The 124,441-nt window shown below is 40.6% G+C and overlaps 2 protein-coding genes across 8 annotated transcripts; both read right to left on the bottom strand.

Annotated features, from left to right (window-relative positions):
* Positions 1-22,858: 22,858 nt before the first annotated feature.
* LEPROT (leptin receptor overlapping transcript) lies at positions 22,859-36,112 on the bottom strand. Its single transcript, XM_063137745.1, has 4 exons — positions 36,010-36,112; positions 34,433-34,508; positions 33,462-33,648; positions 22,859-25,071 (listed from the first exon to the last, which is right to left on the bottom strand). The coding sequence occupies exons 1-4, from the start codon at positions 36,023-36,025 to the stop codon at positions 24,955-24,957; spliced, it is 396 nt and encodes a 131-aa protein (XP_062993815.1). The 5' UTR covers positions 36,026-36,112; the 3' UTR covers positions 22,859-24,954.
* Positions 36,113-39,976: 3,864 nt separating this feature from the next.
* DNAJC6 (DnaJ heat shock protein family (Hsp40) member C6) lies at positions 39,977-116,321 on the bottom strand. Of its 7 annotated transcripts, none has more exons than XM_063137785.1 (19): positions 116,118-116,321; positions 74,042-74,192; positions 70,789-70,838; positions 70,518-70,666; positions 66,001-66,135; positions 63,650-63,783; positions 61,967-62,161; positions 61,025-61,142; positions 59,394-59,473; positions 57,826-58,019; positions 57,635-57,715; positions 56,705-57,151; positions 55,192-55,344; positions 53,774-53,845; positions 51,982-52,116; positions 46,481-46,747; positions 45,812-45,957; positions 42,094-42,270; positions 39,977-40,728 (listed from the first exon to the last, which is right to left on the bottom strand). In XM_063137785.1, the coding sequence occupies exons 1-19, from the start codon at positions 116,230-116,232 to the stop codon at positions 40,627-40,629; spliced, it is 2,901 nt and encodes a 966-aa protein (XP_062993855.1). In that variant the 5' UTR covers positions 116,233-116,321; the 3' UTR covers positions 39,977-40,626. The 7 variants fall into 7 exon arrangements, with proteins under 7 accessions (XP_062993855.1, XP_062993838.1, XP_062993829.1 ...); XM_063137768.1 differs by lacking the exon at positions 116,118-116,321 and adding an exon at positions 90,370-90,683 and having other exon boundaries at positions 66,013-66,135; XM_063137759.1 differs by lacking the exon at positions 116,118-116,321 and adding an exon at positions 90,370-90,683.
* Positions 116,322-124,441: the final 8,120 nt, after the last annotated feature.

The raw sequence follows: 124,441 nt of genomic DNA on the forward strand, positions 1-124,441 counted from the left end.
CATTCATTGTGAAGGTGCACTTTTGCAGAGTTTGGGTTGAATCATGCTCTGAATGTACCTATTGAAATCCATGGTACTTATGTTAATCATGACTAACTCGTCCCATGGATTTCAGAGCACCTACTAAAAGCACGACTATATCTGGATCCAATTTACTGTTGATTATTTCCAAGAAACTATTGCTAGGATCATAGGAAGCTGCCCTATTATACAGATTTGGAGCACTGGTCCATCTAACCTAGTAGTGTCAGTACTGACTGGCAGCAGCTGTCCAAGGTTTCAGGCAGGATTCTTTCCTAATCTGCATGCAAAGCAGCCTTTCCCCAATGTTGTAGACATTTTGTATATATCACTGTGGTTAGCTACCTGGCGCAAGCTATCTTTCAGGCTCCTACTCTACAGATCTTTTAAGAACAAATTGGATTTGACATAACTGATGGAAAGACAAAACAAAGCCCAGAGACGATCTATAAATAAGCAAACCTATGATAGGATTTTTATTTATTCATTGACTGATTCTGAAAAATATTAATTTGTTTTCTGAAAAGACTGACTCTTCAGCTAACAAATATAATACAGATCTCATGTTTAACTATCCTTGAACCATGCAATTAAGACAGCCAATTGTCTTAATTGCATGGTTCACAGCAACTAAGACAGCCAACTTGTAACTAATTTCATTGTAAGAACCAAACTCATTGACCTGGGCAGGATCTACACTACTGCTTTAAAGTGCTTTATAACAGTTTTGACAACTGTTGGGGCCCAGGACACACTCCATATACTGTTTTCAAAACTGTTATAAAGCACTTTAAAGCAGTAGTGTAGATCCGGCCCTGGTTTACACTAAGTCACAGTGGGTTGTCACCATGGGTGGTTACAGGGTGACTTAGTGTGAATTTCCCCATGGGGCTTCTTGCTGCCATTTGAGCCACAGCAGGGACATGTCATAGCCTGTTGTGATGTGCAAACCCAGTGGGTTGTTTTAGTGTTTTAGGTGACTTCTTAACCACACCAACAACCTACTCTAGCCAGGTTCACAAGTAATGACAAGTTATGGTATGTCCCTGCCACAGCTCAAATATTCAAAATAGCACCTGCTGGTGCAATGAGAAACCCTGTGGGAAAATACACTCATGGTGGCTTCTTGTTACATGTGAACCTGGAGATTGCCTTTATGGTGCTGAGTTGGATCGCTCCACTGCCAAACCCCGGACTATCACTGCTGCAGGGTGGAGGCAAGCAATCTTGACAGAGGGAGGCAGTGCAGGCTTTCCGGCAGCCTAACAGAGAGTTGCTGGGCCTACCTCCTCGCCCAGCTTCCAGCAACCGATCCAAGGTCACTTTCTGCCCAGGAATACCCCCCAGAGCAGTGCCGGAGTGAGGGCAGACAGTGGAAGAGCCGTGTTGCCCTTGCTCTTGCTGGAAAAGTCAGGGTAAGTCACCGACTTTTGTCCTGGACATCTTCTCCTCTTTGTCCCATGGTGACAACATTAATTCAGAGCTACTGTGGGGGAAAGATGACATTTAGACAGCCCCCAGGTCAGTGTGTGTTATCACTGGGCAACTGTTAGGTTGCCAAGGACTTTAACAAAATAACAGTAATAATGGCTGGAAAACTCTCTCCCCTGCCTTTGGAAGGTGACATGCTTTAATCAGGCAGAGAAAGGCCCTGTTCAGAAGACACCTTAAACCATGGCTTTAACCATGGTGGTTAAGCCAGAAAGCCGAGCTGTGTTCAGAAGACACCTTAAACCACAGCTTTAACCATGGTCAATAAAGCAAAAGGCCTTATTCACCATAGTTAAAGCCATGGTTTAAAGTGTCTTCTTAACAGGCCCGAACAGTTTTATTGCAATTTGAATTTGGACAAAGTCAGAAGATGCTTAAAGTTGAGAGGGCTTTTCTTTTTAAACTGGAATAGTTTAACTTCACTGGAAGCACCTTGGGAGCCAGAACGGACGAGGCTATTACGTTGAGAATCTGATTGAGGATCAGAGATTTTGCTGCCTGATGGGAAAGAGTATTTGCTTTTATGTTCTCCTCAAATATTTATAAATGAAGTTATCACAAGTAACGTAAGCCTTCAGTGCTCTATCGCTCTCATTGGAAGGAAATTATACCTTGTAGCACTGTTCCTGGACTTCTCACCATTAGAAGAAGTGGGGGATTCTCTGCATAGCTTCTTTGGGACATGTAGCTTCAAATAAATTCAATAAACAAAAAACCTACTGTTTACAAAACAACATTAAAGGCTCTATAGTTTTCAACCAAACTCCAAAAAGCAGGGAAATTGGGAGTTAAGGCTCACAGGCCTATAATGCCACATCTTCCCTAAGGAGGCAGAAAGTGCCAGTGAAATTCTCATTCTCCCAAAGCAGATATAAACCATGAGGACAGGATGGAGAATAGGATATGCAGAGGTGACTGTGGGGTTGTGGAAAACTGATGACAACTTAGGGCCACCTACTTCTCTTTTTTTGTTTATTTATTTATTTATTACATTTCTATACCGCCCAATAGCTGGAGCTCTCTGGGCGGTTTAGAGCAGCCCTTCCCCAACCTGGTGCCCTCCAAAGGAGTTGGACTACAACTCCCATCATTGCAAGTCAGTATGTCACATGGTCAGGAAAGCTGGGACAGCAGGATAGGGAATGCTGTTCTATATCCTTACCAAATACAGGGGCTGCACAATACTTTTTTTCTCACACACATCTCGTATAGAGCAGCACGATTGATAACAGAAGGGGCACTATTTGTTGGAGATGTAGAACCAGAGAAAGGGCTGGCACTTTCAGCTTTTGGTAAATACCCTGCCCTTCAAAGAACCAATGTTTTTTCTTAAAATGTGTTCATACAAAATATACTGTTCACTCCCCACAATCCCTCCATAATACATCATCTCATCAGAGTGACAGAGGAACAGAAAAGGATTAGTTTGGGTGTCTTGAACTCCTTTCAGATGAGATTAGTTTGCAATCCTATACCACTTGGGGGAAAGCCCTAGTAAACTCAGTGGCACTGGCTTCTGAGAAGACATGTATAGGATCCAAATATAAACCATCCTTCTCCAGCCTAGTACTCTCCAGATGTGCTGCGCTGCAACTCCCATGTTATGGTGAGGACAAAAATCATTTTCATCAATAGTTTTTAAAATAACCTTTCCTTACACATGAACCTGTTAGGTGGTAGCTCTGCCTTTGATCTCACACTGCTGAACACGTAAGAAAAATCCTCTGTGGTCACAGCATTCTTGATCACTGTCCATGCTGACAGAGACTTTTATGAGTTGAATGCCAAAACATTTAGAGAGCTGCATTTTGCCTGCCCTTGCTCTAGAACAACATTCCCCGATCAGTTTTCCAGAACCCCACAGTCACCTCTCCACATGTTTGAGAGTACAAGTTGCAGCATTCCTGACCATGGGACATACTGACTTGCAATGATAGGAGTTGTAGTCCAACACCTTTGGAGGGCACCAGGTTGGGGAAGGGCTGCTCTAAACCGCCCAGAGAGCTCCAGCTATTGGGCGGTATAGAAATGTAATAAATAAATAAATAAACAAAAAAAGAGAAGTAGGTGGCCCTAAGTTGTTCGTCATCAGTTTTCCACAACCCCACAGTCACCTCTGCATATCCTATTCTCCATCCTGTCCTCATGGTTTATATCTGCTTTGGGAGAATGAGAATTTCACTGGCACTTTCTGCCTCCTTAGGGAGGATGTGGGGTTATAGGCCTGTGAGCCTTAACTCCCAATTTCCCTGCTTTTTGGAGTTTGGTTGAAAACTATAGAGCCTTTAACGTTGTTTTGTAAACCGTAGGGTTTTTGTTTATTGAATTTCATGGCTTTGTGTAATGGATGACCACACAGGAAAGAAGCCATATAAATGTATGGGATGTGGGGAAAGCTTTAGCTGTAGTGGGACCTTGAGTAGACATCAAAGAACCCACACAGGGGAGAAAAAAATGTTTTTTAAATAATTTCCCAATTTACACTATTTAAAAAAATAAAATTATGACACTATAGTGTAATTATTTAAAAAAATACACTAAAACTTATAATTTTTACTATATTGACATTAAAGAATCCACTTAAACCAAGGATCAGAGTATCTAGCATTTTTCATATAACTGCTTGATAACTCACATATCACATAACTTCCAGATGAAAGGCATCACCAAATGTTGCTTCCTTGCTCGTATTTTCTTGCTATGTCAATAACTGGAGATTATTGTTAACAACACATTTAGGTATTTATTGCAGAGCTTTGGCTTTGGGGCAGTATATCAATTTAATAAATAAATACACCCAGGCTATGGGGCAGTATATAAATGTAATTCCTTATGCCCCCCCTTCTCGGCTTTCCCTCAGCCTACACTACCTCACAGGGTCGTTGAGAGGATAAAATGAAGAGGAAGAGGAAGAGGACTACATGCCCTGGACTACTGCAACTACTGAGGGGCATTGAATTCTATGATTCTGTGAATCAAAGTCTACAGCAACTGGAGGGTGCCAGGCTGTAGCAAAAACTAGGTCCCTTAACCATTTCTCTGGTGTGAAGTAATGTTTTGGGTATAAGATTCAGGGATGTACATTTTAGAAAATGTTTTCCTTTCATACAAACATAAAGTAGCAGATTTAGCTTATAAGAAGCAGGTACACAGAGAAAGGAAATATTTTCTTCCTTCACACCAGAGATTTTTTTAAAGAGACCTATATCTGTGTTCAAATTCAAAACACATACACACAAATCTATAAAAGAAAGCTTAAAATGTAGTTCAGCATCTTTTAAAGAAACAAACACTACCTGAAGAAGTTTAAACTCATGGCAGATAGGCCAGGGTTAGCCTCCTCTCATTCCTAGTTTCAAAATATTTCTTTCCATAAAGTTTAAACTTTAAGAGGCTTGGGTGAGGAACTGCCACCCCAAAGGAAAGTTTGCCATATATTCTTTACTTTGAATTAAGAAGGATGCACCAGCACTTCACACACACACACACACCTCCCTCTTCACAATCACAGATACACAACAAAGCCAATCAAACCCCTACCTGAGCCAGCCAGGTTTTCTTTTTCCTTGGAGGCCAGGGAAGGGTCTCCCTCCAAGCAAGGCAGATAGTTTCTTTCTCCCTCTCTGGCCTCCACAGCACTGTGGGGAAGGAGAGGGCCAAGTCAGGGCCTTGGCTTATCTGCAGAAGGAAATGGCTCCTAAATGAGCCCGGCGGCCATCTTATTTCAGCCAGGCAGCCATCTTATTTCCAACCTTCCAATCTATTGGAGACAGGAGGGAGGGGTGAGAGCGATGCTACTGAGCATGCTCCATTTAGGAGTTATGAGTCTGTACTCACTTTACTGGGGCAAAGAAATGTTCATTAAAAAACAATGGAAGCGAATTTTGAAAAAAGAAAAGCCATTCCACCAACTAGAAGGACAGGGGGACAAGATCCCACTTCTGGTTTGAAGGGTAAGGGTCCCAATTCGGAGCTTTTAGTGAGCAAAAAAATCATCGCCACCCAGAAATAGAAAGCCATTTTGAGCCAGAGAGGTTTTCCCCATTTTCGTACTTTGAACTGCCATCCTGCCCTCAATATTTCACAAATCTTCTTGAAACGCACAGGGTATGTAAAACCAGCATTTCTTTCTGGCAGGTCTCCGTTTCAGAAAGATTGGTGAAACATTTTCCATTTTATGAACGTCAGAATGACCCACCCCCAATTTTGGCCTTAACATGGTGGAATGCTCTTTTCACTGATCGCCTATAACACAGGGAAACACTCTGTATGGTATTATACTGAGTATAATACCATACTCAGTAATAATTCAAATCGTGTGTGTGGGGAGAGGAGGTTCTTTGGCAGGCCAGAAAAGAACTGAGTGTTGGGCAGGAGGTTAATATCCCATATCCCCAATTCGTCTCAGTGCCCTTTCTTCCCCAAAGGCATTCACATTCTGTTATTACCCAAAGCTGCAAAAACAAGCATTGCCTTAACTGAGTATTATAACCAGGCTCAAAACATCAAGATGGAATGCTACCAAGATCTTAATTTGTGTCTACAGATGTCAGTGAAACTGCCCTTAAACAAAGAGCGCTTGAAAGGAGTTTTGCAACCGACTGCATATTTAAAAACATCCATTTCATAGTACAATGGAGTTTTGACCACACATTCAGTTTGCTTTGCAGGTTGTGTAAAATAAATATTCAGAGAAGCCAAGAAACTAAATTATCTAGAGAGCAATAATTGAATTTTCTTTTCTTTCATCCAAGATCCAACCTTTTGTACAACCGAGGCAGGTGTAGAGAACCATCTTTTCTGAGATACCACAGGCAATTTTTTCCCATATGGCAAAGTTGGAGCCTTACCCTAACTTTTTTCTCTATGGTTCATCTGGCATCTATCCTCGCTTTGGAGGCATGGCCTGGTGGCTGGCGACCCCTGATTGGTCACCATCCACCTGGGCAGAGGGCAGGCCCAGCCAATAGAAACTCCACAATTTCAATGCGACATCAGGATCAGCTGCCGCCTCCCCAAAGCAGCAAAAGCACAGGGTTTTACTTATCACAGTGGCAACCTGCTGCTGTATAGGCAGCGCCCTGGAAATAAGTCCCATTACTTCTGAGTAGATGTGCACGGGCGTGGACTGCAAGAAAAATTGCCGCATTATTTATAAATTCACTTTTTAAATCCATCATTGGTAGATCTGCCACAGATGTTGTCTATCTAATATGTCTTCCCCAATACAAGTAACTGGTACAGGGTATAAAATAGGGAGCAGTTTGCTACTCCTTGTGCATGTCACTTTGTCCTCCAAAGGAAGATGATCACTGTCAGCCTAACCTTCTAAACGGAAACATTTTTATCAAAATCCAATAGGTTTCCTGCTCTTTAGATCAGAGATCGGAGCCCTCTGCCCATTCAGAGGCCTGCAGGGAGGGCAGGTAGAATCACAGAAGTCTCCTATTCCAACTTTTAAAATATGGGCCTCTTGGACCATCTAGCTTGTTTACCTTGATCTGGGTATGGACAGGCAATGGAGAGGCTTGTGCACCCAGCAGATCCAGGTCTCTCTTCTCCCCTTCCACCAACTTTTCTCCCTCTCCAACCCTCTTCAATAGTGAGCCCAGAAGAGAGTAACACCCCAGAGCTTTCCACGCTGGTAGGGAGTCAGAAGGGGTGGGAATCCATACTCAGATGCTCCCCACAAGTTATAGGGGCTAGAATCTGCACCATGCTATGGTCCCTGGGACACCCTCCCAGGGACCACATGATTGCTCTGATAATCTTAGGAATAATGTTGCAGAAACAAAAATATGATAAATGACACCACCTGCTTTCTGGGATGAAGAAGACAGTAAATAACTTTTGTTTTATCCAGAGTTCTTCCATTTAGGCAATGTGATTGATATCTAGAATTTGCCCATTTTTATTAATAAACCTGTCTTGTGAATGCCTGTGTAAAATATGTCATATTATTTACATTATCTTCAATTGACACAGAACTGCAACCACATATTCTATCCTTCTTAGGAATCCCCTTTTGCCAACCCACCCAATCTGTCAATGGGAGAACATTTAATCTTGCCTGAGTGAAGGCTACCCTCATTTTAATATTTGGTAAGTCTACCACATATTTTGGGAAAAGATAAATTCAAAGGAATAAAGGAGGCATAGAAGTTATCAGATTGGCAAGTCTTGATCTCAGCCTACTGAGACTGCATCTCAGTATCCTTGAGTCTTTGGAGCAGCAATACTTCAGCACTATCATAGCCTTGAGTTAAAAGAAAAGAGATGGAGAATCCCAAATTCATGGCAACCAACTGCATTTTATGCTTTCATGAGTTTGGGCCCATCTCTTCCAAAACCATCATACCTGATACCTACTTAAAAACAATTTTTAACCAGAAAAGCAGGGCTAATCTAAGAGCTTCAGCTTTGATTGTCATTACAGCCAGTTCTGCATGGACCAATTCTAATTTTGTAGAAATAGGAACTGTCTATGCAAAAAAAAAAAAAAAAAAATGAACTCTTTCTAATGGACCTAAGTTGGTCATAGCCCACAGTTGTGCTCAATATAACAATTTTGGCAAAACCCTGGTCTTGTACAATTCTAGGGTAGGCTGAACCGGATTGATCCTTTTTTACAATAGAACCATAATAGTCCATTTAAAGTTATATCAGTTAACAAGGTGCTTGATTGAACCTGTGAAGACCATGTACCTGTCCACTGAAAAACCACACCAAGTTACTTAAAAGAAAATACTTGCTCCAATTTATTCCCATCAAGTGACCAATTATGGATTTTGTTCGAATGTTCTATTCGTAATAATCTTAGAACCAAATATATCCATCCGCTGTTTAAGATCGTTGAAGGGAAGGCCACCCCTTACTAAAGCTTGTTTCCTATTGTCTGATGCTGGGAACTATGTATCTTTTAGAACATCTAAATTTCTTGTCAATGTTCTACAAATACATGCCATAAAGTTTAAAGGCTGTATGGGAAATTATTCAACTCTTAATGCTCTGCTAATAGAGTTCTAAATTGTATTGGGGGGGTTCCCCCCCCCTTTGTTGTAATGGCAATTTGCTAAGACACAGTAAACTATGATTGATTATCTTTTAGGTAAGGATTCATTATCCCTGCTAATCCATGCAATAACATCCACAGGGTTATTATGGGTATGGGAAGTAGAGAACCAAATGTGCTACCCTGAACACTTTGGACAAAAGGCAGAATATAAATGAACTAAATAAGTAAACTTTCCTCCTAGCCAGATTGGCTGGTTGTGCTAGGATTTTGTTTTCCTCCAATTTGTTCTTTTACTGTGCACAACAGCTCTTTTGAGAGAGGTTTAAATGTGTTGAACTAAACATTTTCTTTCCTCTCCAAGGATGTCTTAGGGCCTTCCTTCAGCTTGAATTTTCATGCTATTATTTATGGCTGTAAATTAGTTCTGGCTGTTATGTATGCAGATGGCTGCCTCAGTCCTGAGGTTGAAGAGGTGAGGGTCCATTCATCCCTAAAATTCTATTTTAATTTTCAGTATATGTGGATAACTATAAAATGCCTAGCACAAAATTGCGCAACCTGTAAACCACCAAACCAAATGCAGACGATGAGCCACTTATTATGCCACGGCTAGAATCTGCAAAAACAGGCCAATTGTCAAGCACCTAGCAACAGGTCATAACATGTGCAGATCACAAGTTATACAGGCCCCAACCTTGCTGGCTTTACAAAATATGGAAAATGATGGGCATACTAGTAGCTAAAAGCAAGAAACCATACTCTTGTTGACAAGAAACAAGGTATCTAAAAGCTTGAAGGGGGTTATATTGCTTTTAAACATACTTTCTCTGTATAGCTTCTGCTTTGAATTCTTAATCAGGTCCTCTTTGTTTCTCTGGAACCAGGATAGGAACATAGGAACCAGGATAGGAACATAGGACGTAAGAACATACACCAGTGGTCTTTCTTGCCCATTAACGCCAACAGTGACTAGCAGTGGTTCCCCAGGATTTCAGACAGGAGTTTCTCCAGTCCTACCGGAAAATGCCAGAGATTTAACTCAGGATACAAAGCATGTATTCTACCACTAAACTTCAACACTTACATACCCTTTGGTGCCACCATAGCTTGAATTATTCAATATTGGATATGACCACTAGCACAGCAAGAAGTAGAGTCTCAATAGATGTGTCTAGCAATGTGTTAATAAACACTGGATGGAAAACAACAAGGAAAATATAACTTCTGGCAGAGGAGATAAGAAATATCCCCAGGACACTGATGAGACGTGAGGACACCGAAGAGCTTAAAGTTTACTGAACAGGACTGTGTGTAACACTGTCCTCGGGATATGAAAGTTGCCAAAAATAGGCCAAATGCAAGCTGCAGTTGCTAAACAATTTGAACATGCTGTAAAAATATGTTTAAATGATTTCATTCACTGATGCAAAATCCTTCTGGAATTATCACAGCTTGCAGAATTAGACAATTGTCTGTATCTCAAATACAAATGATGTTGAATCATAAACTGCAGTATTTCCCCAGGTTTGCATCATGCTTTCTGCATAAATTAGTTATAGATATAAGCAGTCTGCACTGATCTCATGTTGCATGTTTATTTTAGCAAACAAACAAGCTTATTTGCAAGTCTGTACGCAAAGCAGATAGGAAATGTTTCACAGGCTTCCCATTGTATATAGAGGGAATATTGTGAAAGTATCCCCATTTCAAGTATAGGTGGCAATTGACCTATTAGCATTAATATATCACATCAAACATTTCATATAGCAACCCTTGCCCAAAGGAGCTTGGAGCAGGAAATCTGTTGTTCTAGTCCTTTCCTTTGAACTTTCCTGCTTATCATCAGGTGGAGAAACTTCTGTTTCTTGGAGTTTGACCTAGTTCGCTGCAGGTTGAATAGCAATAGTATCGTAAGTCCATATAAAAAGATAAAATGGATAAAGCAAAAGGAATTGACAACCATGATTGAGCATAACTTGTTTTTGGCCATTGGTGTGAATTTCTGTATAAATAACCAGAATGCAGAGATGGAAGCTCCTTGCCAGCCAGATACCGTAGAGAGGAACAGAGGGAGCTGCCATTGGTCCATCTGGTTCAATACTGTTTACATTGACTGAGTGGCAGCAGCTATAGAGTTTCTCAGCAGGGTCTTTCTCAGCCTGCTCTACCTGGAGATGCAACATGGGACCTTTTGGTTTTGCTGAGCAGAATTTCAAATTGAACATCATAGGCAGAGGTCAAGGGAACATCAGGAAGCACTTTTGGAACACAAGTTCCAAATACACTTTTGGAACACAAAGTTCAACATTCTCCATTGCTCTAAGTTCTCTCCAAGCAGAAATTTGAAATCATTCTCAGTAGTGTAGCGATACATTTTGAAGGGCAGGTGCTCATCATGACAGTCCTCATAGCCACACCCCGAAGGAGAGTCCCCAAATGCAGGCACCTGTGTGGGTCCATATTAACAAACCAGTTCTAGCAGTTTTCATCTCCACCAGGAGAGGTCTTTTGTATATCTAATGGTTCTTCATTGCCTATGCAAGACCAAGCCACCCCGACATACTTTGCATTACAACAGGAAGCAATATATTGTTGCTGAGAAAATTGATTCCCCTCGCCACAGGTACTGCGAAGAGTGCAGCTAAGCTTGGAGGAAACAGGGAATTCTGTAAAAAGAAAAACTAAACTCAAAAGGTAAAGAAGTGTTTTTCTAACAATCCAGCCATTGAGGAGACTACCTAGGGAACCATTTCTAGAAGACAATACCCTTTCCTTCCTATTTCTGCAAACTGCCAAAAATATGATCATAAATAAATTTTACTCCGTTCACACATGAATAACATCTTTAATAATAGGTACACAGCACATCTGTAATAACAAACTCTAATCTAGGCCATTCCCCCGCCCTCACTTTCCTTTTTGAAGTATTTTGCCTGGTTAATTGCAATATAAAATGGACAACGAAGAAAAATAATAGACATCAGGTCCCTAATGCAAAGATGGCATGCATATTACACAGAAAAGTATTACGCAGAAAAGTATAAGGCATAAAGCTAACATAAACATAAAACAGGCTTGTTTACTGACTATTAAATAAAAACTAGTTTCTATAGTAACATTTGCATCACAGGTTGTACTTATCCTGCCAATGATACCGAATGACAATCTGACATGTGAACCTTTGTATTTCTTCAATACTATAAAGGCAAAAAATGAAATCAGATTTCCAATGAATAGAAATTTTCCCCTTGAGGTTTATACCTTTAAAATACTCAGTTAATTATATTTTATCTATTTTTTTAAAACAAATTATTGTGAAGGGTAGGAAACAGGCAAATCTGATCTCCAATTAAAGAGACAATAGTAGATGTTAGAATAGCAGTATCATGAAAACTTTAGAATACTGGTGATTAATACCAGGGCTGACACCAGACTCCAGTGCGCCCTCAGCATGTTACTGCTGAGCCCTCCAAACCCCCCACCAAACCAGGCTTTGATAGATGTCCTGACTGTGCTGCTGTCAACACTGCCATGTCACATTGTCTACATTCACTCATCTCCTCAACCCTGCCCATAGACAGACAGGATGTGATTTCTGGGTGCCAAACTGTGATAGCCACCTGGCATATTAACTTACCCAGCATGCAAGTACCCAACATGATGTTGTCATTGAGATAGTCACTGGATTTCAGGTAATCAACATAGTGGTTGGGCAGCATGGAGGGCTGGCTTGGCCTGGTTCACATTCAGGAGTGCACTATTGGCTATTGGGTGGGATAGAAATGTAGTAAATAGATGCAGTGAGTAGTGGCTGTGACAAGTGGCAGCAACAAGCTGCAGCAACTGCAATGGTGCTGTAGCCTCAATGGTGAAGAGGACAGCAAGTTCAGGGAATGGCCTTCCTGAAGGTTACCTGAAAGATCGCCTTCTCCCATATGTACCTGCCTGGACCCTAAGATCATCTTCCAGGGTCCTTCTCTGTGAGCCCCTGCCAAAGGAAGTGAGGCAGGTGGCTAACAAAAAGAGGGCCTTTTCAGGTGTGGGACCATGGCTGTGGAATGAGCTCCATAGAAAGTTTTACCTGGATGTATGTTGTACTCCCATAGGCGTCAGGTGAAGGCCTTTTCATTTCCCCAGTATTTTAGCATACTGGACTTTTAGCTTTGCTGTTTTAAATCTGTACTTTAAATCTCTGCATTGCTGGTAGGTTTTAATCTGGATATAACCAAAGCCTATGTGGCTAAATCCACCCTTTTCAGAAAAGGCCACAGTTGACACAATAGCTTGAACTAGGGCTGTGCATGGACCCCCCGATTCGCTTTAGATCCCAATTCAGCCCTTTTGAATTGGGCCCAATTAGTTTTGGAGTGATTTGGACCTCTCCTGATTCCCTTCGGATCTGTTTTAGGGAGGTCCAAATCACCCTGATTCGATTCGGATTTGGGATTCATTCCAAAATCAACACACAGCCCTAGCTCGAACTAGGCAAAAAGCACTCCTGGTTTCCACCATCATCTGAGCGTTTAGCATTGGAACTAGTAGTGCTCCCAAGCTGCAAATGTGGGGCAGTATCCTACTTAACACGAGCACTGACATAAATTAAATTGCACTAGCGGTAAGCAACCTCCAGTGCAGTGTCGATAGCATTTGCTGCCACAAAGGGTTTCCCTGGACAGTTTGTTGCACTAGCAAACACTATTGGCATTGCACAAGAGGTTGCTTATGCGAGCACAACATATTTTACATTAGCACTAGGGTTGAACTGGATACACTTCCTTTTAATTCCGGAAGGGTAGCTCCATCCAAGACAAACTCATCACAGGGGCATATATTGCTTCTTCCTAACCTCCTGTCTTGCATCCTGTTCATTTCTCTAACCCAAGGAGCTTTAAAGCCTCTAGGATCCCCCGCTATGCAGTGTAAAGCCAGGGGGCAGGGAGAGAATGGCAGGACAAATGAGAAAGCAGATAGGAGGGGGGAAAGGAGAATGTGAAATAGGAGACCCAGACAGGAGAGAAGAAGAAGGATCATCTGAGGGGGAAGATAAGCAAGAGACATAGAAATGTGGAGTTGTGGTGGGCAATAAACTCCTTAATTTATCCACACAACATTTTGTTGTGGGCCCCACTTGTCTGACATTACAAGCTTCATCCCACATACCTGCTTCCCTCGGATTATCCCTGTAGCACTAAGCTTTCACGGTTGTTGTTGTTTTTGCTACTAGGCGACAGCGATCCTTTGCATACCAGGAAGTGAGTTTACCAGGAAGTGAGTTTAAGGGGGGAAATGTAAAAAATCATAAAAAATCAACGGATGACCCAATTCAATTCAAATTGGTATGCTTAAAGCTTTCCTTAATATCTATTACTGTGCCAATTTTGGTGTCTTTATCTTTAAAGCTTACGCAGATGTAAGCATTTCTTTAAAATCCTGCTCCTGCGCCCCAGCGGCGGCTCGGAAGATATGCTCAAAATATAGGGGCTAAATACAGCAAATCTTTTTTTGCTTTATTGCACAATTAAGGCAGGATGCATGGGAGGACTTCACAATCAAAGCAGATTATAAGGTGGAACACTTCTGAGTCCTTTGCATGCAATTTGCAGTGATTACACAGTATAACGCTGGTGTGATAAAGCTCATTAAGCCTTAAGAGGTTGTGATAATAAGATTATTTATGATGTTCATGCCACAATGCTATCAGGAGGGCTATGAGTATAGGAGAGTAAGTTCTTGTTTATTTAGGACAACCATATGAAAAGGACAGGGCTCCTGTAACTTTAACAGTTGTATTAAAAAGGGAATTTCAGCAGGTCATTTGTATATATGGAGAACCTGGTGAAATTCCCTCTTCATCACAACAGGTAAAGGTGCAGGAGCTATACTAGAGTGACCAGATTTAAAAGAGGGCAGGGCACCTGCAGCTTTAACTGTTGTGATGAAGGGGAGATTTCACCAGGTTCTCCATATATATGAATGACACCTGCTGAAATTCCCTTTTCAATACAACTGTTAAAGTTACAGGAGCCCTGTCCTCCTTTCCATATGGTCATCCTATGACCTCAGCAGGTTCCTCCATTGACTCAGGCCCCTGTTGCAGTGTGGGCCCTGCCAGGAACTGGACATCATCCTCTGCTGGGACCTCTAAGCTTCATCCAACAAGCGTTTTAATGCACGCTCATTATTGGGCACTCACGAAATACTTACATGATGTCGTCCGCCTCTTGTGTGTCTTGCGCTCCTTCTGGCGGAAGATGATGCAAAAAGAACGAGTAAAAGTCCCATTGGAGCTCTCCCCTACCTGACTATATGGTGCTAATTACTTCCTGTTTTCAGGAAGCGATGTTGCAACGTGACAGAAGAAATGACGGGAGCCGCTCGTTGATGCTTGTTGGGTGAAGCTCTAACTCTTCCTTCTCAAAGGAGGAGTCCAATGAAGGCATGATAAGGAGAGGGAGCAGGAGCCTTGAAGTTGCCCATTAGCAATTAGCACCCAGACAGCAGACCGAGCAGATGAGACTGTATTTCTATTTAAATTGTAGTAATTACTTTGCATTTGCATATATATATATATATATATATATATATATATATATATATATATACATACACACACACACACACACACACACACATAAATTTTATGCAAAGCTAGCTTCTCTTATTTGATGATGCATTGCATCCTTTCTGGTGATTTGAAAGGGGCCACCTTATTTTGAAGGCCTAGCATCACCTATATGTATGTGTGTTAGAGGAGGGGAATTATACATACCTTCCCACCTGAACACCACTACACAATTCACCCTGTTCATACGGTGACAGCCCTTCAAATATTGCTACAGCGGTGTGGAATGAGGCCATAGAAAAGTAGCTGCTATGGTGCTGTAGTAACCTAAGAAAGAACCTTAATGTTCATTCTTAATGTGGAATGACCCCTTTATTAACACATATTCTGAGCAAAGTATTGTTTTAGTTTCCTATCAAAGCTTCTGTGTAATTATGGGCCATATTCCACTTGATATAAATGTTCATGCTACTGTGATTCAAAAAGCCAATTCAAGATATCCATGCTGTACACAAACTGTGCTTGATGCTTAATAGGCTGTACGTGCTGAATAGAAAAATGTCTGGACATGGAAGGGGACTATGGAACAAATAAGCATGTCCTTTTTCATATATAAAATGAAAAAGTACTCATGTCTTAGCTTTGCCAATAAAAAAAAAAAAGTTTCTAGAACCTGACATGAATTAGTTGCTGGACCAGTTAACAGAGTACAGAACATAGCTCAATTAAAGCAAATGAATTGCTTTAGAAACTCCAGACAAAGCTCGAGAACTCTCTGATGGACTATTTTGCATTTTCCTGGTTCAGTCTGTACAGAAGATGTAAACAGACCTAGCAATGGCACAGAAAGTACGTCACTGGACAAAAAGAGGAGACATTGTCAAATATGAGAAGTCAACACAAAACTTTACTCAGTGGCTGCACTGCAAAATATTATCTGTAAGGGGGGATTTGTGGTACTCCATAGTAAGCAAAGCAGATGGATGGAGGAGACTTTCATCTTTTCTTTTGTCTTGACCTTCCACCCATCCCACAGGTTTTTTGGGGGGACCATTGTCCACATACTTGTGGGGTGGGAGGTGAAGGCAAAAGGAGAAATGGAGCACACGCTTACATATGTGCATATTCATTAATTCCAAATCTCAAAATACAAATGATTGATGGATGGTTGGATGGATGGACAGTCACACACATCATCTCACATACATTCAGGCACTCACAGGAACATAGGAAGCTGCCTTATATTGAGTAAGACCATTGCACCACCAGCAACAACCTTCCAGGTTTCTATCCTATCTAATGATACCAAACCCAATCGGAGATGCCAAGGATTGAGCCTGGGACCTTTTATGTGCAAAGTCCATGCTCTACCACTGAGCTATAGCCCCTTCCCAATTACAATAACATACACACACACACACACACACACACACACACACACACACAATGCCAACTTTGAGGGCCCTTTGGGCAAGCTGCCCTTTGGGGCCCTCTCAAACACCACCATAATGTTCCCCTTCCTTAGGGGAATGGAAACAGTGCTGGTGGCTGCACCCACTTGACTTGTCACTTCTTTCCTTAGCACCTTGTTGAGGGCCACTGTGCATGCCCACCACTGCCTGTTACCTGCACTCCCTGTAAGCTTACAAGGCCAGGTGGCTTGCCGGGGGCAGCAGGGCTCAACAAAACAGAGATGTGCTGAGCAAACTGTGTTTGGGCCCAGAGGTAATAAAGATGGCATCAGGTGAAAAAACATATATATATATATATATATTTACAGGATGACAGCATCAGCCCCAGTGGCCCAGCATTTACCCCAACATACACAGTGCTGACTTCAGATCTGGCTTCCACCTATATCCCCCCACCCCATTATATGTCAAGCTTCTAAGCCCACTCTCTCTTTCATCCCAGATGGTACTTACCACACTTTTTGTTGCATGAGAACAGAAAAAGTCCAGACCCACACATCCACATGTCTTAAAGGTATGAGTGATTAATATTTATAGCCTTCACAACTGACATCATTTTTATTTGGGTATCCATATGAAACAGCAAGGCATAAGAAGTTGTATATAAGTTCTACACCTTGTCGCAAATATCATACTACCATTTAATGCTGTCATTGAGGTTGCCTACTAAGAAACTTGGTTTTCTCTTATATTGATCAGGTGTTTTTTTACCAAAAGATCTTGCCATGAAACTTACGAAGCCTAAGTCTGATTTGGCTATTTAGACAGACAGCACTTCCCCCCACAAAGGTAATATTATTTAACCTATTTTTCTAAACTGCATTTTTCTACAGATTAAAAGGTTGGGGCTTCTTTTGATTATATATCACCCAATTAAGCAAATATGACACGTAGAGTGTGTGTGTATTTAATGGTTCATCAATGAAGATCAATAGAAAAAACAGCTTTAAAATTACTACTAGCAACAGGCGCACACCAAGTTTGAGACAGCCCTGGATAGGCTGTCCTCTGCTCCCTGCAGCACCACCCTTCAGGGACATGAAATTGCTACAGCCAATCTGCACAACACGTCCTTGCTGTGCCCTGGGTTGAGCATCACAGCCTATTGCCTTCCCCACCCACCCCCAGCTGTCCCCATAAGCTCATCAGGACAGGTAGTGGGAGGTACAGTGTATAAAGTGTCTGTAATTGAGAAGCTAAGGGGAAAAGGAATTATTATGACTTTAAAGAGTGGCGGCAGCTAAATGATCCCATCTTTCCTTCGTAAAGGTCACATTTAACATGTTATTCCAAACTGCATTTCGCCACAAATTAAAACGTTCGGGGTTCTTTTGATTATATATCACCTAATGAAGCAAATATGACACGTAGAGTGTTTTTGTGTTTATTTAATGGTTTAGCAATGAAGATCAATAAAAACCAGCTTTAAAAATGCTACTAGTAACAGGGGTGGCACCAGGTTTGAGACAGTCCTGGAGAGGCTGCCCTCTGCTCTCTGCAGTGCCACCCTCCAGGGACATGAAATTTGCTACAGCCAATCTGCACAACACGTCCTTGCTGTGCCCTGGGTTGAGCAACACAGCCCATTGCCTCTCCCACCCACCCACCCCCAGCTGTCTCAATAAGCTCATCAGGACAAGTAGTGGGAGGTACAGTGTATAAAGTTTCTGTAATCGAGAAGCATCGTGGAAAAGAAATTATTATGAAACATCTATCACAAGATTGTTGTAAAAAAAATGAGCGTATAATACTTTGCACACTAAATAATACAAAACCGTGTCTGCTGAAAATGGACATCAGACAATTCTGTGTGGGAATCAATGTTCATCTAATGTACTAATGAATATATCCTAACATATTCCCTCAATTACTACTCTAGGCTGCAATACACACTTATTTGGAAGCAAGCCCCATTGAACACTAGACTTACTTCTGAGTAAACATGCAGAGGATTGTGTTGTAAGTTTTTGAAGAAGGCAGTATGAATGATCTTTTGCTTTAAACCTCAAAGTTTGCAGAAAGCGGAGGAAAACGCTACAGAGTTAATGAAATTACGAAAAGTGCTACAGGGAAACACATATTGACTGCTCCTAATAATGAGTTTAACTAGAAGACTTCCTCATTATCTACACATTACAAAAGAGATTTAGTGTAGGGAATAACATTAGTTTCAGCAAGTTATAATATCTTACCTTACCTTAATGGAGACATGTATAACAAAATGTCCATTTCGCTATCAGAAGGACAACAACACCAACAAAAAGCATGATGATAGAGGTTTGCCCTTTGATTTACTTACATTTGTACAAAGAATAAGCAAGTTCACAACTTCCTTTGGGAGAAATGATTTTCAAAACAATGTTTTGTTCTCTCTCTACATTATCCAAATTGCATTAACCAAACCAATATGTAGCAATAGTATTCATGTATTATAGGAACAAGGCGTAGAAAGCCCTGTTCATAGAGCTCCATGTACATTTTTTAGATAAGCAAATATGAGATAACATTGGCCACATTCAGATGTCACGATAGCCCATGTTGGGTTAATAAGCTATGCACAGTAGCTTATTTTTTTTAAATAGCTCATGATCCCCCACCACATAAACAGGCTAATAAGCTACTGTTAGCAGCTACTGTGTGTGTAATTTGACTCTCACACCCACCAACCTGATGTTCTACTGCCAGTGGCACTGTTTCATCTCTAAAGCACTGGACTTTTGCAGTCGAGAGGCACCTGATCCAACAACATCCTGCACAATTACCCCAGAGGAGTGAAAATCCTGAGTGCACCAAAAAGTGGGGGAGGTGGCTATAAAACCTGGGGGTTTTATAGAATCGGGACAACACTTCACATACAGCCTGTTCTAATCAGGACACACCTAATCCAACAACAAAACCCTGCACAATTACACCTGGAAGACAGAAATTCCTGAGTGTACCAAATACGAGGTGGCACAAATAAACCTGTTGTGGGAAACAAAGCAAAAATAAAGCAAACAGCTAAAAAAGTGCATTTCCTTCCATAGCCTAAAGTGAATAATTGTGCAGGTACAAATTCACACAGATGTGCATTTATGTGAATTCCAACCTGTGCAATCGTGCACTTTAGTGTATGGAGGGAAATGCACAGTTGGCCATTTTCTTTATTTTGCTTTATTTTCCAAAGGTTTATTTGTGCCATGCCCTATTTGGGACACCTGGGATTTCCCCACCCCTGGATGAAATTGTGCATAATTATGAAAGTAGATCAGGTGCCTCCTGACTAGGGGAGGCTGCCTATTAAGTGTGGTCTCAATCCTACAATCCTTCAAGGGTTTAAAGAGTGGTGGCAGCTATACGATCCTGTCTTGCTGCATGGCTCTATAGGCGAGCAAATTAACCCATGGTGCCCAACAAATGACACAATAATCCACAGTGAGTTAAATAACCTCTACTGCAGACTATTGGTTATCAGAGAGGGTTATTTGGGGCAAATAATTCAGCATGGGTTTTAAAAAAACAACCCAGTAATTATATGTAGGACATATCTGATCCCCTATGAAATATTATGTTAGGGCTACAAAAGAAAAGCAGAAGATGAAAATAGTCATATAAAATCCATACTGGTGCCAGAATCATCATTTATTGAAGGGCTTTTCTAAACTTTTTTAAAAACAGTTTAGCAACTTTTTGAAGTTTAAGCTGGTGTAGGACTAAATGCAGTTGAGAAGGCTTGAATAAGGTAACAAGGGTGAACGCCTACACTGAACCTTTCATTACAGTATAATTCAGTATCATTGCTTTTATTGTTTTGAGCATTGCTTCGTTCTGTTTTGCAGTTTAAAGTTAACTCTAAAAGGCAGATTATAAACCTTTTGGTAGTGGAGTGGTATATCCACAGTTCAGAAACTACATCACCAGTTAGTGATGAACTAACAAGGGTTAAGGACCAGAAGTGCACAAAACCTACATACATAGTGCAAACATTTCCCAGAAACACTCCATTTGGAAAGTGATAGGAAACATAATATACATTGATCAAAATGCATATATCAAATAATGAGTATAACATGTGGTATTCCAGTAAATGAATTCTGCTTGAAAACATAAACTGCTATTGGATTACTTTCCCAAATACAATGAGGCATTCATTTCAAAGAGTCTTGAAAACCTTAATCCAAAACCTAGCCAACCACATCTCTCTTGTTTGCAGATGACTGATCTGACCCAATCTGTGTCTACCAGGTAAACACACACACACACACCAACCTCAATAAGGCACTGCACTATTAACTAAAACTGTTAATCCAGATTATAATTATCATAACAAGGTATTGTTTCATTTGTCAGATCAATCAAAATCTATTCTAAAAATCCATTTGAGATTATTTTTTATCTGCTATAGCTTTAATTAATCTTATTTTAGGGATCATTAGTTCAGGATTCATCTCTCCTTTCTGAATGATCAATAACGCAATACAAGGCACATACATTTTGACAACTACCCACAACTGCATGTTCTAGACTGGCAACATCTCTTTCTCTCTCTCTCTAGCTGATATACCTGGTGTTGCTCAGGCCCCCTAAAATATAGGTCTGCAAAGTAATCATCTTAAAGTAGTAGGCCAGTGCTAGGCCTGTGAGTTAACTTTTAAACATTTTTTTTTTTTAAAAAAAATCCTCTTTCACCCTCATGACAACCCTGTAAGGTAGGCTGGTGCTAGGCCTGTGAGGTAACTTTAATGAATTAAATACTTCTCTCTCCCCCCACACTCCGATGCAGGCCAGGGCAGCCTTAAAGCCACAGCTCCACATGACCAGCTTCAACCCGGCCACCCTCAGAGGCTTCCCAGCACCTTCCCAGAGGTGCTGGAAAGCCTCCAAGAGCAGCCGAGTTGAAGCCCTGTGTCTGCCTCAGCCTGCACTTCTTGCCCACCAAGTGCTCCAGCAGGAGGCTGTACTTTCTGGTACATTGTACAACCAGACCTATCAGCAATGCCAAATTTCAAGTTTCTAACTCATCTGGAAGTGCGTAAACAATTACGGACGTACATCACACACACATACTTTCCACTTTATAGGTTGAGATTGTCTTTCAGATATTTTAAAGCTTTGTAATGTCTTAAAATAAGCAAGTGAATGATAATGACATATCATGGTAAGATTGGCAATATCAGTGTCTAGAAAACAAATCTTGGGATTCAACAGCTTGCAGAAGACAGCGTAAGAAAATAGAATATTCAGGTAAATCCATATGAAAGAAAGTCAAAGTGTTGGATCAAACAATCCTATGAATAGAGTTCCACTCTTGGAAAAGATGCTCCCAGTACCCACTAATGGATAGGGAAGCCATTTTTGCCAATTCCTCTGCCACTTCCCCACCCTGTAACCCTCTGCAAATCTGCTGCAAAGTGTCCTCCAATACAAAGGGAACCTCCAATACTGTATGGGAAGTGGCACCAGGGGAGGAAGAATCAGCAAAAACTACTGTACTCCCTTCCATTAATGGGGCCTCCACTGAATCAAAGGCTCTTTGTGTTCACCAGAGCCCTTCTTTGAATGAAAGACACAACTAGATCCAACCTAAACAGGCTACACATCTAAGCAAATCAATGGCACAGAAAACATTTTGAATTGCTATCATTTGGAAATCCTAAATGCAACAAATGATTCAGTAAATCAAAGTTCTTCCCCACAACTGTATTAACTGGAAATGGGAAATATGAATATTTTTTAAAGGTAGCACCTACTTGGTAAATTTGTACTTTACCTGGTGAAAGTGAAGGAAATCTTCACTTGACCTTAGGACAAAAATCTGCCATCTCGCCAAAACAATACACAAATTGAATGGTGTTAAACTTAAGTACAAATGAATAGTTCCTCTCTGGGTTTCTCTTACCAGTTCTGCTTGCTGCCAACCATTATATAAGGGAAATATAAGTACTTTAAACTGAGCTTGGAATGTTTAGGCAACAAGTGCTGTCTACATCTGTACAGCAACATGGTTTTTGAACTTTTCTTCTACTGTGCTTTGAAGGAATTGTTTACTGGTCGTTATATTGCCTTATAGAGGGTCAGTACAATTCTTAGCTTCTTTTCATTTGTAAAGCAACAAAATAATTCAGGATACACAACAGGACCTTTATAGTATAATTTTATTAGAACTTGAAAAAAACATGTTTTCATTCACAAATATTTTGCGATACTGCATGATTTCAGTGCTTCATATAACTTACAAAAGTTACAAAGTTTCATATGTATTTTATGAGACATAGGAAAAGCTAGTGAACCGAAAATACAAAGCAACTTTTTTTAAAAAAATCCGATTGCATAAAATACATGTAGCATTGTTTTTATGTAGATGCCTTCACTAGACCACAGCAATCTTGGGGCAAAGGCACTCTGAAGTAAATTTACTACCATATAATGAAAATCACTGAAATGGCAGCTGTTCAGTATCAAGTTTTGGGAAATCTTTATAACCCTGGTAGCAAGCCTATTTCATACAACCTGCAAATAGGCAAGCAACAGTAATTCAAAACTGAAAAACTTTACATTGTCATTTGCATTCCCATTTTTAAGAGAAAAACTAGAGGCTTGTTATTTGCCAGAAAGTTAACATGAGTTACATTATTGTGAATCCAGTATCATATATCAGTTTCAAAGGCCCCAACAATGTATTATTTGGAGGGGGGTTGGAGGAAAACATAGGTTTTCACCACAATAGACATCAAAACTATGTTTCTACTCTTCTCTTGTCAGTGCAATAGTATTTACAAGGCAACTTTAGAATATAAGTTTACTTAGAAATAAGTTCTACAGTTTTCAATGGAGTTTACCCCGAGTTAAGTGTGCATAGGACTGCAGCTTTATTATTTTTTCTATCTATACTTTTATCCTAACTAGAACCATTTTAAGGATTAAAAAAGAATTCTCAAAGTAAAACAGAATGAAATGATTGATGGGATTGATCCAGCTTCTTTTTTGCTTGTGGAAGCATTCCATTCTGTGAAGTTATGCTCAAAATTCTCCCTCGGGTGGAAAATTTGGGGGAAGGCACTTCGCCGATTCCCCCTTCCCTTTGTAGCCCCCAAGTGCTACCTCCCCCCACTGTTCTGGAGTAGTCTCCAAACCTCTGGAACGCACTTCCTAGGGCATAGGGCACTGCAGGGAAAGGGGAGAAATCAACAAAGACTGTTATTTTCTCCTTTCCACAAGTGAGATTCCTCTGCTGGTTCAGCAGTCTCCTGTGGATAGAAAGAGCCCTTCTGCCTCTAGGAGGCAGACTCTTGATTCAACCCATTGTATGAAAGGCATTTGCAGGATTATGTCCCGCTTTCTCACTCATGTTCAAGAATAACAACTAGAGGATTCCTCCATCCCTAAATCTAGGCATGCCACCACTAACCCTTTTTGTATTTTGAACCAATAGAAACCCTGAGTGATTTATGATTCTAACATTCTGAATAGTCTACAAACAAGATCTTTAAAATGGTTTCATGCTATTCCCATGAAGGGAAGCTTTCTACAGAACAGTTACATCAGTACTTTGGCAAAATTAAACTTGGTATGTCTTTAAGGGCACATGTAGATAGCTAGCAGCCTCCAAAACCGGAGGCTATCCACACTCCATCCACCTTGCTTTTCTTCTAGACATGCGATTTCACCCTTCTAGCAGCAGCACCTCAGAGGGGGAGGGAAGGATGCTGGTGGGACCATAGGAAATAGCATACCACAGCTGTCCTGTTCTCCTCCCCTCCCCTCCCCCCCAGGAACACCCTGTTTTCCCCATCTCCACTTCTAACCACAGAGAGGTAGCTGGCATGGTTCTCTCCATGCAGGTTATGAGGGGCAAGGACGGGGATCGGGAGCGTGGTTTCTTGGTTCTCAGGTCAGAGCTGTTTCTGACCTCAGAGCCAGGAAAACGGACAATCCTATGGACCATCAGACACTATCTAGGGGCCACCGGATTGCTCTCTAAATAACTTTTTTGCATTTCATATCTCCTCAATACATTTTGCTTTACAGCAGTAGAAAAAGATAGCAAATTTTACAAATTCAAATGCTGGAAAGAAACACCACATTACTAAAATTCTGCCCCAGCTTGCAAAATAGTCCTACCTTGCAAAATTTAGGCTGATGTTCAAAGACCATCACATGCTGCAGCCGGTAGATTTGCCCCATTAAATAGATGTATTAGTATGTAATAAATTTTCCATGTTAGGCTGACACTGACTCAAGTATAAAAACTACACTAGTATCCAATAATGTAAGGCTATATATGATGCACTTAATATAGGTCAACATATGCACATATATACATAGTATATACACAAGAACAATGCATTCCAAGATCCAGATCATAGCAAAGGTCCATGTCAGTTATGTAGTGCAGATCCACATCATAGTGAAGTCTACCACTGTTCCCAGGTAAAATCATCTCCTCTGCCAAATAGAACAAAAAAGCCTAATATAGTAAGAAAAATTACTGCATTGCCAGCCAGCACAAGGGCACAAGCTCCCCACTTGATCTGAAATACAGAATAAATAAAAATTACTCTCTATTCATTGACAGAAAACACACACTATTTTTAGTGTTAGAGAGGCACAAAGAAATACAACATCAGCACGCTAAAAGCGCTTACGATCAAACAGTAAATTTTGAGTTCCAGGTGATACAGTAATTCATAGTCATTACAGAACTAGTAGTCATTATGGAATTCATTAAATATTTTGCTAAAATGCACTAACATACAAAATAATTACTCATCCTTGGTAATGTAATAACATTGGTTAAGAGGACAATTAATGAAAAATTTACAGGACGTTCTGAGCTTTTTTTCAGGCTCATCCACAAGACTCGGGAATAGTCATGAAGAATAATTCGTAGGCAGTCAGCCAGCTACTTTCCCACCCCATTCCCACTACCAAAGTATAATTTCCCTCCCCCACCCCAATACGGACTAAAATTTGGAGAAAATTGGAAAGAAAAAGAAGCCTAATATGCAAAAAAACATTTTTAAAATGAGTGAAATACTTTTTAAAACAGTGGGCCTGTTTAGACAACACACTAAGCCATATTTAGGCCACTAAACCTTTTGCAACAAATGGTTAGTAAGCATGTTTAAACCATGGTTATGTAGCCACCATGGTTAGGAATGGTTCACACCACACACTTGGGCATGGTTCACATGACACACTAAGCCATAACATTTAGCTCAAAATGTTTAACCACTTAATGTGTTGTCCAAACAGAGTCACTGTGTTTAAAACAACATTATTACACAAAATTCATACTGCTAAATAGTAACAACAACAACAACAACATATTTATTTCTTACCCACCTCTCCCTCCAGATCGAGGTGGGGTACAACACAGAATACAAAGCACCATAAAATACATATAACTGATTAAAAACATATAAAACTAATACATTATTAAAAGGCATCTTAAAATTCAACTTGGAAGGCCTGCTGGAAGAGAACAGTCTTAAATTCTGGAAGACTGTTAAGTTGATGAATCTCTCCTGGCAGGCCATTTCACAGTCTGAGAGTAGCAGAAGAGGTCCTCTGGGTAATGGTTGTTAGCCTAGTTTTTGCTGACTGTACAGGAGAAGGCGATCCCGCAGGTAACTTGGACCCAATCAGTGAAGTGATTTTAAAGCTGGTGTAATATGGTCACTCCTAGGTGTACTGGTGACCAACCTTGCTGCCATATTTTGAACTAGTTGAAGTTTCCGGACTAGGCACAAAAGTAGCCCTATGAACAGCGCACTGCAGAAGTTGAGCCTCGAAGTTACCAGCGCCTGCACTACCATCTTTAGGTCTTCCAACTCTAGGAAGGGGCCAAGATTATACCACTCCTGTGGTTGACTGGATTAGTAACAGTGTGATCCAATGCATATGCATGGGACTTATTCCCAGGTAAGTGGACCCAGGATCACAGCTGCAACAAACAACACTCTTAGGACCTGGTGTTGGAAAATTACTTTCAGATTTTGCAGAATACTAAAATATTGTTGGCCAATGTAATAACATACTGCTCCTGCAACATAAGCCACTGTGCAACACTGTCTCTAATTTCTCTTGCTTCTCAACTGCCTCAGAGTCCTCATATGAGGGTAAACTGAATTTTATGTTTGCTTATGTTTTGTAATGTTTATATTCTGTGAATAACATTTAAGTGAGGTTATAATGTAACCATATAGGCCAGAAGTCTGGTTTTGCTACAGTATCATAAGAGAGATGAGGCTGTCATAGTTACGGTTGCTATGAGAGGTTTAAAGCAGACAGGTTCAAACTGATTAGAAGAACAAACTGCCTTTGTTTATATATGTTTATGTACAAGGCAGATAGTACAATACAACTGGGATTGATGGGTCAACACACTTGATTGGAGATTAGAAAATTCATGAAGAAACCACTAATTGTTCACTAAAAGACAACCAGTAGGTGAGGGCCCTGACAGGGAGTAAGCACATAATTGGTCAAGATTTATTTATTTTAAGTCAGTTGCTGACAGCTGGAAGACAATCTGAAGACCAAAGAGTTTCAAGCAGGTCCTTGAAACATCCTAGAAGCCAGAATCAGCATGAAGAAAAGATTTGACCCCAGTAATGAATGACTGGCTGGGATGAAGGATAGGGAAATCTGTTCTAAGAGAAAAGCTATTGCTTATTTAGCTCGGAAAGACTACAGTATATATTTAAGCAATCATGGCCTACTATTTGAAAAGCAACAGTTAATGCCTTCATGGAAATAATTTCCTGAATAAAAAACTTAATTTTGTTCATCTTAAAAAATGGTCCCCATGATGGTATCTATCCCATGTCTATGTCATAAGAACCAAGCTACCAAGTTTCTATAAGGTACAGAGGGTTTATTTTGGTGGCAGCTGTTAAAAAGTTTTTTTTCTAGTTAATGTAAAATACCTTCACCCTGAAGGCTACCTGAGAACTTTAATAAACACTTTTAAAAAAGCTTGGTTCCATAGACCCAAGCTTCAAAAAAATGGAAAGGGAACATAAATTGAATAGCCACATTCTTCTGTCACACCTCATCTTGCACATCAAGTGAAATCACTTTTCAATCTTTAAAAAATACGCACAGTATTAAGGAAAAAGCACACCGAAAAGTTAGGAAGCACATTTCAATTCATAAAAGCCCTCCACCTCGTGAAGTCCTTGATGCTCCAAGTGAAAATTCAGAATCAGAAGCCTTCAGATACCGGTTGTGACTAGAGAAATAAACTTGGATTATGCTATTATTGTCAAGGATACATGGACTGGGTTCACATGATGTCAGCAACAGACCAAGGTCTGTTGTAGGGTTATTTGTTGGTTGAATAATTGTCAAACAACCCCTGCCCCCCCGGGTTCAGTTGACACTACAAAACATGACAATCCCCCCATCGGGGGTGGGGGCTGCAGTGATCATGTAAATCAGCCCAGTGGCTTGGTCCAGACACCATTATCTGAGTCCAAATGAAGTTTGTCAGACCAGGAACAAGCTTTGTACACATGCTTCCTCCTTCCTGTCTGTCGTCTGTTCCCTTTCACACTTTAATCCAATACGTCCAGTATTTGTTAAACCACACTTTCCCAGTTCATTTATCATGGAAAATGGGAGCTTCAAAAAACAACAACCCAGACTTAAGGTGCAGGAGAAAAAGGGAGGGGAGAACACTCACACGTTATGTCTGTCTGAACCGAGAGCAAGGGAGACAGGAGCAGGCAGAGGAAACATCAGGGCCTGCTTCAGTTGGACTCCCCGTCCTTCGGGAGCAGGACAATCCCAGCAGTCCTGTTGCCGGCGTACTTAATTTCTCTCTCTAGCTCTGTTTTTTCCTGTTCCCTCTCTAACTCCTTTTCTTTGTGTGTCATGTCTTTTTTAGACTGTAAGCCTGACTGTCTTCTTTGCTAACTTGATTGTAAGAGGCTCTGGGAGCCTTTTTTGGCTGAGGAGTGGGGTAAAAATACAATAGATAGATAGATAAGACAATTTCCTTAGATGGAACAGAATATAAGTAACATAAATATGAGTTCAGGATAGCTAGTCCTGTTTAGAGTTGCTATGACACATTCAGTCTGATCCTCTGCATATTTCTTCCAGAAGCAAATCTCACATAGTTCAACAAAACTTACTCACAATATGCTGCCTTATCATGGATTATGATGAGGAGTTAAATGTTACTACAAAGTCTGATTGAATACTCAGATTTATTGCTGCTACTTAATAACGTTATAGGGATGGTACTACTCCTACTATTTTTTTGTATAAGTTATAAAAATATTAAGCTAGGTGCTGTACAATACTGTGTTAAAAAACACACACACCTACCAACAGACTTACAATCTTTTCCAAAAAATCTTAAACCCTGATAATAAAACTTACCTCCTGCTTACTACAATGTTTCCACTTTCACTACTTTGCTTCCATTTCTATTTTATTACTATATTACTAGCAAATATTACTAGAATATTACTATATTACTAGCAAAAACTAAGATATACTTAGCTTGAAACTCCAACTCAAATTATTGTTTGAATATCAACTGAAGCTGCATACCTATGCAGATCTTTTTGGGAATGAAGCTGAAATCTTAACAAACTTACTAGGGAGCAGGTAAGTGGGGCTTACATCACAGCAAACATGCTTAGGATTGCCCTGCGTGTCCCACTGAAATCAATGGGACAAATCCAAGTAAATGTGGTTAATATCAAGCTGCATCTCCAGCAAAGGAGATCGTTACCTTGTCGTGGTGCTGGAACTTGAGCACCTCAAGGATGCCATGAGCAAAACCATGAAGGGACACCCAAGACGGGAAGGTCATGGCAGAGAGGTCAGACTAAATACAATCCCTGGGGAAGGTAACGGCAACCCACCCCAGTATTCTTGCCGTGAAAACTAAATGGATCAGTACAACCAGAGATATGTCGGTAAACCATCGGAAGATGGGACTCCAAGGTCGGAAGATGGTCAAAATGCTACTGGGGAAGAACAGAAGATAAGTTCTTCTGGGAATTTCAAGAAAATGAGATGCCTTTGATTCAAACTGTGCTGATCTTTGCCCACAAGAGACTGCAGATCGAAGCAATTCAGATGTGATGATGTAGCTAGCTCAAAGTCGAAAGGACGGCTAGTGGCCAACAGTGCTGGTGGCGAACGACGAATCCAATGTTCTGAAGATCAGCACACCATAGGAACCTGGAATGTAAGATCTATGAGCCAGGGCAAATTGGATGTGGTTACTGGTGAGATGTCAAGATTAAATATAGATATTTTGGGTGTCAGTGAACTGAAATGGACTGGAATGGACTGGAACTTCACATCAGATCACCACCAGCTCTACTACTGTGGACAAGAGGATCACAGAAGAAATGGAGTAGCCTTCATAATTAATAATAAAGTGGCTAAAGCAGTGCTTGGATACAATCCAAAAAACGATAGAATGATCTCAATTCGAATTCAGGGTAAGCCATTTAACATCACAGTGATCCAAATATATGCCCCAGCCACAGATGCTGAAGAAGTAGAAGTAGATCAGTTCTATGAAGATCTGTAGCACCTACTGGATAATACACCAAAAAGAGATGTTATTTTCGTTATAGGAGACTGGAACGCTAAGGTGGGTAGTCAAATGACATCTGGAATTACAGGTAAGCATGGTCTAGGAGAACAAAATGAAGTGGGACATAGGCTGATAGAATTTTGCCAGGACGACTCACTGTGCATAACAAACACTCTCTTCCAACAACCTAAAAGACGGCTTTATACATGGACTTCACCAGATGGTCGACACCGAAATCAGATTGACTACATCCTTCGCAGCCAAAGGTGGCGGACATCTATACAGATGGTAAAAACAAGACCTGGAGCTGACTGTAGTTCAGATCACGAACTTCTTATTGCACAATTTAGAATCAAACTAAAGCGAATAGGGAAGACCCACAGATCAGTTAGATATGAGCTCACTAATATTCCTAATGAATATGCAGTGGAGGTGAAGAATAGATTTAAGGGACTAGAATTAGTAGATTGGGTCCAGGAAGAACTATGAACAGAAGTTTGCAACATTGTCCAAGAGGCAGCAACAAAAAACGTCCCAAAGAAAAAGAAAACCAAGAAGGCAAGATGGCTGTCTGCTGAGACACTGGAAGTAGCCCAAGAAAGAAGGAAAGCAAAAGGCAACAGTGATAGGGGAGATATGCCCAATTAAATGCAAAATTCCAGAGGTTAGCCAGAAGAGATAAGGAATTATTTTTAAACAAGCAATGCGCGGAAGTGGAAGAAGACAATAGAATAGGAAGGACAAGAGACCTCTTCCAGAAAATTAGAAACATTGGAGGTAAATTCCAGGCAAAAATGGGTATGATCAAAAACAAAGATGGCAAGGACCTAACAGAAACAGAAGAGATCAAGAAAGGTGGCAAGAATATACGGAAGATGTGTATAGGAAGGATAATAATATTGGGGATAGGTCAGATGGTGTGGTCAGTGAGTTAGAGCCAGACATCCTGAAGAGTGAGGTTGAATGGGCCTTAAGAAGCATTGCTAATAACAAGGCAGCAGGAGACGACGGTATCCCAGCTGAACTGTTTAAAATCTTGCAAGATGATGCTGTCAAGGTGATGCATGCCATATGCCAGCAAATTTGGAAAACACAAGAATGGCCATCAGACTGGAAATAATCAACTTATATCCCCATATCAAAAAAGGGAAACACTAAAGAATGTTCAAACTATCGGACAGTGGCACTTATTTCACATGCCAGTAAGGTAATGCTCAAGATCCTGCAAGGTAGACTCCAGCAATTCATGGAACAAGAACTGCCAGATGTACAAGCTGGGTTTAGAAAAGGCAGAGGAACTAGAGACCAAATTGCCAATATCCGCTGGATAATAGAGAAAGCCAGGGAGTTCCAGAAAAACATCTATTTCTGTTTTATTGACTATTCTAAAGCCTTTGACTGTGTGGATCATAACAAACTGTGGCAAGTTCTTGGTGGTATGGGGATACCAAGTCATCTTGTCTGCCTCCTGAGAAATCTGTATAACGACCAAGTAGCAACGGTAAGAACAGACCACGGAACAACGGACTGGTTTAAGATTGGGAAAGGAGTACTGCAGGGTTGTATACTCTCACCTTACCTATTCAACTTGTACGCAGAATACATCATGCGACGTGCTGGGCTTGACGAATCCAAGGCTGGAGTTAAAATTGCAGGAAGAAACATTAACAATCTCAGATATGCAGATGATACCACTTTGATGGCTGAAAGCGAGAAGGAGCTGAGGAGCCTTATGACAAAGGTGAAAGAAGAAAGTGCAAAAGCTGGGTTGCCGTTAAACCTCAAAAAAACCAAGATTATGGCAACCAGCTTGATTGATAACTGGCAAATAGAGGGAGAAAATGTGGAGGCAGTGACAGACTTTGTATTTCTGGGTGCAAAGATTACTGCAGATGCTGACTGCAGCCAGGAAATCAGAAGACGTTTACTTCTTGGGAGGAGAGCAATGACAAATCTTGATAAAATAGTTAAGAGCAGAGACAACACACTGACAACAAAGGTCTGCATAGTTAAAGCAATGGTATTCCCCATAGTAACCTATGGCTGCGAGAGCTGGACCATAAGGAAGGCTGAGCAAAGGAAGATAGATGCTTTTGAACTGTGGTGTTGGAGGAAAATTCTGAGAGTGCCGTGGACTGCAAGAAGATCAAACCAGTCCATACACCAGGAAATAAAGCCAGACTGCTCACTTGAGGGAATGATACTAAAGGCAAAACTGAAGTACTTTGGCCACATAATGAGAAGACAGGACACCCTGGAGAAGATGCTGATGCTAGGGAAAAAAGAAGGCAAAAGGAAGAGGGGCTGACCAAGGGCAAGATGGATGGATGATATTCTGGAGGTGACAGACTTGACCTTGGGGAAGCTAGGGGTGGTGACAGCCGACAAAAAGCTCTGGCGTGGGCTGGTCCATGAAGTCACGGGAAGCGACTGAACGAATAAACAACAAAATCAAGCTGCATGGCATTATTAATTTCATGTTATTACAATTTAAAAAATTAAGTTTAATAACTATTATAGATTTTATTTCTCTCCCCAAAAATATAAATGAAAGTTATGTTTTTTTCTACAATATGAACTTTTCCTGATCTTTAGCATTTAGCAAAACACATTTTCACAAGAAAAGGAAGGAATTAGAGCTCTCTCTAGTGGTATGACTGAGGTAGGGAGATTGTACAATAAAAGCCTTTTCTGGAAATACCGATTAAAGTAGGTAAGAATACTGTCTCTCAAGAATAAGACGAAAAGAAGATAATTAAGCATCTCTCTCTGCTCCACCACATGCCCTGCAGTGAATTTTAAAAACTTGCACAGCAGATAATGAAAAATAGTACATGCTACATAAATGCAAGCACATATGTGCACATAAAGGAGTTCTTTTCATCAAAGCCAAATAATGCAATCCTTAGCATGTGTATTACACTTAAACCCCATTAAATTCAAACTCCACATTTAAATTCCTCTGGATTGTGGTTAGAAAAAGATAGTGTAGAGATTTCAGTTTTAAAGTCTCCAAATAGCAGGCATGAAAATGCTGTAAAGTAAGCGGTTACTAAGACTGTCCAGTAAGTAATCATTCTCATATACACCAAATATATTTTAAAATGTGAAAATCCATAGTTCATTCTCTATGTGGATCCCTATACTATATGCAATAAGTGCTTGTCTGAAGGATCTATTTCCTATAGCATGCATCATGATACTACCACACCACCAAGAAACTGGCACACAGCTGCTTTTCAGTGACATGGTTATTGGTGTACAAGCTGTACCATAAACCAGAAAAACAAGAACTCTGGAGTGTAAAAGTAAACATTAATTAGTGTTCATTATCTTACTATGAGATCTTACCACTTCAACTCGTGCAAGAATGATCGGAAATCCAAAGGCAGAAACCACAACTCCAGTTGTGAAGAAATATGCCAGTTCCATGCAGGCACTACTTGCAGCATCTGTATCATCACTTACTCTTTTTGCAATGAAGTGAGGAATAGGACTTATGCAGTAAAAAATCAAGACAAATAAGGGCCAATAGACACTGCAGAATGACAAAGAATACAGGAAGTTAAAGCATTTTAAAATGAACTTTTATGCACAACTAATTTTCTTCCTATGGAAACATACAGAAACACACACTCACAAACTATATACATGGGAGTAATATATTGAAACATGAATACAATAAGGCCATATGCCTTTGTCCTTCTACCCCCACCCCTTCCAAGATATCCAGTTCTCCACACCTTAATTTTTCTTCATTTTCTGCCATTACACTGCCCTGCTTCCTCTCTAAATTCCTCAATACCTACTTCTTATTCATTTAGGTTTAAAGAATGGAAGCCCCGTTTTATACAAAGATGAAAGAAAGTATGGTCTGCAAAAGCGTGATCTAGGGTTTAAGGGCGGGGGAGTTAAGGAAACTAAGTGACTTAAGTAAGTTAATGATGAACAATATCAAATCCAGGTGGGAGTTTGTATACAAATCAAATGTATATGTATGATGCAATACTTGACTTATGTAACCAGGACTAAAGAAAAATAAACAATTAAAATTAAAAAAGAAAAGAAAAAGATACTTGTTATGCCAAATCATAGCTTCCCTTTCCTCCTCCATAGTAGCACTGCTCTTCCATACGCTAACCCCATGACTGTCTCTGATCCTACGTTACCCACTCATATCAGTCATCAAATGTAGACTCAGTTTAAACTAAAAAAGCATTCAAATTGTATTGTATGTAAAAAAGCATTCAAATTGTCCAAATAAGTGTGCTTAAAATAAAATAGATAGCACTGACATATATCTCAAAATAATATATTCTTACCCATAATGTTCTAGGGCACACCCCAACATAAGAAACGTCAGACCAATAACGCCAGTGAATGATAAGCCAACCAAGGCTGCACAAGCAGAAATAAAAGAAATTAAATCACTAAACTGTTTAACTTTTAATAACCCAAGTTCAATTAGAAAATCACTATCCAGTTACTGACATGACATAAATTATCTGGTATTAAATTCAAAAGTGACAATACAAAGTGATCCATTATTTCAATTAAATGTGCAGCCTCCTAATGCAGTAAATGTTCTAATGGGACAAACATCTACGTAACTTCCAACATTCATACTTCCAAGTCAGGAGCTTCTGTTATAATTTTAATAATTTTTAAAATTATTTTGCTTGATCCCCTTAATTATACTTCGGCTGAATCCTATACACACACTTACCTGGGAGAAAGACTCACTGAACACAGATGACACGCTAAGCCACAGTGGTTACACATTTGGAGCTAAACATTATGGCTTAACGTGTCATGTGACCCATGACTTAGTGTGTGGTGTGAACCATTCCTAATCAATGTGGCTACATAACCACGATTTAAACATGCTCATTAATCATTTACTGCAAAAGGGTTAGCTGCCTAATGTGTTGTCTGAATAGGCTCAGTGGGACTTCCAAGTAAATACGCATAGGATTGTGCTGTATTGTTTAGAAAGGTATTTTAGGATGCAATCCTATGCATGTTTATACAGAAAAAAGTTCTACAACGCCCATGCTGGCTGGGGAATTCTGAGAGTTGTAAGACTTTTTTCTGTCTAGACAGGCACAGAATTGTTCCTAAAGGACACCACACTCTGCACATATCAGTGGCTACAAGAAACATACTTACATATCAAAAGGTTTATGAAAACTATGGAGTAAAAGCAAGCTGTGGAATTAGGCTGACCAGATCCAAAGTATGTCAGAGCGTCTGAATTTTTAGTAGGTTTCTAGAAGGGGGAATTTCATTGTCCTGCCCTCCTGTTTTCCCCGCCCATTATGACTTCCTGCACCTACCAGAACTCCCGGTTCTACACAATTAAACAAAGAAATTGGCCCTGCCCTGTTTGGCGTCTGGATTCCCTGTGTGTGATTTAGGTTGCCACCAGAGTTTCAAAGCAACACCCAGGAAAAGCATAATACGACAAAGCGAAACTAGCAACAAAACAAACAAAGAAAAAAATACAGTGCAGAAGTTTGCTCCGCTTGCCAACAGGAAGCCACACTGCATACAAGACACAATCCTTTGCATGTTCTGACAGAAAAAAGTCCTACAACTACCAGCATTCCCCATCCAACATGGCTGGCTAGGGAATGTTGGGAGTTGTAGGACTTTTTTTCTGTCTAACAATGCATAGATTTGCGCCCTATGGGGCATCTTAGAAGAGACCAAGATGAGGAGCAAAAGGAAGAACTGGGCGCTGAATCTTCGGGCGGCAGGGAAGGGCTTTTTTTCGGGGTGGGGTGGGGAGAATATGCGGGAGCCATAGAGAAGGACGGGGATAGGAAGAGAGGAAATATCTGAAAGACCTCGCGGGGGAGGGGGCGTCTGTCGGAGAGCGGAAAGCCCGGGCCATTACCTTTAATCCCTGCCATGTCCCCTTCTTTTAAGGGGGGACCTTCGCTTCTTGGGACGCTTTCCGGACTCTGAATCAGAGGAGGCGGAGAGCAGGTTAGCTTCTTCCGCCTTCTGTCCACGTGGTGCTGTCCTAACCCTTCCCCTTCCCCTAGGAAAAAGAGCTGCTTTGTAGCAATAGGAAAATAGGGTTTTTAATATCTGTGATCTGCCTTCCCGAGCATAAGGACGGTGCCAACGTATGCCTGGCCGCCACTCGCTAATGCTTCAGTGACCCATTCTAGCGGGTGGGGAGTCAATTGGCTGCTTTCTTCAGAGAAATCATCTTCAGAACAGGTTGCATCTGACGAAATAATCCAGTGTTAGTCTAACTTCAGTCGCATTCATTTCAGTGGGTCTACTCTAAATAAGGCTAAGATTGAATACTACCGGCAGTGACCACGAAAGCTTATGCCAGAATAAACGTGTTCGTCTTTAAGGTGCGACAAGATTCTGTTTGTTTTTCTTTAAAAAAAAAATGTTTATCGTTGTGCTGCTTTCAGCTATTCGATTAATTCTCTCCCCGCTCTCCCTTCCACCACACATATATGTAGATAATTAGAAGTTATTCTCCACCATTAGAATCTAGTTGTACAACTGCAGATCATATGTAATGCTGCGTGTACTGAAACCAGGTATAATACAAGTAGAAGCCTCGTCTGAATACTGCATTTTCTTTTGTAAAGTAAACATGAGCAATTTAAATACTTGTGCACCTTGTAATTTCTATTTTTCCTTATCCCGTTCCGCATGTTATACAAACGAAGAAGCACCATGCGTAGAAACACACAGCTCTGCCTACCCAGCACACATTAACATGGATGATCCTCTAGGTCTAAACTGGAAGGCTTTTCTGTCTCATGCATCCATGCTAATCACATGGGGGTGGAAGAAGATATGCATGGGATGCTGCCTCTTTTTACACACATTGCTTCTTCACAGATGTAATAATGGGTCAAGGGTTATTGTTTTCAAAAGTTATAGTTTTTCCACAGTAAAAATTGTGTATTTACTATTTCACCATACTGTACAGGGGGGAAGGATGTATTCTACAAGAACAACAAAACAAAACAGGGACCATGTTTGCATTCAGTGTAACTTCATCTTTGTAATGTTCCGAGACTTAAGCTCTTCTAGAGAAAGAAAAGCAATAGTAAGTTTATATATGAACTAGCTGATATACCCAGAGTTGCTCGTGTTCCCTAAGATATATGTCCTGTGAGGTAATCATCTTAAAGTAGGAGGCCGGTACTAGGCCTTTGAGTTAAGTTTTAAAAGAATAAAATTTGTATCTTTTTTTTTTAACCTCTCTCACCTTCACAACAGCCCAGCAAGGTAGTCCTGTGCTAGTCCTGTGAGATAAATTTATTTATTTCTCTCTCTCTCTCTCCTCACCCCTGCCCCATGATTATCCTTGTTCTGACTTGCCCAATGGGAGTCCTGCCACTGAAGCTCATGGGAAGTGAAGTCTGGCTAAGCCACTCCACACTGCACTGTGCAATCGGTACCCATAGGTAGGCCATGAAGGAGCCAGCCAGCTGACTGACAAGTTGGTCGTTGCCATTGGCGACAGCCACAGAGCTGCACCCTCCTTCCCTCCCACTGCCTAGCGACTGAGGCAGCCTGCCCCAGGCATTCTCCCTTTCGGCCCTGGATGGCCAGCCACTTCCAGATGATGACTTCCAAAACCCAATAAGTCTTCCCTCCTGCCCAAGGCATGCTGGGAGTTGTAGGTGTAAGCCTAGTTTTTTTTATTAATTTTTTTTTAAATGCTTAAAACCCCAAATTTCATGTTTTTAGATTTTTCTGGTACATTGTACAGGCATACCTATCAGCGTGCCCAATTTCAAGTTTTTAACTCATCTGAAAGTGGGTAAACATTTCCAGACATACATCCCACACACATACTTTCAGCTTTATAGGTAGAGATGAAGCCTATTGCTCTTCTAAACATATAAAAGGAACTTAAAGCAACACACACAAATAGAAATCTGCAGGAAAAGATGTAATTAGTCTCAGTTCAGTGAGTTCATTCCCTTGTAAGTGAATTTAGGATTACTGCCTCAGTTTCCTCAGTCCGCTGTATGATTGTCCCAAATGGTGGCTATATTTTACAACTCGAGACTTTCCATCTCTACAATGGATAAAATACAAATAAAGTGGGATGTGTTATTTGAGCTTTTTTTTAATATATACAAATATTTTAGACCAGTTACAGTTCATTGAGTATATTTGTATATTTACAACAAAAAAGTACAATAGGGTTTTTATTCAAACAGTAATCCTGAACATTGACAAGCTCTGTATTACTAAAGGAAAAATGGGGGGAAGCCTGTTTGAATTCAGTAATTTTGACACCTATTGGTCTCACTTTCATGCACCATAAAAACACTGCAGTTAGAGGAGCTGTTTCAGTTGGGTAAATTTTTCTTTTTACTGTAATTGATGTAGTTTAATGATATCTTGTATGTTGTGAAAAAATTAGTTATCTTGGCCTTAAAAAAACAGGTCTAATTTACAAAGCCAATGTCATTTAGTAACTTCAGAAATGTATGCTATATTAATTAAATACATTTATATATTGTAAGCATAGTTCACACAATATCTACAGATGTGAATGAAAGAGTAAAACAAGTCACAAGAACATGATTCACATTCCAAAATGTTTTTAATAGACAAGCACATACTTGATCAAAACATTTCATAATATGTTAATAAATAACATCCAGTTTGTTATAGGTGTTCAAACATCTTAATGTTTTGTACATATAAAAAGGAGAACTTGGTGGTTTTGTTTCACATTGGCAGTAAATGGCAATAAATAAAGGATTAGTACAACAAAAAGATGGCATTTAACATAAAAAAAATGTAGGCTGGTTGACATGCTGTTGTATCAGCAGAAAAAGGTTTCCCACTAGAAAATCAGAACAGAAAAACAGATTGTCTTAAACACTAATTTGACAAAGTTTTTCACATCATCTAGAGATTTCCCCTTTTAAGAATGCATATGGAAACCTTTCTGCCCATCCACTAGCTGCCTAGCAAAAATACAGATGACCAGGGGTTTCCCCCATCCCCCATGCACTGACTTTTGTACCTACCAGCAAACAGCTCCATGAGGAAATGAGCTGTATAATAGGATCCAAGGTGTTATGAGATTCCAGTGCCATGGTTTGCCTTCAAGAAATTGTAAGTATCTTGTTTTCAAGAGGAATCTCACCTCAGAATCTATAAACATGATGGACCTCTTCAAACAACCCAGTTCTACATTGCTCTTGCTGCAGTTGGACTTAATGTCAACTGCTTGAATGGGAAAAAGAGCACATAACTTTAATCCACCTCATGCTTGAGACTGGATTTAATTCGGAAAACATCAGGAAAAAAAACTGCCATTATAAGTTTCTCTGCAAAAGGAGAAACATTTCAAAGTGCAATGTAAAATTAGTTTTGTAAGAAGATGATAGAACACACTTTTGTTATACCTTCATAGATACTGCCATGTGAATATATGAACATTATTGCTTACTGGGCCAACATATCTTTTGTAGGTAAATTGATTTGTTTTTTTCTTCTGTTTTTTCTTTCTTCCTTTTTGATTATCTCAGATCTGACAAAGCTATATGAACTGTGATAAATTACCTAGAAAAGTTTAGAAGGTGAGGCTATGTCATATCTTCAGTTAGTGTTCACAAATGATCTGGGACACAATGGATATTGACTGAATTTAAATTAATAATGTGAATGAATTAAGAAGAACAGAACTACACAATGTCAATTGAGAAGAAATGATTCACCTTTGCTTTAAATGCAGTTTTTAAAGATGTTACTTTAACTGGGAATTTTTAAAAAGCCTTTGCAAGATATTAGCTCATACTCTCACTTTCTATTAATGCACAGCAGTCAAGTCAGTGCTCTGTTGATTTGGACTTCTGCCCAAATAATAATTTAAAGACATCTCCCAAATTGTATGTTGTATGGTGGTGCGGAATATCTAATTATTTGCTTGTCTGAAACATGAAATACAGTACTATGCTTAAGGCAGCAGTAAGTTGCCAGAGACATATCCAGTTGTCTAGCCATCATATTCAAAAACATACTACAAGAAATAATTGAAGGAGCAAATTATTCTGAGAGATACCGTAGATGCAAATGACTACATATGAATGTATATCCTTAAGTTTTGAGAAAGTTTGTCCTGGACACAAGTTTTTAAGATTAAATCACATTCCTAAAGTACAGGGTCCATTTGGACAATGGTGGAAGAAACCATCCATTTCATCTTACTTGTTCCAAGACAAACAATCCCAGTTTGCTAGAATGCCTCCTTACCTACCCTGTTTAAACCTGAAAGAACACTATATGATTAACCCCTTGAACTCCTCTCTTTGCATCTGTATTTCATGGCATATGCAAGCAGCAGCTTCCATATTTTTTCCCTCTCCATGAGAAAAGATTTTGATATTGGGGCAGATTTTATTATTTTCTAATTTCCAGCCAGATATCAGTTCAGCCATGAAAAATCTTGTGGCAAGGAATTATATGAGCACTAGCACAGGTCTACAGCGATGTCTGAGGAAGTATGCTAATACAAGGGCTTTTGGCCTTGGTTTTCAAATTCTGACCAGGCATCGTTGAGCTCCATAAAAATCATCTTTGCATATTGTTCGTATGGCTGCCCTGTAGCCTAGGGGGGAAATCAAACAAAAGGCATATCATAAACAAATTAAAAGCAGTTTAAAGATAATATTGTTTGCACAGAAAGTGACCAACAAGAGTTTGGGTTTACATTAAGTTTATCATACTAGAGAGCAGATTGTAGGGCTAGTGCAAGCTTTTGGAGCAAATCCATAAGAGTCACTATTCCACACACAAAAACTTTGCTAGCATGTATCCCCACATCTACCGGTTAGCCATTCGTGAGCTAAAAAAAACCTAGAGCAATTTTGTTATAAGGCTTGGTTGCCTAGAGGCTTTTCTTAGTCATCAAACTGCCCAGAGAGCCTAGGCTGTTGGGCAGTATAAACATGAAATAAATAAATAATCAAAAGCCATAAAGCAAGTGGCCATAAACTTGATCTGTGTACACATTTAACCCTGGGTAGTTGGATACATTTTTATGGTACAATAGAAATGGTTGCTCTTGGTACATATTCATTTTTACCTACTGTGAATTACCTACATTGTAATCTACAGTGTAGGCTTGCAGCTGCCAAGAGATCAACACAGTAGTTACCTATTGATATACCTCTTGTGAACTATAAAAACATGTTGCTCATCATAACCTCAAACCTTGTCCATAACCTTGTCAACATGTTAACTATGTTTGCTACATCAGGCATTTATTCCTCAAATATCAGTTTTATGATTCACAGTCTACACCGCCCCGACAGTAGCAGAATGGACTATTAGCACAATAGGCACTAGTGGCTCCTGAAACAACCAGAAATGTGCAGCAATGCTCATTTCCAGAATGTGGCAGGTCACCAGAGCTCATTTCTGCTCATTTCCAGGGTTATTTGAGGAACTACTAGTTCCTGTTGCATTAGTGTCATAGAACTAGCAGAGGCACTGTAGCAGTTTAGAATATGGTCAATTGTTTTTAAAAGTATTTTTGCTGTGAACACCTCTTAGATTTACAATTACAGGATCAGAAACATACAAGCGAACAAATAGGAAAAGTATCATCTGTTCATTCACTTGACTGAACAACACTGGAATTTTCAGACTGTTTATGATAATGAAGAGTCCTAATAATACAGTTACACAGCTCTGACTTCTGTAGTTACTATCAGCCTATCTCCTATACACACACATGCAAAACATTCTTTCCACCCAACCAATCTTAACCCATTCTCACATCTTCTGATGACTTATGTTCTGTCTTATCACGAGTGAGGAACAGTCAAGATAAACTTTCCCCCAGCAAATCACATCACTGGTAATAAATACTATGTCAAATGCCTCCTGTGTAATATAGTTAGTGACTAATATCATTTTAAACTAACACATTAATTAGGCAAGAGATGAATCTAAAAGTATTATTACTTACTTTATCAGGATGAACAACAAGCACTGCTCTCCGGTAAACCTTCTTCACTTGCTCTGGAGTTACAAGATCTGCCATGCCAATTGGTTTCCATTTTGTTTCTCCTTCCCATAGCACCGTATGCATTGTGGATAACAATGCTCTAATGTTTCTTTCCTTCCCTTCAATCCATTCAAGGATCTGTGTAGAAACATATTAAGTTCTTAACCAAACTGTAATTCAACATCCATGCCACCTGGAATATACAAGCGCTCACAGTTGAATGGAATGGCTAATAGTTTGTTTCAGATTTCGGGGGGGAGATAATGAAAGATCAAACTACTACCTATAAAGTTGCTTCTGGAAGCATGATTTCTGTTAGTATCTATCTCTAGCTTTTCAAGGGCTGGGGAAAAAAGATTATGAAAAGATAACATATGTAGTATAGCATGTGATGTGAGTGTGGCAATCAGTGGAGGCCAGACAAACAGGCCCAAAGAGACGTAGAGGATAAGGTCAGGAAAATAGATATTGGGGAAGTGTATGTGCACACACTCACAAAGACAGTGAGAGTGAGTGTGTGTCTTGTATTTGAAAGTCACATTTCATTATGTAGTTCCACTGAAAAATTGTATTTTCAAGTTAAAGGGCTTTACAGTTATTGGGATAGACCCCCACATGACTGATTTGTTTCAATATACAATAAGGCTAATTGTTTATGATGTAATTATCACAAAAAGTATTTGTGATTGCAGGTCTTAAGAACTTTTATTTCTATGTAACCCATAACGTAATTTCTGAGACCTCATCCCTTTTAAATACACCAGCATATAAATAGAGAACAAGCAAGCCTATAGAGAACAAGCAAGCCTAGCAAGAGAACCAAGCAAGCCTAGCAAGATTCACTTCCTATATACCCATAAACCACCCAGGGAGCTTCAGCTATTGGGTGGTATAAAAATGCAATAAATAAATAAATGCAATTAAGATAAATTATGTTTTCAATCTGAAATCAGTTCAACTTCTTATATCCACAGTCCAATGCAATTCTAAGAGTTGCTGCTCCTGCAAAAACAATCTTGTTTAAGATACATACAAAATTCCAGAAGCAGAATAATCTTACAAGTTACAGAATCCCCCCAAAATCTACATTAAGTATATAGCACCAAATATGATGATGCGAAAGCACATACACTAACCAGATTATTATGACATGAGTTTTCCTAGGTATTTGCCTACTTTATCAGCTTCGTGAAGTAGCTGAAAAAGTACTAGGAAAATGTACACACACAGAAGTTGCTGTTGTTGTTGTTGTTGTTGTTGTTGTTGAGGTGAGACCTAGAAACAGAATTTGAAAACCATGGAGGAAAGAAATGAAGTAGGAGCAATACAGGGCCGGTGCCAGACTATTTTGCGCCCTAGGCAAGGTGAGCTACCTTCACACACACACACACACACACCAAGAAAAATTTCCAATTTTGATTTTTAAGAACAGATGTTTGGTAGAAAAAATAAGAAGCACAAAACTTGAAACTGCTAAATTTATTTTAAAGTGCAAGAATAAGTAATAATCCCATCTCCTCTGCCTTCATTAGCCTAAACTGGCAAAGTAAGAGGGGGACCAATGGCTACTACTCCCCAGAGCAAAGCTAATGGTTGGTGATGAAGAAACCAAGAAAATCGATTACGTTACGCTTCTTCACCCGACGAGCGACAACGGTGCCTGCTTGACCTGACGATGGAAAAGCTCGGCCACTTGCCTGCTTCTGTCCAGCAGCGCGAGCGTCACTTTAAGTCACCCTCGGATTGGCTGAAGACCAGCGGCTGCACATGCGTAGCTGGGTTCCTTTTCTGCTACCTTTCCCTCGCCTCGCGTGACATACCTGAAGTGCAACACAAGGCGACGGGCAGGGCTGGAGGCTGGCTGCCTCAATCCCTGCCTGTCGCCTCATGTTGCTCTGAGGCTAGAGCGGCTCTGGGAGGGCGGCTTCTGGGCGCGTTCTGGAAGTCCAAACGTGTGAACTGAGTGGAGCCGCCCCACCCCCACCCCAGCGTCCCTGGCTTCGCTTCAGCTGGGCAGGTGCGGGGTGCCATCTCACCCACCCAGTTGTGTCACTCTAGACCGGCTAGAGCGGCTCTGGGAGGGCAGCTTCTGGGCGCATTCCAGAAGTCCGAATGTGGAGCTGCCGCCCCACCCCAGCGTCCCTGGCTTCGCTTCAGCTGGGCGGGCAAGTTGCGAAGCCAGGAACGCTGGGGTGGGGTGGGGGTGGCTCCACGTTCGGACTTCCAGAACGCACCCGGAAGCCGCCCTCCCAGAACCACTCTAGAGCAGCTAAAGCGGCTCTGGGAGGGTGGCTTCCAGGTGCGTTCCGGACGTCCAAACGTAGAGCCGCCGCCCCACCCCAGCATCCCTGGCTTCTGTTCGGCTGGGCGGGTGCAGGGCACCATCTCGCCCACCCAGGCCGAGCTGAATCCTCGGGCCAGCTCACAGCCAACCCGTGTGAGTGCTGCGCTGCACCCGGCACCCCTCTTAGCTTGGCGCTCTAGGCGGCCGCCTTAGTAGCCTCAATGGTAGTGCCGGCCCTGGGAGCAAAAGGAGTTCTTTGGCATGGCTTTCCTCAGTTGCCTTAGCAGGCTTAACTTCCTTTGTCCCTGAAAGAGTGGAGCAAATTGGGTACAGAGCCATTGCTGGCAGAAGTAGAGTTAAGTGGACTAAGAGCCTTCTCTCCAATTGTTTCATGAAAAGTTGGAGGCTAACTAGATATACAGTAATTGTTGGGGAGAGGGATTGGGGTCAGAGAAAGCCTGCCAAAGGGGCCACTTTCTCCAAGACCAATCATTCTCCCCTCCATTATCAAACAAGATAAAGGTTAGTGTCTGTATTCTGTCCTCTACTGCCTAGGAATGGACATCAATTTCTGGTCTGTGTCAGGTTTGCATGCGTTCATTCATTACATCTGCTCTATCGTGTTTCTATATTAATGTGCCATTTTTAATTCCTCGCAAAAATTTGTATTTAAATATGCATGTAAATGCATATTTTTATAAGCATTTTGCCCTAAAATATGCATTTTATAATATATATATATATATATATATATATATATATATATATATATATCAAGTCAAAAAGCATCACAGCATTTGGAGAAATGTACAGTCTGATGATAACCCAGATGTGATCCAAGTATATGACTAGGAGCTGCAGATAAGACCACTTCAAAATGCAGAGGAAACAAAATCCTGGGCATTCCTATTACTGCCAGGTGTATTTTCTGGGAAGCTTTGGAAAGAAAAAAGCCTCTACCATCAGCAGAGATTCTCTCCTGTCTTTAGAAACCTACTCTCCTTAGTTTTGTGCTAATATGATGTTTTGAAACAGAAAAGATGAGTATGCAAAACCTGAAAAAGGGCCACAGCATTGTCATATTAAAAATCAGGATATCAATGCTGGCATCCTAAAGCATCTCAGCATTTTTAATATTGTTATTTTAATATTGTATCAGTTTTATGTTTTTAATCAGTTTTATATGCTTTTAATCAGTTTTATGTATTTTATGGTATTTGTACCTAATGCTGTTCCCCGCCTAGATCCAGAGGGCAATAAATATATTATTATTATTATTATTATTATTATTATTATTATTATTATTATTATTATTAAAAACATTAAACTATTTTCCAGTCTGAGCAGAACAAAATCCTAGATGATCTGGCAACTGATTTCAAACATAGAACTTACTTTTAGCTTTTCGGGGTCCATCTCCTTGGCCATTTCTTCTTTCCGCATTTCTGCTATTGTTCTAGGTCCCTTTTTGTCTTTGTGGGCATTAAAGCCTTGACCAGATAAGAGGTCCTCAAAATCAGAAGACATTTTGGGCTTTGAATCTTGATGAACAAAATAAAAACAAAAACAAAAAATCTGGATAGTTAGTGTTACTCTTAACTTAGGGACATATAAGTGCCAGTTACCCCCAAAAAGTTATCAGAAGGTTATCTCCTGCTATACACAGAACCTATGCCAAATGACATATTACGGAAGCACCTATATTTTCCTCTACAGCATGCACAACATGAAGAGGAAAGGCTCTATCAACCTCTCTTCCAACACTGCTGTTGTGGACAAGCTGATGGCCTTTCAAAGATACACATCATATAAAATATACACAGTGATTCAGCCACAGATCTCCCATGTAATGTGCAATTTGGCATGTAACATGTAGCCCCATGTCTAATTTCACTCTTAGAACCAGAATGCCTAAATTTAATTTCAAACACACAACCTATATTATAGAATAGGTTTCAGTTTGGAAACTCTTGAGTTTGGAAATACTCCATTTCTTGGCATACTAAAAAATACTGTATCTGTTTCACAAGGGGGTGGAATCAAAAGATTAAAAATTAAGTTTACCAGAACTCCCCGGTCCTTTTCCACGGTCATTTTGGCCACCAGGCATTGCAGAAAAACTCACATTATAATTAGGCCTGTTTTGTGGAGAAGAATGTGGCATGCTTTGTTGGGGTTTGGTCTGTGATTGTGGCCAGGAATATCCAGTGCCCTGTTGCCAGCTGCCACCTCCCATTGGCTGGGGAGATGGTTTTTGTGGTGATCCCATAGGAGGAAAACCTCCTCCCATTCCTGTAGGTGTGCTGGGTTTGCTGGCAAAGGAAGGACAACCTAAAAGATGAAAGAAAGCAGTGAGTATTAATACTGTGGTCTGTTTAATAGGAAACCAAGTTGAGACTGAATGTTGTATTTGGGTTACACTATTATAACCCACCAGATTGGCCTTGCATAATCTTACCCTCTAATCTTGGACGAATTCTCTATCTTTAGCTTTGCATTATTATTTTTTCATAATTTACAGTTCTGCTAGAAATAGCAACTTAAAGCTGAAGAGTACAGGTTTTCTTAGTGTACCTGGTGTGCACTATGGCTTTCCTCCATCTCTTCTATTCCAGAAAGGAATGGCATCTAATGACATGCAAGGAGCCCAAAAATCTACTAAAACCTCCATGTACACATGAAGCATTTTAGGTAAGTACATGCAGGTATCTGGATTGTAAAATATGTGTATATAGTCTAGACCATTAGCAAAATCCTTGAATATACATTTAAAATTTCAATTAGAATCCAACATTTTAAAAAGTACTTGCATTCTCTCTCTCTCTCTCTCTCTCTCTCTCTCTCTCTCTCTCTCTCTCATGATTTGATATGATTTGATTTATTACATTTATATACCGCCCCATAGCTGAAGCTCTCTGGGCGGTTTACAAAAGTTAAAAACAATTAACATTAAAAAGTATACATAATTTAAAACCATCAAAAACATAAACAGAATAAAAACAACGGTATCCATTTAAAAACAACAGTTCTGGGGTCCATTAACAAACAAACTTAGCATTGTTAAATGCTGTTAAATGCCTGGGAAAAGAGAAAAGTCTTGACCTGTGCTGAAAAGATAACAATGTTGGCGCCAGGCAAGCCTCATTGGAGAGATCATTCCATAATTGGGGGGCCACCACTGAAAAGGCCCTCTCCCTTGTTGCCATCCTCTGAGCTTTCCTCGGAGTAGGCACTCGGAGGAGGACCTTAGATGTTGAGCGCAGTGTATGGGTAGGTTCATGTCAGGAGAGGCATTCCATCAGGTATTGTGGTCCCAAGAGTAAATAAATATATATACATATATACATTCACACTTGAAACCTGGTATGCATATTAAGAAGACCTTGGGGCTATGCTCCTCACAGTTATTTGGTTTTTTAATGCTTTATTTATTTATTTATTTATTTAGTCAGTCATTTGATTTGTACCCCATCTTTCTACCAATAAAATGGCACTCTGTCATTTGTTTAAAGCCTATTGTACTATCTTCAGTCACTAGGTGGCTACCCTAATGAGCACATAGCTTTGTTGTAAATACAGTTTGAAGGCAGAGGGAGTAGTCCAACGGACAGAATCATATAGCTTTGCCGTTCAGGCAGCCCCCACCCACCCTCACGTGAATGGAGTAGATGGGCCTTTCCTTCATGGGGCTGTAGGGGTGTACGATGGAAGTGGCTGTTTTAGGTGGTGCCATCGGCATGGCTTCAGTCAGACAGGGCAGACAATGCAACCACCTCTGTCACTTGTGTGACTTTGCTGGAAAACTTCACTGTATCAAATGAAGCCATGTGAAACCAGGGTCATTAGTGTGTGTGTGTGTGTGTGTGTGTGTGTGTGTGTGTTTATATTGCTTATATTGAAATTGCTGCACCAGGAAGCAGCAAACATAAACTTTTCTGGACATTTTGGCATTTGCTAGATTAAACTACAAGTTCTCCAAGATTGTAAATACTGGAAATCATTGTATTCTGGAACAGTCTATATACACACTGATCTCATATGATCAACCTCCTAATAACTGGGGTATCTATTCTCCTCCATCCCCTTCCACAGCCTATCAGCACTTCCAGAGAAGACAAACACAATTATTTACAGAGACAGCCAGTGTGGTGTAGGGATGAGAGTGCTAGACTGAGACTTGGGAGATCTGGGTTCTAGTCCACACTCAGTCATGAAGCTCCTTGGGTGATTGGGCCAGCGACTGACTCTCGGCCTAACCTACCTCATAGGGTTGTTGTAAGCATAAAATGTAGAAGAGAAGGACCACGGGTTCCTGGCAAGATGAAAAATGGTGGGATATAAACAGAATTATATATGTGGGTAATGAAGTTTCCAATGGAAGATGCCATTTCTAGATTAGAGAAAATTGTTTTTATCCAATCAGCACCACTATCTTTAACAAAAATAGCTTTCAAAAGCTTTCTTCTGTCATATATGTGTTATGTATAAAACAGCACGACCAATTCTGAAGCATGACCAACTCCAACCCCCATCAAATGCTACCTATTTGAATGTATATCACTATTAGAGTCAGAAGTATAATCAACACCAGATATCATGTTATTATAAGCAATTGGATAGGAGATTCATAGGCTGTACTGGAAAAGTTAGCTACTTCCATCAAACCATCATGGAAATACAGTAGAAAATGTAGAGTAGACATATATAAAAAGCCTAGTTTTACTTTTAAAATTATTTCATTCAGATCTTTATATCCTGCATATTCTAACCCCCTTTTTCTTAAAATTATGCAACTCCATATTACTGAATAAAAAAAGAAAAGAAAATAGCCCCAAGTAACTGCACTACGTGACATCAGACACATTTTTTGTTTTGAACCTGCAAAGCAGCAGAAAACCAGCAGAGGGAAGTGGAATACCTAATTTCAGAACCAATATGACATTTAAGCAGATGAAGCAGTAAATAGCAGGGGGAATAAACTCAAGCTGTTACTAGCATGGTAGAAATTAAGGGCCAAGAAATGAAAATGGAGGGTGGAAATCTATTTACAAAACAGGGAACAGCAGGGAAGTATTCTCAGCCTTGAAAAGGTATTGCAAAATAAAGCAGCTGGCTATATTTTATTCTCAGATAACTAATTAATTTTCATTTTGCTATCTAACAGTCCCTAATTGCATTTATTAAAATTGGTAAATTTTTACATCAGAAACTCTGTAGCTTCTAGAACTGTGCCTCGTATTTACATGATGCATTGCCCAAGATCACACATTGTACTGTTCACAAAATAAATTCATGTATCACTTGAAAATCTGGGTGTATGGGAACCATAAACTATTATGGTTCCATAACCATAAACTCTTAGATACCATAAACTAACACAGATTGGATGCTACTGGTTAGATATACCCACATTGGCAAGCTTGTACAAATTGTTTTAAGAATGGCTTTCTTTAGGTTTTTGTCCCATACAAAAATATTCACACATATTCAAATAGCGCATGAGATGCTCAAAAGTGCTTTTAGTGTCATCTTGAATAAACTTCCAACTTTGTTACTATCACTTGATATATGTGACTCCCTGTGACAAATAGTAAGAAGGAAAATAACAATAAAAAAGAACTCAGTTCTGCACCTTAGCGGTCTGCCTTTTTAATAGGAAAAGCAATATTCATTAAGTATCAGAGGGAGAAGGTCCTTCTGTTAAAAAGGATAGAAAGGACCTTCAAGAGATGAAGTGATATTATTTGCCTCCAAATAGTGCTATGCTGTTAGGTTGTGCTTGCAAGGCTGTGTGAATTTCTGTCTTACTCAGGGAAGCACTGGATTTTCCCCATTCTGCCAAGTTTTGCTTGTTATAAATGTCATCTTTCATTTTTAAGGGGAAAAGCCTGGTGAATAGTTTGAAGCACTGTGAAAACATCTACTGAAGGCAAGAAAATTGAAATGACAGAGTTGGACAAAGCTTCCAGTGTTCAGGTAATAGGGACTGTATAACCTTTTACCCAACTCCCTTCCTAGCCTGCTCCTTCCTGTTTTCTGTCACTTCAGGTTCACTGCCAAAGCCCAACTGGAGTCATTTATGTAAATTAACTATTTTCAGAATCTGATCAGACAAACAGTACTTAATCAAGAGTTATATTGTAGCCAGTTGGCCACAAAATGTTTTGTCTCAGTAGAATCAACACTCATATGTGTGTGTTTTCTTAGGAATCGTGTTTTCCATTGTAACTATAGGTGGCAATCAGGGACAAACAGATATGGTTCCCTTGTAAATTATTATTATTATTTATTTATTTATATAGCACCATCAATGTACATGGTGCTGTACAGAGTAAAACAGTAAATAGCAAGACCCTGCCGCATAGGTTTACATTCTAATAAAACCATAATAAAACAATAAGGAGGGGAAGAGAAAGCAAACAGGCACAGGGTAGGGTAAACAGGCACTGGGTAGGGTAAAACTAACAGTATAAAGTCAGAACAAAATCAAGTTTTAAAAGCTTTAGGAAAAAGAAAAGTTTTTAGCTGAGCTTTAAAAGCTGCGGTTGAACTTGTAGTTCTCAAATGTTCTGGTAGAGCGTTCCAGGCATAAGGGGCAGCAGAAGAAAATGGACGAAGCCGAGCAAGGGAAGTAGAGACCCTTGGGCAGGCGAGAAACATGGCATCAGAGGAGCGAAGAGCACGAGCGGGGCAATAGTGTGAGATGAGAGAGGAGAGATAGGAAGGAGCTAGATAGTGAAAAGCTTTGTAGGTCAACAGAAGTTTATATTGGATTCTGAAGTGAATTGGAAGCCAATGAAGAGATTTCAGAAGTGGAGTTACATGGTCAGAGCGGCGAGCCAAGAAGATGATCTTAGCAGCAGAGTGGTGAACAGAAACCAACTGACTGATGTGAGAAGAAGGAAGGCCAGTGAGAAGAAGGTTGCAGTAGTCCAACCGAGAAATAACCAATGCATGAACAAGAGTCTTGGCAGAAGAGACAGACAAAAATGATCGAATCCTGGCAATATTATACAGGAAAAAACGACAGGATTTAGCTACTGCCTCAATATGAGGAATAAAGGAGAGCGAGGAATCAAATATAAAGCCAAGACTACGAGCTTCCTTGACTGGAGTAAGCGTAACAGTCTAATCAAACCACAAATCTATATTAATTCACCTTCATGGGCCTAGCAGACAAGTTGAATATTTTAAGTGCAGCAACAATATTCTACAGTAGGGGTGGGCAACTTGTGGCTTCCACCTGTTTTAGCCTACAGCCCCCATCAGCCCTAGCCAACATAGCCAATGGTGAAGCATGATGGGAGTTGTAGGCCAACACATCTGGAGGAACACAAATGCCCACCCCTGCTCTAGGAGCAGTGTATGAGGTCCTAGCAACATTTGCTCACCTGCCACTCATGGGCTGGCAATAGCTATTTACTCTGGAGAATCAGGTAGGTGGCTTTAATTGCACCACACACAATTCTCTATGGTCTCCTTTCATTGCCCTGTGTGTAAAGGGCACTTCCGATTATCCATGTCTTGGGCTGCCCATTCTACTCCATTATTGTGTTTAAGCTAACCTGCTAGATTCGCTCCAAGAGCCCCCAAGTCTGCAAAAGGATCCAATGTTTGTGGTTTGGCTTGATGTGTAGGCGTGCTGTGCAGTGATCCTGTAGGGCTGGTTGCAGCTGATTTGCTCCCCATGCCTAGGCCACCTAAGACAAAAACAGGAAAGTTAAAAAGAGAAGGCTGATCAAATATAAATTTTAAAATTAAAATAATCGTGCTGTATGTATCAGTTAGTTAGCTCAACACACACAAACTGGTAACAGGGTTGTAATGTGCAGATACAACGTTCTACTAAATTCACACAGAAGATACATTCAAGAAGGAGCATTGAACATGTTTCAGCAGCCTCCCAAATAACTTTTGGCAAAACACACTGGAGCGAGGCTGGTCCCTCATTAAATTTTGCCATCAAGTGAGCCGACACTAAATCATGTAACTTTGTTCATGTTCTATGAAGTGGCTTTTGACAATTGAGTCAATGTAGCTTAGCAGCATGGGTAATACGCCAATTTAGTAGCACACATACCATTAGTCATTTTTAGGCATGTACAAATATAGTTGTGAATGCCTCAGTGTGATAATGTTACATTTCATTAGAACTTCTGCAACATCGACGTTCTTGTTCAAAGTTTAGGCTTGTTTTTCTCTGCGTATGATCTCATGCTTCTGAGTGCCAAACTAGATGTGTATTTGCATTTAATGTGAACATTTTTTAAAATAGCGGCTGCTGGGGTTTGATGATTATCAGGATCACAGCAGGCAATGAGGGATGAATTTAACTCTTTCATTCCTTGCTGTGGTCCAAACAAAAATCCCTTCTCTGAAGATGATATTTGTACTGGGAGAAAATCCAATGGGGGTTTCTTTCCAATACAGATAGCAATGTTGGAATTGGATTTTTTTTGTAAGTGACAAAAGAATTACATTCCCTGGCTGTGATGATCCTAATCATCACACACATACACACACACACTACTAGCTGCTATTTGCATTTTTAAAAACATGCACTTTAAATGCAAATACACATTTACAGTGCAATCCTATGGTGCCTAGACAACATCCCAGGGGTCATAGGATTGTTCAGAAATATACCTCCCTCCAAGGCTGCGGACAGAGCTTTCCCCCCCTCCCCCTGATGTTGGCTACTCCTGGTTCCTCCCAGCCTCCATGGAGTCTCCATATGAGGTCAGAACTCTGTAAAGGAAATCTCCTTGTAGAAGTGCGGAAACAGGCATGTTGGAGACATGCTATTGGGTGGAGAGCAAGCAGCCAAGGATGTTTTCCCCAGCACAGAGGGGGAAGATAGATAGGCTCTAAGGTCCATTTAAATGATTTTCCCTTTGGGGAGGGCAAAGAGGCAAAAAGTACCTCCACCGTTCCTTCCAGCCTGCTGGCAAGAACCTATCAAAGCTTTTGATGAAATGGAGCCTTAAAGGTTGGACCACACCATCATTTGGGCTCCTTAACCTTAGGAATGCACCCTTAGATTTGCAGCTAGTTTAGACTCAAGGTACAATTTTATTGGTAATTTTATTGAGCATACTTTATATTATTATTATTATTATTAATAATAATAATAATAATAAGAAGAAGAAGAAGAAGAAGAAGAAGCTGCTGCTTCATTGGTTCTTTTAGAAAGCCTTTAGAGGCACTTATTTGTGTTATTCTCTCATCAAATAAGTTAACTGAACTGTAAAAGTAGACTATTTGGAAACTATTTGGGAAATGTCTCTGTTCCTAGCGAAGATGGACACACTTCACATAGATCATCTTAAATAAGTTAGAAACTGGTTTCAGACAAACCTGATTTGCTGGGCCATTCCCAATCACCTGAAACATCTGGTTGAATGGAAACAGTTGGTGTACTGGAAGGACCTAAAACAAGAAAACAATTAATATACTTTTCTCCTCCCAAAATTAAAGTCAAATTATTGGAAGGTGGCTTTTAATATATGTAATCAAGTCACTTAATGGAGAGTTGGATGTTGTTATTTTGGTTTTCTTCAGAGAGGATAAAAGATTATCATGTATGCAATTTTCACTACATGGTCAATCAACTTACTAGAAATTAGTACGTGTAATTTCCCCAAGCCTGTAACTATATGAATCTTGCAGCTGATAAAAAAATTCAGGTGCACCTTAGATATTATACTTTAAAAGTGAGGGAAGTTGTCACGCAGTCCTCAGAGACAGTGGAATACTTTCTCCTACCCCAGTCTGAAACATGTCTTAATTTTATTTTGTAATATAAAGATTAAAAGATAATAAAACTTTTTGATGCCACACAGCCCAATTCTATGCATTTTTACTTAGAGGTAACCACCACCAAGTTCAATGAAGTTTGCTCCTACATAGGTATGTATAGCAGGAGTGGGCAACCCAACATCTGGAGGCCACACCTTCCTTCCATCTTCCCTGGCCATAGGCCACACTGGCTGGGGCAGATGGGAATTGAAGACAAGCAACAGCTGGAGGGTCTCAGCAGCCCTGGATTAACCTTTCAGCAATAAAAGCACATGCTTAGGGCACCAAGGGAAGGGGGGAGCACCATAGAGTACCAGTACCATAGCTGTAGCCATCTAATTTTATTTCTGTTGCCCTAGTCATAAGTAAGAAATTGGCTTATACTGCTTGCTGCTATTTAGTGTTAAATAAATATAATAAAAACAGTTTATATTTAATATAGTTGTGTGTTCTGACGTGGGGGGGTGGTCTTGAAGAAAACTGGGTTTTTAATGTCTTATTTCACCTTCAGCACTTATAGAGTCTTAATGTCTTGCCGGCTAAGCAATGGAAGGGCCATGGGGGCACCATTATTGGGCTGTGTTTAGGGCATCCGCCGGCCTTAATCCAGCCCTGGTCTCAGGCTCCCCACCTTATTGTGCAAGATTGCATTCTTATTCAGATTTTAGGGAAAGGAGCACAGTCCTCACAGGAAACCTCCTGATACCAAACAATGTTGTATTCTTTGACATGGAAACAATTAGAAGCCTTAGCCTTGTTGCTGTTAATTTCAAAGACATGCTGACTGCACCTTACTGCCAAACACCTGCGCACCACAAAACCATTTAAGAAATTGGGGGGGGGGGGTTTAACTTGCTTTATTCTATTTGTGAATAATCTGCAACTCTAGGGAAAGAAGATTAAATGTAATCTTAGGATTCACTAAACTTTTCTTAGAATTCAAAACCAAAAGGCAAGGCATGTGAGATCTTTCCTACCCATGTGAAAAGGGTCTCCTTGCACTGTAGGTGAAGGACTCCTTGCTGCTTGAAGAAAAGGATCAGTAGTGGCATTTGATGAACCAAGAAAAGAGCCTAGAAGATCTGGGGCAGGTTGCTTAGGACTACTCCCAAATGGGTCAAAGGTCGTTGCTGCAAGAACAACACATTTGTTTTTTTTAAAAAAAACATGCATCCCATTTTTACCCTCAATTTCACTACTGGGTTTAATTCCTTTACTTCAGAGTAACCCTGTACTTTTCCTAACTTTTTTTGTACATACATAAAAATAGGATGAGGTTAAGTATCAGTTTACAGGTAGGCTTTCAACTCAAGTGCTATGGAAGATAAAGACTAATTTAGAGGATTCACTCACATTGCTACATTTTACATTCATCTTGCCTCTGAACGAAAATGCAGAAGTGGTTGAAAATAGAATGACAAACTTCTTCCAAGCATGCTTGAACTGGGAGTTTATAGGAGGATGTTTAAATTCTGACTCACTCATCCACTGGGACAACCAAACAAGAAATCAACACAGGTTATATTGCTTCACTGTAACCAGGCACCTTGCAATAACATTTGAAGAGACATTATCCAGGGTTATGCAACTTTTACAAGCTTTTGTTAACACTTGAAAAACTACCCTTGATTTGCATTAGGGTTCTTTCTTATTGCTTTTGTTTTGCTTAGTAGCTTTTTTTTGTTTCATCAGAGTGTTTTCCCCCTTGGGCAGGATCTACACTACTGCTTTAAAATGGTTTATAACAGTAGTGACAACTGTTGGAGCCCAGGACACACTCCGGATACAGTTTTCAAACCATTTTCAAAGTGTCATATCCTGCTTGGTATAGATCTAGATATTTAGGGCTCATCTACACCAAGCAGGATATTCCACTGTAAAAGAGGTATATAAAAGGCAGGAGCCACACTACTGCTTTAGAGCACTATTGAAGTGCACTGACAACTGTTGGGACCCATGACACATACCATATACCACTTTCATAGTATTATATCCTGCTTGGTGTAGATCTGTCATGGGCCCCAACAGTGGTCACTTCACTTCAATACTGCTATAAAGCACTAGTGCAGCTCCTGCCTTTTATATACCGCTTTCATAGTGGAATATCCTGCTTGGTGTAGATGAGCTCAAAGATACATCTAGCTCTTTATACCTATAGGGATGTTGCTCACATTTAGCCCCTCAGCATTTCAGTATTTTCTTCTCATTCCTTCGTTCAGTCTGTGGTATATAGAATGTGTCATGGACAACAGTTGCCAATACTGTTATAAACTGCTTTAAAGCAGCAGTAGTGTAGGATCTGCCTACATTCACCATAAACTGAATTTAGAAGATGACAGGAAAAAAAGCCCTTAAGTCAAATCAGAGGACACTAATGGAGACACAGGCTCTTAGAGAGAATCCTATTTAGCAGCGATCACTTAGAAATAAATTAGTGGTTTGTTGTTGTCATTATTTTAAAATCAAGTGCCACAATTAGGAAATTTTTACCTTCTCCTACTCTTGGGGATAGAGATGGGGATGCTGAAGCTGCAGACCGTCGTGGGGTGGATTGTGCAGACCCAGTTCCACCCATCTGAAAGACATCCTCAGCAGCTGACTGCCCTCCTTGGCTTGGTCCTCCGGAATTCCCAGCCCCAAAGAGATCACTCAGCAAGTCAGAGTTAGAGGGTGGTGCAGTGGCTGCAGCTGGAACATTCTTGCTCATAGGGCTGCCATCCAAACCTAAAAGGTCCACATCTTCTGGAGGGGCTGGAGCTGGTGGCTCTGGGTGCTTCTTGCTGTGCTTTGAGGCCCCGTGGATTTTGTCAGTGCTGGTGCTACTGTGCTGACTGGAGAGGGACAAGAGTTCATCATCTGATTGCTCACTTTCTTCATGTACCAGTGCTGCCCGGTCTTCTGAGCTCGGGTGAGAACTGCTTCTCTCCAGTTTTTGATCTAAGGGGTCAAAATCAGCTGAAAATTAGCTAGTTGTTCTGTAGATCCTCTAATGCTAGATATGGCGGGAAGAAAGAAATATAAAAGCCACATGTGGAAGCAAACAATATCATTAATTTTGCATTTAATTTTGGTTAATTTTACAACACACAATGGAAAACCTGAAATATAAAACTGGAAAGCACACGGTGCTGGCATTCAAGGGATTTCCGAAGGGACCCTGTTACATTCAACTGAAAGGATGCAGAACAAAATGAGTCTGGTATCAGAGCTTGGCTAGATCCCCAAAGCTCTGTAGAATGTGATGAGCCCATGAGTTCTATGCATGGTCAACTGCTAGCCAGTTCTTTTCAACTAATCCAGGACTGGTTATGTGCTGCGCCACAGCCCTCTCAAGCTCCCTGGAGACAGACAGTGAGATGACGGTGGGTAGGAAACTGTGAGTTCTGAGAGATATGTTACCCAAGCAGAAATCTTATGTACCTTGCCAGCTGAGAGATGACAAGAATGCACCCTGTCCAGCATTCTTTAGGTTATCTTGTGGCGCATCTACAGAACCTCTACCTATAATGTACGAAGAGTCAAAACAAACCAAAGATGAGTGAAATTGGAAATGGTCAAACTGGTATTTTCATGAAAGCTGAAACTCCAGAGAAAAACAAGGCAGCTCTCACCTGCCAGGGCCAAGGTGTCCTGGTGCTCCTGGTGGGATGAGAAAAGAATGCTTGGGTTGATGTCCTTTGTTGTGAAGTTCTCCCATGGAGGAGTTAAGTCAGTCTGCCTATCAGCAGAATCGATTTCTATCTCCAATAGGACATGAAACAGTTGGGGATATTTTTCAGGTGAGTCACAGGCATCCAGTTCAGGTCTAAAATATTGACAGAAAAGGTGCTCATCTTAAAATACAATGAAAGGTTTGAAGACAACTTGTTAGAATCAAATCATGAGCCTCAATGTGATGAAGTGACTTGATCAGGGCAGGAATCTGTGACATCAACCCCAGGCTTCTCTACCTGCAGGGGCTGGATCACAGGCTCCTGTGTCAATAAGGTCATAGTCACTAGCCAGAGCAGCACACGGCTCACTCACATATTCGCTTTTCAGGCGCCTGGAGTGGTGCACCTTTGTTAGCCCTCTCATCCCCTGCATCTTCAATGTGCAAGGTGATTCATGTGGGTGGCCTACCTTGAGGCAGAGTCATAAACTTAATTGTAAGTCCCAAGGGGACTTCATGGTGTAATTACTGCCAAAATTAAGAACTCAGGGAGAAAAAGAGGCAATAATCTCCCCCTCCGGCCCCTTATGAGGTCTATCCTAAGCTTTAACTTCAAAATGCATCCTGTTCCTTATTCACCAGCAAAAGTACATTGCATAAAAGGCAAGCATTTTCTATTTTATTTTAGAATATCTATTCACTAAGGAACATAATCGTGTAACATTATTTGGTGGTGGAGTTCTGTGAAACCTATGCCAACCAGTAAAGCATTTAGACGTCTATACAGAATTTGTTTCTGCGCTTTGCAGGTCTTTGAAAGAACACAACTGTAGCTGAACTCATGGATTGTAGCAAGACCTACAATGTTGCTTTTAATAGCACAATGATAATGTAATATAAAATACTTGGAAGTCACCTGTCCCACAACCTTAGAGAAAAGGGATTTAAATAATTCATTATCTTTGCAATGGAAATATATTATGAAACTGGAAATCATAGAATCATAGAATCATAGAATAGCAGAGTTGGAAGGGGGGGGTGTCTGGCAAGGCAACCCATGAACATCCCACAGTTCTAGCTTCACACATAATGACAACCCATGGTTTAAATAACTCAGAATTCACAACCCAAGAACAAATCATGGGTTCTCTTTTGAGTTGTTAGTGATTAACAAACCAGGGTTTGTTAGCGCAGCCACGTTCACAGATCACAATTTATTTATTATTTATTTAAAACATTTCTTAGCCACCTTTCAAGGCAAAAGCCCTCCAAAGGTAGCTTACAACCATACATAAAACAGTATAAACATTAAAAGCAATAAAAACATAGACAGTAAAATATCAGTTAAAACAACAACCCAGAATTCAATAACCCATACCATGGGTTAACATTATGTGCAAACCATTTCTATATGTGGCTCTTGCTTAATTATCAGCATTCTTGGGTGATGCTGTCACATCAATTTATATGCAACTAGCTAGTCCACTACTCCGCATACTATATAACTTCTGATTATGAAATACTTACTTAGTAAATTTTAATACCGTTGTTCCCAGGGCTATAAATCCAGTGTGAAACTGAATCTGGAATATTTGTGTGTTTGTCATCTAAAAGAAAATGTTAAACACACAATTTTAAAATTAAAGACAACCACTATTCATCACAGGTATATAGCATGCAGGAACTAACCAGTCAATTCTACCTTACTATAAGCGATTACTGTAAGCACTAACGACAACCCTTAAATAATTCTGAACTGCAAATTGGAATATCAAAGAAAGAAAGAAATATTAGAACTTATTTATTTATATAGGGCTGGATCCAGATTTAGTCACTCTTACCAATGGAAATCAATGGGATTTAAGTTAGTCATGACTAATGTACATTCCATTGATTTCAATAGATCAATTCTATGGCTCAGTCTGGCTCCCATCCAATTTTTTTTTATCTTACACCTTCAACACAAATTTCTGTTTCTGAGGTGGCTGTCATAGTAATATGAAGCAATTAAAAAAAGCATACAAACGCAACCTAAAGGACTAAACAACAAGGACTAAACCTAGAGTTATTTTTCACTGAGCCTTTGTGAGCACTTTCTTTTAAATTTGCTGCTGGTAAAGACATCAGTTCCAAGTGCTGGGTTACTACCCTGCAAGAACTTTTGGCAAGGGTTATGCAAAACTACGCCTCTGACACTCTGGAAATGTTTCCAGGAACACTAAAAGCACAACAAATTGGATACCTCCAGTATCAAAGGCAGTAAGCCTATGTACACCAGTGGCTGGGGAACATGGGTAGGAGGGTGCTGTTGCACTTGTTGTCCTGCTTGTAGGTTCCTGCTCGACAACTGGTTGGAAACTGTGTGAACAGAACACCGGATGATGGACCTTTGGTCTGATCCAGCATAGCTCTTCTTACCTTCTTATCTAGGCAAATGCACAGAACAGGAATTTACCCCACCCCACCGAGTGGCCATCCTCCTTCTCAGTGCAACCCGCTGCACACACCAAAAAACCAATCAGAGAGGCGGGTAAGAAATAAATTATTATTATTATTATTATTATTATTATTATTATTATTATTATTATCCTGACCGGGAGGGTTTGGGGACTCTCTGGAATGGCATTATATCAATGTAGCACATTGTGAGAAGAGATGCCTTCAGCAGTATTATTAGGCAAACAGACAACCCTTGCTCCAAGCTAACTAAAAGTAGAGATGCTCCTTCAACTACTAAGCAGCTGTCAGAAAGTAGTATCACCGTCTCTCTAATTTTACTTCCATAAGTAGTATCCACCACTGTCTGCATACTAACAGGACCCATTGTTAGTGCAATGGGAACTAGCAGATCTTGAAGCAAACTGTAACGAGCAGAAATGCTCATTTTCAGAATGTGGCAGTTTAGTAGGGCCTGCAGAAGAAGCTCTGCTGATCTTTCCCATTCCAGAAATGAGCATTTCTACTAGTTTCCATGGTTGCCTCAGGAAGTGCTATCAGTAGGTCCTGCTGACACAACAGAAGCAGTGGAATATTGGAACAGAAACAAAACAAAAAGCAGTACTGAATACTGCCCCATATTTCCTAGATTTTTAAGTCTGGTGTCAGCTAACCATCCTGCATGTTTAGCTTTGCATTTCAAAAAATACACCAAGCCATACTTTAGCTTGAAGACGTCCCCCAATGGTTGATCGCATATGGTAGATGGAAACAACTACATCGCCATGGACAGTGACTCCTAATGGAATTACAACTTTTCCTTCTTGAACACGGAATTCCCTAAAGAAAGTAAAATAACATGCCTCAGGTAATATTCATGAGGAATCCTAAAACTCAATTCACATTGAACGAAACAGAAAAATATTCTAGTTATTCAAAGACGTTTCCTGGTTTTGTGGGCCAGCACATATGATTAGAGTTTAAAATACTTTGATTAATTGTTACAATCTACAAAACCTGATACCTGGATTAGAGCACAAATGCTCTTCTCATTTGACTTGCATCCTAAATGATACTGTCTTGCTTAATTCAAACTATTTGACAAGTTGATCTGTTTCTCAGGTAACATTACACATGATGAATTCTATATAAGACATGGGTATTCATGTGAAATACAGGCTTATTTCACGGCATCTACATGTATGATAATCAGACATGCAATGACCTACACACTGAGTGTACATTACTTCATACACAGAAGTACTATTGGTTGGAAATTCATCACATTGAACCTGCCCATACTTAAAACCAAAACTTGCAAAGCAAAATACTAGCCCTATTCACTGGCATGTATCCACGTATAATGAACATGTGAAAGATCAAATCCAGAACCTGCAGGCTAGTCCTATTCCTAGATGCTGACACATTATCAGCATTATTCTGAAGGCCCCCTCCATGGGGATGGTAACCATAGTCAGGGTTCCTAACTCCATGGAGAGAGCTGCCTGCATGTAGGCCTCCTTCAGACCAACATCAATCATGCATTGGCCAGGGTTCATGGGTGTCAAGTGGGCAGGGCTAGTCGACATCTTCTGGATAGCCCCCAAACACCTGAATAGGGCTTTTGTTCACACAAGATTCTAAGTAAATGTAATAGGACTCACTTCATTCGTTCATATTCTTGTGAGGTTGTGAAGATTCTAGTTTCTCCAATAAGGATGTCACAGAAAGGCCGGCAGCCATTTCTCTGTTTGTTGAAACAGGGTACTGGGCTGAGAAGGACTGATTTGATAGTTAGAGGCTTGCAGTGAGGTTGAACAGGCTTGTCTGCTATTAGATCACAAATATATCCTACATACCTGCAATGAAAAATAACAATTCAGAGGAATCCATTCAATATTACTGCTTTTCACCCTTCAGTTCTAAAAAACAACAACACCATACTTAGGGCTTGCCCAATTTTTCACAAATTATTGTTTTTAATAGCACAAATCCTACTGTCATGGAACAGGATTTCTATGCCTCTAGCTTTTTATATTATTATTATTATTATTATTATTATTATTATTATTATTATTATTATTATTATTATTCATTGCATTTGTATACCGCTCCATAGCCAAAGCTCTCTGGGCACTTCACTTTTAATGTAAGCTTTACTTTTAATGTAATTTTTGTGAACCGCCCAGAGAGCTTCGGCTATTGGGCGGTATAAAAATGTAATAAATAAATAAACAAACAAACAAACAATAAGCTTATCAGAACTGGACAATTTCAGGGGCATGAATCCAATGAAAAGTCCTTAGTAGCCCAGGAGAGAAAATGAGCATAAACATAAGCATTTTTCTATGCTTGATTCTGTTCCTTTAAAAGCTTCAGAAACATGAAGTTCCTGCTCCATGACAAGACTACTACCTAATCGAGTGTTATAGCAACACATCATACATTAATAGTCTTAGAGATTAGACACAACTGTTTGAAGCCTTATTTATTATATTTTATTTATTTACAACATCTGTATACAACTTCATATCTAAAACAGATTCTAGAGCAGTGAACATAAGAGGTAAAATAGCAAAAAGATAAAAGATTAAAACACCATATTAAAATATTTTTTTAGGGGGGAAATGCCACTAAAAACTGTGCTGTACTGGTCAGTTAAGGAATGCTTCCTGCAATAGAGCTGTTTTCAAGAGGCACCAGAAGCAATACAGTGTTGGTGCCTGTCTGGTCTCCAGGGGCAGGGATTTCCAAAGAAAGGGGCCACTACACTGAAGGCTCTTCACTGGTTGGACTCTAATTGGATCATAGGTCCATTTGGAACCACCAAGGGTATGCCTTCTGATGACCTCAAGTGACCAGGCAGGTTGGTAGGGTAGAAGGCGCTCTCTTAGGTACCCTGGTCCCTATTTGTTTAGGGCTTTTAGTACCAAAACCTTAAACCTGGCCCTTTCTTGGAGTTGCATTCCAAAAAGGCATGGTATTACTGTCTTTTAAGTCTTGGATTCTTGGGGAATGACTAAAAATTCTTATTCTCACTTATTCTGGAACACTCTCATTTTAATGGGACTAACTAAGGAGAGCATTGTGCTGGAATGCAGCCTTAGGAACCAAAGGACCTAAAGCATTTATTAAAGAGGGATCATTCAGTTATACGTTTCAGTAATGTGATAAAAAAAAAAACTGTATCCCCATTTATTTCAATGCAGCTCCTTAGCTGTAAATGTTAGAGAAGGATGGCATTGGCTAAAATCTGGCTTAAAGAAATAAGGAATTGGGTATCACAAGGGGAAAACACATTGCACATTATTAGACATTTGACCAGTCAGAAAACTAGGGTGCCATACCTTCTGTGGGATGGCCAAAGTACTATTCCAGGTCTCTTTGAATTTAGCAACTGAATGGCAGGAGCTGGATTAGAGAAGAGATGACAGAAACAGAACATTGCACTGACCAGGACTGCTGACGCTACACGACCATCCTGTCAAATGAAATTCAAGAGCATCTATCAGGAAAATCTTGCCTTTTAATTAACCTTTCCCAACTTAATGCACACAAGACCATTTGAACAAGATCCCCTCAAAGCAGAAGCTTCTGAGCTAAATGTAGAAGCTTCATTGAAGCATTCTTCATAGTAAACATGCACAGATTAGATTGATTGATTAATCAGCAATACATGTTTGGCTAAGATTAATACTGATGGAAAAAGTCAAACTTGAGGAGTGCCAATGGAAAGTTATTCATTTTCATATAGCTCCTTTAAATGAGCCACATGTTTTACAGCCTCTCCTTCAATGCAAGGAATTAAAAGTTTTATATTAAATTTTCACAATAGCAATTGATTGCAGAGACTAAGCAGTGTATAGAGCCAACTTGCACTGACTCAGTGACACCCAAGCAGTATATAAGACCACCCAATGCAGAAACCATGAAGAACTGTTTCTGCGTAGCAGCACACCATGTGGCGACTAACATTTATAAGCCTCTTCCTGCAAGTTCCAGCCTGACTATATGGGAGAGTTTCAATGCCAGCATTGCATCTCCCTGGAAACCGTGATGCGGAGCCTCTCCATGCAATGGAGTAGGTGGATGTGGTAAGAAGCTTATCAACACTACAGAACCTGCATGTAGCACTGAACAAGGGGACCTTTCTTCTGAAATCCCCACATGGAGTCTGTAACATATTAAGCAGCCTACAGTTTGGCTTTGATGTACTCAAGACATGCACTCAGCACTCTCTCACTGACAGACTGCATTTGGTCTTCCTTCTTCCTGCCCTACTTGGGATATACAGAACTACAACAACAAGCATATTACTAAGACTACAACTTTTAGTCACAATCCTACACACGTTCAGACAGAAAAGACGCTTATAACAACCAGCATGTGGTGGAGCCAGTGTGATGTAGTGCTAATGTGTTGAACTAGGAGTTGGGAGAGCCAGGTTCTAGCCCCCACTCAACCATGGAAGCTCAGTGGGTGACTTTGGGCTAGTCACAGACTCTCTGCCTAACCTACCTCACAAGGTTGTTGTTGTGAGGATGAAATGGAAAGGAGGAGGATTATGTATGCTGCCTTGGGTTCCTTAAGGATGGGGCATGTTGGGAGTTGTAGGCATGTGTGTGTGAGCATGCATAGGATTGCGCCTTTAGAGTGTAATTCTAACCACCATGAATACCTGCCCGAGGGGAGGGTTAGCATGAGGTGGAATTGCCCCTCCACCAGCAGTGGGTATCTTTACACCATGGGTTCCAGTTATGCCTACAGAAAGTTCCATGGGCAGAAATCTACTTCTGGTGTTTTTCCTGCATTCTGGAGCTAGGCAAACAGGATGGAGGTAGCATGGGATTTATGGATCCAAGACCCATCCGTTCCTCTGTGCAGCCCTGGTATTTCCCCCTCCAGTTGGAACCAACAGGAAGGAGGTGAACTAAAACACAAAACAAAAAAAGAATGTCTCCCCCATCACTATCTAAATTGCTTGGTGTGAGATGGCAAACATTCCATTACTTCCCTTGCCCAACTCAAATTAAGATTGCTCTGTTAGATTAATTAATGAAATCCAACCTTCTGATTTTATTAGAAGAACTTGATTTTTAAGGCCATAATTTGTGATATAGGTGTACTAACAAAAGCTAAACATTGCAGGTGCCAACACAGGAATGGCACTTCTCCTTCCCTAAAAATAAGTAACGCAATTTTCTTCCAAACTATTGAAGCTACATTGATTTCCATTGTCTTTTGTCTGGTGACAAACCTACTTGTTGAGGTTAGACATAGATCAGATACAAGAAAGTCTTTAAGAGTAAGACTGCCAAGTCAAGCTACTTTTTTATATAGTAAATGTATTTTCATTTTCTCCAGTTGTTATCATCAGCTATAAACATCCACAGCAGAGAGAACCCACAAGAGCATTTGGGGAAAAAACACTGAGGCTATTATTGAGTTGGCAAATGGTATGTTAACATTTTGCAGTATCTATCAAGCTTATCCTTAGCATGCCAACACAGGTTAAATGGTACACGTCAATTTTATGTTGTTTGTATTCCATATTAGCAGATTTTCAACAACTGACAATTTTTCTCTTTGAACAATATTAATTGACATCAAGAGTCATGCATGTATTGTAAAGTGCATTTTTATTCTTCAATGAACAAGCCAGTTTTGATCAGACATTTCACAAAAGTGGATTACTTACTGCCTGACTTACCATACAGTGGATGACACAAACATTTTTGGGGTTCTGCTGCAACCAGTTGTGCATATTCTTGCATACAGCATAGAGGTTGTGGAGACTTGGTGCTTGTCTAATTGGCCAACTACATTCAGATACCTGAAGAAGTCACACAGTAAAAAAAAAAAAAGGAACAATTTGAAATTTCATAGTAATCCATTCAATCATCTCTTCATGTTATGAGGAAGAGACAACAACAATTAATTAAATAAGGACTCAATGGCCTTATAGGTCCTTTCCAACTATACTATTCTATTCTGTGACATTATCACTATATTTCAGGACACACTGACCATTTAAACATGTTCTTCAATCATTTAATGAAAGCATAGTGAAGTTTTTTTTAAAAAGTCTGCTAGTCAAACAAGTTAAATTCATTGTTTAGAAATGGAAGACATTTGAGGAAATGAAGAGACTTTGGACTTTCAGTATGTAACCATAGTCAACCTCATGTACTCCTTTCCCAACTTATTATCTTATCATAAATCATTCAAGATGCTAATAAAAAACTACTAATAAAAAATTACAAAAATAAAGCACATCATGAATTGTTTTGATGGCACCCTACATTGTCCAAAAGAAGAGTAACTCTGTTTTAGCAGTTCACATAGGGAAGAAACTTCTTTTTTCCAAAAAGGCAAAACCAGGGAAGGAAAAGAGGTGTTAAGGTTTGTAATGCTGGCCTAAGCAGCTTCCAGGATGACTGAGCTAATTTAAGATGTTATTTTAGGATCAGCCAATGCCAATACCACTCCCATGGTAAGGTGACCAAAGGCAGAACTTTCTTTGAAACAAAAGCCACCAGTGGCAACCATAACAATCTGTCTGACTTGGGGTGGGTGGGGACACACACAGAAAACTAGGATGGGAAAGAAATTAAATGCGGGGGAGAGAGAGATTGCCATAGCTGTCATAAAGCCACTAAAACCCAGGATCTCTGGAGTAAAGCAACAGCAGCAACTATTCTAATCTGTTTTCACCAGTGAGACTTACTGCTACTTCTGTCATGAGGATGCTACACTCTTATGTTGTCCCAAGACAAGATGCTCCATGTATAATTCACTTACACCATAGTCTACTCATTAGTAAGTCCCACTGGGTTTAATTGGGCTTAAGCCAAGTTAAGTGGGTAAATGATTGCAGCTTTAGAATTTAACCAGTCAAGACCACAGTATGCCACAACTAAAAAGAAGAAATTGCACCCTGCTAAAGCTGCCAGTATAACAAATATATGCAGCCGAGTCCAGCAAGTGAGCCCAGCCATGCTGTGAAGGAGAAAGAGATCACTCAGAATGCTCACTCACTCATGTATCCCAGGACCATGAGTTAATCTGACTTGGAGAAAAGTTAATTTCCAAGCTTAACTATTCCCACTTGGAAGTAACACAAAGTAGATCCCACTAGCCTGAGTTCTGCCCAGCCCATACTAAGTAATATGGACCAATGATCTGACTTGTATAAGGCAGCTTCCTAGGTCCTTTCTGACATCTTGACTTTAGCAAAGGACCATTGCACTTCTGTCCTGTTCACATTCCTTCTTCAGAGAGGATTACACCCTGCTGATCCTCTTTGTCCCTACTCTGAGAGAGGAGAAGCAGTAGCTGTCTTACATGCCCTTGCATTTAGTTAAAGAATGTCTAGCATGCTGCCTTAGAAAATGTATCTCCTCAGAGGTCTGAGGATGGCACACGTTTCCTCCTGACAGTTCTAGGCTCACAACAACTCTGTGAAGTAAATTAGACTGAGAGATAGTGACAAGTGGAACGCATTTACCCTGATCCAGTGCTTCTGAAGGACATGGCAACACCCAATTCATTTCAAGATCTGTGTACAAAAAAGGCATGCCTTCCAACAATAATAATTAATACCAGACCACAAGGAGTTATGGTGTGGCCTGGGGAAGATGCATCAGCACAGAAAAGCAGCAAGATTCCGCCTTTACATTCCACTACACAAGCCAACCAGCAAAAACAATACATACAAGTTGATTCACACACAAAGCTTACGTATATGAACTGTTCAGTCATGGGGAAATAAAAGCTTTCTGAGACACTGGCTTATGTATATTTTGTTGATGCTGAAGCCATCAGTAATATGTATTGCTTCTGTAGAGATTATATAACAAATATTGTTGTAGTTGGATGTAGCTAATGTGATGTCCTTTGGTATCCCTTCCCTTGTGCCTTTCAAAGATGAATATTGAGTTGATGCTTCCAGGGATTTGACTTTTATTTTTATTTTTTAAACCCACACACATCCTTATAACACATGTTTTAGTCAAGGTGAGAAATTTAAGCACATGCTTATTTTTTTCCCTTTCAGACTGAGGAAATTAAAAGTGTGTCATTTTAATCATGGCACCCCCTTTTTAAAAACAGAAAACAAAAAGGGAGACTTTCACTTGGCCATGTTAGTCTTTTGTGGTTTAAGCAACTGTGGAAAATTGGACAATTGTTCACAAGCTGCCCCACTACCACCACCCACACCCCACATTTATTTATTTAGGCTACCTAAATTGCATAAAAGCAGCAGAAAAAAATGAATGCAGTGTTCCCGAACCACGGAATAAGTGGTTCACCCAATTATATACCACATCAAAAACGTTAAACTTATTCATTACTAATACAAATTCATCCATTTTTTCAAATACAGAAAAAATGTACAAGAACTGCAAGCCCCAAACAACTACTGGTTTTAATTTCAAATGACCAGAACAGATTCTAAAAATAGCAGAAATAGAAAAAGAACGTGAGTGAAGATATTGGTGAATGGAGCTGAGGTGGTGTCCACAGTGGGCCACACACTCAGGCACAGAGCCCAGTTCACCTCAGCCAGCCCTAATATGATTAGTCCATAATTTAGGCTCCGCAACTGAGAAAGCCTTGACTTGTTTCCTCCAGCCACACTCTTGTTGGCAAAGAAACAACAAGGGAGGCACCAGGAGCTGAAACCAGTATAGCACACAGCTGGAGTGTTCTCGCAATACACTCCCACCATGGAGAGGGGGTGGCGGTGGAAAGAAATGAGATGTCTTCAGCATGCATATGTGGAAAAGACCTCAGTAGATCAATCCAGGCACTTGAAAAGGAAAGGAAAGGGGGGGAAAGACCAATCATTCCAATTGCAGCCATTTCTTTTAATAGCATCATTTGCTGATTATTGTCTAAGTGCTGGAAAAAGTCTGCATTCTACATTATTGTTCCACCAATTGATACTAGAGATACCATGGTTTCACTTCTATCCATTTGGAAATCTCTGACTAGCAATAAGCCCTCAGTATATCAGTGGAGGTTGGTGGCTCCAATTTCGGTGGGGCTGTAAATCCATTCCAGGTTTCAGTCAGGAACAGCCAGAACTCTAAAGGAGCTATCTAAAGTATTGTAACTAGCCCTTAAATAGGTTCAGCACCTTGGATAGCTCCTTTTGAGTTCTGGCTGGTTCTGACTAAAACACAGAATGGATTCACAGCCCCACAAAAATCAGAGCCACCAGCCTTCACTGCAGTGTGTTGATTCATGTACTTCTTTGCACTTGTGAAATTTCCCTCAACAACATTGTTTTTGCTGGTTGACAGTCAGTAGGAAGGATCCAATGGACACTCGCCTCTCTCACTGGCTTCCAGTTTACAAACTCAATACTGGCAGCCTATGATCACATTTTCCACCTGCTGTGTACAATACAGCCATTGGTGTCGTAAAAGTAATAAAAAGGTGAGCACTGACTAATATACCTCAGGCTACAAGCATGGCTAAGTCATGGAGGTAAGACCATCGTATGTGGTCAGTGTGCAGTGAACAGAAACAGTGGCAGAAGCATCGTAGCCTTTTTAGAAGTTTGACATTTGCAGAAACAACAATTCTAGGAAGCATAGAATCAATGTTGGGTTGTACCAAAAGGACATTTGCACATGCCTGCCATCCTCAGGACTAGCTATAGTGAGAGCCAGTGTGGTATAGTGGTTAGAGTGTTGGACTGGGACTCGGGAAATCCATGTTCTAGTTCCCACTCAGCCATGAAGCTCACTGGGTGATTTTGGACCAGTCACTGACTCTCAGCCTAACCTACATCACAGGGTTGTTGCAAGGATAAAATGGAGAGGAGGAGGACCTTGTAAGCCACCTTGGGTTCCTTGCAAGAAGAAAAAAGGTGGGATATAAATATAATAAATAAATAATGACAATTTACATTTCTCAATATGGAGTTTCTCTCTCTCTCTCTCTCTCTCTCTCTCTCTCTCTCTCTCTCTCACACACACACACACACACACTTACATTGGATGGTCTTCTCCATTCTCCAAACTATAAATTGGTTACTGATTACTAAATTATGGTTTCTGCTTTCAAAGGCAGCTTGACATGGTAGCTTGACATCATTCCTTTTTATAGCATCGTTCATAAAAATGGCATGTCTAATCTTATCAACAGGGCTGAATACCTTGCAATGGTCTTTGACACCTCATTATACCAGCAGAAATCACATACCCTATTATGAAACCTGGTAGTACGATAAGACTTTGGTGACAAATTGAAAACTGTGTAGTGATCAGGATGTCTTGAATCCAAGAATGTCCGTACATCGTCAATGTGATTCCTAAATCCCAGTTCAACTCCTTCACCAGGAAATGACATCACTATGAAGAAATTTTAAAAAAGAGACGTGTATATTCTAAACCAAGAACAGACACAGAAATGGGCACTTAGAAATTTAAGATGACTGCATTGTTTTATTAGTTAAAGTAACTGACACACTTACCAATAATTCTTGAGGTAATATAAGAAATATCTAGCTCCCCCTTGGTGTAGCTATAAAGAGGAAGACAACAAGAGAGGAGAAAAAATAGATTTTGATTAAAATATACATCCACTCATGCACACAAGAGTCTTAGAAAGGAATTATAGAAAGCATAATCATATCAGTTTCCCTTTTGTTAGTAACATCTCCTGGGTTACAATCACCTTTCCTATGACTATGCATTTCCTTAGTAAATGGAGACTACCATTGCATATAGTAATGTACAGCATTTCCTGACATTTTGTGAATGCATTATGCTCCTATGACTTCTCCTCTAACTGCTAGATTCATATTACCTCAGTGTTCTGCATTATGCCAGAAAAATGCAACAGCATTGTGAATTTCAGCTACGTTATCAGAAGTGAAGATACAAAGATAAGAACAGCCATGCTGGATCAGACCAAAGGTCCATCTAGTTCAGCCTTTTGTTCACACAATGCCCTACCAGCTGCCTGGGAGAAACCCACAAGTAGGACACAAGGGCAATAGGGCTCTCCTGCCCTGGTATTCATAGCCATACTGCCTATGAAAGATATTTCATGTCCATGAACTATTGCTTTTTAAACTAGGTCTGCACAAGAATGCAAAGACATAGTGAATCAATGGTAAACCAAATTTCAGCATTGCATCTTTCACTTCCCAGGCCTCTCAAGTGCCTCAGTGTTAAATATCCAGAATCCCAAGCTAATCTGTAATATCAGAAGTTACTCTCAAAGGCTCCAATTCTCATCCTAAAGAGACAACTGTAATCAATACTGTGAGGTCTACTCAACTAATAGCAAAGAGGCCTCTGCCCTGATGATTCAGCACAATCAGATCCAAGAAGGTGAAGAACATACAGACAGAAGGATCAGCAACAGCAGGGAAATGATGGGCTGCAGTGACCACTTTGACCCTTAGGAAAGAAGCAGAGTCCCAAAATTCATTATGGTGGCCACCAGCCAAGATCTCACCCTCAGAAGGATCCTTTATTTCTCTGTCAAGTTCCATACACTTTCTAGAAAGGATAGGAGAGCTCAGTGTGATTGGAGAGAGTTTTTCCCGTCTATCCCATAACATCCTTCCCCAATTTGGTGCCCTCCAGATATTTTGGACTTCAACTCGCATCAGCTTCAGCCAGCATGGTCAATGGTCAGGAATTCTAGGAATTGTATTCCAAAACATTTGAAGGGCACCATGTTGGGGAAGGCTATCATAATGCTACAACTTGTGGACCATTCCAACAGAATTGACTGGCTCAGTAGATTCAGGACAAAGAAGATAAAATAGTTAATCACCCAACATTGATTTATTGAATAAATTAAAAGAGGATTAGACCAGGATGGCTGAAATCATGGCACTGAAGTCCAACACATCTAGAGGGCACTAAGTTGGGGAAGGCTTGATTAGGCAAATTCATGGAGAGCTGGTCTATCAGTGGCTATTAATCATGATGGCTCAATGGAACATCCATGATCTGAGGCAGGACGCTTCTGCATATCTTCTGCTGGGGACATAACAAGTAGTGGGTTCCCTGCTGATGGCCACAGCGGAAAACATAACTGCAGGACTACATGGAACTTTGGACTGATCCAGGAGGGTTCTTCATATGTTTGTATATCAATGGGTAGGGTAGGAGAACTTGTGATCCTCCAGGTGGCATACAGCTCCCATCAGCTAATACTGACGGATGATAAGATTTGTAGGCCAAAACATCTGAAGGGGCACAAGTTGCCCACCCCTGGGTTAGGGAAAGTAGCATATTTCAGAACTGATTATCTCTAGTTCCAAAAATAGGGGGAAGTACTTACTCTTAAAACTCTCAGTTCTTTTAAAGACCGAAAGATCTCCTCCTGATTACTCATAATGCCATTTAAATTGTTTCCCTTATTTCAAGGTGTTTGGCCCCTGCCTATTACATTTAACCAGAGGTTAAATTATGATACATAATCACAATCCTTCCCCCTCCCCTGCCATCACTAACACGGGCACAGCTGATTATTTAGCCAGGGCAATCTATTTTCTGAAGTGACAGGACTGGCCCAAGACATTTTACTGACTGAGGCAAAGGATACTGTAAGACGGTGTCCACCACCACTACCACCACCACCACCTATTCCCCATACAGAATCCAAGTGGACTGGCAGATGAATACTTTAGTACTTGCAATAGGATAGGGTCCTCCACCTCACCTAAAGGCAGCAGGACAGGCAGTGTGGTCCACACAGCTCAGCCCTCCAACAGAAGGAATGGCTAGGGGGCTCAGAAGGAAAGGTCAGGAGAATACTGTTGCTGCCTCTCAACATCTGCCACCTGAGGCAATTGCTTCACTGCCTAATGGCAGGTCCGGCCATATTTATTTATTTTATTTATTTATTTATTACATTTCTATACCGCCCAATAGCTGGAGCTCTCTGGGCGGTTCACAAAAATTAAAAACATTCAAAGTATAAAACAACAGTAAAAAACCATAATATAAAATACAATATGCAAGTAAGTGATCACTAATCCTGCTTATATGCGATTTCAAAGAAAACCCAAGCAAAGGGCTAGATGCACACTACATTTAAAACCTTACAGATGACAGCTGAGGCCCCAATTTGTCTAGGGCCATATTTCATAGTTTGCTTAGTATAATGTGCAATCCAGTACACCTGATCTAGCTGCACTTCCAATAAGCTTCAGCTCCATTTCAGCATCATCCAAGACATCAATATTTAGAAACCAGAAATTTGCAATCATATTACAATTTCATATGGACAAATATGGATACACATGGAAAAATGAGAGTTTTGATTTTAATTTATAAAGTTCAAAGCAATAAACCTGCCCTGCCATCTAATCACTCTTCTCTCACACAAAAAAACATTAACAAGGCAAAGTTAAGAGATCACAGGCAGCAAATCTAGAAAAGGCTTTGGAGTGCCACTGTTATTCAGAGTACACATGCTGAGGTGGATGGCCCAACAGTCAGACTCAAAATAAAGGCTCGTTCATATGTTCTTAGAACCCTGCCTATTATTTTCTCTACCACAATCATAATGTTATTCAAACGTCAAGCTCCTATGTTTTGCATTGGTGAACTTAGTTTAATGCAACCACTAATCTTTCACTGGGTTGCTAAATAATTGAGTTTGCCTTTGTCCAAGCCTACCAAAACCTAATGATTGTCCTGTGGCAGGTCTCCTGAAATGACCATTTTACGAGCACTCCTGGTGTGTTTGTTTCATAATACCTTGCAACAGATTGCATAACTTTAGTAGAAGTGTCTTTTAAGGTGTCCTTCAAGTTATCCTTTAAGTTGCTAAAGAGTCTCCCTGCTCCTCCTTTCATCATGTCCAATAGGCCACCGCCATAGTTAGACTCCATGTCAGGAGACGAGGCACCTTGAAAGAAAAGAAAAACAGACATAAGAACACAAATAAATCAGGACGATTGCTGACTGCAAGCATCAGATACAGCTGCAAGCAAGGAATGAGAAAATAGACATAAATACCAACCAAGGTGAGTCACAGCCTCTGGTAAAACAGGATAAGACAATGTTATTTAACATCGGCAGTGAAATTATAATTGAAGATGCATCCAGATATCACGACTAGGCATCTCTATCCTGTTCCATTTGGGCTATCCATGGGATACTGGAAAAGATCTGAGGTGAACTGACCAGGAGCAGAGAATAATCAGCAACACAAAACAGAATGGTAAAGCAAAGAACAGGCTTTGGATAGCAGAGCCTTTTTACAGTGCCAGGTCCTGCAGGACCTGGGAGAGCTCTCAGAGACAGAAGTTGTTGAGGCAAAGGCCAACTGAGTAGGAATGGTTGAATCCATCCGTTTCAGTTTCTTTCTGTTTCTAATTTTTTTCAATTTTAAATTCAGTTTATCTCAAACTTTGAGATATTTGCATGAAAATTTATATGTATCAATGCATGCATTTCTCCTAGTCCATGCATTGTTGTATGCAATTTTCCTAATATAATGCTTTTTTCAATGCTATTTTCACTCATAGCCCCCTAGATGACTTAACCAGGATTTCCTCCCTTGGGACTTTCCAGTGCTCCTTACAGTACGGTAAGCCTTGAAGCCCTGCAGCCTGAGAAATTTCTCCAAAATTCTCACCTTCCCTCAATTTTCAGCTGCAATTCCCCTGCCCCCCCCCCCCCCCCCCCCCGGGCAAAGAATGGTTGAAAATAAACAGATTTTTTAAAAAAACCAAACTGGCACAATGCTAATTTGAATAAAAACCCATTTGAGAGGTAGAGATAGACATCTGAGGGAATCTAGTTGCAAAATTCATACTCTGTGGAGACATTGCATTCTTTTCCTCTATAACCCAGAGGCAGATTGGTGCTGACAGTGTGCACAGTGATATCTGCACTTTTCACCCTAAAAGAGTGAGTGAGCCAGCATGAAGCATTCTTCTAGCCTTCTCTCACTTATGTTATACGGGTTCCTTTTAAAAGGCCCAGCACCCTGGAGTTGATTTCACAGCCCTGTTCCTCACTATTCTGTAAGAGCTTCAGCCCACGTACCTGTTCCCCTCGAATTATCCCCTATAGCGCTAAACTGTCGCCGTTGTTGTTGCTACAGGGCGGCTAGATCCTTTGCATACCAAGAAATGGGTTTAAGGGGGGAAATGTAAAAAAATCATTAAAAAAATCAACGGATGACCCAAATTGGTATTCAAATTGGTATGCTTAAAGCTCTCCTTAATATCTATTACTGTGCCAATTTTGATGTCTTTATCTTTAAAGCTTACACAGCTGTAAGCATTTGTTTAATTTTTCTTCAAATCCTGCTCCTGCGCCCCAGTGGCCACTTGGAAAACAACAAATGATACGCTCGAAAACTAGTAGCAAAATATTGCACTTCTTTTGGTTAAGAAGCGCAATTAAAGCAGGATGCATGGGAGTACTTCACAATAAAAGCAGATTATAAGCTGGAAAACTTCGGAGTTCTTTGCATGCAATTCACAGTGATTGCACAGTATAACGCTGGTGTGATAAAGCTATAAATCTGCAATTAGTTCTGTGGAAGTTGCAGTGTTCACATCAAATGCCTGACCCTGCAACAGCAGCATTCTTTCCAAGGGAGGAATCAGGCCCACATATCTGAGTGGACAAGGATCTCTGGACTCAAGTATATACATACACAAAAGCAGCAGAGAAAACAAAGGGTGTAATCCTGCAAGGGCCCACACATACAGCACACCTTATTAGAGTCAGTAGAGTTTTTTCTTCACCCACTAGGCTACCTCTGGGCCATTAGGTGCACAGACAGCATCATGACAAGGCAAACATCTCTACATTTATTTATTTTATTTATTTAAAACATTTGTATCCCACCCTATATCATTAAGATCTCAGGGTGGAGTACAGATAAAAGCATACAATATAAAACAATAAATATACACAGTTAAAATCAAATTAAACCATGAACCAAGTTAAAACAATATATAATTTAAAAGCAGTAAAAGCAGTTAAAACAATGTGCCATCTTAGTGAATTTAACCATCAAAGGCTTTGTTAAAAGGCCATGTTTTTACTTTGCGTCGAAATGAAATCAGCCAACAATTCTGATTTCGTGTTGGCACCAGCCGGGCCTCCAAGGGGAGGTCATTCCACATTCTGGGTGCCACAACAGAGGAAGCCCTCTCCCTTGTCCCATCATAGTGTATATGCTGCGTTGGTGGGATTACATCTCCAATGCAATCTTATGCATGTCTACTCAGAAGTGAGTCAATATAGCTTCAATATAGTCTCTGCTCTCCTCCATTGGCAATAGCTGCTTCTGCTGCTGCTGTCACTGCTGCTTAATGCATATAATGGCTAAATTTGCACATTACACCAAACTGTGGATGGGAATGCTTTTAACTATGGTTTGGCATGATGTCTGAATTGACAAGCAGGCAATGTTGTCCTTCTTCTAAAGAAGGCATGGAAATGGTGCCTTGGAATGAAATGCTGCCACAATGCTGAGCAGCTCTGCATACTACTCTTATGTGCTGTGCCCAGGATTGCATCTACAGAAAGCAGAGCAAGATTCCAAAGTGCTTTATGCACTGGGAAAGTGTACAACAGTCAGGATCCAAAGAGCTCCTTTAGGCTTAATTGGTGCCTTCACCCCCTGTTTGAACAGAGACCCCCCATATCCATACCACAAACAATTATGTAGCACATCTATTCCAAATATTCAAGCTAACTCCAGCTTCTAAGATACACTGCTATCTATCATATTGGTATTTAATTGTGAAAGACTAGGATGTTTACTAATTCTGTTCTTGATTTCTCATTGGAAGGATTTTTATAAAGAAGATAAAGCTGCTGTTTGTGATAACTACTTCCATGAACAGCTTTATTCACAGGGCATGCTTCAGTCCTGGAGGATTTCACCAACCTCTGACCAAAATGCCCCCTTCAATATTTAATTCCCCTCTGCACTCTCTAATTTCCTTGCCATTCCAACAAATTGGTCATCTGGGGTTTACAGGGACTAAAACATTTTCCTTATTTACATTGTCAAAGTATTAGTCTACTGACTTAAAGTTATGACATGTTGTTTAAATGGCAGTTTTAAGTACAGCATAGTCAAGGGCAAAATAAAGACAGCCATCAACACTACTGGGACAAAAGATGTTTGGTTGATCTGGTCATGCTATTCAGTTCCCAGAAACAAAGAGGCTTATGAAATGGACCCTTCTCTTTTAAAAAGGCAGAAGGACAAAGACAGACCAGACATTGTCTAAGACATTGCCATGTTTTGCCTTCACTGATACAGAGATATCTCTTGGCTTATTCAAAAATAAACATTAAAGGAGATTTTAACTTCTAGAAATGCAAAGTTTTTGAAGAGTTATTACAGTTTAATATATTTAAGACTACTTGAATTGACCACTGCTAGCTCTTCAGTCGAACTGATTCTAGAAAACCAAAGTATTATTTTCATTGATTTTTCTAGATCAGAAGCAATTTTGGACTAGTCTATCATCTTCAGGCAACATTTGCACAATATGTCGGAATTGTTACATATCCTGACAGCCTATCCTTTTGATTAAATGGATGGCTTGCTAATAGTTCAATGGTCAGCTGGTTGATTCATGAAGGAGAGCTAATGACTTGCACATACATTAATCTGCCTGGATACTAAAATCAGAGGTCTTATTCTGTATTAACTACCTCCACCTTCAGAGACTAACAGTGTTTGGGAGAGACTTCTCAGTATTGGCACCCCAGATCTGGAATGCACTTGCCAGGAAGGATGTCTGAATCCTGAGCTTGAGGTTTTTTTAGTATCAGGAAAACACCCTCTAACAGTGTAATCCTATGCATGTCTGTCCAGAAGCAAGTCCCACTGAATTCACTGAGGCTTACTCCCATGATAATTGGGTATAGGATTGCAACTTAAGACTGTCATAGTCCTTTAAGAGTTTTTAGATAGACTAAACTCTGATATTTATTTATTTATTACATTTATATACCGCCCCATAGCTGAAGCTCTCTGGGCGGTTTACAAAAGTTAAAACAGTGAACATTAAAAAGTATACAGATTTTAAACCATCAAAAATATAAAAACAACAGTGTAAAACAGTATCCATTTTAAACAATGATAGTTCTGGGGTCCATTAACAAACAAACTTAACATATGTTGTTAAATGCTGTTAAATGCCTGGGAGAAGGTGTTGAGCTGGTGCCAAAAAGATAACAATGTTGGCACCAGGCGAGCCTCATTGGGGAGATCATTCCATAATTGGGGGGCCAACTCTGAAAAGGCCCTCTCCCTTGTTGCCATCCTCCGAGCTTCCCTCGGAGTAGGCACTCAGAGGAGGACTTTATAGGTATGCTTTAAGGTGGATTCCTGCATTGAGCAGGGGGTTGGACTCAATGGCATTATAGGCCCCTTCCAACTCTACTATTCTACGATTCTATATCAAACATTTTGTTCTTTTTAACTTCTTTGATTTTAAGGTAGTTTTGAGTGTTCTTCTTTTTTGATTAATTTTAGGGACTGGGTTGTTTGTTTTGCTGTTGTTCTTTAAACTTTGCAAAGCTGTTTTGAAAGCTTCAATTAAAGAGTATGTTCATGCAATAATAAATTACAGGAGAATCCTTGAGAATCCCTGTCAAGTTTTTAGAATGTAATGTACAGAGGACTGGGAAGGGTGGCACCCTCCAGAGGATGGGTCCTGGCCAAGGAACAGTTTTGGAAGCAGTTTACTTTTGGAAAGGCAGAACTTCAGTCCTGCGAGTTGGCTGAAAGTGAAGCACTTTGGGTGCAGCAACTCTTTGGGAATCTAACGTAGGTTTAGCAGTTGGACTTTGAGCTGAAGGAGTGCCTCCACTATCCACTACTTATATATTTGTAAATAAAGCAACTGTTACGAAGACACAGTAAGACTCCAGCATTCTCCATCCAAAGAAAATGAAGTCTGCTCCAATCCTAAAGCTACTGACCAGGGAGTAATTTTCATGGAACGCAGGTAGATGTACTTCTAAGTAAACCCATTTGGGATTGCCTTATAAATCCTGTACCTCCTGGAACATCTTGAAGTGTAACAAGGCCTCTGCCACATACATACTGAAGGATAGGATAACTACTAGTAAGGTAGTGCCAAGACCTGATGCTGTGTTCCAACTGGCACAAAAGCTGTTGGACTCTAAATAATAAATCTAAATAATAAACTTAGGTAATCTGAGTTTATTAATATCTTCCTTTTTAAAAACATGGAACTCAGATTTAGCAACAGACGAGGCTATTCAGTTCTGATTCTCCTATTATCACCACGTCCATATGAAACCTCATTTAATCTTCTGAACATATAACTTACCATTTTATTTTTGAAAGCAAGATCAATATCGGTCGAGACTCCTCATCTATGATGTTACATAGGCTGACATTTGAAACTAACATTTCTAGTTGGACAGTCACATGTTTTGTGTCTAAATTTAGTGTTTCAGATCCAATAAAGGATGTTTATTTTCATAGTCTACCTTGAACCTATGATGGTGCACAAAGCATCAAACTTCAGTAAAATGGGCAGAAAATTCCATGGCCCCTGGACAGCATGTGGCTCACTATAAGAGGGAGGCAGTCCATGACAGAATGTGTTCAGGTGTCATTTCCCTCTCCCTCCCTTGCCACAGCCTCTGGCATTTGCTACAGCAAGAGAGTGGCAGGCGACACTCCCTAGAGCAGCTGCCCACCCACCCGCCCTCTTCTTCCCTCATCATACTCAACTGGAAGATGTGCTTGCATGGCTTTCCATGGAGCTGACATGATAGAAATGGTCCTGTTATTTTTAGCACCTTCAGGAAGCCCTAATGAAGCCTCTCCCCACCTCTCCCCACAGCTCCTCAGAAGTTAGTGTTTTCATAACCCTGTTGTGAAGGTACCTGAATCTATTGTGCATTACCTGCAGAGCAGAGCGTAGGAATGGACTGCAAGCTGAACAGGTCACCCCCTCCCTCCAATATTAACCATGTCCATCACCCCTGGAAAGTTCATGATGCTTCTTGAATAAAACACTGGCCCCGTTCAGAAGACACCTTAAACCATGGCTTAATCATGGTGGTTAAGCCAGAAAGCTGGGCGGTGTTCAGAAGACACCTTAAACCATGGCTTTTACCATGGTAAATAAGGCTTTTTACCTTAGTCACTGTGGTTAAAGCCATGGTTTAAGATGTCTTCTGAACACGGCCTGGCTTTCTAGCTTAACCACCATGGTTAAAGCTGTGGTTTAAGGTGTCTTCTGAACAGGGCCACTCTTCTACATTAGTATTGTTCAATTCCCAGCATCTTCTAATACTCTATGTCGGCTTCTAAATGTCATGGAATGCAATGCTAAGCACCAAAGCACACACACAAAGAAAGTGCACAGATATGTTGTAGCGATGTGCATTTATATGTGTAAATTACAACCACAAACTGGTGTGCAGTCCCGTCCCTCCGCAACCCTCTGGAAAATTCCTGTGGACTCCATGAATGGTGAAATCACTGGATAGCCTTAGACATATTCTCATTTGTCCAGTTATTACAATAGAATTATTAGTTTTCTGTTTTTTCTCAGCAAAGTCTGCATGAAACATATTCCTAGCAGTAGTAAAGCAGTCTCTGCAAACATGTGCCTTTATCATACACAGACAGATTAATTGGATGTATATTAAATAATAGAGCTGGCATGCAATGCCAATAAATTTCAAATAATAGTTCACAACAGACATCTCTAAAATGATAATAGCTAAATGAATGAAAACAGTAAGTGTGAAGGCATTCTCTTCTAATTTTTCAAGCATTAAAGCTTACAGTAACATCAAATGCTTGATTGTACAATGTACAAGTCCTGGAAATGCTCCTTAGGCAATCACATTTATTAAGTGTGAACATTCCTGGAATTCATAATACTTTGTAGCATAAATCTTGAGAGCTTAGAGCAGGGAAAGAACACCTGTAGTCACAAGCATGAATTTTTGTTACCAAGTAAGGACAGATGGGAATGGAATAAATACATAATAAATGCAGCAACCCACAACTGGTGTACAAGCTATCTCAAATCAAATGTAGTGACATAAACAGCTGTAGAATATTCACCACACTTCACTTCTATACTTAAGCAAACATTGCTATCTGTTTTATTATTCTCATATCTTTTCATTATCAAATTGGCACCCTCAATTTGATTGCTTTGAAATACACTGACAGTGCAATACACATATAATAAATTCAAGGAGGCAGACACAACTACTTCATCGTGCCTGTTAGATTTGCGAAAAGTCCTTTAAGGCCTATTGATCATGAGATAATGATGAGGCAGCTGAAAGATCTAGTAGACGGTCACAGAAGTAGTCTCCAATGGTTCTTCTGGTTCCTGGCAGAGGTCCATCTTGCCCTTTCTGCTGTATAACCTACAGCTGCATGGGAGGGGACACAAGACATCTTGGGGAGCATAATGTTCTAGGGAGGGAAATCATCCTCCAGTAGGCAAAGTCAGAAGCACTTTCCTACTAGTAGCACCAAAACAATGCAAGTTGTAGAGGTGCAGTGGACATATGGGAGGGATGCAGAACATTAAGCTCAGGAGCCAAATCTGCCCAACCCCTGGTGACCCAGTAGGGCGTGTCATTTAGAGGGTTAAAAATTATTTTTCACAATTTTTTGAATTACGGGATCTAAAAATGTGTCTTTTAATGTCAGGAACTCAAATCTGCTATTATTTTTTTGATTGGACAACATTTAGCTCAGTAAATCGGCACTTGAACAAAACGCATATTCACTGCTCTCAGAAAACAGTGTATAATGCTAAGAAGCATTTATTTTCTGTTGTATAAAACAAACAGTTGCCATAAAACATATCTTTCTAAACAAAGAACAACAAAATGTAATAACACCCCTTTAAAAATTATGCAATAAGTTTCATTAAGTCTTGTTTTGATTCATTCTTAGACATCAACCGCCGACTTGCTTCTTGACCTCTTATATATCCCTCACGTTTCTCGGCTGTATATACTTTGCCTGCTGCCTCTGTGACTTGTTTGACAATTCTTTCTACAGACTGAGCATGACAGGGCCACTTTGGAACTTGCATAGGTTCATTAATGAACTTCTTGACTTCTGATATTGACAGTTTGCATGTCAAAGGAGGTTCATATATATTTTCAGACAAGTCTATGAGTTCTAACAGGGAAGTAGCAGCAGGATTAATAGAAGGAGTCTTTCTGGGACGTACAGAAAGATCTCCCAGAAAATCATGATTTCCACTCCTTAAGTCAACAATCTTCTGCACACCAGCTTTTCTCTCATAACTGTCACTGAAGCACAAGAGTGTCTGAATGATCATTTTGCTGAATGCATACCATGCTGAACGCTGGCTGGCTGGCAAAAGAGCATCCACTACAGCTTTCTTTTGGAGTCTGAGTAGCTGGAGCTGGAACAACACATGGCATGGGCCTTCCACCCAAGAGTGTTTTACTTTTATCTGGAACCAGCAGGGAAAGTATACACCAACAATGTACTCTATTATCAGTCTTAAGTTCTGGAGGGTTTTGCCCTTAAAACCATGTTTTCATACCCATATACGGCAAATTCTGTTTGCAGTCGTTAACCATTTCGAGTGACACACTGGACCAATTTCAAGATGGCCTGTGTAATTCTGTACCCATACGCTTGATCTGTTGACAAATTGTTTATTACACTGTGACTAAGAGAAATGAGAGGCTCTCCAATTGAGACTTTAGTGAATGAAGGATCAATTTCCAGTTCTGTGGCATTGTCTACCATCTTCCCAATTACACCAGTCCATTTGTTGTTTGATAAGGTCTTCCCATCTACTGTCGTGATCAAGTGCGCAGGGGCAGCTCATTCATATGAAGAGCACAGACTAACCACATGAGCTTGTGGCAAAGTTTAACCTCAACCAAGTGCATGATACCACCAGTCCAACCAGTGTTTACATTTGTGGAATCACCCCCAATGGCGTGCAGAGTTTTATCAATGCTCTTCTTCTTCACGAAATCCACTAAATTATCAGCAATAACTTCTTTTTTTATGTTTGAATCTTTCTCTGGAGTGAAGTGGTACGATACCTTCCACCTGGCTCGCTTCATACAGCTTGGACACATCCACCCCCCCAATTCTAATAAGTTGAAATGCTTCTCCTTTGGAAAGTTTTGGCTTAAATATGTTATTTTTTGTCTTCTCCCTTTTGCCTTTAGTCCCTATCCTTCAGCAGTGCAATGCAGCCCCCAAGGGCTCCTCCAAAATGGATCTTTGGCCCTCGGCCTCAGAGGTTCAACACTACTAACACCTGGACACAGGAGCTTACTCCCCTTTCTACCATCTACCTTAGGAGGTTGGTTTTAGGAGGAGATCAGATGGTCAAAATTATATATATTTCCAAATGAATGGCAGAGCTACACATATTATTATTGACTCAGAGATGCCCTGTTGCAGTTCCCTTCTACTGCTAGCATGGGATTTGTGGCCCATCACATAGTTCCTTACACACATAGCAACAAGTTGTGAACATCCAGCTGCAGGTAAGGATTGTGCATGTTTGCCTACCGAGGTGATAGCTGTCAGGAGAGATGGGGCTCAAAATATAGCAGAAGTAATGTAGCCACGTCCAGAAGTAGCTTATTTTTGCTTGGAAATGAGTGCTCATATACATTAAGTTCATGCCCGTCTAATTTACATCCCTGTGATGGGGGAATTAATAGATGGACAGCAAAAGTAGATACCAAGCGCCCTTACAATTGCAAAAAGACTTATACTTCAGGCTGTGGAAGGATAAACACCCACTACCTACCACTGAGTGGACTGAAGATCTTTTTATTTATTTATTTATTTATTTATTTCATTTATATACTGCCCCATAGCCGAAGCTCTCTGGATGGTTTACAACAAGATCTTACAGATCTTCAGTCTTGTATGGATACTTATTTAGATATATGGACTGCTTATGATATATATTTGAAATGAAAGTGTTAGATCCTTCTTTTCCCCTCTTTTTCTTTTTTCATTTTTTTATTAAAGTGTGATGTAAATGATTATTGTGTATGGATCTGTTTTATGACATGTTCTTTCCTTTTTTTTCTTTTCTCTCTCTCTCTCGTGCTTTCCCCCTATTTTTGGTGGTTTGTTTGTTTGTTTGTTTTTGTTATATTTTCACATTTTTAAAAAAAACTTGTAGCAGAAGTTCAGAACCCTCTGAAGTTTATTAAACACTGACCTATAGGCAACACTGGTGAATGAGATCATGTAGAGAATTAAAGATGCACCAACTCCATAGTTAATATCTTGTGAGCCAGAGGAGAAAAGACATGGGTTTGGCTTTCCTTCTTTAGCTACTCCTGGACTCATAGCTACCCATGGATTTTAAGATTCTAAGGTCATCATCTGAGTCCCTTCTCCAGGTGCCCCTGCAAAAGGAGGCAAGGTGAATAGCAACAAATGTGAGGGCCTTTTCAGTGGTGGCACCCCACCTGTGAAATTTCTTCCTAAAGAGGCTTCCCTGGAGCCTACATTATGTTCTTTTTGGCACTAAGCAAATACCTCATTTTCCATGGGATTTTAAAAATTGTTTTTCATGAGTTTAAAGTTTTGCACTGTTTTAAATTAGCTTTTATCCTGGTTTTATCTGTTTTGTTTTATTGTCATTGTTTTATTGCTACCTTGTATTCTATGTTGTTAATTAGCACACCACCCAGACAACCTTGATTATTGAATGGTATAAAAATATAATAAATAAATACTTACATTATAAGCACTTTGGGAAGTGATTATGCTGCTTTGTACAGCACACTATCGAAATGCAATATATGTAAATTCAAAAATAGTGCAAAATATGGCACTCTGCCTCCCAATGACATTAATTTCCTGGCAACACATTATATAATGATTTACGATCTGTACTGTTGACATCTCTGGGCTCAAGAGGCACTATTAACACTACCTGGATTTGACATTATAGGTTCTAATTGCCTTAGAACAAACAGATATTAAAAGAGATTTCCATCAAGTTCCCCTTCATAAATCAGCCACCTTAAGAGTGTTTAGTACATAAACTATAACTAGCAAAGCCAAACAAAAGTTCTCTCAGAGCTGTTCTAGAATGATCTAGAGTGATCCACCAAATTCTGTGCGTGAGCATCTTCTGTACATAAAATATAAGATTTAAAAATAACATCAAAACCTTGCAAATAGGTATTTAGTGGTTTGCAATAAATATGGGGCTGTTTTAGTTGCATGTATGCATTTTCTCTAAAGTTCTCAAGTTCAGAGGACATATTAAAATCTTCCATATAAATCTATATTCTTTCCATTTTTTTTATTTTCTCCAATGTCTGAATACAATTTTGAGTCACTTATCAAGCTTCAATATTGAATTCCTATATTCTGTGTACTCCTAAACCTTTTTCCTCCTAAACCTTCTCCTCACCTCTCATTCTCTCTTACTGTCAACGATGTCACGCTTACTCCGGTCAAGGAAGCTCGTAGTCTTGGCTTTATATTTGATTCCTCGCTCTCCTTTATTCCTCATATCGAGGCAGTAGCTAAATCTTGTCGTTTCTTCCTGTATAATATTGCCAGGATTCGACCATTTTTGTCTGTCTCTTCTGCCAAGACTCTCGTTCACGCACTGGTTATCTCTCGGTTGGACTACTGCAACCTCCTTCTCTCTGGCCTCCCCTCATCTCACATCAGTCCGCTGGTCTCTGTCCACCACTCTGCCGCTAAGATCATCTTCCTGGCCCGCCGCTCTGACCATGTAACTCCACTTCTGAAATCTCTTCATTGGCTTCCAATTCACTCCAGAATCCAATATAAACTTCTCCTGTTGACCTTCAAAGCTTTTCACGGTCTAGCTCCTGCCTATCTCTCCTCTCTCATCTCACACTATTGCCCCGCTCGTGCTCTTCGCTCCTCTGATGCCATGCTTCTCGCCTGCCCAAGGACCTCCACTTCCCTTACTCGGCTTCGTCCTTTTTCCTCTGCTGCCCCTCATGCCTGGAACGCTCTTCCAGAACACTTGAGAACTACCAACTCAATCACAACTTTTAAAACTCAGCTAAAAACTTTTCTTTTCCCTATAGCTTTTAAACATTGAGTTTGTTCTGACTCTATACTGTTAGCTTCAACCTACCCGGTGCCTGTTTACACTTCCCTGTGCCTGTTTGCATTCTCTTTCCCTCCTTATTGTTTACTACAACTTTATTAGATTGTAAGCCTATGCGGCAGGGTCTTGCTATTTACTGTGTGGTCTGTGCACCATGTACATCGATGGTGCTATATAAATAAATAATAATAATACTCTAAACTTTCACAAAATCTGCAGAAGTGTTTTTACACTAAACCAAGATGGACACATACATTTGATAAACAAAATTATCCCCCCTTCCATGTATTCATATTGCAATCCTATACTCACTTACCTGAGAGTGACTCCTGTTGAACCCAGTGGGGCTTACTTTTGAGCAGACACATATAGGTATGCACTACCACTTTCCATAGATTTTGGTATCCATGTGCAAAACACAGAAAAATAGCAGTTTGGGGAAGGATGAGGGGGAATCTCTCTTCCTTAATGCAGGGAGCATGGATTAACTTGGTCAGTTCTATTTGTAATCTCAAATCAGAACCCAAAGCAACAGTTTTGGAAGACTTTGCCCTCTTTTTCTCATTTCAATGGCAAATGCTCCTCTTCTCCCAGGCATTTAACAGCATTTAACAACGCAAAGTTTGTCTTTTAACGGACCCCAGAACTGTTGTTTTTTAATGGAAGTTGTTGTTTTTATACTGTTGTTCTTATGTTTTTGATGGTTTTAAATTTTGTATACTTTTTAATGTTTACTGTTTTTAACTTTTGTAAACCGCCCAGAGAGCTTCAGCTATGGGCAGTATATAAATGTAATAAATAAATGAAATGAAAAATGATGCCAGCTTGCCCATTTGTTTCTCTTAGAATTTTGCTTGGGGGGCATTTAGAGCAGCACAGTCCTTAGCCAATAAACTTCTGCACAAAATTATCATGCCATCTCATAACAAGAACCAGTAAGGTCACATTAAATCTTATCAGCTGGTTTTGCTGTGTTGCCAGTTATAACCATTGAACTGAACTAATGTATAAATTGCAGATTCCTCTTTTTATCTTTTCAGAGAAAGTTTCATAAATATGAACCAATGCAGCAATGCATATTAACAACAGAGCCATATATATGATAATATACACATAGTACAAACAACTACTCCATTAAGAACAACTGCAAAAATGCAATTGCAAAAGTGATAAATATTTGCATATCATGCCTATTAAACATTCATGCTTGGTATATAAAATGGGCAGAAATCTTCCCAAGTGAATGTAAACTTTGGACTTTTTCTTCCTTTAAAGCAGCAGATCAATCCTATATTTCTGAAATCCAGCACAATTTCAGAGTCCTTATATCCTAGCTTGTCCTCACCCCTTTCCCAAGGCAGGTAAAAAGGGAGGCAGTAGAACTTCAAAGAGATGGAGAAGCTTTACCACTAGAAAACCATGACACCTTTATATCCTGTTCCTATCCATAGCAGTTAGGAGAAAAGAGCTCTTCCCCTCGCAAGACCTAGGCACAGATCACTGGCACTGACCCATTCCAATGAGGGTAGACTTTCATGTTACACCATTTTTAAAAAGCCATGCACCTAACATGAGGTTTAGCCTTCCATTTGTAACCAAGTGAAGGCATCAAATCATATGCAGCTATAAAGTCTGCTCAGCTGATGGAGAAGAAATCTCACATTCGCAGACATCATTTTGAAGAGCAGCACCATTTGAAATCTAGAAAGGATCTCTCTCTCTCTCTCAGTGGCCCCATTCAGAAGACACCTTAAACCATGGCTTTAACCATGGTGGTTAAGCTAGAAAGCTGGGCCGTGTTCAGAAGACAACTTAAACCACAGTGAATAAGGATTTTTAGGCTTAACCACCATGATTAAAGCCATGGATTAAGGTGTCTTCTGAACATGGCCTGGCTTTCTGGCTTAACCACTATGGTTAAAGGTGTGGTTTAAGGTGTCTTCTGAATCTCTCTCTCTCTCTCTCTCTCTCTCTCCCTTTCTTTCTTTCTCCTCTTTTTAATGAACCACTTAAATCAGTCAGTGCTAGCTCCAGGTTTTGGAGGGTCCTTGGGCAAGACACACTCAATGCCCCCCTCCCTTAGTGAGTTTACCCTCTCACTGCAACTGTGATCAACTGTGATCACTTCTAATCCCCTCTCTCATCATGGCTACCACTTGCTTGCTTGACAGGCAGAAAGTCAGTGAAGAAGTAGGTAGTGGCACCTACTGTTCATCCTTCTGACCACCACCATTGACTAGACCAAAGCAAGAGGCAGGTGGACAAACAGCCTGCAATGGTGAAAGGGAGTAGCATGTCCAGGGGGCCCTTGTCAGTGGGCACTTACTGGAGTGTGGGTGCTTGGCAAGTGGCCAACCATGCCTACCATGGATGCTGACTCTGAATTGTAAACTAGATTGTCAAATATCCATCCTACAGTTAAAAAATTTCAGATTATGTCTTACTCTCACGCCTAGATCCCCCCTCCCCCTTGTCAACTAAATGAGCCACTTCTCATGAGTGACTTTTTGGGTCTCAACAAAGCATCTGCATCACATAAAAGAAAAACCAACTAAATGCTTGTAGGCTATCAATCTGACAGTTGTGCTTTGGGATGCAACTTCTCCACTTGATAAGAGGGTGTTTTGTTTTTAAGAGAGTGGCAGCACATCACTTTATACAAAGTACTTATACATCAAAAAGATGCCCTCTAGAGTCTAGAGGAAAAAGGAAGCCAGCATCAGAAATGAAGCAGAGCCATGGATAAAATTCTTAGCAAATGCTGCTGGCATCAATGGCATTGGAAAACGAGGTCTTTTAAAGAAACATGCCCATCTACCAATTTCAGTGCAGGTCAGTAACAGATAATCCATCAATAACTACTCTTTGCAATCCAGGCCAATCTGAACCAAGCCCCCTGAAGTGAAGAGCTTCTTATGACCAATCCTATGAACCATCTGGCTGCCCAATTGGGAGATTTAGCAGAGGGGGAAGCCTCATCCACACAGCATGCCAATCTAATCCCACTGGGTGTCTTTACCAGAACTCCCAAAGGGGTGAGGAAACGTTCCAGTAACATTGCCTGTATCCCTGCAGCGTAAGGAAAATACTTTAATCACTTGATGCAAATAAAGTACTGCAATGTTTCCTAATCTCTTCTTTTTGTGTTCTTAAGGTTCTGACTCCCAGCACCGCACCCCCAAATCCATAGTAGAGGTGACAATATTCTGTTGCTGGAAAACAAAAGAACACTTTTGGCCAAGCCAAAATAATGATAGTTGTTTGTAGAAATAAATGAACCACTGTTTAGTCGCCTTCATTTACAAGACAACATCAACTTGGTCAGGAACTCCATTTTTCAACATTTGATATACAGGATAGATTTCCCCAGTGCACTTTTTCTCTGAGATAATGTACTCCTTTGGAAAGGCTCCCTAAGCATGCTCATTATAAGCATCATTTATTGGCCATGGACCAGTCACTGTTCGAAAAATAAGTCCTCCTAGGATTTCCCTGAGGTTACCCTAATGTAGTTGTGCATCATCATCATCATAAGGTGCCTTAGGAAAATCAACCCAAGCAACCTTTCCTCCATCTCTCTCTCTCTCCTCCCCGCCCATTTACACACCACCAGAGAACAATACACTGGGCTTCTCCAGCAGTTCCGCCGTGCCTCTCGCCTCACCCCTTTCCCCCATCAATTAACAGAAGAGACAGGCTGCTGGGATAGGTTTCCTCATTAGCTGGCCTTAAAAGCTCTTTAAATTTGCAACGGCGGGCCCTCTAAGGTTTCCTCTCCTTCGAAATCCGAGGACTGCCTGGACCACGTCCAGCCCCGCCGCCACCCCACCCCCCGGCACGGTGCACGCATGCCTGGGCCTGTCGGATCTGGCTGGCTGAAAGGAAGGCGAGGCCGGAACACGATCTCCCATTATCCACATCAAATCGGCGCAGAAGTTAAAAAAACCCATCCGCTACCTGAGCTGTCCATGGTGCTGGAGTCGAGCGGCTGATGCTGTTGCTGTCGCGCTGGGCTCCTCGCTGCTGCTGCCGCTGCCGCCGCCACCACCGCGGGGATCACCCCTTGCTTGCCGACGATGCCGCCGCTGCTAGTGCTGATGCCACCGCCGCCGCCGCCGCCGGTTCGCTCCCGGCTGCCGCAGAAGTCACCGTTGCTGTCCACCAGCTGCAAAGATTCATAGCCATCATTGTTGGGCTTTTTCCGGTAGCTCCCGAGAAGGCTCATGGGCGAGTCAGGCAGAGGGAGGCTCGGCTGACATAAAGAGGGGCGGAGGAGGAGGAGGGAGGGGGGAATCACCAGTGCATAACCTTCCCCGAGAGGCGGAGGCGCTCACACACCCAGAGAGGGGCTGCAGCCCCCGAACAGGGCCTGACTCGCTGGCTGGCGGGGTGTGGGCGGCGGCCGGCCCGCCTCTCTCCTCGCGTCCCCGCCTCCCTGCCTGCAAGCGATTGGAGCAGCCTTGGCCAGGCACGCCTCGCCCGCTGCTACGGACAAGAGCCGGGGCCTTTCGGGCGAGGAGCCCAGTGCTTTCTGGAGACGATGCCCGGAAGCAATCGACGAGGCGCCTTAGCCGTCGCCTGCGTGCCGTGGCCGCTCGGTTTCTCCTCCATCCAGGGACAGAGAAGGAGGGGGGAGAGCGAGAAGGATGGAGCATCCCCCGCCGAGGAGCAATCCATCTCCACGGGGATGCCTGCTGCCGCAGCAAGAGGACGCGTTAGTTGCACACAACTCATGAGCTTCTACCTTCCAGAGGCCAAGCCCGGCGATTAGGCGCGGGCGGCGGAGGGAATGAAGGATGCTGGCTCCTATGTCAGTGGGGAGGTGAATCCGCTCCGGGTTTCAGTCAGAACGGTAAAAGAGTCCTGCAAAGCACCTTGGATAGCTCCTTTAGACTTCTGACTGGTTCTGACTAAAACCTGGAGCGGATTCACTACCCTACTGACACTGGAGCCACCGGCCTTCACTGGAAGCAAGCCCGCAACCCCCCACCCCCACCAAGGCTTCACACTGTTTTCTGACCCTGGAAAGAAGTCGTCGTAGCAGGCTCTTGCCATCGCATCCCACAAAAAGCACAAGCTTTGCCAACTCCCCACTCTCCTAACGCCCCCCCCCCCCATGTTCCACCCCCTCTCTCCATTGTGCATCTTTCACTCAGGACGTCCAGAACTTTCTCAAGAGCCAATTCTTCCAGATTTTTGTTCATCTCTTGTTTTAGGAATGGACATTCTCCTCCCCCCTCCCCTCCCCAGAGAGAGAGAGAGAGAGAGAGAGAGAGAGAGAGAGAGAACAAAAAAGGAGAGGTGGGAAAGGGAAAGCACAACATATGCTACCCTTTGGGTTTTTAATCAGGATAAGCAAAGTTTAAACAAAAAACAAAGCCCTGGCATCAAGACAAAAGTGGCTATTATGCTGGATCCCATGCAGGGTTACACAAGACCCATTGAGTTAAATTGGGGCTTACTCCCATTGAAGTGTGCACAAAAATCAAATTTTAACTGCTAATTAGCTATGTTCCTGGCTTTGACATACTAAAAGCCATTTGCATGTCACCAGTTCACAATGAGGTGGCACAGAGGGTCAACATTTATGACTGCTTTTCTCCACAACAAGATCATTTCTTGCATCTGTCTGAAGAGAGGGATCCAATGCAAAGTAAACATCTGAAGGATCCTCTGAAAGAGACATGACAACTGGACTTGCACGCACACAGATACACACACACACACAGCAGACATACACAGCAGACTGAGGGATTGGGGGTAGGGTGTCCAATTCATGTCTGAATGCTTTGACATGCCACAGTTGCATTGGCTGATTACTGTTAACTATCTCTATTTTCTCCCAGATCTTAAAAATTTTCTAAGGAATGGTGAGCATCCATTATTTATTGATTTTTTCATTTTATTTGAATTGATTTGAACCCTAAGTTTTTACCAGGAAAATGACACAACCATAAATAAATAAGAACTTGATTAAAACAGTAATAAAACAAATACATTAAAAGCACAGATCAAATACATTAAAAGCACAGTTAAAAACACAACATTAACAGAGTAGAAACACAGCATTCAACCTAACAGACCCACTTACAGGGCAAAGGCCTTCTCGATTAAAGTGGCCTATGCCTCCCACCATACAGACAGCAGAGAGGGAGCAAATCTAGCCACCCTTGGGAAGGAGTTCCACAGCCTGGGAGCAACCACTGAAAAGGTCCTTTTCAGATTTCCACCAAAGGCAATTCTTCTGAAGGTGGCAGTTTTGAAACAAGGGCCTCTTCAGAAGATCTTAGGAACCAGGCAGTCTCATATGGAGAAGGCAATCTTTCAAATAGCCTGCCTCCAAGCCATTGAGGACTTTATAGGTCATAACCAGCATGCTGAATTCTGGCCAGAAACAGACCGATAACCAGTGAAGCTGCTGTAACAAGGGAGTCACATGCCCCCTGCAACCAATCCTGGTCAACAGTCTGGTCAACAGTCTGGCCACAGTATTTTGGACCAGCTGAAGTTTCTGAACAGTTTTCAAAGGGTGTCCCACATAGAGCGCATTACAGTAGTCCAAATCAGATGTAACTAAAGCATGCATAACTGTTGCCAGATCAGACATCTCTAGGAATGGGCACAATTTGCTCAGTAGCCTCAACAGTGCAAATACACATTTGCCCACCACTGAAACCTGGACATCCAGGTTCAGCCAAGTCCAGAAGTATAGCCAAACTGTGAGCCCCATCTTCAGAGGGATTTTAAACCCCATCCAGCACCATTTGAGTCCCTATTCCCTAATCTGCCCTTTGATTGCCCCAGAGCATCTTTGTCTTGTCTGGATTAAGCTTCAGTTTGCCCTTATTCAGTCCATCAGACATCAAGTTTAGAACCAGAACAGCTTCCTTTGATTTAGATGGATAGGAAAGAGAGAGTTGGTGCATACTGGTGGCACAACTCCAAAACTCCAGATAATCTCTCCCAGTGAATCATGCATATGTTAAATAGCATGGGGGAGAAGGTGAACCCTGAGGGACACCAGAGACCAATGGCCATGGTATCGAACAGGAATTCCCCAGCGCCATCTTCTGTGATCACCCCTCCCAGAAGGACCAGAACCATTGGTCCTTCTTGGACCAGTATAACAGTCCAAGAGGCACGGTATAACAGTGCCTCCCAGTTCCATCCAGACAGATGCCTCAGAAGGATGCCATGGTGAAGGTCACTGAGAGATCCATCAGAACTAATAGAGACATACTTCCCTTGTCCAGGTCCCAGTGTAAATCATCCACCTATCTCATAACCAGACCTGAAGCCATATTGAAATGGATCTAGATAATTCATCTCATCCAGAAATCCCTGGAGCTAAGAAGCCACTACATGCTCTAGCACCTTGTCAAGGATGGAATACTGGAGACTGGTCAAAAATCATTCAATACAGGGGGGTTCAGGGAGGGTGGGTTTTGTGTGTGTGTGCAGCTTTTTAAACAACAACAACAATGGTTTTACTATCACCTCCTTTAGGCAAGATGGAATCACACTTTGCCATAAAAAGGTGTTCACCACTACCCTTAATCCACTCAGCCAGTCTCCCACCCCACCCCACCCCAGCTCAGCTCTCCAAGAATCCTGTCCACATCTTTGGGCTGTAGAATTTGAAAAGTATCCATTATAGCTGGACAACAAAGAACCAAAGTTAAATCCACTGGAGCTGTATCAACTATGGTTTCCAAGTTGGCACGGATACAATCAATTTTATGGGCAAAATGTTGTGCAAATTGATCACAGTGGGCTATTGAGTGGTCCATCTCTTCTTGTGGGCCAGAGCATAGAAAGGCCTCTGACCACTTCAAAAAGTTTTGCTGGGTGAATCTGAGCAAATGCTAAGTATAATTTCTTCACCACCCTCATTGCTATGAAGTAGGCTTTCAAATGAGTTTTCAGCCATGTTTGATCAGTCTCATTCCACGTTTCCCACCAATGTTACTCTAGTTGACATCCCACACATTTCATCACCCTCAGTGTCCTGGAAAACCAAGGGGCTTGTTTGCCTCAACTCAATGGGAGAGGACGCTCAGGAGAGGGTAACACACAAGGAGTTCAATAAATATGTTTACCTTATTACCATGGATTAATATTTATGGATTGATAGAATCCTACAAAAAGTCATCCTTAGTTGCTACTTCACATATGTTAGATGGTTTTATATTTAAAAAATCTTTATATGCTTACTCCACTTAAATTGCTGAACCAGCCACTGTGGTACTATGAAATATGCCACACAGATTACTATTAAGGGGCAGAGGGAAAGGCAGCAAAGGCTTTTAAATGAATAATGCCTATATCTACATATACAAACATATACATACAGGAGAAGATTTGTTGCCTTGAGAAGGTTCTACCCTTAAAGGCAGCCTCTGAATAATTGCAAATAACTAAATAGTATAGTGATCATGTCAATAAAACCAATTTTCACAGTAGTTAAGGAACATAAGGAATACAAAGCCAACTTCAATGGATGCACATTATTTAGCACAAGATGAGGATGCATTTCTATCCACATGTTATATGCTAATCTATACAAGATAATCCAACCTTGAAGGCAACTCAAAGAGTGTCATCACACGGGGAGGGGCGGAATCGTGTTCGCTTACCTTTGCTTCTCCACCTGCATGTTTGTCCCTCATTATTGAAAGAGGAAGTAAACAACATGCATGTGGCCCCATCAGTGGGCCGTCAGTGCTATCTCCAACACACGGCAGGCGATAGCAGCAACTTCTGTTTTTAAAAATAAGTCGGACTTACTGGGGTGTTTTTTGTGGCATGAAGAAGGCTAGAAGGGGTGGGAAGTGCACGGGAAGTAGATGACATCAGGAGACGGACCCGCAAAAATCCTTGAGTGCCCAGTAAGGAGCGTGCAATAAAACGCTCATCTGATGGAGCTCAAAATCTCTATTGAGATTGGATAGTTTGGAGAACTGTAACACTATCTTGCTACGAGTGCAGCTCACTGCTGTCATTCAAGAACGGTATTCATTATTACTGCTTATATTCATTACTAGAGCTTGGGATGAGTGGCCTCTATTTGAGTAATTATATTTAGACTATATTTAGACAACTAAATCTGTAGTACTCCTTTGTACATGTTATTCTGCTCTCCCCCACTTCTCTGAGCAGTGGGAGCTTCCAGAAGCACAAGCACTTACGCCAATTTGTTTGTCTTTAGAAGGAGGTCACTGGAGGACCATGAAATGGTGTTTCGTAATATTTGAATATATTTACAAATATACAGGTGAGACACAGCTTAAACACTCTCACAGACAACAAAAGTCCACTGCTCCCATATCAAATTTCCAGGAAAAGGTACCTAATATCCCCAAATATTGTTATCTGAGAGAGTCCAGAAACAGTCTCTCTGGATCGAGCTACGTTTTACATTAATAGTGTAGTATGTAGCTGAGGCATTTTTAAAATTACTCTAGAGTAAATGTATGTGGCCCCAATTCAAATTGGGGGAGGATAACTAATCCTGACTCCCCCCAACAGTTTGCTTACCAGAATCACCCTGGAGGTTTTTTTAAAAAAAGAAATCCATTGAAACAATTGAAGGCCTTTTTTCTGTGTATGTTTTTAATGCCCATGTGGGGTCAGGGATTTCGGGAAGCAAATGTGGAAAAGGTTGAATCCTCCCGTCCCAGTGCACTAGTGTCCCAAATCTGAACTGGGGCCATAGACACTTACTCTAGAAAAAAGATATGTGTCAGCTACATGCTATGCAATTAACAGAATGTATGTAGTCTGTCTCACTTGTAAATGACAGTCTATCCTTCACCAACATCTAGGCTGTTTCTACACCTGCCTTTTCCCCCTGGATCATCCTGGGATCATCCCTGCATGTCCAAATGACACACACAGGATCCTGGGAGCAGACAGGGATGATCCCTGCATTTTCCTGGGATAATCCTTAGGTGTAGAAAAGGCCTTAGATTACAGCTACAAGGATGTGTGACAGTTTGCTTTTTCCTGATTCAGAAGACTTAAAGAAGGCACAGCTATCAAGAGCAATCAGCCCCTCAAAATGATTACCTGGCAGGTTTGCAACTAACTGTTAAGGGAGTCTCCAGCAGTACTTCTGGTTCAATTAACCATCTCCTGTTCAACCACCTCCCAATCTTACAACAATATTTTCAGTAAAACAGCTCAAAAAGAAGAAGAAACAGGGATGGATATATGCAAAGGTGATCGTCATCAGATGCTAACAACAACTGCTTTATTCCTCCTAAGGCTCTCACTAAAATTTAATATTAAGCAGATGAAGGCATATAACCTCCAAAGCTTAGGTGGAAAAAATGCAGATGACATGGCAACAGCAAACTAGAAAGGAGCTTAATTTGCACCTAGATTCAGCCTCACAGTCCATTTTCAGTCCCTGTGTAATAAGGAAGTGTATGCACTTAATGTACAATAAGAAATAAATAAATCATGCTAGTTGAACGTGAAAAGCCACTAGAGTTTCCATTGTAAGCCATTCAGATCCCCTGGCATGAACCATACAGTTTTGAAACGTTCAGCTGGGGAGAGTGATCCTAGTTGCTTACCCAGGCTCCCAAGCTGATCTTTATGCACACTCTCTCAAAATGTTAGAATTCGCTTCAAAATCCTTTTATAATATTGGCAGCATCCCATCCTGTTTTGTCTGCTTTGTATTCATTTCATTATTTCATTGCCCCTCCTTATTTATTAGGGTGGCCAAGAGGAAAAATAGGAAAGGGCTTCTCATCATGCAAGCTACCCCTTTGCTAAGTTTCTGCAGGAACCTTATCTTTTTGGCATTGATCAGTATACTATTTATTACAGCCTTTCCCAAGATAGGCATTCCAAATGTGGTGGACTACAATTTCCATCATCTCCAACTGGGGATGATGGGAGTTGCAGTCTGATGCATCTGGAAGGCCCAGGTTGGGGGTTGCTGATTTACTGATTATTCCTCCAAGCCCTTTAGCAAGTAATTTCCATCTGCATGTCAATCTGTTGTTCCTGCCCTCTTCAAAATAATATACCTTATTTCACAGACAAGGTATGAAGGCAGGGAGGCAAATACACAGGGCGGGGCAATGCAGGGCAGGTGGAATCAATGAATGCTTCAACAAACATTTAGCAGAACAGTTTCTGTGTGTCTAAAGATTGTACTAATAGCAAACTTTTTTATATAAAAAGGAGGGGGGAAAGCCATTACTTCCCAAGAGTACTTGCCATGTTTCCCAAGCTAAATTATGTTTAACCCAACTCTTAAAGAGATCAATATAAAAACAATATGCAAACCCATTCAAAAACCCAAGTCAGAGAAGCTAGCAGTGTGTAAAGAAACAGTGCATTATTATTTTTGCCTTTTTAAAGTCATGGAGCAAAATGGTAAGAGATGCTGAATTTTTGTGTGTGAATTATTTTGTTTTGCTAGCAAACCAAAAAAAGCAGCAACCCTTATTTCTTGTCAAGGGTTGAATGTGGTTTCTCAACTCTATGCATTGTGGGTTTCAATGACTCTAATAAGAAAAGAGTTGGTAGAAGTAGCATAGGTGATATACTGTATTTCTTCGATTGTAAGACACCATCGAGTGTAAGACGCACACTAATTTCAGTACCACCAACAGAAAAAAAAAAACCTAAGACACACCTGTGATTCTAAGACATACCCCATTTTTAGAGATGTTTATATGGGGAAAAAAGTGTGTCTTAGAATCGAAGAAATAGGGTATTTAACACAGAGCTAACATTACCTTTAAAAACTATCACGCCACATTTTCCAACCCCATCAATAAGCAAAGCACCTGCTTTAGCACATTTTGGTAATCTGTGGTTTGTGCTCACAAAATTATTCTGTGGGAAACTAGTCCAGATTTTCACCCCTTTTGACAATCAGATGTCACATAATCTTCAAGCTAAATAGATTAATGAATATATTATATATTCATCTGTTCCCCCCTCCCCCATGCTTTCTTTTAATCCCGAAATTATCCTAAGCATTCTTGCAGCTTGATTTGATACACTTTTACTTGGAAGAAATCCTGCTGAACTCAGTGGGAAACTTATTTATCCCCAAGTAAGTGTGTTTAGGACTGTAGCTTTACTAGGCTTGGGTGTCCTTTGAATTGGGTGTTATTCTTACTTAATGGTTATTAGGGTTGTGACTGGGTTCCTGTACTTTTAATAATTGCACCACAGGTGAACACATTCAACAGGTGTAGCTTTTCACTTTACTAAATCTCTGTGTGGTGAGAATCTGCACCCCTTGCATTTCTGCTGCCAAGCTGCTCATGGAAAATGTAGGGCAGTGATTATAGCGAGGATACAAAGCACTCCAGGTAGTGTTATGCATGTGAATGAGAGCTTTTTCCCTTCACCCTATGAGATATAAGAAGCTGCTATGAGAAGATAAAAATGGTGAACTGCTCCTCATGCATGCATGAACTCACTTTGCACATGTGCCTCCCTGGACTGCTACATACATTTTAAATTTATACTCATGATGTTAGTTAATGAATTTAGGTTACTCAAATATAAAGCTTCAATTTAGGTGATACTAAGCTTGCACTCCTATGTATATTTCTTGTGATAAAGTGAGACTTACTTTATGCATATCCATATCCTGTACACTATAATCAACATCTGAGAGCCCCCCTCTGAGTGGAAATGTTTTCTTCCACATGAGGTTCACCTGGCACCAGGTTGGCTTTTTGACAGCAGGTTAAGATTTTCTTCTATTTCCAGACATTTGACAGCATATGATGGGTTGGTTTTTTAATTGAGCATTGTAGTTTTGTTGTTTCAAATTGTTTTACACTTTTGTATTATGTTTTATCATGTTGCAAACTGCCCAGAGAGTGGTATATGCCATGCTTCTCGCCTGCCCTAGGACCTCCACTTCCCTTACTCGGCTTCGTCCTTTTTCCTCTGCTGCCCCTTACGCCTGGAACGCTCTTCCAGAACACTTGAGAACTACAAACTCAATCACTGCTTTTAAAACTCAGCTAAAAACTTTTCTTTTCCCTATAGCCTTCAAATATTGAGTTTGTTCTGACTCTATACTGTTAGCTTCTCCCTACCCGGTGCCTGTTTACACTTCCCTGTGCCTGTTTGCATTCTCCTTCCCTCTTTATTGTTTACTACAACTTAATAGATTGTAAGCCTATGCGGCAGGGTCTTGCTATTTACTGTGTTATCTGTACAGCACCATGTACATTGATGGTGCTATATAAATAAATAAATAAATAAATAAATAAATAATAATAATAATAATAATAATAATAATGAATGAACAAATGAATGGATGCATAGGACTGGGCTACAATTCAAACTCATGAAAATAGGTTTACAGGTGGGTAACCTGGATAACTTCCCAACTCTAACAGCTGATTATGGAGTGAATTGGTCAAATCCCTTGGATTCCTTAGGACACATTTTCTGCATCTCCAAATCCAATTTTAAAATGCTTCCTTCTTGATAAGATGACATAAAAATACCTATAATTAATGTGAAGATAAACAGCTGCAAAGGAGGACAGGGTTCCTGCTCCTTCACACTAGCATGGCCATATGCAAAAAGGAAAAAAAGGGGGGGGACATGGCTCCTGCACCTTTAAAAGTTGTGTACAAGAGGGAATTTGACAGGTCTAATTCCTGACCATTTACCATGCTAGCTGGATACAATGGGAATTAAAGTCCAAAGCATCTGGATGGCACAAGGTTGGGAAAAGCTGCCCTGTTTTATTTCTTGTCAAGAGGTGAATGTGGTTTCTCAACTCTATGCACTGTGGGTTTCAATGACTCTAATAAGAAAATGGTTGGTGGTAGTAGCATAGGTGATATACCGAACACAGAGCTAACATTACTTTTAAAATCGATCATGATATACTTAAGTGATATACTTAAGTACAGGGAATATAAGTACATGTAGCTCTTGTCACTCCTGCTTGAACAGCATCAATATGCCAGAATTCCTGCTTCTATTTTTTAAAAAATCAGATTATCCCAATGCAGTGTTCCCCAACTTGGATTCTGACAAACATACCAAACATGTACATTTTCTTAGATGTTGGTCGTGTACTTGAATAGCAGCTTTCCCCAAGCTGGCACGTGCCAAATGTGTTGGACTACAACTCCCATCAATATCATGCAGACTGTGTATGATGGGAGATTTAGTCCAACACATCAAGCAGGCGCCAGATTGGGGAAGGCTATGTTTGGCCTGTTTGTCAGAATCCATGTCTTTTTATGTAGCAAAGTGAGCATCTGAACCCAGTGCCTATATTCACAGTTTTAGACTTTAGTCTTGAAGTAATTTACTCTAATGCAATCCTATTGGCTTCAATCACACCAATGAAGAGTACAGTGTACAGAAGGATGGCAGGTGTATGTTTCCACATATTAGGCTAGAGCAAATTATGGTCAATTGGTAATTTCAGATGATGGATGGCTGTAATTGCTTTAGGGAATTGGTGAGTATCCTTCAATGATCCCTCATTGCCTGTATTCACCAATACTACTCTACTTCACGTGTTGCAAATACCTGCTCTTTGTCCATGATGTTGCCATTCAAGCAATATATTCATGCAAAATTGATGTAGCAATATCATCACCTTGTGGTGACTTTACCACATCAAACAGTAATAGCAACTTGTGAATGGGAGCTTCAGCTCATGAAATGATAGGTTGATGGTTTTAAGACAGAAGTGAGATAAAATACAAACTGAGATCTGATGATTTATATCTTAATTCCTCTTCATATTAAATTAAAACAGAACATATTTTCCCTGTCTTTGGCACAAACAAAAAGGAATAGATTTAGGATTAAGAAAGCTTTTGAGGGGTTTTCTTTGAAAATTGAACCACTTTTTTTTTTAGCAAAACAGAAAAACAATATGAAAAATCAAAAGGATTTTCTGTCACACTGAGATTATCAGAAATTGTGATGAATATTCAGATACTTGTCCAACAAAAACAGTTGACACAAGATGTGATCCGTAGGGGGAAAATATTGGTTTACTGCCAGCATTCAGGTAAGCAGACTGCTGAGTCTGATCCTTAAAAGCATTAAGGGCATGACCCTATGCATGTTAAGAGAAAAAAAGTCCTACAATTCCTAGCATTCCTCAACTATCTATGGTATGGCTGGGGAATGCTGGAATTGTAGGACTTTTTCTGTCCAAACACATTATAGTTTTGCCCCTAAGGCTGCAATCATACACTCACTTATCTGTGACTAAGCACCACTAAACTCAATGGGACTTACTTCTGACCAGACATGCAGAGGATTGTACTATACAGGTCAAGCACTACTAAGTATGACTCACACAGATACATTACTTTGGGGGATAGTCTAATTTGATTTTCATAGGAAGAAAATACCATTAACACTTTTTCAGATATTCATCATTTGAGAAAGATAGAATTTAAATAAACCATACTTGATAAATCACTTAAACTGCCTTTGGCTGCAATTCTGTACTCATTTACCTGGATAAGGTGGGACTCAGTGGGTCTTACTTCTGAGTAGACATTTGTAGCATAGAATGCAAGTCTAAATGCCCTGTAGTAGGGACAACCAAGTAATAACTAGAATGTATTCCTGTTGAAGCAAGTCACACCAAGGCCTAATCTATACCAAGCAGGATATTGCACTATAAAAGCAGTATGAAAATGGTATATAAAAGGCAGGAGCTACACCAAGCAGGATATAGCACTATGAAAGTGGTATATGGTATGTGTCATATGGTATGTGTCAATGGGTCCCAGCAGATGTCAGTGCACTTCAATACCGCTATAAAGCAGTAGTGTGGCTCCTGCCTTTTATATACCACTTTCATAGTGCAATATCCTGCTTGGATATCCTGCTTGTAGATTAGGTCCAAGTTAAATGGGGCTTAATCCCAAGGAAGTGTACATATAACTATGACCCTACATCCCAAGCCAATTACAGAGCTAGACCAATGATATCAATGTGTTTTAAGCATGCTTAATTCTGTATGGGGTCAGACTGTCAAAGTGTTCATAGGATCAACACAAGGCCAGCCTTAGGGATGGGCAAGTTGGGCACTCACCCAGGACACCAAGCTGGGCTGGCGGAGGCACTAAGCAGAGCTCAGTGGCTGCACTTTTTAAAATGTATTTATTTATTTATTTATTTATTTATTGCATTTTTATACCACCCAATAGCTAAAGCGGCCTGTCTGCAGGGAGGGAGGGAGGGGGGCAAAACGCAGCACCTTTAACCTTTATTTCAAGGTTCTACAGGTTGGTTAAGGTACTAACTACAAGAATTATCTTCCTTCAATTAGCTTTAAAGTATGTTTCTTTTTCAGTTTCCACTTTGATATCATTTGCACTAGGTAAAAGTGGGGCACAGCTTTACTTTGAGGCAATGTTACAGAGCACTTAGCACAATAGGCATTATCTAAATAATAATACAATAAAGCTGTAAGAGGTCGGCTAGGTAACTGTTTTATTTATATTTTTTCTTTATTATTTTTTAAAAATAAAAAATGGATATTCTAAAAGAATGGTTACCAAAAGATACAAACTGTTGCAAAACAAAACAAAAATATAAGTAAAACCTGTGATATACAAGGCATTCACTAGTTTTTCGAATGGCTTCTTGGTACAACCAAGACATCTTAAAAGCATTTGGGATTCCCAGAAAGTAAAATATAGCATCATGTGAGTAAAATACAGAATTTTAAAAGCATTCTTAGTATCAGCTTTTCCAAAGAGTACACCAGTATGGCACACTCCTGAAACATCTCACTCCAGAATGTCAGTTTAAAGAATTATTCATATAAGAACTACAGTCTCTATACACAGGGTAGAGAAAATGGACATAAAATCATTACATTTCTATTCTATGTGCAGTGCAAGTAGCATTGCTTACTACACTATACCTGCAAAATGCTCACAACTGTATAACTGCCTCAAAAATCCACATTTGTCCACTTAGTAAAAGTACACGAGCCCTGTCTTTGTCACCTAGAAACTATCATCAGCATAATAATAATAATAGCCCCAATTGCAGGACGATAGCAAAGGGAGATGAGATGGGATGCTTTTTTATTTGGGATGTTCAGGTTACCAAGGAGGATGTGGATAGAGCAGTTATAAAGTTCAGCAGAAGCAGCTTGTTACAAGAGAAAAGAATAAAAAGCTGCACCAACCAATTAAAGGTGTGATTTTTGCAACTGGTCATCCCATTTGTATTGGTTTACTGTATAAACATAGTTGGGTGGATAGTAGTAACCCTTCTTGCCTCCTTTCTAAATCTCTCTTCTTACAAGGATTATTGGGGGGGTGCATTAAAGAACAAAACACATTTCTAGACCATAATATTAAAACATTTTCACAGTGATGTCAGACCACTCCTAATGTAATCAAATCAATACATGCCAATGTATTTAGATGATTATGGACTAAAATAGAGTTGATGCAGGTGAAAAGGAAGCAAATGCAATAGTCAATAAAAGGGAGGGTAGTTTTCTTATGATGTAATCCTATACCCACTTACATGGAAGTAAATTCCATTTAAGTAAGTGGAACTTATTTCTGAGTAGACATGTGCACAGTTGCACACACTGTTAAGATGTAGCCCTAAACATCCTCCCAAGGGAGCAGGTCCTATTGAACTCATTGTGACTTATTTCTGAGAAGATAGGGATTGGATTAAACTGTTGCACCTTTAGCTACATGCTTGATCCCAACTCGAACACCATTGTGTAGGACCTAGAGAGGACCCAAGATGATATTGGGAGCCCTATCTATTGGGAGTCCTTTTTCCTATCTAAAAGTGCTTAGCCCATACTGGCGTGTATTGATTTGATTACATTAGGAGTGGTCTGGCTATCTCTCTAGAAAAGGTTACATTGATTATCATTGATGAAAGGTCAGGTCTTTAATTGCTGGCCAAAATAAATTCAATAGCCAAACTTCTATCAACAGCCTATGTTTTAGCAGAGAAAGGAGGTGCTGGGAGAAAGAAGTAAGCAGAAAATATGTGTTAAAAGCAGGAAAAACAAAATGGAGGCAGGCAAGAAATTTACGTTTAAAAACATGTCAACAAAATCACATGGTGGTTTGAAATGATTCTGGGGAGATCAGCACCTACACCCTGTGGCTGCAATCCCGAGTGGTCCATGTGCAGCATTTACACACACCGGCCAATTTTTCAGAGCGTCTCTCTGTAGCTGCCCCTGGAGCACTTCCACACAGATCCATGTAAATTTTGGAACTTGGTTTACTAGCAGCGCAGTTTGCCTTTTAAAGACGTTCATGCCAAGTGTCTCAGCTGTTTTGTACACTCAGGAGATCAGTGGGGGCAGCTGTCAAGACAGAATCTGTGGAGGGGAAATATGTGTGCATGTTGCCTGGGCAGATGGTTGCACCTGCATGCTCCTCAGGGTCAGGACTTCTCTGTTTCAGAAGTGTGTGAATACACAGCGAGCTGCTTGTGTGCGCAGCGCTTATTGGGTCTGGTTGGCGAAGGGACGAGAACAAATTAGACACACAGGCATAGCTGGATAATAAATTGGCCACAACTTTATTGACTTACTTGAATAGCCTTGGTGGTGGCATAGGGCATGGATCCTGCAATCGGCCAGCCTGCCTGCTGACCAATTCTGCTTCTTGGCTGACATCCCAGGGGCACTGGTGGTGGATGGTAGGGCCAGGGTCACACCTTAGCGTGGACCATTATTGTGAACCCCTTTCTTACAACCCGGGGCACACCACAGCGTGGACCACTAATGTGAACCGCTTTCCACCTCCCCAGACATGGCTGGCTCTCCTGATACATCTCTGAATGATTTACTATAGATTGGCAAAGGTTTCTGATTCCCAGTTATTTAACAACAGCAGCAATAGGATGACTTAAACTATACAGCTGGAATGAGCAGGAGTTTCTGTGGAAGGACTGTGAATTCCATTCAGTTCTGGTCAGTGGTAGCTCTGATGAATCCTTCTGGGTTTCAGCTCCTTTAGCGTGCTGACTGGTTCTAACAAAAACCTGGAGCAGATTCACCACCTCATTGAAATTGGAGCCATCAGGTGCCACTAGTTCTGGTACTCAAAACAAATTCCTGGTCTTATTTAATCCTAAATGTATGTGTTTTCTGCAATGCTGCAGTTGATGGATCTCAGGCTTCTAGTAAAAGCAAAACAAAGTGGATACCTTTAAAAAGTATTTTTAATTTCTGCTTGCTCTATTTTTTAATGTTTATTGCTTTATTTTAAAATCAGCTACTCTGTGTTTTTCACTGCTTTGCTATTTATCTCTTTTAAATGCTGATTTTTTTGTTTCTGCTTTTAAAGAAATACTTTTTAATGTGTTTTATTAATAGTTTTGCCATTAGTGTTATTGGTTTTTTTCTTATCTAGAGAGCTCTAGCTATTGGGTGACTCACAAATTTAATGAATAAACGAATGATTAATAAATAAATAATCCGACAAGCCTGATGTTTGCCCTTCGTTGAGCTGGACATTCCTCTATATGCTCTTTATCTGGACTTTTTTCCTCTCCATCTTTTCTCCTCTTACTATTTTTTCTTTCCCGTGTTTTTTCAGAAGCAAAATCATGTGATGAAATGCTGCCCCACTAATTATTCACAGTTCCACAAGACGAAAATGGACATGGTTTTAGTTTGACTCCTTTCTACAGATTACAAAGAGAGGAAGAGAGAGATATCTGTCATGTATTTAGAACAATTCCAGGTAGTTTTTCCTACATTCTCTCCTCCATGCTTGCTGTGCCACTAAAAATGATGTAATACTGTGCAAAGGAGATACATGCATTATGTCAAGTTCCACATAAAAGGAGACTGAACTTCACTGAAATTCTGCATATTAATAATATCATTCTTTCTGAACTGGGTTGCCAATGAACACAGTTACCTGCAGGAATAATTCCCATTTGCAACCCCTCTGAGAGTCATTGTGATATGAAATTAATTAAAATAATTTAATTTAATTAATTAAAAGCCACACCTTCGAGGCTAGACATTTTCTTTTCTTTTGAACAGGACTTGTCTTTGTTTATTTTTACTTAATTTCCTGTTCAGAAAACAGAAGGAGCACAAATAAGGAAGAATGTGTTCTGCACAGGGTCATAAACAAATGGAAATAGCAGAAGAGAATGTCTATTTGCTTCTCACAATAGCCAGATCCTCTTTAAGCTACACAGTTGGATACCTCTGGTGGGAAGCTGCCATCTGGTACTTGAGAGAGCTTTCAGTATTATGAAGAAGTATTGATTAAGGTGATTCTCTGTGATAGGAGCTGCCTGCCCTGTGCTACTGTATCACTCCTCCTGAGCTTTTGGTGTGGCATGCCACGAACGGATCATCATACATAGTTTGGGTAGGCTGAATATGTCATGGCTGAACCAAGTGAAGGAACATGGTGGAAAATGAATCCAGTATTGCTTGCAGGACAGCCAAGCACAATTCTCCCACCACAAATGCAGCCATCCAGTTAGTTTCTACTGTTTAGCCACTGCCCATTACAAAACTCCAAGAAAAAGGAATTACAATCCAGAAACCCAGCCAACAACAGGGGTACACCAAAAGTAGACAAAAGAAAAAGGTTTCTTTGTGCCACTTGACCAACATTTTGATGATAACCCCCTTCATCCAGGGCTAAATATAATACCTAACAAATTACGGTTTTATAGACATACATACACAAGATACACAGCACACAAAAATGCAAGGGACTGATGCATGACCCAACAGAGGGCATGGCTAGACGAGAGGGGTGGAGGGCAGCAATCTCATGATTTTATGATCATGAGATCATCGCCCTTGTCTACACGTGGCGCGCGACATCGCAGCCGCCATTTTGGATTTATTTTTCTTAAAGGAAAAGGAGTGCACGAGCGCTCCACCAAAATGGTAAGTTAAAAAAAACTCACGCTTCCCACACCCCACCCTGATGGGCACAGAGCAGGTTCCCACTGACCGGAACCCCCTGAATTTGCTCCTCCTCTTCACTACTGCAACCTGCTTGTTTACCTGCCTCTTGCTCTGGCCCAGACAATGGCAGTAGTGAGAAAGAGGAACAGTAGATGCCACTGGCTACTTGCTCATTGGCTCTCTGTCTGTCAAGCAAGCAAGTGGTAGGATGAGAAAAGGGGATAAGGAGCAATAGCAGCTAGTGACAATGTGGGGGGAGAAGAGAGACTCACTGATGGAGGGGGCTTCTTGAAGTTGTCTTGCCCAAGCAGGGCTGGGCAGAGGGGGGGCAGTGGGCATAGGCCTATGATTTTGAGGGGGCCTACTCCAAGTCCCCCTGGGCAACGTTGCTTAATCTTTCTGTTGTTGATGATGAATTTGCCCAAAGAAAAGCACGTAAAGCATTTCTGAATGTGAAGAAGTGATGTCTTATATGTTGTTGTTGTTTATTCGTTCAGTCGTTTCCGACTCTTCGTGACTTCATGGACCAGCCCACGCCAGAGCTTTCTGTCGGCTGCCGCCACCCCCAGCTCCCCCAAGGTCAAGTCTGTCACCTCCAGAATATCATCCCTCCATCTTGCCCTTGTCGGCCCCTCTTCCTTTTGCCTTCCACTTTCCCTAGCATCAGCCTCTTCTCCAGGGTGTCCTGTCTTCTCAAAACTGCTTGCCATTACTTTTTTTATAACTCGTTCTAGTTCATACGTATTTAGAACTAATTAAAAAAATACTTAATGAGCAGTTTGAAATGGGCCCTCCATTTTCCATCTGGCCCGGGCCTACTACCAGCTTTGCCCGGCCCTGTGCTCAAGAGCCCTCAAAACCTGGAGCTGGCTGCGCTGCCGGCCTACAACAGTTGCATGAATGCAATAGAAGCCCAGCACTGTTTCAAATGCCCCAGCTGGCAAACCTTCTAGCAATCATTTATTTGCTGGCACACCATGTCCTCGTGTTAGGACTCCCTGGGGCTGTCTAAATGTCATCTTTGCCCAGTGGTGGCTGCAAATTGGCGCTGTGTCGCTTATATGATGCAGCTGCCAATTTGCAGCCACTGAGGGGCAAATAAATGAAGCTCTGCACTGAGAAAGGCAGGGAGTTTTCCTGCTAGAGCGAGGTCACCATGGCTCTTCTGCCATCTGACATTGCTCTGGCGTCAAGTCGAGAGGATTCCCAGGTGGAAGGAGACCTCTGATTGGTCACTGGAAGGCGAGCAAGGTGCAGCTGCCGATCCTGGTGAGCCAAAATTGCCACCGGAAAGCCCGTACTGCCTCCTTCATAGGCGTTACCTGCTGCCAACCCACAACAGCAAAACCGCAGGGTTTAGCAGCACTGCAGCACCAAAGGAGCGCCATGATGGCAGGCTCCCTGCCAGCTACCAATTCCCATGCTGCAGTACCACAATCCTCTCTTTGAAGTAAAATGTCTGTGTACCCTGCTCTCTGAAAACTGCTTCTCACTTTTACATGTTATATTTGGATACAAACTACTACTACTATTTAACAACAACAACAACAACAACAACTTCATTTCTATACCACCCCATAGACAAAGCTCTCTGGGTTGTTTACAACAATTCATTAAAAAAAAACCAGCATTAAAAAAAGCACAATATGATAAAAACAGTTGAAACATTTTTTACAAAAACAAAAATTAAAACAATATAAACAGCTAAAACAATTTAAGTACAAAATATTTTCCTAATAGATGCCGCATCAGATGCCATTAAATGCCTGGGAATAGAGGCAGTCATTACCAGGCACCGAACAGCTGACAGTGATGGCGCCAGACAGGCCTCAAAGGAGAGCTCAGTCCATAGTCAAGGGCCACCACTAATAAGACCCTCTCCCTTGTTGCCACATTCCAAGCCTCCCTTGAAGGTGGCACTATGAGGAAGGCCTTGAATGTTGAAGGTAGTGTCTGAGTATGTTCAAGTCAGGAGGCATTTCGTCACGTATTGCAGTCCCGAGCCATGTAAGGCATTATAGGTTAAAACCAGCAACTTGAATATGGAAACATAGAGGCAGCCAATGCAAGTGGGCCACTATTGGACTTATAAACTCAGACCTTCAGGTCCCAATTATTAATTGGGCTGCCGCATTTTGTATATAGAGTGCATTGCAGTACTCTAGCTTGGAAATTAACAAAGCATAAATTACTGAAACCAGGTTATCCTGTCCAGATAGGGGTGTAGCTGAGCCATCAGCCAAAGCTGGGAAAGGCAAACTACAAACCAGCTCCTTAAAGGGGAGTGCAATCCCATCCAGAACAGGCTGAACATCCTCCATCACTCAGAAGAACCACCCACTAACAGCATCTTAGTTTTGTCTAGACTGAGCTTCATTTTTTAGCCCTCATCCAGTCCATTGTCACAGTCAGGCACTGATCTAGCACATCCACAGCCTCACCTAGTGACGATGAAAAGGAGAAGTAGAACTGCAGTTTCATGTAGATGTTAAATAGTATTGGGGGGGGGGGTAACCCTTGAGGAATCCATGCTGGAGACTCCACGGACTGAGCAATATATCCCAAGCACCACCTTCTGTTGCAGGCCATCCAAGCTGGACTAGATCACTGCAATGCAGTATCCCTGATTCTCAGCTCAGACAGTCCCATCAAAAAGATACCATGTTTGATGGTATTGAAAGCCACTGAGAAACCAAGGAGTATCAATGGGGTCACACTCACCCTGTCTCTTTCCCTACATAGGTCATCATAGAGGGTGACCAAAGCTGTTTTCATGCCAAAATCCAGCCTGAACCCTGAATGAAATAGATCTATTCATTGGTCTCATCCAAGAGTGCCTGAAGCTGGTTGGCCACCACCTGCTCAGGGAACTGGCCCAGCAAACGCATTGCCCACATATGTCTGTGGAGAAAGGCATATGTGTCCTTACACTGCCAATTTCAATCTCAAAATACAGAGAAGTGGGGAACCTGTTCCTTTTCCAGTCACTGCTACCATGCCAAAAGTCAACATTTTTGCATTTTCCATGAGCTTTTCTACATGACACTGTTAATTGCTGTATCTACTTTTGGTTTCATCACAGAATGGAGGTCCAAGCTCTACACAGAGATTTTATTTTCCTACTTTTCCACTACATAACCTCTAGGTGGTGCTGTGCTATAGTGGAATACCCAATTACACAAGTAGGAAAATACCTTTTCTTTCGCTTTCAGAAATAATATTCCTTTTTTTCTCCGCCCCCTCCCGCCCCCCAAAAAACCTCAGGTCAATTCTATGTGATTGTGGCAGATACATCTGTGGCCATCGTGCCCCATTTGGCCTTAAGATTATTTGACATGGGTACCAGTGTGTTGAAAATAGTGACTTTTTAGCAGGATGACTGGTCATTCGAATTGTCTTGCCATGTCCTGGGCTCCCTTCCAACATTACCTTTAGCAGCATGGCAGCCCTGAAGCAAGTATTTATTTATTTATTACATTTCTATACCGCCCAATAGCCAGAGCTCTCTGGGCGGTTCACAAGTACTGCTTCCCACACTGTTCTAGTAATGTCAACAGATATTCGCCACATGAAGGAGCCCACGGTAAAATTGTTTCCCATCTCAGCAGCACCCCTCCTGGAAGCTAGAGCAATGGCACCCTTGTCCTATGTCTTCTGGTCTGGATGGAAAGGCATGAGAGGAGCATGCAGTGCAGTAGCTGCCATGTGACTCAAGCTGGGCACCCCAGACAGAAGCAAGGATTGGGAAGGGTCATCGTTGTCCAAACAAGACAGGAAGCGTTCCACAACCCTAAGCAATACAACAACAAAACAACTAGGTTGGACTTACTAGTAATAAATATATATGAAAAATCTATATAAGTTTATTTTATCTGTATTATCGAAAAGCATACATCTAAATAATAATAGAGAATAGCTTGTTATTGTGCTGGGGGAAACATACCAAAGATAACCAATACCAAATGGACCAAACATGTTTTGACATACAGTTCTTCCTCAGTGGTCTAGTGCAAAAAACATGGTCTAGTATATAAAAAGTATGCCAAAGCGCGAACAATCATATGCATGCAAACACATTGTATACAACAGATTCCTGACAATTACTAACGTAAGACACTGAAGTAGTTAAACCAAATTATAAGTCTTGTCAAACCTGCTCTGGTACATGTACCGGCCAAAGCATGTTCATGTTAGGATAGTAAGTAAACTGCCAGGGGGTCAAGAGCTCCACTATAAACAACTATTTCTGAGGATGGCAAGAAACTGAAATAGTCGTACAGACAGTTAAGCAATAAGATAACAGGGTAGCACTGAATACTTCCCGAAATGAAATGAAATGAAATAGTTTAGCGGTAAGAGCTCATGATTTTGATGCAAAATCCTTCACATCTCCATTAAAAAAAATAGATTAGGTACCAGGTGATGAGATACACATAAAAACTTAAGAAGTGTCATGCTGGATCAGACCGAGGGTCCATCTAGTCCAGCACTCTGTTCACACAGTGGCCCACCAGCTGTCAACCAGGGACCAACAAAGCAGGACATGGTGCAACAGCACCCTTCCACTCATGTTCTCCAGCAACTGGTGCACACAGGCTTACCTTTCCTGGACATCTAGGAGAGCTGCTGCCAATCAGAGAAGACTATACTGGACTAGATGGACAAAGTCTGCCCTGGTATATTTATTTATTTATTTATTTATTTATTACATTTCTATATCGCCCAATAGTTGGAGCTCTCTGGGCGGTTCACAAAAATTAAAAACATTCAAAGTATAAAACAACAGTATAAAACCATACTAAAAAATACAATATAAAAGCTCAACCAGATAAAAACAGCTGCAATGCAAAATTACAAATTTAAAACACCATGTTAAAATGTATTTATAGACTGTTAAAATGCTGGGAGAATAAAAAAGTCTTCATCTGGCATCTAAAAGCATATAATGTAGGTGCCAAGCAAATCTCCTTAGGGAGCTCATTCCACAGCCGGGGTGCCACAGCAGAGAAGGCCCTCCTCCTGGTAGCCACCTGCCTCACTTCCTTTGGCAGGGGCTCGCGGAGAAGGATCCCTGAGGATGACCTTAGGGTCTGGGCAGGTACATATGGGAGGAGGCGTTCCTTCAGATAGCCTGGCCCCAAGCCGTTTAGGGCTTTAAATGTTAATACCAGCACTTTGAATCAGGCCCGGACCTGGACTGGCAGCCAATGAAGCTGGAAAAGGACTGGCGTGATGTGGTCTCGTCGGCCAGTCCCTGTTAGTAACCGTGCTGCCCTGTTTTGTACCAGCTGAAGCTTCCGGACTGTTTTCAAAGGCAGCCCCACGTATAACGCATTGCAGTGATCCAAACGAGAGGTTATCAGAGCATGGATAACTGTAGCTAGGCTATCTCTGTCTAGATAAGGGCGCAGTTGGTATATCAGCCTAAACTGGTATAAAGCAGCTTCTTATATTCCTAAGTTTATAAAGAATAATAATAATAAGGATCGAGGCAGGGAACAACATAAAATACAAAATATTATAAAATACATAAAACTGATTAAAACATATAAAAACTAATACATTATTAAAATAACAGCCAGACATTTTAAAATTCGACTGGGTTGGCCTGCCAGAAGAGCTCAGTCTTTATTGCTTTTTTATATTCAGAAAGACTATTGAGTCGGTGGATCTCTCCCGGCAGGCCATTCCACAGTCTGGGAATGGCAGCAGAGAAGGTCCTATGGGTAACAGTTGTTAATCTAATTTTTGCTGGCTGAAGTAGATTCTTCCCAGAGGACCTGAGTGTGCAGAGCGGATTGTACGGGAGAAGGCGATCCCGCAGGTAACCTGGACCCAAACCATGTAGGGCTTTAAAGGTAATAACCAACACTTCATACTTCGCCTGGAAACTAATAGTAATTAACCACATGGTAGCTTCTTTGTATTAGTCATCACCCCCAAAAGTCTTTTGCATCTTTGGTCCTATACATCATTCATTCTGGCAATTAATGTAGCAAAGAATAAGCTGTGCTGTGGAGTGGAAGTGTTTTATTTTATTATTGGATTTATATCCCACCTTTTTCCCTATAAGGAACCCAAGGCGGCATACATAATCCTCCTCTCCATTTTATCCTCACAACAACAACCTTGTGAGGTGGGTTGGGCTGAGAGTGTGTGACTGGCCCAAAGTCACCCAGTGGGTTTCCATGGCTGAATAGGTACTAGAACCCGGATCTCCTGACTCCCAGTCCAACACTTTAGCCACTACACCACACTGGCTTTAAAATATTAAACAGTATCTAATAATATATTAATTTTAATATCGTTCTTTTTTTAGTGCTTAGATCTGCAATTTGTTGCTGTTTTATAATGGCAAAAGCATCTAATTATGGCCTGCAGCCTAAATTCAGATCGCCTATAGGCAATCATTTGTAAACTACTAACAAATCCGTGTTGCAGTGTCTAACCCAAAGAAAGTGCAGCAATAAAAAAAATGTCCTGTGTCAGAGGCATCTTTTAAACAAGGAATAAGTTTATGTAATGCAGGCAGATGGCTCATGAGAGTGAGTCATACCCCAGAAATTGGGAAAAGTGCCCCTTGCCTAATAACCAACCAAGTGAGTCATATGCCCTGCCAGGGAGGACACTGACCCTCTCCCACACAGACACTAGTCAATTGCACTTAGAGTCCCACCCACCGACCCACAAATAGAATATTAAGCCCAATTTATACATTCAGCAGACTCAAGTTGTAAAGATTTCCTGGGCTGTACCACCACAGGTGGGGAGCATCTGATCCAGTAAAACCACATCTAAAAAACAAAACCTCCTTGAAGAGAGAAGAGTTCAAGTCCTTACATTCTTCCTGGTGTGTTACTTTTTGTATGTGCAGGGTTTATTTTTGGTGAAGCAGCCTTAAAATATACAACCTCCATATGCAGACTGAACTACTCCAGTTCCATTTGATTCAGCTGAATGTATAAACTATCTCTTAGAGTAGAGATCTGCTAATTGCCCGTGTTGGTGTAATACTATGCCAGCAACAGAGACTCTGAGACTGGAAGGAGGAGGAGGAGGAGGAGGAGGAGGAGATGATGGTGATGGTGGTATAGGTGTTGGAAGAGGAGGAGATAGAGAAGGAGAAGTAGTAATAATAAATATATCCTGAAACCTCTATAGAATTCAGTTAGTAAGATAGTTTAACTTATTTACAGATAATTTGTTAATCCAAAATCATCTCTACAATAGTCTTCCACATAGTTACCTCTTCTATGATACGTAGTTGTATATTTAATAATGAATTTCTTCTTTGGTCTTACTCTGAAAACAAATTTTGTGAGGTGGGGGAGAATATAGGTATTTTAATATGCCCAACAACAACTCCACAGCAGCACTGCTCAGAAAAAGTGACAGGGGATATAGAATCACACAACAGACAACAGACAGGCTTGAGGCCTAGGCTTTCTTTCTACTCTGAGGATTAATCTTCAGCCGGGTAAAAGCCGTATGTGGAACAGATTAGTACAGTCAGCAATTAAATGAGAGTGCTTATACTACCATCGGTATGTAGTAAAAATACACACACAAGAGTTTCAAGGGCAAAACACGTTTTCTCCTTAAAGGTTAAAGAGATTCGTAAATGCTGCGCATATCAGCCGTGAGCATTTCTTGGATCAGAAAGTAACAGACGCTGTCACAGCTGGCTAAATATAGCGTATCCCCCGTATTGTGTTCGAGCTGCCACGGTTAGCACCTAAATTACATGAACTGATAGAAAGAGCCTTTACCACTAAAATGAAGCTGCCACTGAGAGGTACTGTTCCCTCTCATTAGAGCATCAGAAGATGGAGGCCTCAACACAAATCCAGCACCTGAATAATCTATATCGATGTTCACATCATTTTCGCCAGCTTGAGGGATAGTAAAAATCTGTGCATAACAGTATAAATAAGAAGCATTGCAGCAGCAAGGCCAAACCCTTTATTAGAATGTTTTGGAACAGCCTACCTATAACATGGAACACTATTGGTAATGTCATGTCACTGCATCAACAATATTGTGATAAGCACACGATCACTCCTTTGGGCAGCCTTGGTTTCACTATTTTAGCTTTCAAAGCAGAAATAATTTAACATAAATGTGAGATGATATGTAATTGGTATTTAGAATTGTGTTTTCCAAAGGAGAAAAAGCTGTTTGATCTTGGCATATTACCCTGATACAGTTATGAAGGTCAATTTGATGCATACATCCTGAAAGACTGGATATTTTTAATATTTGCTTTCTCCTTCAAAAGGAAACATAAGTCTATTTATCCACGGCAGATCACATGCTGCTGTTAATATTTTAACTTGGATCCATCCCATTATTCTTTGCTGGTATTAATATAAACTGATAACTATCTATCTATCTATCTATCTATCTATCTATCTATCTATCTATCTATACATACACTCACACATACACACACACACTTAAATAAAGCCTCAACACAAAGTAAACCATTATTTCCCCAGTCTTACAATAACACATATTCAATTCATACCTATGGACTGATGAATTTGGCCTCCTGATTTGAACATCAAATAGTAAATATGAAAGGTTTTGACATAAGAAGGAGATTTCAGCATATTATATAACTGTATTTATTTTTAAACAAGCATTCTTTGCATTCAAGATGCAGGATGCTCAGATGCAATTTTAAAATGGTTACTCAGCAGAACAGACTGTAAACAGCATCTCATATATTAATTAGGCATCATTTCTTTGTAACTAGCCATAGGTTTTTCCTTACCTTTATCTTCAGATTCTTTCATTCTCCCTTTCCTCTCCTTGCTGCAGCTCAGTAGAAATAAATAAATAAATAAAACACCAGCTGATTTCTGAAATGCTGACTTTTGATTTGTCATTCACAGCCAGTCATAGGTCACAAAGACTGCGTTCCTCAGTCCAGGGTAGAGATGTGGTGATAATTTGGACCAAACGGTGTGCAGTGCTGGGCTATACTTCAGATTATATATATAAAAAAAACAGTGCAAGAATGAGGATGCAAGAAGACATAACATATTTAATAAAATCTGGCATGGAACAGGATCTGGAGTCAAAGGGTTTTCTCAGTACATTTCTGCAGACAATGTTCTGCTTGTTAATTAAAAAGAAAAATAATCCATATCTACTTAATAATTTCAACAAGATAATAGTATAAAGGTAACAGAAGGTGTTCTTTGTAAAGAGTATATTTTGAATATACATCTCATGCTATGTTCCAGGCTGAAAGCTGGAATTTGTGTGACTTAGAAAGCGGAATACTTCATTTCCATTTTTAATCATTTCTGCCTGATAATGACACCAGTCGTTCCAGAGCATATTAGAATATAATTTTTCCTGCAATAAATATTCAGCAGATAGCCATAAAACACATGAATAAATTATACTGAATGCAGAATAAAGTATACTGATCCACAGGGTTGTCTATACAGCTTCTTTACCCCGACCTTAAGGTGCAGATTCGCATTTCAGGACAAATGACGCAGCCGCCCGTTCAGCGCAGCATCGTGTTTTTAACCCAATAATGCGCACATTCGTAGTTGCAATTTACCCCGACTTTTGGATCAGCCTTCGAGTTTATGCCACATTATAGTTATGTGTCCTTGGGGGAGTTAAATCGCATTTTGAAATGTGGGCATAACTTTGAGGGCAGGACAAAATGATTGGCTGATTTCCCGCCTTCCCACCTATCACGTCCTCTGGCTGCTTCGTTCCTTTCCCCTGTTTTCATGTTGGATTATATGAAACTGCAGAGGTCCACAGAGACGTGGACAAAGAAGGTGGAACGGGCAGCGAGAGAGAGGAGATGTGTTCAGTCCCCTTCTCGCATCCTCCTCTGCTACCACGTCCTTTCCCTCCCTCGGTTTTCCTCTTATATAAATATGCGGAGCTCCGCAGATACAGCTTTAGTGTTCCGTAGCTTCGTATCTGCATATCTGCGTATTAATAACTGCTGCAGTGTGATGCTCTTTGCGTAGATTCAAATCTATGAAAATTACGGTTTATATTCAATGAGGAGCAATCCCATTGTTGTATAGATGGTGGGCAGATCAAATAAATCTTTATGCTTTGATGTTTTCGAGTATATAAGTTTGAGACTTTTAAAAATCTCATTATTTTTGTCATGGTGTAGCCTTACTTATAGCAAAATTATGACTGCATACAAGGTATTATTTCTACAGAGCAATTTCTCCTGGGTTGTTTGGTAACTGTTGCAAAATTAATGAATGGACCAGAAGCCATTTTTTTGTCACTGTGAAGAAAAGACTAGTTCACTCTGCACTCCTAATTGCCATGGATGTTCATAGTCTCCTATAAAGTGTTGGAATGGTGAAATTGTCTAGGACAGATGGTAAAAAGCTTCTGGTCTAGTCAATTTAGGATGCAATCCTATGCATATTTAGACAGAAGAATCCTACAATTACACCCATGCTCCAAACAGCATGGCTGGCTGGAGGCATACTGGGAGTTCTAAGGGCTTTTTTTCCCTATCTAAACATGCATAGGATTTCACCCTTAATCCCTAAGGGACATTTGGTACCTTCCCCACTTTGGAAAGAGTTTCATGGTTGTGAATGTTGATATGCACACATATCCTGTCATGTATGGAATGTGGAGAGCTTCTAAAACAATTAGAAACTTGCTGTTAGGGTAGTGGTTTGTGACAGGGGAGCAAGTATAACAATCTTTGCATTCCAGGAGAATCTTCTCAGACTTTCACAAATCAGGCCCTGGAGTAGGGTTATTTATTTATATAGGATTGGATTCAGATTTACACTGGATCAACTGTGCTGATGGGAGTTGACCCCCGCTCCTTCCCATGACAATACATTCAACCCCCAGAAAATGCTACACAGAGAGTTAGGAGACCCTGCTGAGTGGGGTGGGCTGTGGGGTGAGGAGGGAATACCCCAAAATCAGGCACTTTCTGTGACTGGAACCCTTCCTCTCACAGAAGACAGATCCTGGATATAACCCTCATTGTTTACCCTTTTAACCAGAATTCTATAGGAAACATGTAGGTAAATTAACATAAAATGCAAAATAATAGACAGAGATAAAACGGCACATAATAAAACCAAGATAAAACCAGCAGCAAATGATAAAAACTGTGAATCACAAAAAGAAAACTAAAAAAAATCAGAATGAAGTGACAAGATCTAAAAGAACTGAAGACGCTTCTTAAAATTTCTGTGAACCGCCCAGAAAGCTACGGCTATTGAGCGGTATAAAAATGTAATAAATAAATAAATAAATAAATAAATTTCCTAGAGAATGAAAAATCCTTCATCTAGTGCTGAAAAGACCATAATATAGATACTAGGTAAGCCTTTCTATGGAGGGAATTCCTCCTCCTCCAGCTTTTCCCCTTCCTTTGACAAACTAGCTTTTTCAGTGGATGACCCTATACAGGTCACTTTGTCAAAGCATTCACATTTTTGTAATACATAGCATGGTGTTACTTGCCATAAGTAACAATTTCCAGAGAGCTAACCATGTTAATCAGCTGCAGTAAAAACAACAGAGAGTGTCTCTACATTAACCAAAAACCCTGCAAAAACCCACATTCTTACCGTGGCTTTCTGCTTTCAGGTTCTTTGCATTATTGGGATGGGCTTCTTTTATACGGCAGTCACATGGTTTGAATCCACAGAGCAACTCCCTCCCTCCCTGGCATGTGTTCAAAGGAGGGAGGAGTCTTGTTTTCATTGCTTAACTTGTACTGTACTGTTTTCTCACAGCCCTCAGGAAAGCCAGGACTTCTTTCTGAGTAGATGTAAGATTGTGCTGTAAGTCTGCAACCATAGGCACACTTACTTGGGAGAAAGCCACAATCAACACAATGGGACTTACTTCTGAGTAGACATAAGATCGCACTGTAAGTCTGTAACCCTCCCATGGTTTGGGAAATTACAAAATTGTAACAAACCTTAACCTTTAGTCATAATTGCTGACACACTGAGAGCATTCACAGATAACGCTAAAGGCTAAACCATTATTTTGTGCTATGTGTATGAATAGAAAGGGGACTGTCCTCTCTCATCTTCCCCATATGACCAGGAGGAGGAATAAGCCAGCCTTGAGTTTTGCTGTAGGACACACACCTGGTTTACTAAGGCTAGAGCTGCACTGCTGCTTTATAGAGGCATTGAAGTGCACTGATAACTGTTGGGGCACAATCCACATACCTCTTTCATAGTGTTGTTTCCTGCTTTTTATTCCATGTTCATTAATGATTTGACATAAGGTGTAGATCTGGCCTAATGGATGCTTTTTAAATGGATGCTGTTGTTTTTATACTGTTTTTTATGTTTTTGATGGTTTTTAAATTTTGTATACTTTTAATGTTTACCATTTTAATTGTTGTAAACCGCCCAGAAAGCTTCGGCTGTGGGGCGGTATATAAATGTAAATAAATAAATAAATAAATAATAGTTTGGTGCCAGGCTAAGACCCATTTGAAATCTCTTCATTGGCTTCCAATTCACTTCAGAATCCAATATAAACTTCTCCTGTTAACCTTCAAAGCTTTTCACGGTCTAGCTCCTTCCTATCTCTCCTCTCTCATCTCACACTATTGCCCCGCTCGTGCTCTTCGCTCCTCTGATGCCATGTTTCTCGCCTGCCCAAGGGCCTCTACTTCCCTTGCTCAGCTTCGTCCATTTTCTTCTGCTGCCCCTTACGCCTGGAATGCTCTTCCAGAACATTTGAGAACTACAAGTTCAATCGCAGCTTTTAAAGCTCAACTAAAAACTTTTCTTTTTCCTAAAGCTTTTAAAACTTGATGTTGTGCAGACTTTATACTGTTAATTTTACCCTACCCTGTGCCTGCTTACCCTACCCTGTGCCTGTTTGCATTCTCTTCCCCTCCTTATTGTTTTACTATGATTTTATTAGATTGTAAGCCTATGCGGCAGGGTCTTGCTATTTACTGTTTTACTCTGTACAGCACCATGTACATTGATGGTGCTATATAAATAAATTAATAATAATAATAATAATAATAATAATAATAATAATAATAATTTGTTTGCCCAGGGATTTATGACCTGTTAGTTGCCTCTATAATTAATAGGATTGAGTATTCATTTTTTCTGCTGATGATCTATTGGTTTTATTAGTACCTTATTTCTTGTATTTTATTCTTGATTGTTTTTAATATTGTTGTTACCCACTCTGGGATTTTTCTGAAAAGTTGGATAGAGAGCTTTGGCTAGTGGGCAGTTTAAAAATGTAATAAATAAATAAATAAATAAATAAATAAATATATAAAATATAAGCAGAATAAACTAGATAAATGTAAAAAGTGAAACTGAATTCTTGTTCCTTCTCCCAGTCACAGGGGAGGAGGAGAGGTAAACACATAAGCCCAGGCTTTGCACAGGATCCTTTCTGCTCAAGTACAAAGCTCTAAACAATGGTCTTCTCCAACCTACTGTGCTCCAGATATTGTGGACTTCAACTCTAATCAGCCCAAGTCAGCATGGCCAATGGTCAGGGACTTGTGGTCCAGAACATCTGGAAGTCACTAGCTTGGGGGAAGGCTGATTTAGCATTACATACAAATGCAGCTATTCTCTCCTAACCCATGTCATGGCGCCATCACACTGTTAGAAGGAGGCTTTAAGGCACAGCAGGGCAAGATAGCTTGGGACCTACTCGTGGAATAATTTGTAGTAGATTGGCAAAAGGGTTTGATGCATAATAGTTGAATAACAGCAAGTCGTTGTTTAAGGTTTAAGTGCCATAACTGGCCTTGCTTGTCCCAGTACCATCTCTCTGTGTCCCAGTGTTCCTCACCAGTAAAATATGAGTATGGATTCATTTCTTTTGATGTGGTCTTTTTGCAGTTCTGCTGGCCAGTTTTAGACCTTTATGTTAGAATTTCTGGCCTGTAGCAACTCAGGTACAAATTGTACTTGCATATGTAGATTATCCTAAGGTATGGCTTATGGGATGGTATAGGTAACTGGCTCCCATCCCTGAGCAACCATTTGGCAAGGTAGTCTGTTCAACCACTACAGAGTTCTTTTCCTGTTCTTTACCTGCCAAGAAAGAGGATGGTATCTGAGCCCTGTTTATTCATTTATTTTAATCCCACCCTTTCTCCAAGGACCTCACAGCAGTATAAGCATTACATTGCCTCTCTTTTATTCTAACACAACCCTGCAAGTCTGAGAAAGTGTGTCTGGAAAAAGATCAATCCAACAAAGTATAATGTCTAAGCAGAGATCTAAGCCCAGCCAAGGCCAGCCAAAAATATTTTGCTGCCTGAGATAAAGAACAAGATGCTTCCTCCCCATTCCATGTATGGAAGCTGACTGGCCAGGCAGCTGAATTTTACTTCAACACTGGCAATGGTACAATTTCCTCCACTGCACCTGAGGGCAGCAGGCTAATTCAGGCTGTGAGGAGCCCGTAGCTCTTGTCCTCCCTACACTTCCTGACTGCTCCCTGCCCCCTCCCCCTGTCCCCAGCATCTGCTGTCTGAGGCAGCTGCCGCACTCTGCCTAATGGTAGGGCCAGTACTGCTCCCTATCAAAGCCCGACACTGTATCTTAACCTCCCCCAATCTGGTGCCTTCCAGATGTTTTGGACTTCAACAAGCCTGGTTAAGGTTGTTGTCCTAGTTCTCAGTTCTATGTTAGACATAGTTTGGGTCACTCTAAAATAGGGGCCAGTTTAGGACATCTGTTGGGAGGGTAGAATAAATAGTTCTATGGACCTCATGTTGTCAAAGCCAATGCCTAGGGTTCACAGAGTGGCTCTTGCCAGTCTTTTTGTGATATAATAGCAGGACAAAAGCATAAAATGGCTTTAGGGCAAGAAGCTGTGCCATTCCACATGGACTCCTGAATAAATGCACACAATATTCTACAGCAGGGCCTACTAATGAAGAGGAAGTCTGGTCCCCAGTATCATATAGAGTTAGGGCACAACTCCCAGCATTATCGTGCATAGGATTGCATCCTTAGATGTTTAGAGGGAATAACCAAACAACCAAAATCCGATTTATGTAATAGCTGTGCAGCCTCTAATCTATCACTTAAAACAAATATAATCCTCTTGTTAAATGCAGGTTCCCAGTATGTTATTTTAATTCCAACATTACATTTTTCATCATTTTCATTATTCTGCATCCATGATTGTAGTATATATGCTTTTTAGGAGAAATAATCCATTTGTTTGTTTGTTTCAACTGGTTAAAGTTGAACAATAGCTTTGCAGCCAAGCATAGCAGCCTGTCATTAGAACATAAACCCCATTAATAGTTTTAATTCCATTTGAAACCAGTGATTTGTAAGCTTTTAACTGAGAGCAGGATCTGTAGGTGTGCAAATGTCGCCTTCATAAAAATTTGCATATATTTCCCTTTCATTTGCTTAATAGCTCCCCAAAATGCACAATTTCAACCAACATTTTTTAAAAAAACCCTTCGAGGGTAATATAATGGGATGGAGTAATTGGTGCCATTAGTACTTACATCTATCCATGCCCTCCAGTGAGGCACCATTCTCTCTGTCCCATGCAGCTACCTTCTCTGGGTTTTGGTTTTTTTTTTAGAATTGTAAGAGATCTGCAACAACCACAATATTAATCACTCTGAGAAGGGGTGGAGTTAATATCTACTTTTTCTGGGGTAGCCAGAAACTTGGGGAAGTGTTGAAAAGGTGATCAACACTGAGAAGTGTCAGGTCAATAGTTACAAATGAGAGTCACATTGCCAAAGGGGAGATTGTGTGATATTGTGTATGTGTGTGTCCCGCTTTTTGGTGCACCTAGTCCTTTGGCTCTCCCACTTTTTTTCAGTGCTTCTGAATTGCACTACTGGATCCCTCTTTTACCTTAGTATTATTTCTGCCCCTGTCCTTTGCAGCTGTGCACAAATTAGAGGATAGGCAACATAATCTTGCCAATTTCCTTGTATGTTACCTACTTCCCTTTTCTGCTCCCTGTCAGCTAAGAGAAGGAAATTGACCAGGCAAGACCACAAGTGTGCAGACCACAGCTGTAAGTGTGCATTTGTGAAAGCAAATACTACTGATGATGATGATGATGATGATGATGATGATGATGATGATAGAAAATGGCCCCACTTGCACATTTTTGAGGCACCAAAAGTGAAATTTTAAAATGCTGGGAAATGAGTGATGGCTCTTCCTTAGTAGACTGCAAAAGGTAGGCTTCTGTAGCTGATCACCACAATCCATGATAAAATCAGTCTCTGGGGTTTGGATGACACAACAATCCATCATGTATGAAAATAACCCCATAAAAAGCCATGGGTTCTCACTGTGGCTTGTTGCCAAAAAATAAGCCACCCCGCAGAAAGCACTCCAGGTTCAGCCAGCCCACCATGGCTCACTGCTCATGATGGGTTGTCTTGTTATGTAAACCCAGTCACTGTTGTGTCAAGCTATTTGGGTTTCTGTACTACACAGAGAATCTAGTGTAATTCACACAATCAAAATACACAATTGGGGTGTATTTTTCTGTTGCTGTTTTCTCTTTTAGTTAGCATAAAGTAAAAAGTACAGATCCAGCTCAAAATTTAGCATTCCATGAAGAAAATTGTTCAAATGGTGGCATGTTACCCAGGGAGCTGCGATACATCTGTGTTACAAAGAAGTGTCACCACAGAAGGAAAATAACCTTAAAACAAATCATGGCAATCATCCCTTCAAGACACCGTTGTTATGCTAGAGATAGTGTAAGTGCAAGTGCAACACATATTAGGCAAAGAATAATAGAATCATAGAATAGCAGAGTTGGAAGGGGCCTACAAGGCCATCGAGTCCAACCCCCTGCTCAATGCAGGAATCCACCCTAAAGCATCCCTGATAGATGGTTGTCCATCTGTCAGAATTAAGACACAGTGGTGTAGTGGTAAATTTTGAAGTGCAGATGCTTATTGTGACAGTGCCCATTGCTATGCCCCCCAAAGAGAGGCCAAAAACAAAGGCAGCTGTGTTGACCCATATGAACAAACCAATTCCAGCAGTTTTCATCTCAATATGAGTAGATCTTGCCCAAAGCTGTTGGGTCTTCATTGCTCATTCAAGACCAGGT

This window comes from Elgaria multicarinata, chromosome 1 (genome assembly GCF_023053635.1).
Source record: "Elgaria multicarinata webbii isolate HBS135686 ecotype San Diego chromosome 1, rElgMul1.1.pri, whole genome shotgun sequence".
NCBI lineage: Eukaryota > Metazoa > Chordata > Lepidosauria > Squamata > Anguidae > Elgaria > Elgaria multicarinata.

Coding starts and splice junctions, on each gene's coding strand:
- LEPROT (XM_063137745.1), bottom strand. Junction 33,649..34,432: donor TGTGCCCTAGAACATTATGG/GTAAGAATATAT, acceptor GTCATTCTGCAG/TGTCTATTGGCCCTTATTTG. Junction 25,072..33,461: donor TTCTTGCACGAGTTGAAGTG/GTAAGATCTCAT, acceptor TCTGTATTTCAG/ATCAAGTGGGGAGCTTGTGC.
- DNAJC6 (XM_063137759.1), bottom strand. CDS start 90,637: ATGAGCCTTCTCGGGAGCTACCGGAAAAAGCCCAACAATGATGGCTAT. Junction 57,716..57,825: donor GGACACCTTGGCCCTGGCAG/GTGAGAGCTGCC, acceptor CGTACATTATAG/GTAGAGGTTCTGTAGATGCG. Junction 53,846..55,191: donor AGGAGACCCTTTTCACATGG/GTAGGAAAGATC, acceptor TTCTTGTTTTAG/GTCCTTCCAGTACACCAACT.